This window comes from Diplotaxodon limnothrissa, linkage group LG22 (assembly GCF_057381915.1).
Source record: "Diplotaxodon limnothrissa isolate DT_005_m linkage group LG22, D_limnothrissa_male_GT1.1, whole genome shotgun sequence".
NCBI classification, from domain to species: Eukaryota; Metazoa; Chordata; class Actinopteri; order Cichliformes; family Cichlidae; genus Diplotaxodon; species Diplotaxodon limnothrissa.
Genome location: NC_140616.1, coordinates 13,367,501 through 13,508,942, shown reverse-complemented (window position 1 = coordinate 13,508,942; position 141,442 = coordinate 13,367,501). Strand labels below are relative to the sequence as shown.

The 141,442-nt window shown below is 41.7% G+C and overlaps 10 protein-coding genes and 1 non-coding gene across 13 annotated transcripts in view; 3 read left to right on the top strand and 8 right to left on the bottom strand.

Moving 5' to 3' along the window:
• Positions 1-7,601: 7,601 nt before the first annotated feature.
• chrna11 (cholinergic receptor, nicotinic, alpha 11) lies at positions 7,602-22,641 on the bottom strand. The gene is made up of 10 exons (XM_085345884.1): positions 22,590-22,641; positions 19,740-19,879; positions 19,347-19,391; positions 18,069-18,178; positions 17,903-17,982; positions 15,595-15,762; positions 15,320-15,514; positions 13,012-13,098; positions 9,704-9,813; positions 7,602-8,336 (listed from the first exon to the last, which is right to left on the bottom strand). Exons 1-10 carry the CDS (start codon positions 22,639-22,641, stop codon positions 7,602-7,604), a joined length of 1,722 nt encoding a protein of 573 aa, XP_085202010.1.
• Positions 22,642-32,810: 10,169 nt separating this feature from the next.
• Positions 32,811-44,808, top strand: LOC146609565 (small conductance calcium-activated potassium channel protein 2-like). 2 transcript variants are annotated; one of them, XM_085345863.1, is made up of 10 exons: positions 32,811-33,668; positions 33,883-33,978; positions 34,238-34,525; positions 37,433-37,468; positions 37,825-37,946; positions 39,607-39,748; positions 39,846-39,956; positions 40,466-40,587; positions 44,386-44,455; positions 44,578-44,808. In XM_085345863.1, exons 1-10 carry the CDS (start codon positions 32,811-32,813, stop codon positions 44,806-44,808), a joined length of 2,076 nt encoding a protein of 691 aa, XP_085201989.1. The 2 variants fall into 2 exon arrangements, with proteins under 2 accessions (XP_085201989.1, XP_085201990.1); XM_085345864.1 differs by lacking the exon at positions 37,433-37,468.
• Positions 44,809-45,332: 524 nt separating this feature from the next.
• rps27.1 (ribosomal protein S27, isoform 1) lies at positions 45,333-47,501 on the bottom strand. Its single transcript, XM_085347036.1, has 4 exons — positions 47,467-47,501; positions 46,735-46,843; positions 46,513-46,623; positions 45,333-45,583 (listed from the first exon to the last, which is right to left on the bottom strand). The coding sequence occupies exons 1-4, from the start codon at positions 47,470-47,472 to the stop codon at positions 45,555-45,557; spliced, it is 255 nt and encodes an 84-aa protein (XP_085203162.1). The 5' UTR covers positions 47,473-47,501; the 3' UTR covers positions 45,333-45,554.
• On the bottom strand, positions 45,789-45,918 carry LOC146609564 (small nucleolar RNA SNORA35). The gene has a single exon (XR_014905105.1). It is a non-coding gene; the product is annotated as a small nucleolar RNA SNORA35 (small nucleolar RNA).
• A 1,177-nt stretch (positions 47,502-48,678) lies between the features above and the next one.
• lrrc71 (leucine rich repeat containing 71) lies at positions 48,679-56,800 on the bottom strand. The gene is made up of 17 exons (XM_085346745.1): positions 56,737-56,800; positions 54,911-54,949; positions 54,707-54,829; positions 53,894-53,992; positions 53,582-53,657; positions 53,397-53,471; positions 53,169-53,237; positions 51,106-51,265; positions 50,930-51,013; positions 50,716-50,790; positions 50,499-50,594; positions 50,355-50,418; positions 50,195-50,265; positions 50,069-50,095; positions 49,881-49,989; positions 49,542-49,633; positions 48,679-48,789 (listed from the first exon to the last, which is right to left on the bottom strand). Exons 1-17 carry the CDS (start codon positions 56,798-56,800, stop codon positions 48,679-48,681), a joined length of 1,434 nt encoding a protein of 477 aa, XP_085202871.1.
• A 2,486-nt stretch (positions 56,801-59,286) lies between these two features.
• ash1l (ash1 (absent, small, or homeotic)-like (Drosophila)) lies at positions 59,287-91,618 on the bottom strand. 2 transcript variants are annotated; one of them, XM_085346953.1, is made up of 27 exons: positions 91,386-91,618; positions 90,449-90,561; positions 86,417-87,232; positions 81,142-85,579; positions 77,519-78,188; positions 77,186-77,359; positions 76,955-77,049; positions 76,342-76,415; positions 76,215-76,260; positions 75,887-75,995; positions 74,970-75,176; positions 74,724-74,870; positions 70,698-70,806; positions 70,449-70,598; positions 69,832-69,899; positions 68,918-69,084; positions 68,600-68,752; positions 68,362-68,416; positions 67,820-67,952; positions 66,068-66,340; positions 65,568-65,654; positions 65,354-65,444; positions 64,719-64,857; positions 64,440-64,612; positions 64,080-64,246; positions 62,950-63,424; positions 59,287-60,259 (listed from the first exon to the last, which is right to left on the bottom strand). In XM_085346953.1, exons 3-27 carry the CDS (start codon positions 87,020-87,022, stop codon positions 60,168-60,170), a joined length of 8,898 nt encoding a protein of 2,965 aa, XP_085203079.1. In that variant the 5' UTR covers positions 87,023-87,232; positions 90,449-90,561; positions 91,386-91,618; the 3' UTR covers positions 59,287-60,167. The 2 variants fall into 2 exon arrangements, with proteins under 2 accessions (XP_085203079.1, XP_085203078.1); XM_085346952.1 differs by having other exon boundaries at positions 62,977-63,424.
• Positions 91,619-94,001: 2,383 nt separating this feature from the next.
• Positions 94,002-102,394, bottom strand: rnf115b (ring finger protein 115b). Its single transcript, XM_085346100.1, has 9 exons — positions 102,046-102,394; positions 100,384-100,442; positions 100,177-100,237; positions 99,873-100,087; positions 98,450-98,518; positions 98,244-98,322; positions 97,986-98,079; positions 94,697-94,812; positions 94,002-94,557 (listed from the first exon to the last, which is right to left on the bottom strand). The coding sequence occupies exons 1-9, from the start codon at positions 102,121-102,123 to the stop codon at positions 94,435-94,437; spliced, it is 894 nt and encodes a 297-aa protein (XP_085202226.1). The 5' UTR covers positions 102,124-102,394; the 3' UTR covers positions 94,002-94,434.
• Positions 102,395-103,166: 772 nt separating this feature from the next.
• Positions 103,167-115,182, bottom strand: scamp3 (secretory carrier membrane protein 3). Its single transcript, XM_085345867.1, has 9 exons — positions 114,844-115,182; positions 114,522-114,602; positions 109,984-110,103; positions 109,529-109,649; positions 107,707-107,835; positions 106,257-106,422; positions 106,019-106,120; positions 105,743-105,860; positions 103,167-104,040 (listed from the first exon to the last, which is right to left on the bottom strand). The coding sequence occupies exons 1-9, from the start codon at positions 114,895-114,897 to the stop codon at positions 103,891-103,893; spliced, it is 1,041 nt and encodes a 346-aa protein (XP_085201993.1). The 5' UTR covers positions 114,898-115,182; the 3' UTR covers positions 103,167-103,890.
• A 10,234-nt stretch (positions 115,183-125,416) lies between these two features.
• Positions 125,417-130,238, bottom strand: crabp2b (cellular retinoic acid binding protein 2, b). The gene is made up of 4 exons (XM_085345990.1): positions 130,157-130,238; positions 127,434-127,612; positions 127,008-127,124; positions 125,417-125,467 (listed from the first exon to the last, which is right to left on the bottom strand). Exons 1-4 carry the CDS (start codon positions 130,236-130,238, stop codon positions 125,417-125,419), a joined length of 429 nt encoding a protein of 142 aa, XP_085202116.1.
• Positions 130,239-134,803: 4,565 nt separating this feature from the next.
• mrps21 (mitochondrial ribosomal protein S21) lies at positions 134,804-136,917 on the top strand. The gene is made up of 2 exons (XM_085346464.1): positions 134,804-134,905; positions 136,525-136,917. Exons 1-2 carry the CDS (start codon positions 134,823-134,825, stop codon positions 136,703-136,705), a joined length of 264 nt encoding a protein of 87 aa, XP_085202590.1. The 5' UTR covers positions 134,804-134,822; the 3' UTR covers positions 136,706-136,917.
• Positions 136,918-140,477: 3,560 nt separating this feature from the next.
• The window catches only part of ciarta (circadian associated repressor of transcription a), a 4,520-nt gene continuing 3,555 nt past the window's right edge, over positions 140,478-141,442 (top strand). The window contains exon 1 of the mRNA XM_085346347.1: positions 140,478-140,654. The gene's annotated coding sequence lies outside the window, so the exon portion shown is untranslated. The remainder of the gene's footprint in view (positions 140,655-141,442) is intronic.

Sequence of the window (141,442 nt, the reverse complement as noted above, 5' to 3'; positions counted from 1 at the left end):
TTTACTCCTGCACCATAGAGAGCATCCTGACGGGAAACATCTTAACCTGGTTCGGGAACAGCACCATGCAGGACAGACGAGCTCTACAGAGGGTTGTGCGGTCAGCTGAGCGCACCATCCGCTCCGAGCTCCCTGACCTGCACTCAATCTACAGCAGGCGGTGCTGGACCAAGGCCAGGAAGATCGTGAAGGACCTCAGCCATCCCAACAACAGACTGTTCTCTCTGCTGAGGTCAGGAAAGCGATTCCGCTCCCTGAAGACCAACACAGAGAGACTGAGGAGGAGCTTCTTCCCGCAGGCGATACGGTCTCTCAATCACACCACCACACAGTACTGACCCACACATACAGTTCTTACACACACTGGACATTCTGGACATTGTTTTCACTTCATTACTTAAATCACGCTGCTGTTATTGTGTATATATTTATTTATATTTCTTCATACATTCTTATATAGTTCTATATTGTGTATTTGTTGTACAGTTATTTTATTTTCAACTTTAATTTATATATTTTATCTTATTCTCCCAGTTAAATTTACCCTTCATTCTAATTTGTGTTGTACAGTTATTTCATTTTTAACCTTAATTTATATTTTATTCCTTCCTAGTTAAATTTACCCTTTTTAATTTTTCATATTTATTTCCTATCTTATTCATAGCCTTTTCCTTTTTTGTTTTCTTTAGGTCACGAGCAGTTGTCCAAGCATTTCACTACATATCGTACTGTGTATGACTGTGTACGTGACAAATAAAATTTGAATTTGAATTTGAGTCCCGGACCCTGGTAAGAGTGGACTTAAGAGTGAGTGTTCTGGACTTTGAGTCAAGGGTTGTGGACCTGTTTCTGCTGTTGCTTCTGGCTTGGAATGAGGCTTGGAGCCTTCAGGACTTCCAGCTGGCTCAGAACCCAGACACCAAATTGTTGCTCTTCTGTGTAATCATTTGTCGCTGTAAATAAATGCACTGTACGGAGGATTCGAGAGTCTGCATTATGAGTCCTTCTGACCACTAACCGTGACAGGAGGAGGAGGGAACTTGGAGGCGTTCAGACGCCATGGAGGTAAATTTAAATTTACCCATATGAGGGATAATTTTTTGTCACGTAAGATGGGGTCCACTTCACCAAAGAGGCAAAAACATGAAGGAAAGAGAGAATGCAACCAGTATTTAGATAACACATTGTCTTCCTCCTCACTTCAAGCCTGATCTCTTCAATCGATGTCAGGACACTTAATACAAAAAAAACCTGGGCAGATTGCTCATTTATTCCCAATATTATCACAATTACTTATTGTCAGCGGACTGGACATGTGACCTCCTGTCTCTGGACAGCTGACAACAAACTGGCTAAACAGTAAAAACAGCTGGCTATATGCTAACATTATGCCAGCTAGTGTTAGGCTCCAGTGTCCTAACAATTACACTTTCCCTCTGATTAACAGTTTGATTAAATTCTCATATTGTATGAGAGTTTATTCACTAAGTGTCAAAGTCTACCTCAAAGAAAGTTTCACTAACACCGGCTAATAGCAGCTAACAGAGGCTAACAGCAGGCGTTACCAATAGAAAAGTTCAGGATATGCACAACAACTTCTTTCAGTATCGCTGTCGTTGGACAGAAGTGAGCTTCACAGACTCATTGACTTTGTATTGAACGCCTTTCACACAGTTTTACAGCCTCGGCGTGTACACCAGCTAAACAGCAGATTGAGAGCCTACACTTGAACTACAGAGGAATGATAGTCAGAGTTGTTTGTCCTATAGCGACCACCGTCGCTAGGAGGAGTGGTAAGAAAACAGGAATCAGTTGACTGTAATCTACTGACATCTAGTGGTGAGATTTTAAACACTGTGCCTTTAAAGATTGACAGCTTTGAAACAGACACTTTTACTGGAATTCCTGGCTGGAGATCTGGAGAGGTCGTTTGTAAAGAGTTCCTCTTAATATTTCTACCGACAACGATTAGTGTCGATAAAGATATTATTATATTCCCTGTAAAGCACTTTGTAATAGATTCCTGTCTTAAAAAGTGCTATATAAATAGATTTTAGTGAGAAAGTGTTTGTCTTTAGTTGTGAACCGTGAATCTTCAATTTAAATATGTATATATTTTCCCTTCCGGTGTGATATAGTGCATGGCCTTTCGTCTAATGTCTGTGACTGAGCTATACTTGTCTGCGAGCCTATTTCCCCTGCCGCTGTCCTTCATAAATCCAATGAATTACCCAGTATCCCCCCTCTTTCCTCCATTAACCCTCCCCTACTGCCCACCTCCCTCTTCTCTCCCTCCTGAACGAGTGATCAATTAAGGCCCTGTCCAGCGCTCAGTGCACGTCAGCACTTTCTCTCCTCCTCTTATCCCCTCCCTGTCATTTTTTTCTTCTTTTTGGGTGTTGGGCCAGCCACCACCAACACGACAGGATAGGGAGCAGAAAAGACCAAAGGCAGTAGGAAAAACAAAAAGAGAGAATCTTTTATTTTCAGGATGAGAAATGCTCTGTACAGAGATGTGAGTGTTCAGGTGTCAGTATGTGCTCGAAGGAAAACATCCTTTCGTAAACCCTCTGGCAGGAAGTTTACCTTCTGCCTTGCTAGAGGACTTTGCTTTAAAGAGGAAGAGAGAGAAGACAAAAGATGAAGGCAAGTAGAGAGGAGTTATAAAGGACTTGTACAGCTGTCTCTACACTCTATCAGTTCACAGTGAGAAAATACATGTGCACAGACAGTGCTGGTCAGGAATGTAATGCAGTAAACATATTTTGTCCTAGAGGAGTAAAGTAGGAGATTTTTGTTTATTATCATCAAGTCCCATTAAAACTAAAACAAATCTGCTGAAATGACTGCCTGTGTGGTCAAAGCTTCCTTTTCCTTTGTGTCATAAAATTTTGAGGAACGCATTAATGAGCCACACTTCACACTGAGTGTCATGCTCCTCTGTTATGATGAACACGGGCTCTGTTGTATTTTATCAGGGTAAATCCCTCAGCCATTGTTCTGTTGCTGCAAGAACAGCAACAAATGTGCGTCTGACGGTGTAAAACGCTTGCTAGAAAGTGCACTGCTTAGCTGTTTTTTCAAATTAAAAGAAGAAAAATAGCATCAACCTTGGGATTTGTTGAAAAATACAGAGAAACTCTGCTTTTATCCTTCAGTGGGTTGTTTAGTATCTGAGGATATTCTCCCACACAGCAGTCAGGTAAACTGAATGAAAGTGATTTATGTCTCTGCTTACAGTTTAAAGGTATGGTCCAATAGTGAGCTTAGTGAGATCCAACACCTGCCACATAGTTGAAGAAAACACACGTTATCCACAGTTTAATGTTAAAACAGACCTCTGTGGGCTGTTTAAGGCTCCGTGTTTGGAAAGACACGGCATATTTTGTACTTCTGCACGCCGGCAAAGTGGATTTTAAAGCAAACACTGAATATGTGATTAAAGTGCAGTTTTAATTCAAGTGTTGCTTGAATTTACTGCTTAGTAATTACTGCCTTTTTCATCCGCACTCCCCCATTTCCAGAGGCTCAAAATTAATTGGACTTACTAACATATTATTAAATATATATGGACTTATTTTTAAGCACTTGTATGAAAGTTTTTTGTAGTCACTGCCTGAAGTCTAGAACCCATGGATATCACCAAATGCTGGGCTTCCTCTCTTGAAATGAGTCTCACTTTCTTCAGTTTTGTATTTAATAAGTGAAAAGCATGCTTTTTGGGGCTGAGATCAGGTCACTGACTTGCTTTTGCAGTTTGCCTTTGGCCATTTGCACTGTGAAGCGCTCGACTGAGTTTGGCAGAAAATGTGGTAGGCTTCAAATTATGAGCTGCTTTTCTCCTTCTTCCCATCATTCTGGTACAAATTCATCTTAGTTTCATCTGTTCAAAGATGTTTTTTTTCTCTAGGATGCTGCAGACTCACGTCCAGTCTAAAAATGGGGGAATACGTATAAAAGTGGTTGTCACATTGTAATTGTTTGATTTGAAATCCTCTGTAGTGGTGTATAGACGCAAAACTATAACAGTTGTGTCTCGACCATCAAATGATGGACTTTGCTGTATTTGCATTACATCCTAATAGACAACCACTCGTATTATCTCTTTCAAAAGCAACGCACAGACTAGTTTGAACAATTTCCATTCATCCCTCCATCTTTTTTAACCACTTATCCAATTCTGATTTGTGTGGGAGTTTGAACATTTTTTAGTAGCTGTGCACTAGAATTGTACTCACATAGAAATTCACATTGAAATGCTCAGATAATAGCATCAGTGAAACACTGGGAGACTCTGAGCTGTTAAAGGTGGGCTCTATCCTAGCTGTTTCAATGACTCATCCTTCCCTTATAATCTTTGTGCTCAAAATCCCCGCATCATTAAACTCCCATTATTTCAGTATAGCTTACTCCATAGTGAGGATCAAATTGAGATTTCAGACACTTATAAATTCTCCTTTCCCATCTCCGCTGTCACTGACTAAATGTAGGGTCGCACGACTTTAGTATTTTTCACAATGTTACATTTCCATTCAGTTCTGGGACTTGTTAAGTGCACTCGTGTTGTGTTATATAACAACGAGGGAACACTTTTAGATACATCCTGTGCAAGTACAATGAAAGCACATTGGACCTTTTTTTTTTTACAATTTCCTCCTCTTTTTACCGTAAATTGCTGAGAAACACTCAAAGTTAGGGAAGCGAGTCTAACTTTGTCGAGACCGGAGTGGAGAAGCTCCATTAATCCATAGATATTTGTAAACAGGACTAACTTTGCATTCTGCATACCTTCAAACTGTTTGCAGACACCCAAATATAAAGCATATATAAAAGGTAGATAAAGCTACAGAGTCTAAAAGGTGCAGCCAATACATAACTGTCTCAGACCAAAAATAGTCTATGGGGAAAACAAATATCCTACTCACTTTATCTTTGATTTCAATAAACACTCTTGATGAGTTTATGATTGTGATTGCTACTTTCAATTCTTGGATAATACGATGTTTATTTAGTAAAATATGATCTCCTCGCTGTCCTTAAAGGTAGATAAAGCAGGGTGTGTGTGCATTAGGGCGTGCCTGTCCTGTGACTGACAAGTTGCTACCCTACGAGCATGCAGCATCCCTCAGTTTCTCAGTCACATCCTCCCTCCTCATCGTTTCCAGTTTTAAATCATCAAGATGGCAAACAGCCAGCATGCTCAGCTCAGGCTCTGGACTGGGATGGGGACTTTGCTAACCATCGCTGACATCACGATTACTACATTAATCTTTTATATGCGTTCTGTAGAGACAATTCATTTTTTGTTTGACTGGACTTGCACTGTATGGACAAAAGCACTGGCACACTGCCTCTACAAGAGCTGCTCGGCCATGGAAACCCATGCTATGAAGCTCCCAGCGAACAGATATTGTGCTGATATTAACGTCAGGGGAGGGTTATCTCTCTGCAGAGGATTGGCAACTTTTACGGACTATGCACCTCAGCGTTCAACAACACCGCTCTGTAACTTCATGTGTCAGAGTTGCTGTGTTTCCTTCCACTTCTACACTACAATAATACAAATTACTTCAGGAAGGGCATCCGTATGGTGCCTCTGAGGGTTCACATGCACTCCAACTAAAATAAAAAAAACAACCCACCAGCAAATAGGAAAAAGCACACGAAACCCAACAGAAGTGTGATGGAACAGCTGCAGATGTGACAGAAACCAAAATATGCAAACTGTACTGAGACACGCTTAAAGGAAGCAGAGGCTTCATCTGTGCTGTGTGGCAGAAAAAGACAACTGCTAATGATATTATCATCATTAGCTGTCAGGATTAGCTGTTTTGGTTTTTTGTGAGCTTTTATTGCATTTTTTTTTCTATTTCCGTTGTGTATTGGTCGCCTTTGCAGCATTTTACTATTTGCTGTTGTTGTTGTTTTTAATTTGCCTTGCGGGACATCCGGCAAACGTGGAGCTACCCGCTGCAGCGACCCTGTAGTGACAGGGTAGCAGCTGAAAGCAGCAATGCTACAGCTGATCTTTAAATATCAATATAAGCTTCACAAACTGAATATGAGTACCACGCTGTAATTCACTCGCTCACCCATTCACAAATGTTTTTGAATGCAGACTGCATGGCTGAGTGCTTGCTGTTATACACCTGCAGCAATGGGACTAAAAGCATTTGGATTCAAAGATTAAGAGGTGTGCTCCATTACTTTTGTCCATATAAGTAGTCTGTGTGTTGGCATAAACCTTCAAAATGCCACTGCAGTGTATTTCATGGAAAATATGATCCTATTAAATTCTCTTATCTCATTTTAGATCACTGAGGTGACTCTAAACCTTTCAATAGATCGTACAGAAATTTGATGGGATGTTTTTTTGCTGTAATATATATTTTTTATTTAGAATGCCCTCGCCCTATTTTTCTGCCTCTCGTTCCCTTTTAAAACCCTGACCTCCCCTCTGAGTTATTAAACCTTTTAATACGAAATCCAATGAGTTTCGCTGGTCTATTACGAGCTGCCACATCCACTTAGATGACTGCCTCGTAAGTTATTATCGGTTCAGGTCTCCGCTGTGGTGCAGCTACCGGCCACTGCATCACTGATGACCAGTTAATTCAGTTTCCCAGTCATGATTAGCGCCGCACACTGTGCACACTGCTGAGGAGCTTTGATCTCTGCTGATTGTTGCAGATTGGCAATCGTCTCAAAGAGATAAGGCCTCGCAAATTTAAAGTGGCTCGCGAGCAGTGGAGGGACTTCATCTTTTAAAAGCTTATTAGTCTTGAAGATTATCCGAGGTCTTTCAATTTGACGGTCATTAGATGGGTGCGATTGAATAATAGATGAGATCCTGTTCCTCTGTGCTTTCTTGCTCTTCGGTCCACTTTTGCGTATCCAGCAACAAGCCGCTTACTGCGCCTCACTGTGCCAGTGCCGTGGGAGAGGCAGTCTCGTTCCTTCACGACTGCTCTTTGTTGTCTGTCCTTGTAAAAGTCTCTGTCTCCTCTCCCCGCCCTCTCGTCCTCACATCACTCTAAATGATGCAGTATTTTCTCAACATGTGGGAGTCTGGGGCTGTCTTCTCTCTTCAAGAAAATAAAACAGTAAAATGTCTGCCTCATTTATCTATCTGCCTCTCTCTTCTCCACCCTTATTCTTTCAATCTCTCTCTCTTGCTCTAAGAGCTTTCTTACTCCAGGTTGGATTACACTGATAATCCTCCCTTTCTTTATCCATTTCTGGCTCAGCGCTCACCCTAATTTTGGAGGAAAGTCTTTGAATTAACCAGAAGAATCCAGTTCACCTTTTCAAGAATCTGATAAAGCACCCTGCTTGCCGTAATCTCATTTTACCTTCACTCTCCATCCCCTTCTTCATCTGTTTTCTTCTTTTATTTCAGTTCCAAAACAGAATGTATTGCAAAGAAAACCTTTTTTTTTTTGTTTCCGATTGCTTTGCAATCACAAATCATAGAGCCTACAGTCCACTGGAAATTGGGTTTCCTTGGATCGGGGCCCACTCCATCTTTTATCCCATATTTAGTTTCTTTCATCCTTTCCTTCACGTTTCTCCTCCTCTTTTTTTTTTCTTTTTCTTTGTTTTCAGACAAAGTCTTTTGAAATAGCGTCCGCAAAGTTGGGAGCAGACATGAGGATTGAGATGGTGCATATGATGTTGAAAACACTAAATGCCACCAGACAGAGGCGGTCAATCACAGCGCCTGCAAATTTCCACTGCTCCGCCATGCTTTCGTTCTCATCTTGCTCCCGGAAGCGGTCCGCCATGTAACGCACCTCCTCCAGGATGGCCTGGAGCTGGGGGTCTCCCATCCCTACAGTGGAGCACCCTCCAAGACCTCCCGCCCCACCTCCAAAGCCCCCACCACTGGAGACAGTGCTGGGACATCCTACAGTTTCCACATTAGGGGTAGGCGGTGGAGGGGAGCTGCAAAATTGTGACGGCAGGTGTGGAGGTGGGCTTCCCGCCACTCGCAGAGGCCCAGCGGAGATGTTGTTTCTCTGGATGCTCTCCGGGAGCACCGAGGGGTCGTCCATGCTCTGAAAACCCATATATAGAAGATTCCCGTTGTTGTTAGCACTCGTCTGAGCCTGGAGGTGAGGGTGCCCTGCATGAAGCGGCCCTGTTTGGAGGGGAGCCAGGTTCTGTGGGTGCAGCGGGTGGAGGGAGTCCGGAGGGTTAGGGATGCTTCCGCTCTGTGACCCCGAGGAGCAGCGGCGCAGGTGGGGGGCGCAAGGTGGCCGCTCTGGGTCGTCACTCTCACCCGGGCGCTTCATCCGCAGGAACCACGCGACCCACTGCAGCAAAACGAGCCGCACCTAGTAAGAGAGAGAGAGAGAGGGACACTGAGATATGTAGAGATGAGAGCGGGGGACTCGAGGGAGCACAGAGCATAAAAGCACTCAAAGAAGTAAAAGAAAACATAAGAAAGCAGCCACAAAGCACTAAAAGCAGCTACACATCCTGACCTGCACCTAACGCCAGTTAAGCTGGGCTAATAGGCAGTTATTTGTCTCTTTCAAACTGCAGCTGCACTTGTAGAAGTATGAGATCCTCACCAGGGTCGCCTGAGGAAAAGATTTTTTTTTCTTTGACTGCATTCCCCACAGAGAGGAAACTTAGAAATAGGCATACATTCAAACTGTGGAAATATTGAGAGCAGTGCTCACATTACTGTTTTATGACTCTAACAAGTTTGCTGTAATGTTTCATTAAACAATGTTTAAATAGAGACCTTATTCAAATTGAAACCTTCGCTTCTGCTCTCCCAAAAAATACAAAAAAGACTCCAAGTCCCCTGAAAGTCATTCTGGCCCAGCAGAGTCCAGATGGGTGTCTGGCATCTAATGAGCAGCTAATGTCCAGATGACTGCTCAATTACACTCGACAGAGTATGTTTACCAGCCAGGTAACCATCTCTGTTGCTGCTGCCGTTGACGTAGGTTTTTTTCAAGGGCTGTAATTATGAACTGCGCTGGTTCGATGCCCTCATCTGAACCACATCAATTAGCCTGTTAATTGGCCATTGGACTGTCTGAACGAGCCATTCATCAACAAAGCGTCCTTGAATTGTGTCGATACATCAAGCATCTGCGCCGTCATGCAGTAAAGCTGATGCACATGTATTGAAAACTGCAGGCCTGTCAGTTCGTCTCTGCAGTCCACACATAAATCACCGGATAAATACATCTCAAGATGTTGGTTAATATTACATTACATGACATTTATTTTCATTTCACACCTTCTTTCAACATTTTTCATGTTTTAAAAAATTCACGTTATGACAAAACCTTTGTTAAAACAAAGCTTGATGAATTTTTTATCATTAAAAAGGCGAGGAAAATAAAAAAAGAAGGAATGAGGCAAATCAAATCCTCCCACAAATCCAGAGTGCTTTGAAATGCACTCCTGTTGAAGTCTGTGGTGAGGCATTTGATGAACACACTCAGGCAGACTGACACTGCTGGATGAGTCACAGCCGAGGAAGTCGGAGAATAAAAAGCGAAAGAAAACTGGCAGAGGAGCACAGGTATAGAGCTAACAAATGGATGACATGTTATTGAAAATGGCAGAGCAGAAGAATTATACTGAAGCTTGAACAGAGATTAACAAAAAGATTCATTTGAATATATCTGCGTGAATTAGAAAGACTCGTAAGTGATGATGTTTGTGGAGTTAGGCTCACCCATTTGGGCATTTTTCCTCCGGTCGGATCGTGATGATGATACTGCAGAACCACCACTGTGGCGATGACTGACATCCCAACGATGATCATTATACTGGCAAAGTACTGACCTGGGAGGAGTGGGAGAGAGTAAAATATTTCATTTTTAAGTCACACCGTAATTTCCTACTGCCTCACTGAGCTTCACAGTATCTGCTACAGCTTGTTATTTAGGAAACAGCCCAGCAATCGTTGTATAGAAGTAAAAGATCTACAAAATGATGGCTTAATGTCTGTTTTCAAGGACTCTAAGGTCAGCAAGATGAGGTATTTCACTGAAACACATTATGATGGGATTCTCAAGAAAAATGTGAATTTTTAAGGATGGTGTGTTCCTGTTTTTTTCAAGGTGGATGTCTTCATAACACAACTTCTGCCAAGTTTATACTCCGATTAAATCCACAGCAGATTCTCCTAATTAAAAAAACAAGCAGAAAGGAAAACACTAATGATTATGACTCTTTTTTTTCTTCTCTTACGCTTTTAATGACCAGGATTTGTGTCTTCAGGCAAAGATGGCCTTGCATCTGTGTCGGTTGCCGTCTAAGCTCGCTAAACATAATTTCCAGCAGCGTGCCCACAATCAATTTAGACTATTAAACTTTAAGGTGAGCAGGTGGCCACAGTAAATCCTGTGATTACAGTTTTTTGGGGGGGAGCATTGTGTAGATTTTCTGGTCTCCTGTAGTGCAGTACTGTGCAAAAGTCCCTCAATTTTCCATGTTTTGCAATGAAAATGGGAAATAGGTGCAAAAATTGATTAAAATGTGCAAAATGAAATCCATGGAAATAAAGTGTATAAGGCAATCTGTACAATTCAAACAGCTTGAAAGTCAGTGTTTGGTATGACCACCCTTATTCTTCTGTCTTAGGGAAGCTTTCTTGTTGTGTCTTTAAGTGTGTCTTCATGAATAGTTCTCCGGGCTTCTTGAAGGACATTCAAAACTCCTCTTTGGATGTTGGCTGCCTTTTGTTCTGTTCTCTGTCAAGATGATCCCACACTGCTTCAGTAATGTTGAGGTCCGGGCTCTGGGTAGGTCAGTCCATGACTGATGGTGCTGCATTGTGAGTTTTTCTATCCAGGTGTGGTTTTACTGCTTAGTGTGTTTAGGATCATTGTCATGCTGAAAGATGAAGCTGTCGTCAATCAGACACTTTCAAGATGGTATTGCATTATGGATCAAAACCTGACTGCACTTTTTGTGTATTCAGAATTTCATCAATTTTGACAAGATCACTGTTACCACTGATTTTCACTGCAGTTCCCTGTTTCCCTTCCCTAAGAATGGCTTTTTTGACAGCCACTCTTCCACTCAGACTATTTCTGATGAGGGTCCAGTGAACAGTAGATGGATCAACTGAAGGGTCAGACACATTTCTCAGGTCCTCTATCAGGTCTTTGCTGCATTTTTTCCCATTTCTTAAGGACAGGACTTTCGGATACTGTTCATCAGCTGTAGATACTTTTTTTAGGTCACTTCTTTTTTCCTCCACTTGTCAAGTTTCCTTAAATGTTTTAGAAAACACTGCACATCATCCAGAGAAATGCCAAGTTTTCAGCTAACAGCTCACTGAATATGACTTTGTGCAAAAATACTGTTTTATGTCTGCCAAACTGTGGAACAATGTATGTGTTTTTGCAACAGGCTGCTAATAAATTTAAAATGAAGTTTTCTGTCATGTATAAGAATAACACTGGTTTGTGTCTGGAGTTAGGAGCCTGTTACATGCTTGAATGAGCCATGGGTTACTGTTAAATGGCTTAAAAAACACAAAAAAGTCCCATTCCACTGAAAGTGGTTAAGTGAGAACTACTGTCTCTGGTAGCTTTTCATGTAGTTTCAGGGTTCTCAGATTATCAGAACAGCAGCTGATGGGAACATTTTGTGCAGCCTGCAATTGGGTAATGTTCCTTTCATCCATTCATAGTTCATGTTATACTCTTGCACTGCAGAAAGACCGTAGCAGTAGACAACATACTTCCTCCGTTTTAGCCTTGAAGGCAAAGTATAAAAGGCAGCATCACTCAGCTAATGAATTTAAAAAAACCTGTAAACCCGAAAGCATTATCAGCATATAAAAACACCATCTGAATGGTCACAGGGACACTTGTGTATCCCATCTAAATTGACACTTGGTCATTGAAACCTTGGGAAAGTCTACAGTTAGGTCCATTATTTGTTGGACACAGTATTTGTAATTTCAACAGTTTTTTAAAAAGAAGGAATGCACTGGCCAACACCAAAATGTCTAACAGACCACAGAAGACAAGTTCACAACATCTAACAGTCACCAAGGCTCTTAGAGATGCTGATCTACAATCAGCAGAGCCTTCAAGATGAACTTGTCCTAAAAGATGGGAAGAGAAAAGTAAGAAGGACAGACGCAGCTCATCAATCCAAATTTACCACATCATCTGTGAAACAAGGTAGAGGCAATCTTGTGGCATGAGCATGTATGGCTGCCAACTGAACTGGACTACTAGTGCTTATTGATGATGTGACTCCTGATAGAAGCAGCAGGATGAATTGTGAAGTGCACAGGGCTGTACTCCCTGCTCAGAGTCTAAAGTGGACTGCACAGTGCAAATGGATAATGACTCAAACCAAACTACTAAAGCAACCCAAGAGTTTCTCAAGGAGAAGAAATGGGATTTTCTTCAAATGGTTGGTCACTGATGTCAACCCAAGACAGCATGTTTAGGCCTGCAACTGAAGGTGGCTGCACTAAACGCCCAGCAGAGCATCTCAAGGGAGGAATCACAACATCTGGTGATGTTCATGGGTTCTAGAGTTGAGCCTTGGATTTCACTCCAACAGTCCTGATATTTAAAACTATATTAGTCTGTACGATTCCTCCTGAGCCTCTGAAAATGGGGAATTGTGTACAAAAGTCACCGTAGTTCCTAAACAGTTCATTTAAATTTGTTGTAAAACCCCAGAATCAAAGCCTCGAATTAAAGCCTGCACTTCAATCACATCTTAATTGTTTGGTTTAAAATCCACCGAGGTGACACACAGAGGCGAAACTACAAATAAAATGTGTCTTTTCCCAACGAATTATCAGCCTAACTGTTTAATCAACATGTTCAGCATCCACAGGCTAACTATCAATTATAACAAACAAAAAACAAGCACAAAGTATCGATCGCGCCCATCAGATAGAAACTGCATGCAGTATTTCCAGTGAGTCAGACAGCCTGATTTAATGCTGTGTGTTGCGATGGCAGCAGATTCTTTTTCCTATGAATATATCCATCTTTCACATACCTATGAGAGGGACGGAGTCAGATGTGGCTGGCATGATCTCTGCGACCAGCAGCATGAAAACAGTGAGAGACAGGAGGATGGTGATACCTGCAGATAGAAAGAGAAATAATACATTTTGTTAGGCCATCGATCCAGTGGTTTGGTCTCCTCCCCTCAGTCGCTCTGTCTACTTCTGAGAAACTGCATTAGTCTGTTTGGTATTTTGATAAATAGTTACACTCAGGAGGAGATCGGGTTCGATTTATGTAAATGACTGGCTAACGCTCGTACAGTGAATCACTTTTTTGGCATTGTGCATCTCTAAAGCAAAAAAAAAAGCACTTCGGCATACACAGCACATAACCCTTTTTAAAGGTGTTCAAACACCACCGGTGTGCACGCGAACACACTCCTCACACCCTCCCGCAATTCCATCTTCATTTATCCACCGCCACGCAATCTGTTTCACTTCTCCAGCAGACGGAATTTAGGGAGTGCTTTGCTGGCATAACTGTCCCCATTCAGAGGCATTCAATTAAACTCCCAGGCCGAGAGATAAAATATGAATGCTCTTTAAGGATATTAGGTGAATTAAAAATGCGTCTTTTATGTCGCTTTTTCTCTTCACATATGACATTTATTCTTTTTAAAAGCATGCTCCTCTAACCCTAACGGCTCGGCCGCTCGGTGCACGCGTCTCCTCCATCAACTGAAGTGACAGAGTATTTTTCTGGAAGCCAGTGTGTAAGCTCTCCCCCCAATCAATTCACTAGCTTTAATTACATCAATAGGTTAATCGTCCGTGTGTGTAAGGCTTGGCATCCCCCCCACCTCCTCCTTTTATGGAGAAATGCTGCGTAATGCATCCTGCATCGGGGGTGAGGTTAGGCTTTGACAATGCTGTTGCCTCCCAAGCAGACATGAGTCAAAGAGCATTTAGATTTATCCAGTTACCAAGGTGAACTTAATGCAATATCAAGCTGCAATCTTCTATTTTCTTAAACAATTAGTCAAATAAATGGTGGAAAAAATAATGCAAAATTTCACAAAATTCAAAAGTGACACAAAAAAATCTTGAACCAATTAAATTAGATTAAAAAAATGTAAAGCTGAGACTTTTTCTCTATTTTTACTTTATAAAACTTAATCGGTTTCCCAAACATAGTCATAATTTTTCAACCACTTCCCTCTTCCATTAGTTGCCTAACAGCTTTACCTCTATAAATGTCAGATAACGTGAAATCTGGACTATTTAATGTCCTGAGGAGATGAACATTAGTCATCTCTAAACAGGTTGAAGCAGATATTAAAACATATTTGCAGCTGCTGCTTGATCCCGGCAATGCTCTCTCTCTCTCTCTTCCAGCCCATTATTGTGCGATTTGGATGTCTCTCCCCTTCTCCTCCTCATCAGTCGTCCCTCTCTCTTTTGTGCTGTCCTCTCTGATCCTTTTCGAATTCTTCTCCTGTCGGTGTTATCTTTTTGCTTCCCTCCCACACCCATCGGTCTGTGTTCCTCCTCCTCGCATTTCTCATCTTTCTATTTTATCCTGTAATCCCTCTCCTCTCTCAGCTCCCCACCCCTCTCCCTTTGTCTGTTTCATGCTTCCCCGTAGTCTCCAGTGCCACTCCTTCGATTCTTTTTTTTTTTCTTGAATTTATTCCGGGATGGCTTGCTTGTTGTGAGCTCAGTTTTTGGCAGCCTATAAACTACTTCACTCAAACCCGGGAGCAAGTTGGAGATTTTTGCATATTTGACACGTTCTTTTTACAAAATATATACATTCGTTTCAAAAAGCCCGAACACTGTGTAAAACCTGCAAGTCGTTTCAATCATATAAGGGACATTTGGAAGTCTTACTGCATTTGCAGCAACATGCTTGGAGAAAGTTGAAAGCAGAGCAATTAAAAACTACAAAAAGTCATGGCCACACGTGCTGCTTTTGGGGCGCCATCTTTTTCATAGAAGACACCTCGCTTCTTCCATGTATTACAGCAGCTTGGCTGTGTAGTGAGTTTATGTGCCTGAAGTTTCTATTTTCCTTCAGGTTTACTCTTTACACTGTGTGCATCTTGCACTTGAAGCTTTCATTGTTTGCATTCATGATTACCTGCTTTACAGTTCCCTGGTATTTTACCGGTGTCCCTTTGTTTCTTGGCTACACGCAGATTAGTGACTAGAGGCAAGAAACTGCAAAAATTACAAAGTATGTTTTAACTCAAATGAGCTTGCATTGATTCTCAGACTGGTTTACTCTAAATGTGTGTGTGTGTGGGGGGGATTCATGTTTCTGTGAAGTCTTCTAAAACATGTTTTTGATCCACTCACCCAATGAGATCTTCTCCCCGGAGTCAGCAGGCAGCACAAAAATGAGCAACGTCATAGAAGAGAGCAGCACACATGGGATGAGAAGGTTCAAGGCGTAGTAAAGCGTTCGCCGCCTTATTGTAATAACAAATGTCACATCCGTGTAGGGCTCCTTACAGCAGTCATAGAAGACCTCATTCCGCTTTCCAGGAACTCCTGGAAGTAGGTGAGAAACTGGTTTGGTTGCTCATGCCTGAATAAAAGTGAATGCAATGCAAACTTTTTTCCCTACTCACCTATTAGGTCCCATTCTCCGTTGGGCATGTAGCCGGAGATGTCAGCGTCGACCATCTGGAGGTCCAGCAGCCAGCCGTCGTACGTCCAAGAGCCAAATTTCAGCTCACATTTCTGAATGTCAAAAGGAAACCAGCGAACATCCACATTGCATGTGCTCATAAAGATTCCTGAGAAAAGGACAAAAGCACAGGGGCTCCTCAATCAATTGACTAAATGACAATAATGAACCGCCGCTTCCTGAGGAGAGGTGACAAGGGAAAGATGTACAGCCGGACCATTTGTTTAGTGCAGGGAGTCTGTCCAGAATATCAAGTTCCTTGTTAGAGAAATCATTCATTCACTTCAAGACCTCTTTTTTTTAAACTTTCTACAACTGTGTGAAAAATGTTACATCACAACCAAAAGTGCACACTGCAACAGCATTTTTATGAACACCCTGCAGGTCTACAGAGAGTTTTTAAATTTAGTTTGGAGGCTGAGGAAGTGAAAGCAAGGACTAGATTAGAAACGAGCTCCCGTCAAAGAGATGGCTATAAAAACAAAACTTGGCAGCTATATATATTGTCACTCACAGGTTTCAGATATTTTCTGCTGTGAACAAATGCTGCTTCTGCTCTCTGCCTGCACACACACAGCTGTTAGCTAAGCCTCAGCTAGAGAAGAAAACATCAACGATGACACTGAAAAATGAGATTGTGCACAGTGCCATAATCAGATTCCCACTTCTATTATGCAGAAATAATAAATGCAACCGCTCCCATATGCACGGCATAAGTGACCAAGAAATCATAAAGACACACTTCCACCCTCAAACGAAAAATTGCAATGATCCTCGCTGTGGTCGCTGGTGAGCTGCAGCTCTTAAAGCAATTACTGAAATAAAACGGTCTCTCACACACACAAGTGCAGAGAACCAAAATGCCAGTGAAGCCTTGCAGCTCTCAAAGACGTTCATTATGAGCCTGCCCACATGCAAATCAGCCTGTGGAGGTAAATGACAACAGGGAAAGGGGGCTAACAGGTGGAAGGTATAGATTTTCTCTCTCCCTGCACTTCTTACTCACTAAAATCCAGCTCCTAACCTCAGGTTCCAACCTTTGCTTCATGAGTGTGTCTTTATAATTACTCCCGTTATGAGCTCCTAAGGCCCTAAAATCTAAACGTACACCAATTAAGTTAAAGCAGATCCACCTCTCTGTGCTTCAAATCCATGCATATTTGCAGCCTGCCTCTCGAATATATCCAGTAACCTTGAAACAACACCTTCAAACAAGGCGCCAGAATCTTCTCTGCAGCTTGGAACAATCTGTCTCGCAGCGCGTACGGCTCCCAAAATAAAACTCCATCATTCTGAGCATTTCAAGGCCTAGAGACAAGATTACCTTGTTATAAATGTAATCCGGTCCAGATATGAGCTAAAGCCTGTTACACGACGTTTCCTGTTAGGCCATTAACACAACACAGCACCTTTACCTCTGCAGCAAGAGGAGTTATTCAGACGGCACGCAGCAGACATCTGGGATCCTCCACATCTGAATTATTTACTGTGTGTCAAGCTCCCCGCTCCATGCCTGACACCCACAAACTTGTTGCCTCTTATTTACTGACAATAACCAGCTGAACAACAGGAATTGTAGCCAGGCATGTGTCAGGGAGCTGATTTGTTTCTCATTCTTTTGCTTTTTCTTACTTTTTCTCATTTACTAATAAAATACACACATCAAACCACTCCTTCTCATATTTTTCAAAATCGTATCTTTGTATTCTCCCACTAATTGACTCCAGACAAAGAATTAAGCAGCTGTATTTACATTCAGCAGCAGCTCATGGGATGGCTTTTGGGGCTTGCAGTCTTCGACTTTTTATTCAAAAAGTCTTTTCAGGCCCTCCCAGTCGCTCTCTCCTCACCCCAAGAGATGGGATTCAGTCTCAGGCTTTGATAATCTGGTGTATAACGAAAAGACTGAGAAACTGCAAGCAAAGGCCTGTGGAAACACGAGAGGGGAGTCTATACTTTTGTGGGCTTGCATTTGGGTTAAGGCAGGAAGCAGAGGAAGTGAGCGTCTCCTATTTATAGGTGTTACTCACAGAGCTGGGAATCCGTAACCAGTGACTAACTAGGGATGCTGTTTTACAGTGATAAAATATTAATGTCAAGTGTACAAACAGTAGGGAGACATGACTCGATTGTAGAATGAGACGCTGCCGTTGCACCTCGGGGAAATGTGGAGGGGATAAGGAGGGAGATGAGCGACGGGGAGAGCAGGAACGATGATTAAAATCTAAGAAATATGTGGAAAGCCTCACCTGGGGGAAGATACTTGGCAAAGCCGCTGGAGTTTACCAGAACATTGGTCTTAAAGGTGGAGTCAAAGTCATCATCTGCACTGAGGAAGGACAGAGGAAGAAGTGACACGACTTGTTGACGTGTGCGCGTACGAGGCGAGCGTTTAGGGGTTTATGCAGGGTTTACCTGTTGTAGAGGAGGATGTCTGGGGTCCAAATTTGATCTGTGGTAAAGCGAAGATTTTTCACTCCAGGATGTTCGCTCTGGTTCCACTGGAGATAGTGGTCGTACCAAGTCTTCAACACACAAACATAGACATGCTGTCTGAGCCAACAACCTGCAGGCAAATTATTGCACACTAATACTGCACACAAATTGCCAAAAGTATTCGCTCATCTGCCTTTACGCACACGTGTATTTGAGTAACATCCAAATCTTAATCCATAGGGTTTAATATGATGTCAGCTTCAACTTTTCAGGAAAGGCTGTCGACAAGATTTAGGAGTGTGTTCGTGGGAATTCTTGACCATTCTTCCGGAAATGCATTTGTGATTCATCTCAAAGGTGTTCTGTCAGGTTGAGGTCAGGACTCTGTGCAGTCCAGTCAAGTTCTTCCACACCACACTATCCATGTCTTCATGGAGTTTGCTTTGTGCACTGGTGCGCAGTGCTTTTGGAACAGGAAGCGGCTATTCCCAAACCCATTCCCTGAAGCTCTATGCACTGGTCTTGAGCTAATCTGAAGGCCACATGAAGTTCGGAGGTTTGTAGTGATTCACTTTTTGTAGAAGTACATTTTATACACCTCTGGCTGTGGAAGTGATTGGAACACCTGAATTCAGTGATTTGGATGGGTGACCAATACTTTTGGCAACATGGTGTATTTCCAAAGCCCTCTACTGTTCATCAAAATAAAACAGAAGATAAAAGGATGCCACTCTTCCATCTACTGTGTTATTCTGATAACAGTGCGCAGTTTCTTTTTAATTTCCTGCCGTTGAAATCGAAGGTGCTTGGAAAGAAGCCCGACTGGACCTTTTTAAGTTTCTTGAAGACGTTTCTCATCCAAGATGCTTCTTCAGTTCTAAGACTGTCTTCAAGAAACTTAAAGAAGTCTAGTCGCTTTCCAAGCTCCTTGGATTGTCATGACCTGGATGACTGAGAACCAGCACAGATATTCCTGCTTTTGTCTTTTTGCCCATCCTCATTAAATTCACTTGTGTTCAATCCTTTTTGCATTATAGTCTTCCCTCTCTCCGTTTTTGCTCATCTTATGTCTCTCTATGTTCATCAAGCCTGTGTCTACATTTAGGTCCTGCATGCTGAAGTGATTACAATGATATATGGACTTCAGGGTGACCTTAATTTGCATGTTAAAGACTGAGAAAACTAGTTTTTGCCGCTGGAATACAATTTAAAAAAATGATCACCCCAAAACATTCAGAGTCTCTCAGGGGTCCTTACCATCTGCAGCCACATATTAGAGGTTAACACCTGGTTCTTCTCATCCTGCAAAACATTTACACCACTTAAATCATCATTCGCCATATAAACCACAAGGCAAGAGGTGTGAGCACTGCTCTTGATCCATAAATCCACAAACAAATATCAAATATTTGAAAAAAAAAAATCTGGTGCATTATTAATACCACAGTTTCAGGCATAAACAAACTACATGCTCAATGCTTGGGGGGTTTTTTTTTTCAGTCTAATTTCCATTTTAATTGCAAACAAGAAAATGCTCAGTGTTCTCCATGAAAAACTAAATCTTAATCCAAGGATCTGAATTCGTCCTTTTTAAAATGTTTTGTCTGATGTCAGAAATCAACAGCCCCCAAATGAGTCGGAGATGCCTACCACATCCATGATCTGTATCAAACTGAGGCTGAAGGAGACGTTGAGAGGTAGGGAGTCGTTGGCCACTGGTCGCTCCATGTGGTTGTAGTCCTTCAGGAGGTTTTTCAGCAGAGTCCTCTGATGAGGGCCCTGCAATGATACTGAAAGGCAGAAGAAAGGGCTCATGTTTGAATCTGATATAATGCTCATGTGTGGAAGCAAGCGAGATTTGATGATTCTAATGTCTCTATGTTCACTTTTAGTGGGTCCAGATTATAAAGTGTGTTTCTAAAATTCTAGGAAAAACTCCATTAAAAAGCACACTGGGGAAACAAATGTCAAAAAATAAAAAAAACAGGCTGCTGATCAAATGAGAAGATTTAACCTTGAGGATTTCAGCCTCCTTATCTATAAATACATCTGGAAGAACATGACTGAAATGAAAAGAAGACAGGAGGAAATGCATGAGGAGAAGCAGGTTTAATGATGAAATTAGCAGAAATAGATCTGATCACTTATCTGGGCTTTAAATGTAACACTGAGGAAGGGTCCAGCTCCTCAGTCAGAATAAAATATTTCAAATTAATGCTGAAAACGCGGAAGAAAAATCAGCAAAGAGAAGAAAGCTTCAGAGCAAGCGTGGAGAACATTAAGTAAACAGGAACTAATTAGAAATGTAGGAAAACCTTATCAGGGCATAACTGGCACTAATTAATGTGTAATTAAGTTTGTTTGAGAAGCTCAGAGGTAATGCACATTAAAATGTTGAATTAAGATGTTGATTGGCATAGAAGAAGTGAGAAAATATCACCCTGACCACAAATGTGCCGTTTATTTGTGTGCATGTAGCTGTTTGTTTGTTTCCTCTCAGTATACCCATCATAACACACCCAAGGTTTAGCCAAGAACTTTAATTTACTGTTTATACCACGCTTACATCAATCCATTTGCTTGGCTGTTTATTCAACTAAGAGCCCTCCCTTAGTTGCTGCTCAGTCTTAGGGTCAACAGAGACAACAAAACCTTCTCACGTCCACATTTGCAGATAATTAACCTAACAAGCATGTTTGAAGCCCACGCTGGCACAGGAAGAACATGCAAACTCTACCAAGTAGATTTGAACCAGGCTTCTAGCTGTGAGGTGACAGTGAAATATACATACAGGAAATAATTATTACATTTTTATCAAAAGTGTCAGATTTTCAGTGTGGGAATTTCTTTTTTAAACTACAGCTCTGAAACCCGTAGATGAAATGTTAAAGCTAAAAAGAGAAATGTGTACACTCGACTTTATTGGGTACAGCTGTTAAAGCAAATCAGCCAATCGCTGGCAGAATGGATAAGCATTGTGATTTAGGTGTCTGAGTCTGAGTATCGGAGGAGCTGCTGATCTGCTGGAATTTACCCCACACGACCATCTCTAGAGGTTACAGAGACTGGTCCGAAAAAGAGAAAATATCCAGTGAGCAGCAGTTCCCCGGATCATGTTGATGTCAGAGAGGGCTTCAAGCTGATAGGAAGACAACAGTAACTCAATACAACCAAACACTACAGCATATATACACAGACAACATGCTGGACCTGGAAAGCGATGGGCCATTCACCACATCTCAGTCCAACAGAGCATCTTTGGGATGTGGTGGAATGAGAGATTCACATCATACACGTGAAGCCGACAAATCTGCAGCATCAGTGGGATGCTATCATGTCAATATGATCAAAATACTAAAAGCATGAAAAGATTTGAGAACCTGCAGAAAAATATGTGGAAGATTTGGATCTTGCAGAAAGTCTGTGCACTTCATACTGATAAAGTTTTATATTTCCGAGGTAAATTGGTAAATTTATTTGCCGGGATGCGGTATGCTGTGCGTGAAATGGAAGGAACTGTTTGTTTAGTGAAAATGTCACTCGGTGTGCTGATACCCAAATAAACTGCTGCGAAAAGCAGATGCAGCCTGTACTCTGAGCAGTATGGAGGAATTCTTTTTTATATATTACACTCTTATATAAGTTCGCTGCTGGGAATATGACAGGATTAAACCCTAGAGGTGCAGAGTACAAATTTGCATGCACTTGTGGTGGCGTTTCCTTTCAAAGCTTGCCAAGTAATGAAAATTCCCTGAATGTTTTTTTCTTTAAAAATCTGCGTGCCCAAATACTGTCAGAAACTTTCGCTTCCTCTGTCTTCTTGTCGTTCATGTTTCCCAGCTTTTAGTCTTTGAAACCAAACAAACTGAACACTCTTTCACTGCTGGTACTTCTCCCCGTTGGTAAAGTTTGCCTGCTCTCCTCTCAGGTCTCTCAATCAATTGTCAGCATTTATGTTCAGCTTTTACTTGTGCTGCTCGGAGCGCCGTCGGCTCGGCTGCAGCAACATGTCCACAACACGGAGAGGCAAGATGGAGATGGAAGAGCCAATCTATACGTCAATTCATTTGATCTCTGACAGGTTTTCCATGTGAGAGCCCCTCGTGTGCACACAGATTTGTGCAGAAAGAGCCAAGGCAAAAACTGCTTCCATTTTTCTATCTGACATCTGACTCGCTGTGCTGACTAGATGTCAATCTGCCCATTACAACATCTCACGCAGAGGCATCCAACCCCGTCTCTCAGCTAAACTAACATCCAGAAAATATGAGCACAGTTAAGACGTAAACAAACAAAGCAAACAGGTGAGCAAGAGTCTCACTTTTCTTCTCCCGGAGTCTCTTTCCTACTTCCTGCTATTCTTATTCCACTGCATACTTTGTAAATCAAGCATCAGCAACGTGGACCCCAGCGCCCGAATTCCTCTAAAATGCTGCTGCAATCCGATTCCCTGAAAACAGAGTGAAAGACAGACAGAGAGAGACATGAAGGCAGGCTCACCGTGGATCAAAGCAGAGAATCCAGAGAGGAGCAGAGCCACTGAGTGCCACATCCTGGTGGTGTGGAAGGGGTAAAAGAGAGGAGGCAGAAGAAGAGAAGCTTCAGATGTTGGAAAAAAGAGGAGGAGGAGGGAAAGGGAAAGGGGGGGATACAGAGAGGAAGGGAGGAAAGGAGCAGAGACTCAGGAAGCTGCTGGAAATCCTCCGGTCTGCATCCAGTCAGCATCAGAGGGAAGAAGTGCAAGCGTGTGCTGGAAGAAGGGGAGTCGAGAGAGGGCGAGTAAAAGGAGGAGGAGGAGATACTGGTTGTGCTCTAGCTCCTCTCGCTCCTCTCTCTCTCTCTCTGTCTCTCTGGGAGGTGGGACTAAAATGGAGAGAAGAAGAGAGAAAATGTCAGTGATGGGGTGAAAGGTTTGACGATAAAACAGTGAAGTGTGGGGACGGATTGGAGGAAGGAGAGAGTTTAATTGCCCTATCACTGTGGGCTGACCTTTTTAAAGACAATAGAAACTGATGAGGCACACGATTTTAAGTGCTCTTAACACTAACGGAGAAGGAGTTTAAGTGTGGAAAAAGGGGCTGATCGATGCAGCAGGGTGAAAAATGTTTGACATAGGCTCAACGCATGCATAAATTCATGTGGCAAGCACCAAAAGTAACACATAACTGCTTATACTTCTCTCAGTAAACTGATAAAATGCACATTATAGTGATTTTTTTCCACTCTGTGTCAGTTTTTTCTGCACAAATTGCTCATACAGCCCCACATATCACTAGATTGAGCTTCTCCCTCACACTATAAAAGCTGAATCCTTCATAAATCCCTGGAGTGTCATACGTCCTTCCCTTGACAGTGTCCCCACTGTGACTATGTTTGCTTTGTTCCTGCTATTCGTGTGCACCTGTCAAAACTATATTGCAGTTTGCTGCATATATGATAACACAGGCTGGTTATGGCTGTGATCACGCACTGCTGGACTGGAAACTGTCTGCTGTGTGTGAGCTTCCCACACTCGTCACTCGGTGAGCTTTGAATCCTGCGGGGCAGACAGACTCTGGTTTAATTGAGAAAGTGCTGGGCTCTGCAGGAGGGCAGTGGGAATGTGCATAGTTAAACCCTACTTCTCATTTGTCCTCATGAAATGCTGATGCAAGGGCAGAGGCAGCGAGAAACTGAAAGACTGAGAAAGAGGAGGGCGGGGTGGGGGCAAGAAAAGAGGAAGAAAAGAGTTGGACTGTATAATAGATTACCCTATTACTTCTACTGCCCTTCGGAATTACCCCTTTCCCAGGCAGCCTGACACACACATCCAGAGCGCCTCCCGAGCTGCAGATTCATGCTCGGCTGCACACAGAGGAAGGAGAGTGGCCCTCGGAGGGGAGAAGAAGGATGGCCAAGTCACCGGCTAAAACACGGCAAACTGCACCAAGCGTGGAGCGAGGCCACATGGTGTGCCCCAGCAATGTATCACCAGAGGAGGAGGAGGAGAAGCATCCTGTTGCTCTTTCTGCATCCCTGCAAATATTACTGCTTAAATATGTGCATAATGTATTTTGCGTTAACCTGGTGAAGAAAACACACACAAATGCACACTCACCAGCACCGAGTGTGACACGGTGCCAAGAACAAAATCCATTAGCCTTCATAAAAATACAGATTGGAGGCATTGAAGCGTGGGTGACATCTGGCGGTGTGTTTTCCTACTGCACGCTGGCTTGCAGCTCGGCAGCTCTGGCTCTGAGTGTATGCTGGGTGGAGAGAGAGGTGGTGGTAATTAACAAGGAAGAAACTGGCCTAAATGGCACGAGAAGATGATGAGAGTCGGGGCCATAAAGAGAAGGCTAATTAGGAAACAATGCCAGCGAGTGAATAGAAACACAGAGCAGGATGTGAATTAAAGCCATATTAATGATTATGGCGGCTGGAATGAAGAGAACCAGGGTTATGGCCATCATGGGGTGCTCTTGGTCTCTCTCACTCTCTGAATATTTGCCTTTTAACTGTGCGGCTCCTGATTGTAAATCTAATGACACAGCAGCAGTGGTGAGATGGCCATTTCTCCGACCTGGCATGACTACTGTTTATCCCCCCCTCTGTGCTACATGCTGAATGGTGCCTCTGACAATGCAGCCATCAGCCGTAGTGGCTGCTGTGCTGTGGTGTTTTTAATTACTCTGCTGATTGGATTAGGCCCTTTCTTGCGCTGACACGTCCCCTTCACTTAATAGTGTGTTATCGACAAGAGCAGCACATACATCCATTTTCCTGTGAGGTCTGATTTGTCAGAGTGGCTTTTTTCTGGAGTGGATGAAGTTCTCTTCTAATGGACAATTTGATCCTGTCCCGGTAAGCCCTGCAGCTGCTCGACTCTAATCCTATAAAATGTTATGAAGTGATATCTAAGAGTACTTCTTTCGGCTTAGTATTTCTATTACCTTTTATTTCTCACAATGAACCAGTTTTAAAGTATCACAGCTGATGCAGCAAAGTCAAAAATGTGATTGTAGCTTCATTTATGACATCTAGACTGGTTTAGTGGTTAGTATATTTGCTTTACACAATACAAAGGAAAAGCAAGCTCAGTTAAGGATAAGGAAAAACTGGGGAACAAGGACTCGGAATATTGTGGAGGTAAGATTAAAAAAAACTAAAGAATAAATGCAAGCAGTACACACCAGTAACAAGAGACAAATACAAAGGAAGGAGGAAAAACTAAACAAACTAAGAATCAAACATATTTAATGATAAACAGAAGTTAGGATTCTAAAAAATACAAAAGACTGGGTCCAACACTAAAGATCCATGACAGGAGGAGACACAAACACAGCCTCAGGCGGTCACGAGCTCATCCAGTGCCAATCCCAAGGCTGGCACTAGACTAGCTTGGAATAGCATTCAGTGTAAAATCTGTTCCACATCTCTCTTTGGGAGTCAGGGAGCAGCCTTGATTGAATATTAAGATGGAAGTTGCCCCGGGTAAAAAAAAGCGAAGTCAACGAGTGGCTTAAACCTGCATTCTTTCTACTGAGCAGCAGGGGGCGACTCGTCTGCTTTAAAAAGAAATCAGATGCACAGAAGTCTGCGAGAAAAGGAGCCAGCTGATCACTTGATTTATAGTCTCAGTGGGCACTTTCCTTATGAGTTTAGGATCTCAGTGTCTAGTTTTAATCCTTATTTAATATAGCCTGATGTTCATTTAGTAAATTACTGTCCCATTTATTGTAAAATAGACGTCTGAGACGCGTATGATTTATCGTTTATGATCTGGCGTCTTAATTACATCTACCTATCACTTGTCAGCTTTGGTTTAAAATCAATAAATATTGTGACAGAGCCAGATGACTTGAGTTAAATTTGCATTTAACTGATTCAAGCTCTTTAATTTTATTTGAGTACACACATTTTCCATTCCATTAAAAAAAAAGGGGGGGGGGGGGTGTAGCTTTCACTTCTCTCTGACCTTATTTTGAAGTTGGAGAGAATGTGTGGCATTATCGGTGAGGACCTATGATGTCTAGCAGCGGGGAGCAGCCCCAAGGAAATGACGCCACCACTCGCATGAAGGACCCCAACACAACACAACACGCCGTTGTACAGCAGTATATAAAGTAGAGCGGCTGAAGCATCAGCAAGCATACATTTAACAATTACTTGATTTATTAGTATTGTTTATTTCAGTTATGTTATTTATAGGACAAAAAATTAAAATTAACATTTTTCCTATATATAATGTTAGTTTTTTATATTCTGCGTATAAGTATTTACTTACTTTAGGACCATTTGAAAGCACACTGGACCTATCCTTTAGCTTTACTCTTAACTTAAGTACAGTGGGGCAAAAAAGTATTTAGTCAGCCACCGATTGTGCAAGTTCCCCCACTTAAAATGATGACAGAGGTCAGTAATTTGCACCAGAGGTACACTTCAACTGTGAGAGACAGAATGTGAAAAAAAAATCCATGAATTCACATGGTAGGATTTGTAAAGAATTTATTCGTAAATTAGGGTGGAAAATAAGTATTTGGTCACCTCAAACAAGGAAAATCTCTGGCTCTCACAGACCTGTAACGTCTTCTGTAAGAAGCTTTTCTGTCCCCCACTCGTTACCTGTATGAATGGCACCTGTTTGAACTCATCATCTGTATAAAAGACACCTGTCCACAGCCTCAAACAGTCAGACTCCAAACTCTGCCATGGCCAAGACCAAAGAGCTTTCGAAGGACACCAGGAAAAGTATTGTAGACCTGCACCAGACTGGGAAGAGTGAATCTACAATAGGCAAGCAGCTTGGTGTGAAAAAATCAACTGTGGGAGCAATCATCAGAAAATGGAAGACATACAAGACCACTAATAATCTCCCTCGATCTGGGGCTCCACGCAAGATCTCATCCCGTGGGGTCAAAATGATCATGAGAACGGTGAGCAAAGATCCCAGAACCACACGGGGGGACCTGGTGAATGACCTGCAGAGAGCTGGGACCAAAGTAACAAAGGTCACCATCAGTAACACACTACAATGGCAGGGAATCAAATCCCGCAGTGCCAGACGTGTTCCGCTGCTGAAGCCAGTGCATGTCCAGGCCCGTCTGAAGTTTGCCAGAGAGCACATGGATGATGCAGCAGAGGATTGGGAGAATGTCATGTGGTCAGATGAAACCAAAGTAGAACTTTTTGGTATAAACTCAACTCGTCGTGTTTGGAGGAAGAAGAATACTGAGTTGCATCCCAAGAACACCATACCTACTGTGAAGCATGGGGGTGGAAACATCATGCTATGGGGCTGTTTTTCTGCCAAGGGGACAGGACGACTGATCCGTGTTAAGGACAGAATGAATGGGGCCATGTATCGTGAGGTTTTGAGCCAAAACCTCCTTCCATCAGTGAGAACTTTGAAGATGAAACGAGGCTGGGTCTTCCAACATGACAATGATCCAAAACACACCGCCCGGGCAACAAAGAAGTGGCTCCGTAAGAAGCATTTGAAAGTCCTGGAGTGGCCTAGCCAGTCTCCAGACCTCAACCCCATAGAAAATCTGTGGCGGGAGTTGAAAGTCCGTGTTACTCGGCGACAGCCCCAAAACATCACTGCTCTCGAGAAGATCTGCATGGAGGAATGGGCCAAAATACCAGCTACTGTGTGTGCAAACCTGGTAAAGACCTATAGTAAACGTTTGACCTCTGTTATTGCCAACAAAGGTTATGTTACAAAGTATTGAGTTGTATTTTTGTTATTGACCAAATACTTATTTTCCACCCTGATTTACGAATAAATTCTTTACAAATCCTACCATGTGGATTCATGGATTTTTTTTTCCACATTCTGTCTCTCACAGTTGAAGTGTACCTCTGGTGCAAATTACTGACCTCTGTCATCATTTTAGGTGGGGGAACTTGCACAATCGGTGGCTGACTAAATACTTTTTTGCCCCACTGTATTGCTTATTTCATAAAATAAAAATTGCCATCATCAAACATGCCATGCTAAAAATATATTTTTGTTCCAAAGAACTATGTTAGCTTTTTAAATTTGAACTAACTACCTCATTATCTTTTACACAGTATTTGGAGTTTAATCTAATATCAATGACCAATGAATAATTTTAGCCTCCCCCCTAAAAATCATAAAACATATTTCAGATGGAAAATTGTGAGGCATGCATACAAGCATGTGGGTCATACAAACTACTGAGTTTTGTAAGTAGAGTGCATTCTGAAAAACATATTTCAGATGGAATAATTGCATTTATTATATTATGACATAGCCCAGTTAGCTCAGGTGGTAGAGCATGAGACTCTTAATCTCAGAGTTGTGGGTTTAAGCCAGACGTTGGGTGATCTCTGATTACAAGGGCAGGCTTTGTACTTTCTCACTCGACAAAATGTAAAACCCCAATTGGACAATGAAGGTGTTTTAATAATGAAATGGTTATTCAAACATGTGCAGTGCTTTTCAATTAGAGATCATTTCTCTGAATTTCAGGAGCCGGACCAAACCTCATGCAGGCAGTTGCCGATTGAAATTCACAGACCTCTACAGTCCTCATGGAAAAACAATAAACTAGCATACCATACCATAAAATGCCAAAATGCACATTTCCACCACTGGCAACCTGTGTCAACAAACTTTAGTACAATTATTGATCAATCAATGATGTTTGACTTTTCCAGGGTTACCCTTTGTCACCAGCTCAGTTCTTAACTCTGGACAAAGTAGCAGAGGGCTTCCATTTCTTTGGCTAGTGTCACTACTAAAAAAAAAACCTGTTTTGTAGCAAAACCATAGCACAGTAATAGCAACTAAAGTAGTACCGGTATATGAATGAGTGAGTTGATTGGCACTTTTCAGTAAAACTAGAGGAAATATAAAAAAAATGATAACTGTGTAAGTTCTATTAATTTTAAATATCACAGCTCTATCACTCAGGGGTTTTTGGCTTGATATTTACATCATACAACATCTATCCTTTGTCAAAAACATCTTTTAAATATCTCCTTATTTTCTGGGTCATTTTTTCTGTAGATTGTGCTTCTTTTTAATACATTTTACCTTTTGCTGATCTTAGTGGGGTTAGTATTTTTCTACTCTTCAGTACTGTTATTCTGAAGTTTCTAAAATAAATAATTGCCATGTAATATAATACAGGTTTGCCCAATATCATATGTTGTCCATTTAAATATACACTAACTGGACACTTTATTAGGTGCAGCTCTGTAGTACTGGATTGGGCGTCCTTTTGCCCTTAAAACTTCTTTAATTCGTAGCACAGTTGCTGCAGATTTGTTTGCTGCACATCCAACATTTTAATCTTTTGTTCCACCACATCCTGAAGGTGCTCTATTGGACTAAGATCTTGTGACTGTGGAGGACATTTGAATACAGTGAACTCACCGACCCGTCTGGCACCAAAAACCTTTCCACAGGTGTACCTAATAGAGTAATAAAGGATAAACATATTGTGTTTTTGTTTTTACTTACTGTTAAATGAAATGATTCTTGGGCTGTGTATGGACTCGCTTAAGACCGCACTACTGGAAAGATTGTCCACCTATAAAGACATAAAGACACAGCAATGCTCATCTCAGACTGACTAACTTGCTAAAGGAAAACGATTAGATCACTTGAGAGGCTTTAAATGTCTTCATGTTTAGATTAGTCAAAAGATTATTCAGGATATATTAACCACATCTATAAGCGTTTCCTTCCTGAGCCGCCCAGCATGCTGCTGTTTCAGGTATGTTTCATTCATACCTTTTATTCATCTCTCAGGCCATTAACTGGAGGACTAAAACCTGTAATTTCTTTGTGTGTGGGTGACATTTATGCAAATTCAGTCCAAACTGCGCCGCTGATTGTAAGTGGTAAGTTCAGAGCAAAACAGTTTGGCACAGAATGACTGAGTTAAGGGGCTGAAGCTGATCTGACAGCAATTGTTTGTCTTTATATGCTGCAGTGGTTACAAAGTAAAGGAGGGCTGTTCACAACAGGGAACAAATGTGCAAACATATTCCAGTGTTTGCCGGCAGGAAACATTTCAACAGCTAAGAATACTCGGCTGAATAGTGAGTGTGATGTAATGCAACTTTTTGGATTATGGCTATTTGAGTTTCTGTTGCCTTCCTAATAGGTCGAAGCAGTCTGCCCATTCTCCTCTGACCTGATCTGCTGCTCACCAGATAGTTTCTCTTTTTTGATAATTTTCTGTAAACCCTAGAGATGATTGTGAGGGAAAATCCCAGCATATCAGCAGTTTCTAAAATACTCAGACCTTCCCGTCTGGTGCTAAAAAAACATATCACATGTACTGGAATCACCTTTCTTCCCATTCTCATACACAGATTTAACTTCTGCAGATCATTTTGATGATGTCTAGTTGCCTAAATGCATTGACTTGCTGCCATTTGATTAGCTGATATTTATTTTAAGCAGCAGTTTAACAAGTGAACCTAATAAAGTGGCTAGTATTAAAGTAAATGTCAGACTCTATAACCATAAACAAGATGTTTAACCTTGAGAATAAAACTGTATGCCCGATGTGTGCATCTTAGGTTAACTAATGTTTCCCAACAGATGAGACTTAAGTAATTAATATCCTGTCCAGAGGATGAACTTCCACTCACTAAAAGATTCAGGCCACGATGCAGATTTGCCATTTACCATCCAGAGCAATTAATGCACTCCAAATTCCCCAGCTTGGTTTCACTTTCTTAACAACCAAAGGATGATTTGCAGGAGAAGCGACTAATTGAAGATGTGCTGGCTACTGGCCACACAGGCAAGAAGAATTGACATACTTAGCTACCAGCTAGAGCGGACAGGATTTATAAGCACTTGGCAGCAAGCTTGAATTAATTTGAAGCCTTGCAGATGTGCATATATCCTTTCAGCAGCCTGTTATTAAAACGACAACATAATTTGAGAACTTTTGTATTGTCTCCCGAACCAGTTTTGCTCTGTTTAATCCAACCAAACAGTCATATTTAGGATGTTTTGGAGTCGTTTCCCCTCCGAGTGCGTCAGGTGCAGGCTGTATTCACCACAAACCATCTGCAAAGGCAGTTTAGTGCTGACAGTCATGCACCGGGGCTCAGGCAACCGGGAACTCACTGCCTGCAGAAAATCAAAACAAAGAAATCCAGACAGCAGCATCTGTCTAAGTCTCTGGCTAAGAGTTAATCAGAGTAGTTTTAGCAGCATTAATCTATTTTACATCTGGGCGGATGTATAATAAAGAAGTACATTTTCAGAATGGATGATCAGACCAGGGCTATATTGTCACTCCCCCTCCGCACCAAGAGCAACACCGTTCTTGTGTTTCAGGCCGTCTTCAAATACATGTTGTCTTCAGATTAGATAATGCCGTTCTTTATCCTGCCACTATCCGGATGCGCTCCGCCCACACTTTGCTCCTTGGGTCTTTCCATTTGGAGGGAGGTCTATTATCTGCAGACCCATCTGTCACAAGGATTTAGATGACGCCGAATGTCATTGTTATGACTTTAATACTTAATACTTCACTGTGCTCTGTGCATATTGTTCGATTCAGAAGTGACATATTTGATATTTCATAAGCTCATAAGCAGCAGATCTGTGTCTCGCTTGATTAATCTTCAAATCTAATCTTCTGTCTCATTTCAAATTGACTGTTATTCCATTTTGAAGATTAGATTTATTCTGAAAAAAAAGATTGCATAACACACTCCTCCCTTCACTATAATGATACCAATTAATGAAGTCTCATTTCTTATGACTTTTAAATAATTTCAGGCTTATTTCTGACACTAGGCCACCTATATTTAAGCAGCCTTTCTCGCTCCCTCTTACACACACACACACAGACACACACACACAAATATAGGGAGGATGAAGTCTGTCAATCCCAGCTAAAAAAAAAAAAAAAAGCTCTGATGACAGATGACTCTCTCTTTGCCTTTGCTCCACACAACATCTGCAACTTAGAGACTTTGCGGTCATTAAGCCCCTCCAGCTTTGAGGAAGATGCCCTGACAGCGGACATTAACGCAGTGGGAAACGCGGTCGAACACGGGAATAAAAGCCTGAAAATGTAATGGATATCTGTGGGTATATGTCGTCATATGCAGGAGTTCATAAACTTCACTTAAATTTATGGGAGGAGCTCCGTGATGCTGAGGCTGCTGATGGATTTCTGGGAAGTTCGTAGACTGCGTGAAGAGTGCGGACGTTTGGAATATTCTGATCCGAACAAACCACGGCTCACTGGTGTTCCAGCCTGAAATTTTTAATGATCTGAATATTGGATATTCACTTTAGGATCTCTGTGATTTAAGCACATGTGACCTTCAGGACCTTGAGATGCAACTCTGAAATACCAGGAGGGAAATAAACAGATTAAACTCAGACTTAAGGCCTTTTTTCATCCTTGCAGTGGATTGGCTACAGACTGGGAACACTGACCCGAAAGGTAAGAACAAAATATGTGAAAGGAAAACATTTGGAGCTTACACAACTAGTGCATTTTGATTACTTTATGTTTTAAAAAAATTATAGTTTTGTTGCTTTTTTAGTTATTCTCTATGATGATCATGTGAATACAACAAATGTAAAAACCATAATAAAATCTCTTCACTAAGCTTCCCGTGACTGAAGCTTCTTTTCAAACCGCATTCAGTGGTTTCCCATGTTGTCTAACATCGTCATCTGTCTCTCTAACCCTCTTTCAAAGACTGTTTAGCCTTCTCATCATGGAGCATCCCCCTTCCATGACCTCCTCAATGGTAGATGGAGATGAGGTGGATGTCCAGCGCCCCATCCTGCCACCGAGGATGGTTCCTCAGCCCCAGGCGTGTGCCCCTCTATGTGGGATTCACCACACGGTCCAAACAGCAGCCGAGCACCCCGTGTGGCTGGACAGAACCCAGGCCATGGCCACCACACCTTTATACAACGGCCACCTTTATGTCACGCCATCTCCTCGCTGCAACAAAAGGGGAGACAAATCCAAAGGGAAAGAGAAGAAGGGTGAGAAAAGGTCAGGGGGGAGTAGGCCAGGTCAAAAAGACCGAAACCACCAGTGCAAAGGCAAACTCTCAGGATGCCACAGACTGCAGGAAAAAGTCACATCTTTCACTGATGTGCCGATTGCTCGCTGTGGGTCACCCTTTGAGGGCCCCTGCAGGTCACCCCGAGAAATCAGGGATGTCGACGGTCAAGGTCAACGCAAGTCTGGTAACGTTTCTGTGGAGATGCAAGACCGCCAGAGTCTTCCAGAGATAATAATAACCAGCAAGGACGACAACCCCCAGCAACACAACAAGGAGACCGAACATCGTCAGGATCCGTGTGAGGCAAAAGGCCTGCTGCCAGGAGCTGAGTGCCCCAGCACGAGCCCCACTTGCAGCCCTAAGACCAGCCCAAAGCACAAAACCGATGACGACGACGACCGGTACCGGAGGTCCCACAACATCGGCTGGCGGCTGGTTCGCAGGAGGGCACTGTTTCTGAGGAGGCAACGCCTGAACGACTGCGCCCTGGCGGTGGGGATATTCGGTGTTGTGATGATGGTGATGGAGACGGAGCTCTCCTGGAGCATCTACAGCAAGGTCAGAGAGGAAGGGAGTGTGGGGGTGGGCGGGAACTCTAGCCTGTAAAAGATTTGTAAAAGTGTTATAGAAAACATGCACAGGAAGATCAAGCATGTGGTTATGCACATACATGGATATAAGATTATGACTGTTGATATCTTTTCATAGCCTGAACTTCATAATGAAGGTCATCAGCTGACAGAGATGTCATAATTGTGTGTGTCACCCACAGAGCTCCATCTACTCCCTGGCATTCAAGTCAGTCATCAGTTTTACTACACTCATCCTGATTGGCCTCATCATAGCATATCACTGGTGTGAGGTGCAGGTAACTTGTTCTTTACATTTGGAAATTTGTCTTTGCAACCAATCAGCAGCCTTTATAGTTCGTGATGCCTAAAATAATAAAACCAAATGGTGATTTTGAGTCTCAGATTATTCATCTTAAGTATTTTTAGAAGTCTGACTCAGAGAAAAGACAGTAAATATAATTTTATAGTTCGTTCTGTGCTGTGATCCACAAACTGTGCACAGTTCTTCACAGAAATCGCTTGCACACTAATGCACTCTTCTGATCCCCCTGGCAGCTCTACGTTCATGATATTGGTGCAGAGGATTGGCAGATTGCCATGACAACGGACCGTTTGGCTCTGATAGTCCTGGAGCTGGCAGTGGTGGCCATTCATCCTTATCCAGTGGGTCTGCAGGCCTACTTCCTGCAGGTCAAGACCCGCATGACACTGTCAGAGACAGAGCTGGAGATCGTCCTGGCTCTGCCCATGTTCCTGAGGCTCTACCTGCTCGGTCGGGCAATGATGCTGCACAGCCGCCTCTTCACAGACACGGCCTCACGCAGTATTGGGGCGCTGAACAAGGTGGGAAGTCACCTTTGGGCTCCCCCTGCAGAATCTGGCTTTGGGCTTATCTGGCTTGGATAGTACTGTGATGAGATCATAACGCATATAAATCGAAGAAAGTATTTAGTATTTATTTATTTATTGTCATTGTCAAGAACAATGAAATTGCGTTTGGGGCTTCCATACAACCCCAAAAAAAGAAGAAAATAATAAATACCCCTTAAAACCCAAGTGTACATATTTAACCCAGTGTGACTCCAATGCAATAAGACAATCCTTAGCAATAATGTTCGTAGAAATTCAGACAAAGACCTGAGAAACATGACAAAATACAACAATGCAACCCATTCAATATTATTGTACTGTGAGATATGATATCAGATATGATAGTTATCTATTTAAGAAAAAGGGGGGGGGGGGGGGGCAGGAGGGGGAAGAGAATAAAGATATGATGCACCAATGCAGACCAGTTCATTGCTATTAAGAAGTTGGATATGGTTATTGTCCGTGAGAGGGGGGCAGAGAGTTCAGGAGCCTCACAGCCTGTGGATACAGGCTGTTGGCCAGTCTGGATGTTCTGGCCTGTATAGACCTGTACCTTCTCCCTGAGGGCAGCAGATGGAAAAGGTGGCGCGCAGGGTGATGTTGGTCCCGCAGGATACTGTGCACCCTCCTCAGACAGCGAGTGGGGAAGATATTACTGATCTCTGGCAGACTTGTTCCAATAATTCTGCCAGCTTCTTTCACCACCCGCTGGAGTGCTTGCTGATCGGCCTTGGTGCAGCTGGGGAACCACACTAGAAATCCATACGTCAGAACGCTGCTGATGGCACAGTTGTAGAAGTTCAACATCAGAGATCTGGGAATGTGTGCGCTCCGCAGTCTCCTCAGGTAGTAGAGGCGCTGTTGGGCCTTCCGTACAACTGAGGTGATATGGTTGCCCCAGGACAGGTCCTCGGTCACAGTTACCCCCAAGAATTTAAAACTGCTCACCCTCTCCACCGCCTCACTGCCAATGAACAGAGGCAGATGGTTGTTATGGCCCCTCTTCCGGAAATCTACAATGATCTCCTTGGTCTTTTTGGTGTTTAAGACCAAGTTATTGTCGTGGCACCATGACTCTAGTTGTTGCACCTCTGTCCTATAGTTTGTCTCATCATTGTTGGATATAAGTCCGAGCACTGTAGTGTCATCTGCAAACTTAACAATGAGATTGGACGCGCAGGAGGAAATACAGTCATGGGTGAAGAGAGTGTATAGCAGAGGGCTCAGAACACACCCCTGAGGGGCACCGGTGTTGACCACAAGGGTGGAAGAGGTGTTCTTACCCACTCTGACACTCTGTCTACGGTTAGTGAGGAAGTCCACAATCCAGTTGCACAGAGAGGAGTTAAGTCCCAGTTGGTGGAGTTTGGGACGGAGTTTGTATGGCCGGATGGTATTAAAAGCCGAGCTGTAGTCTACAAAGAGGAGCCGTGCATAGGTGTTCCTGTGTTCCAAGTGCTTCAGTAATGTGTGCAGCACTGTGGCGATCGCATCCTCGGTTGACCGGTTCTCCCTGTATGCAAACTGGTGCGAGTCCAGGGATGGTGGAAAAGCAGCTCTGATGTGTTTAATGACCAGTCTCTCCAGGCATTTGGCGGGAATGGGGGTGAGTGCCACAGGTCTGAAATCGTTCAGACATGTGACATTTGACTGTTTTGGGATGGGAACGATGGTTGCTGCTTTGAAACAGGATGGTACCAGTGAACAGGACAACGAGGTGTTATATATAGAGGTGAAGACGTCCGCCAGGTCCGCAGCACAGTCTTTTAGCACCCGGCCCAGCACTCCATCCGGCCCGGCCGCCTTCCTGGTGTTAATGCTCCGGAACACACGCCTCAGCTCATGAGTGCTCAGGACCGGAGCAGGGTCGGTTGAGGGGAGAGGGGACAGGACAGGGTCGGTGTTCTCCCTGTCAAAACGGGCATAAAAGAGATTTAGATCCTCAGCCAGAGTAGAACTGTCGGCTGAGGGTGATGGTGTTCTTCTTTTGTAGTCCGTGATAGCCCTGATGCCCTCCCAGACCTGCCTTGGGTTTGTGTTGTTCTCAAACCTGGCCTCGATACGCCTCCTGTGCTGCTGCTTGGCAGTCTTGATGCCTCTTCTCAGGTTGGCCCTGGCAGCACTGTATGCCTCCTGGTCCCCGGATTTGAAAGCGTTGTTCCTTGTTCGAATAAGTTGTTGAACTCCGTGTGTCATCCAGGGTGGATTATTAGGGAACACACGGAATCGTTTCCAAGTTGTTACATTGTCCACACAGAAACAGATGTAGTCCAAGACAGTGGAGGTGTAACTGTCCAATGCGACACGATTGTCAGTGTCCTGCACCTTGAATACATCCCAGTCTGTGCAGTGGAAACAGTCCTGAAGCATCGGAATAGCGTCCTGCGGCCATGTTCTCACGGTTTTGGTTGTAATCCCAGTGCTCTTGATCTTTTGTGTGTATATTGGGTGTAGCAGAAGGGAGAGATGGTCTGACAGACCCAGGTGGGGATAAGCCTGGGCTCTGTACGCATTCGCCATGTTGGTGTACACCTGGTCCAACGTTCTATCTCCTCTGGTAGCACACTTCACATTACGGTGGAAATTGTGAAGTACAGATTTCAGGTCCGCGTGGTTAAAATCCCCAGCCGCAATAAAGACACTGTCCGGGTGTGCTACCAGGCTGTTATTGATGCTGCTGCTCAATTGTGCTAACGCTAGCTTAGCATTAGCATCTGGTGGAATGTAAACAGCGCAGATGTAAACGGCAGAAAAAGGAGAGAAATTCTAGGCTTTGGAGCAGGATTCGTGGAATTTTAAGTCTATATTTTGGATAATGATTTGGGTCTGGGCTTCCTTTTATAAACATTTCATGCACATCTCTTTATGTCTTATGTCTAGGTGGGCCGAGAGGTCTGTAGAGGTGTGACACTTGAGGTGTGATTATCACAGTTTTGCCCCAATGAACCCCTGTGGTTTCACATGTTGGCTATGTCCCTCTCTAGCTCTCCTTTACTTGTCTGCTTTTCTTTTCCACAGTTGATAATACCCACCTGCCTAATCCCTTCCCTTACTAATGCTATTTAAGAGTGATGAAAACAACCTCTGTCCCCTGCTTCTGCAATACCAAACCTACTATCCATGTGTCAAGCCAGATTGAGAACAAGTTTTCTTATCCCTCATGTCCTCTGTATTATATAATCATAATCTGACAGGTGCTATCCTAAATAGTTTGGTTAAGTAGGCCCCTAATGTCAAATTATGATGTAACGTATCCCGTTTGTGATCTTCAGATACACTTCAACACCCGGTTTGTGGGGAAAACACTGATGACCACCTACCCCGGGACCGTGCTGATGATTTTCAGTGTTTCTCTGTGGATTGTGGCGGCATGGGGCTTACATGTCTGCGAGAGGTATGTCAGGATATTTGTAGACTGGCTCCGGCTCTCTGGGATATCTAACGTTTCATTTTCGCCCAACTTCTGGCAGATAAAGAGTAGTAGTAAAATCTTCCCACTGGCAGCAGCAAATCCAATTTTCTTCCACTGTTCCTTATCTGTGCAGGCTGCATGATATTGACAAGATTAAATATCAGCTAATCTATGATGCTGCTAATTTTGAATATGATAGTGATCTTGAAGACGTGAGGACATTTCGCCTCGCGTACAAGAGGTGTCTGCAGTTCTGAGGTGCAAACCTCTGTAAGACACGCCACCATCATGTGAGCTATTGAGGTCAACTGAGGCAAGATGTGAGTGCGGAGGCAGAAAAGCCTGGGGGAGGGGTCTCAAGACTGCATTGTAGGTGGCTGATAGCTGGTGTCGTTCACAGTGGGCCTCCTTTACTCTTCCCTCAAACCATCTGTCCAAAACGATCAGATCTGCACCCCATTAGACCTCTGCCTCTTTCTACAGACAAAAACATGAAAGTGCTATTCCCAGTGTCACCATTACCTTTACATGGAGGAAGATTCGGGCTCTTTCAGAGGGACAACCACAAGCTACTCACTGGTTCCGATATGTGGTTGGCAGCTGGATCAAAATTGAAACTGAAGAAGAAGAGTGAACAGAAACATTAACTTCACCTGGGAGGATACCAAGGATGATAAGTTACCATTCCTAGACTCTGCTGTGCTCATGAAGGTGGATGGAAACCTCAACACAGACCATGACCTGCTCTTTGACTGCAACCACCTACATGGGGTGAGCCTGCAACCCCTCTGAGGCAGCGTGGACAAAAAAGGGATGTACACACATAATGAAAGCTCTTAAACATGTGGTTATCCTAACCAGGCCTTCGTTAAATTGATGGAGATGGCAAGGAAAAAACCTCAGAAACCAACGCAGGAGAAACAGGATGACAGATGGAACAACATCACTGCCCCAGTGTACTTCAGACCAGGTAATACGCCGGTGTGCATCTCAGCACTCAAACACAAACTGAACAGCGCAGTGTTTGCTGTACAGTGCACTGACGATTCCTGGGACCTCTACCTCTAAAGGAGGCCATCTACTGTGAATAACTATCGCTGATCAAAGGTGGTGGCTGACACCAGGTATCAGCCACCTAAAATACAGTCTTGACATCCCTTCTTGGGCAGTTCAAGCACTACTCACACCTTCCCACATGTGACCGTTAACCTGATACTGCGACGTTTTACACCTTAACCCTGGCCTTTTTTCACACCTTAGCTCATGTGACAACACCCATGATTGGCTCAACCACCATCAGGACAACCACCAACAGGACACCTCCTAGTAGGATTTAAATATCTGGGATTCTCTGTCAGTTATTTAGTGGTGAAATACCCTCCAACATGAGAGTCTAAATGTCTTCATGAACCAAGAAGTCCAGTTGCCTTCTTTTCAAGCACTTAAGAATACCATAACATGCGGGATTGTGAACCCACGCAGACATAAGCCTTATGAAAAGTAGTATTTTTTGGTAAAATGCAACATAAATTCAGAGGTTCAAAAAATATATATACCAGTATATATTTATATGTAAATCTAGGATAAAAAACAGGGGATTGTGCACAGATATCAGTGTGAGTAGATTGTTTTATTTCTGCAGACACCACAACTACAGGGACCTGAGTAGCAACTACATGGAGGCCCTGTGGATGGTCTCCGTCACCTTCTTGTCTATCGGGTATGGAGATGTGGTCCCCCACACTTACTGTGGACGCAGCATTTGCCTTCTCACAGGGATAATGGTGAGGCAGAGGGTGGATAGTTGTCTCTGTAACGAGCGAGCGCTGACTCTGAATGCAAATCTCAATCTGAACGTTTAAACGTTTGTGACTCCTGCAGGGAGCCGGCTGCACAGTGTTGGTGGTGGCAGTGGTTGCCAGGAAGCTGGAGCTGACCAGGGCGGAGAAACATGTTCACAATTTCATGATGGACTCACACATCTCCAAGAGGGTGAATACTAGTATCTCCTTTTTTAAAAATTGTTATTGATGATTAAACATGTCCAAAAGTAAGAGATATTATTCAAAGGCTTCACTTCTTTCCTGTTTGTACACCGTACCATGCAGGATTTGATATCAGATACCACATATTGACTTATTTTACTCAAAATCCAGGACTTTTTGAATGCCAGAAAACAAATCTGACTTAAAATCTTCAAAACGAGTGGCATCATCTTCCAATAAAATCAGTTTGCTATGATTGGCATTATTTTTTTCCTGTTCTGTATGGATACTAAATGAATAAAGTTTTTTTTTTTCAAAAAGCATTTTGGAAAATGGAGGAATTGGCTCACTCGATTTTTTCCTCATTTTCGATTTTAAAAATTTCCTCATGGTGCACTGGGATTCGTTCCAGCTTTTGTCAGCGTTTTTCAGCATGTGCTGTAAATAACAGCACTCTTAAGATTTTGTGCATAAACATACAATAACTCTCCTCGTGATTTTTCTTCTTTTCACCAGATAAAAATTGCTGCAGCGAATGTGCTGAGAGAGACTTGGCTTATCTACAAGCACACTAAGCTGTTAAAAGACCACACCAAAGTCCGCATGCACCAGCGGAAGCTGCTCCTGGCCATCCACCAGTAAGGCACTTAACCCACACATAATAATAATAACCTCTTTATCAATCACTGCCTGAAATGATTGAATGCCGCTCATTTTAAATTCATTTTAAATTATGTGCCATTAAAAAATGAATAGATCTACTTTCCTCCTCCAGCCTTCCTCATTCTCTCTAATATAGTATTAGGTCCATAACTCCATAAATGGTTGGACACAGTTTCAAATCATAGATGTGATTGAAGACTTTAAGCTTTCATACAAGAGGTTTTACAAAAGTATTAAAATCTGTTTAGGAATCACAGTTGTTTTTATGCACCGTTCACCATTTTCAGAGGCTCAAAAAGTAACTGGACAGTTGACTGATAAGAAGCTTTATGGCCAGGTGAAGCCTGTTCCCTTGTCATTCAGCGAAAAATAAAGCAAACATAATATCTGAAGTTGATTCAAAGTGCTGAACTTGTAATTTTAAACATGAAGCCCAAAGAGATGTCAGTGCAAGTGAGGGAGGTCATTATTAGGCAAAAGAAAAAAAAATGTAAGCAAAGAGATTGCAAAGACTTTAGGAGTGGCCAAATCAACAACGTGGTGCATTGTGAAAAAGGAGGAAAGTGCTGGTCAGCTCAGCAGCACCAAAGGGCCTAACAGACCACAACACTTGGGTGCATGATCACAAATTAATTTCCTTCGTTTAAAACAACTCCAACACAACACCTAACCGAGTTAAGAACACTCTGGAGAAGGCAGTTGCATCAGTCTCAAAGTCTACAATCAAGAGACTATTTTACAAATGTAAATACAGAGGGTTTAGAACAAGGCGCTAACCACAGTTTTCAATAGGAAAACCAGATTAGACTCAGAAAACATCTAAAAGCAGCTGCACAGCTCTGAAACAATTCTTAGGACAGATGAAGCCAAGACGAATCCGAAGCATATAGCGTGATCTGTCTGACAGGCTGGAGGAAGAGTTACAGCATGGGCATGTATGGCTGCCAGTGTAACCGGGTCACTGGTTACACTGATAATGTACAGATGAAGTGTGCAGAGATGTACTCTCTGCTCAGACTCAGCTAAATGCTGCAAAGCTGATCAGACAGTGCCTTGCAGTGCAAATCGATAATGAGCCAGAGGAAGCTCCAAAAGCAATTTTGCAGTTTCTCAAAGCAACGAAATGGGATATTCTTCAATGACCAAGCCAGTCACCTGATCTCTACCCAACAGAGCATGCTTTTCAGTTATTGCACGCAAAATCGAAGGCCGAGAGACTCACAAGCGACTTCCACAAGTATTAAAAACAATGTCTTGATGCATGCTCAAACATCCAGGTAAGTAAATCCCACAAGGTTGATTCTGTTCATCTGGACGTAGCGTCGATCAATGGTCATGACAATTTGCATTTTAATGATCAAGGAACCGGCCTCACAGCCCATTGTTCATTCAGTGGGCTGGTTTTGATCATTGTGCAAATGTACTGTTTATAAGATGAGACTGAAGAAGTCACTTGGATGAGTGATGAAAGGCTTTTCCCACTGAAAACGCTACGTCCAGATGAACAGAATCAACAATGTTTGATAAGTATGAAAGGTATTAAAAACAATGTTTTTATTTAAAACTTATAGTTGACCAATAATTCTTGGACTGAAAACGGGTGACTGTGTACAAAATAGTTTGATTTTAAGCTAAAAATCTGCACTTCAGTCACACTTTATTTGGTTTTAAATCCACTGTGGTGATGTACAGAGGCAAAACTATACAAACTGTGTCATTATCAAAAAATCTCGGCCCTAACTGTAAAACAGATTTAGGATTTCTAATGAACCGCCCAGTTTGAATCGAGTCCTTTAAAGTCACGTCTTCTCCTACATAGTCATCTGAAGCAAATGACAAATTTAAGGTATGAATTCAATGAAAGGTCATTTAAATTAGATGCCCAGCCCGTGTAAAAAATGGAAACAACCAAAATGAAGTGAAAACCAAGGAGTGGTGCCATTTGTGTCCATATACATTGTCTCTGAAAGGCAAAAGTTCAGCTTTGTCACTTGGGGATTTTCCGCCACACCTTATAAGAAGATATTTCTTCTAAATAAAAGCCACTTGATTACTACTATATCACTCTTGTCTACTGCTGCAATTACAGTCCTAGTTTTACTGGATCTCAGTGCAGCATTTGATACAGTTGACCACAACATATTACTCAAACGACTGGAGAACTGGACAGGTCTTTCAGGAACTGTACTAAACTGGTTCAAAACATACGTAGAAAACAGGAAATACTTTGTATCAATAGGTAACTTCACATCTGAGCAGACAAGTATCACATGTGGAGTTCCCCAAGGTTCCATCTTGGGACCCCTTCTGTTTAACATTTACATGCTCCCACTGGCACAGATTATAAACAACAACAAAATAAACTATCACAGCTATGCAGATGACACACAAATATATATCACAATGTCACCAGGAGACCGAGGCCCTGTACAGGCTCTTGGTAAATGCATTGAGGAAATCAATGACTGGTTGTGCCACAATTTTCTCCAGCTAAACAAAAACAAAACTGAGGTAATAGTCTTTGGCGCCAAAGAAAAACGATTACAGGTCACCAGAGAACTTCAATCTATACATCTAAAAACCACAAACCAGGCGAGAAATTTGGGTGTAGTGATGGATGCAGACCTAAACTTAGAAAAACACATTAAGACAATAACAAAGTCAGCTTACTATCACCTCAAGAATATATCAAGGATAAAAGATCTGATGTCTCAACAGGACCTGGAAAAACTAGTCCATGCATTCATCTTTAGTAGGCTTGATTACTGTAACAGCATCTTTACAGGTCTACCTAAAAAATCAGTCAGACAACTACAGCTCATTCAGAACTCTGCTGCTCGAGTCCTCACTAAGACCAAAAAAGTGGACCACATCAGTCCAGCTCTGAGGTCCTTACACTGGCTGCCTGTCCGTCAGAGGATAGACTTTAAAGTTCTGATGCTGGCCTATAAAGCTCTGAATGGTTTAGGACCAAAATACATCAATGACCTCCTGACCCAGTATGAACCATCCAGATCCCTCAGGTCATCTGGATCCGGTCTTTTATCAGTTCCCAGAGTCAGAACCAGACACGGAGAAGCTGCATTCAGCTTTTATGCTCCTTATATCTGGAACAAACTCCCAGAAAGCCTCAGATCAGCTGAAACACTCAGTTTATTTAAATCCAGGTTGAAGACTCACCTGTTCTCAGCTGCATTTGAATAAAGCACCAAATCCACACTTTAAGCTTAAATTTCAAAACTTACATTTAACTACTGATTTTATCTACTGTTCTGATTTTATCTGTTTTGATTTTATATACTGTTGTTTGTTTGTTTGTTTGTTAATTAGTTAGTTAGTTTATTTGCTTGTTTTATTCAATTTTAAATCATGCTTTTTATTTGTTCTTGTTTCTAATGTCTCTGTAAAGCACTTTGAATCACCTTGTTGTTGAATTGTGCTATACAAATAAACTTGCCTTGCCTTGCCTTGCCTTACAGTACATTTTAGCCTGCAATTGTTCCTTCAAGCCACAAGTTATGCTGACTTTTATATCAACCATTCCTTGCTAAATTTGGAAGATTTTCATTTGGTGCCGTTGCATAATCCAGAGAGATGCCTTTAAATTGTTTTATGGGAGCTACTCTCTACCAAAGTCCTCATAAAATCTGTTGACGTCGTGTCGCGTTTATGGCTTGTTTCTCCGGTCATGTGTCTGACTGACCCTTTAAATTACTGCTCGTCTTAAAATGAAAAAGTAGCAATGTCATAAAACCAAGCAATTTTATCTCCAGGCTGCGGCAAGTGAAGATGGAGAAGAGAATTCTTGCTGACCAGGGGAACACACTTGTGGACCTTAACAAGGTATGAGAGGAAGTGCAGGCAACACATGTGTCCTTCTAACACCCCAAAAAAGAAATAAAAGAATCTAATTGCTGATACAATTTTCTTTTCTTTCCCCTAACTGCGCACCGATTTATACGAAGATGCAGAACCTGATGTATGATGTGCTGTCGGAGGTGCAGGGCTGCAGGGGGGATCTGGACACACACATCCACACTCTGGAGAAGAGTGTGGAGGAGCTGAGGGAGGGCTTCAGGAGCCTGATGCCGCTCCTCTCCAGCACACTGTCCACACAGAATTCCTCCATCCGCCACCTGCTCAGGGAGAGGGAGGGGAAGACGGAGATTGCAAGCGTGAGCAGAGAAGACAGGTAGAGGGATGGCAGACGAAGGCTTCTAAGGACGCTTGAGAAGAAGTTATCTGCCTTTACTGCAGCTTAAACAGACTTGAAGAGAAAGGGAAAAGAGATGTATAATTGTATTAAAATATATTTTCTGTAGCAGAAATAACTTTAAAATGTAGAAGTTAGTACTGTGGCAGCAATAAAAAAAAAATGAAAATTAAACCGTCTTTGCCCAATAAGCTTAATTTGAATTTATTGCAGGAAGATTTTACTTATCAGATGTGGACTTCTGAAATATTTCACCTTCTTAGGTTGTCCATGATCAAAATAACCAGGAGATACTTTTAGCTCCACTAAATGCATAAACTAAGCCAGCTTTTATTCTGTAAATGCTGCATCTTTCTGATTGTGTAATAAAATGTGTATAAAGTCCAGCAATTTGCTATTGTAATAAAAATCCAACCGTAACCTGAACTACTTTATCATAAAGGTGACAACACAACCTTTATTTTCCAGCTTAAAATAACAAAACAACAACGACACACAAACCATTCCTTTAGCCAAAACAACATTTTATTTAGAGAGACAGGGTTGGAGGGTGGAGTTACAGCAACAAACCATCTGTCAACATTAACAGAGGAAATCCATCTGCTGTCCCGTTAAGCCTCCAGATCTCGTTTCCGATCGGGCCGCAGGGTCCGCCGCCGCTGCCGTCTCGAAGGCGCTGATATCAACCGGTCCATCCCCTCCTCTCCCCTTCAGCTCCGGGGAGGACAGCTAGTGCTGCTTCCTCCTGAATGAGCACCCTGCCAAAAGAGACAATGACAGTCAGGCTACAGGATTAATGCAGAGCATAGCATGCTGCCATTGTGCTGCACAGCACCAATACAAGAGTCATTGCTTTCAGTCATGTGACTGATTAGGTCAGCTTTAATTTTCCCCATTCCCTGTACACTAATTCAACAAGCCACCCTGAAATCTGCACTCTCACTAGCTTTAGGGCGGTAAATAATCTGTTCTCAGCCTTCGAAAGGGGGGAGCCAGTAGTCTAGCTCAACCCTTCTGCAAACTGAGGTTGATCTGGCACCGGAATGAGACTGCAAGACCACGACAGAGGAAGTCCAGTCACTTAGCAGTGCGGCCAAAACGTCATAATGATTTAGAAACAACACACAAAATTGTATCGGCATTTCCAGATTAATGACACCCACCTCTGTCAGTAAGAAACAAGACAACAGCATTATTTTTCATAAAGAGCTAAATCAGCTCCTGGATGTTGATGTCCTGCACTTTCTGAATGCTATTTGATGACATCTATAGTTCTGTAGCCTATCTGCTATTCCAGGCTTTAAATGTCTGAAATTATTCCAGTCGTAACTATATTCCAGTTTGGAATAACACATAGCAGCATCACTTTGATAACGAATTTGGTATTACCAGTAAAACAGAGTCTGGATGTGTGACTAACCTCAGTCACTAAAAGCGTATTAAAGTTCTGGCACAGGGGAAAAATGGGTGACAGGACGAACACCCCAGCCTGAGGCTCACGTTTCCTGTAATTCGTCTAGTGGCATGCCCATTAAAAGTGCAAAAATCATCCCCATTCTAGATATTTCTGCCTCTACCACAAACCCCCCAAAATAGATTTAAAAAAAATGCATGATACAGTCTGTGTTTATATCAGCAGGCCACTGAATGCCATCGGAGGACACCCCTGCTGTAGATGAATACTGACCCTCTGTGAGACGTGCTTTGCCTCCGGTGGGCTGACACAGGACTGTAGAGCAGCCCACACACAGCACGACTGTCTGAGCATGGCTGAACACCGTCGTGATCTTGTAGCATCCTGCAAAACAATCACAATGGTCGATAATCCAAAACTCAAACCCCCGCAAACGCTCACAGGTAAAACTCAAACCCCAGGTGACCTGTGTGTGTGTGTGTACAGAAAGCGTACCTGGACATTTTACATCCATGAAGTAAGAGTTGGGACTCTGAACAAGACGCTTCTTCTTGTGCCTCCTCTTCTCCTCCTCAGGGGACGGGTGCAACAAGTCTTTTGCGAGCTACAAGATTTAAGAAAATGAGGAAATAAAAGAGGGTAAGCGTTATTCAACTCATAGAGAGCAATTAGAGAAAATTAAATAAAAATACCAAGCTATCAAATTCAAAAGAAAGGGCGCTTTATCAGGGACATTTAGCTTTATTATTTAGCTTAAAAACGCTTCAGTTGCCATGTTTTGCTCGTGCTACGTGCACGTTCAGGCTCCACGATCGGCCTACATTTCTTGGATTAGGTAACCCAACGTGCGCATTTACATCGATCACGAATTGTTCCCCAAATAGTCAAACATCCTCGGTAAAATACGTCGATGGCCACTCTAAAAGACACCAAGCAAAGCGAAAATATAGCTCTGAATATTGGGTTTTCGAGGCTGTATCATCGGTCGTTGAACTGGCTCCATGTTTGCGGTGTGTGCGCAGCCATCTTGTATCACAATGCGCTCGCAAATGCGCCCAAATGGGAACATTTAGTCCCGCCAAACTCAGTCCAAAACCCGGCTATATGTCTCAAACCGGCACCGATCGAATCGCCGGTCTCTCATGTACACGTTGAGCCGTGCGGTGACTCCCTGAAGGCCCGTTAACTTATAAAAATGTCATTTCGATACTGCCTGTCTATACTCACTGGCATGTTGGCGAGGAAATAGCCGCTGCCGAAAAGGAGGCATTACCGGAAGCAAGAGGTTCATATTGGTAGCTCCTTTGAGCATTAGCCGGACGTGACGAATTTATCAGGATATGGCAGCCATTTTGGAGAGGTCGAAAACCCGCCTTGTTTAGTCTTTTCAGGCCTTTATTTATTTAAGATAAATTTTCTTTAACTTTTTAAGGCAAACGCATATAATATGTAATAATAAATATAATAATAGCAATAATAATAATAAACACTATTGATCATATGTAAAAAAAATATTTAGCTTTTAACATAGTGTACAATTTTGTTATGGATATTCCCAAATCAAATAAAATATAGTATAGATTTCCCAGGTATTAGACTGATTGAGTGTAAATTACGATAATTAAACCTTTGTCAGTTTATGTTTTAATTTTCCTCGACAGCCCCCTGGTGGCACCTCGGGGAATGACACCACTGATGTGCCTTCAGCATCAGAAGAGGCATAAATGTGAAGAACCATCCAAGGCAACGGTTGTCAAACTGTGGGATGCAGACACCAGAAAAATGAAAGCAAACTAATATGACTATAAATTTAAGATGATGGGGAAAATAAAGAATATAGGAACACCTGGAGCAGATGTGGAAGGTAAAGTACAAAAAAGCATTAAGAGCTGTAACTCCAAAATTGGAACTTTTACATTTATTTATTTATTTATTTATTTTTAGGGAAAATAATGAATAGTTTGATGATGGGACCGGAATGGAATATTAATTAATTAAAAGCCCAGCACTACAGGATAGTGGATTACACAGTTTGATTCCAGGAGATACAAATCATATAAATCCCTCTAACCATATTCTGAAGCCATAATGGTTCAGATCCTGGAGAAAAAAACATCAAAATCCAGGAGACAAACAGTCTGTAGCAGAACATCTGTATTACTCAAAGACACTAGCATTTCCCAATGTCCATCTATCCATAACCAATTTAGAACCACCAATAAACCTAATGTGCATGTCACCTGAGTGATGGCTGGTAACTGTAAGGTGACTTAACTAAAACAATTAATCTACGCAGTTCTGATTGGCTGCCCTGTTCACTCATATTATTCTCTTTAATTAATTCTGACAAATAATTAAACAGCTGAAATTATTATTATACAATTATACACATATTTGTGTTGCTATAAGACAAAGTGAAGGCCCATTCTGTCAGCCTCTCTACTCTCCCAGTCCCTCCTCTTCAGAGTTATTTTTTTTCATTGGATCTGAGGCAGCCATCATTTCCTTTATCTTCACGTAAAGCTCATTTTCTGGTGGGAAAATGTTTCTCTGTGAGAGAGAGAGAGAGAGAGAGAGAGAGAGAGAGAGAGAGAGAGAGAGAGAGAGATCAGAAATTATAGCAAATAATGTTCACATTAATCAGCACTTATATTTAGGTAAAATGGAATGAAATGGGAACAACTAATGAAAGACTCAGTCTTTCATTAGTTGATAAAAAAAATAATTAAAAGCTAGGATGCAATAAAGCAAAACAGACTTTAATAAATGCTGAAACATAATATAATATAAATAATGTGATGACAGCGGCTGTGAACGATTTTAAAGTCATTTTTTTGTCTAAATGCAGTTCAGGGGAATTGTGCACAGACGCCCACACACAGAGGCGGAGGATCTTGGAGCCATATCAATAAAATTGAAATGTGAAAGCCTTTTTGCTTTGCTTTGTTTTTTAGTTTAACATTTAGTAATAATGTCAAAAAATAAGTCCAATTTTTTGTGGCGATCAGAAAGGAGGTGCTATTTTTGGCATTCTGAGCATGAAGCGAGCGAGTCAGAGGTGACATTCACCTTCAAATGCCAACTTTATTCCTGACATTTAAAGTTTATTCACAAAACACAAAGAAAAACGTCATCTTCTGATTTATTTGCAAAATTCAACTTTTATGTTAAAATGTCACGTTTAGTCTCAAAAATTCCAAAAAGCAAAAGAAAAGAAAAAAAAAATTCTTTTTTTAAAACTTCATGTGGCTCTAATACGTTTCGTACAGTGTCAACTTGAGTGCCCTGTGAGTGCTACGTACCTGCAGACAGAGACGCAGCAGACCTCCACCCTTGCCCTGCGCTTGAAGTGACGCCAAAAAGTGAGGCAGCGACTTCTCTGTGATTCTGTTTCCTACACAAACACACACCAAAAGACTTTATTTCAGTCCTGATAATGCATGTTCACACTTGCAAGAAGTCAAAGACAAGTCCTGCCATCAAATCTAACAGTAGTTGTTTTTATCTCTTTTGATTATTTTAAATGTACAGCACTTTGGTCAACAGTTGTGGTTTTAAATGTGCTATATAAATAAATTTGACTTTGATTTTGTGCTTTGACTTTCCTGAGAAGCACAGATAAATGCACCACAGCTGCTGACCTGCCAGGTTGAGGGAAACAAGAGTCGTGTTTCCGGACATGAAGACCTGTCCGTCCCTGGGATCCACCGACGGGTGCAGCAGGGGATTTGCTGGATCCACCAACTCTGCCTGCTCACGGAGAACCGTCAGATCAGCGCCATCATTGAGAATTATATTTTTGCTTCACAAAATGTTGCATCAAACAAACCTTATTCAGGCAAGTATTTGATGTATCCTGCAGGGGGAAAAAAAAGAAAAAAAAACAAAGTGAAACCAGTGAAATTTTATACTGTGTTGTGCATCCACATGATGCTCAGCAAACAGAAAACGTTACCTCTTCTGCATGTTGCTTCTCTTTGCCCTCTGCCTTTCCACCTCTAGCCTGAAACGCTCTTGTATCAGTGGCTAGAAAAGATGTCAGGGATAAACGATAAACACAGCTGTCATCTCTCAGAGAACAGAACAAGTGTTTCAGGTGCGACAGGAGCGATTACTTTTCTTGTTTGGCTTTTGGTTGTCTTTGTTGGCGTCCGGTTTCTCGTCTTTTCTGGTTGCTTCCTGTAATAAGAATCAATAGCACAAGATTTGCAGCACACACTAGTTTAAGAATTTGCTAAAAGTCAGTTTTCACATGAAACCTTTTTTTTAGGAGTGCCTGTGGTCTCTCCTTTGTTGCCACCCAGTGAGGTGGTGCTGCCAGCTAATGTTTGGAGAGGCTCATCCTTCACTAAAGCCTGAAAAAAACAGATCAAAAATAAACCTGAAAGCGGTTTAACTACATGTGCTGTGAAAGCAGTGCTATTCAGAGCACTTAGTTATTAAAGTCAGTTCAGTGAATGACACTGCCACTCTTACAGCTTGCACTCTTTTCAGAAGCAGCTTCCTCCTCTCCACTATTTCATCATGAGTTAAGGCAAACTCACGAAGTACCTGAAAAGGGGAGTAGCAAGCACTGGAGGCTTATTAAATTACATTACATAATGCAATAAGATGAATATGATTTAAGACATTTTAACTGCTAATTTAAATGCATTATCTGTCAGTTAAACTCTGTGATGTAAATTGATACCGCAGCCAGCTGAGCAGCTCCTGCATCTCCAACCTGATTGTTGCACAGCGAGAGAAAGAGCAAAGTACGATTCAGCCGCAGGCCCTGAGGCAAAACAGGACGGCGACAGAGACATCAGCTCAGCGGTCACACAGGGGACATACACCAGGGAATATGCCATCAGTTCTGGGTTATACCTGAGCGATAAGTGCAGCACCTGCATCACATATACGGTTGAACGCCAGGTTGAGTGACAGGAGGTTTTTGTTGGCAGACCTGGCTGTCGAAAGCGCTGAACCAATCAGGCGAGCGCCTTCAACTCCTATCCGGTTATTTCTCAGAGACAAGTGAGTGAGGCTGGATCAAAGAAACGCATGACATTAACTGCTCTTGTGTGCAGAATGGTGTGTAAATACAGGAAGAGGGTTTTCCAACATTGCGGTCGCTATTTATTAATTTGTTGTTTAAGAATTATAATATGTTGAAAGTTTCATTTTTGCAGATGTTTTTTGTTAGCTACTTTGCTTTATTTTGGCTTATTTTCTTACTCACTTGTCAAAATTGCTTTAAAAAGATTTTTCTTTATTTTATTTTTTGGGGGGACTTTGTTGTCAGGTACAGTGAAAAAATGAGGACTCTATGCAGTTCTGTGAAAAAATAACGACACGCCACAATTCACTAGCTTATAGAAACACCATAAACGGCAACTCCAGAATATTTTGGTACACAGAGGACTTCATGGTCTACTCAATGACTGCAAGATGCCCATGTCCTGTGGCTGCAAAATAAGCCCAAATCATCACCTCTCCACCACCATGCCTGGTTTCTGCCGAAACCGCTGTGCATTACGCTCATGACTTTAAACTAGAGAGTGACACCAGTGCTTATGGTGCAGGTACAGTAAATTAGAGTGAGGTTGACAGAAGTGTTCATCATCCAGTATGCTGTTTTTCAAAGAAATTCAAGAAACCCCAAATGATTTAGAGCACAACTGAGAAAGAAACCTTAGCGTTACTTTTGGGTATGCAACATTCTGAGGTGTACTTTGGTTCCAGCACCAGCTCCGCTGATGATCACAATGACCACAATCCCCTGCTTATATCTCAAATGCTCAGTAACAATGATGCAGGTCCTTATTGCTGCAAGATTTCAACACTGAGTACACCATCTGAAGGAGACTGATAACACTATGGCAGATGTCTTATCTCATATAAATCAGGCATTTCTTGTGGAGGAGAGTGATATAAGGTGGAGTCAATATGACCCAGCTCATAATTTTATATGACTTGTATTGTTTTCTCTCCTCTCTGCTGTTCAGTTTTTTTCTCTCTGTGTTTTCAATTATTGGAAGGTTAGAAGCGCCGACTTTAAATTATGACCTGACAAAGGGATTTCTAATTCTCGTGATGGATAAAGCGAGGTTTTGTGAAACATTTGAAGCAGTTTTTGTCAGAACTGTCAAAAACAATGTGACACCCATCTCCACAGTGACACCTACTGGCGGCTTTTGCTATTGTCACATCTTAATGCTATTCTGTTGCACTATTGTAAACAAAGCTCTATACTTTGGGTCAGTGTTTCAAAACATTTCCACTTCATAAGCTTGAAACAATCTCAAAACTTTTGTATTGAGCATCCCAACCAGTCTAAGCTGTGTGTTTTTGTGGAGAGTAGTGCTGTATGAACAAGTGTTTTCCACTCTGTAATAGATAAATCTGTTTGGACTGTGGTAATGTGGCTAGGATTGTTGCATAGCAAGAAAGTCCTGGGTTAGAATCCACCATCTGGCCAGGCCTTTCTGTGTGGATTTTGCATGTTCTCCCTATGAGTAGGTTCTCTCTGGGTACTCCAACTTCGTCCCAGGGTTAGGTTAGCAGTGTGAATGTTTGTCTGTCTCTCTGTGTTACCCTGCGACAGACTACCCTTATTTGGGAGCAGGGGAGTCACATTTGTGTTTCACACTTTGGTGTTCTGTCCAAAAGACTTTGTTCCAGAAGTCTCATGGCTTGTTCAGACATAACTTTGCAAACCTAAGCTGTGCTGCCATGTTGTTGCTGTCATGAACATTAACATTTAACATGCTAACTGAGGCCTGTAGAGGTTGAGATGTAGCTTTTGCGCTTCTGCATTTTCTCCATGCACTGCACGACCTGAACTTGGGATGAATCACGGTGCATCAGTGGCGTTTTGATTATGAACCTGATTTTTAACAAATGGCTACTACAAACATGTTTACATGTGTGACTGTTACGCTACTTACACACTGTCCTCAGAAAGAAGAAGGTGGTAGCCCTGCTGTGGAAGAACATTGCCTTCCAGTGCCACAACCCTAAGTGAACACAAATCAGAGGGGCTGTTTCAGTAACTCTCAGTGCTAAAGCGAAATTTGTCTGCTATTCTACATAATTTCCTGGCATGAAGTCAAAACACATTTGGACCTGTTGTGATGTGGTGCAAAATGCTTGGGGGACAGTGTGTATCTGCTCACCTGAGGCTGGAGCACAGCGGTATTGTGTTCATGAGGGCGACTACCATGCGATCTGTCAGTCCCGCCTGCCAAAACCTGCACAACCGTGGACAAGATTACACCAACAAACAAGAACAAAACAGTGACAGCTGTAACCTCGTTCGCTGTAACAGGAGTGTGCCTCCCTGCAGCACCTCATTACTCACCCAAGGCTCTGTAGCTGGTTCATGGAGGGGAGCATCTTTTCTAGCACTCGGAAAATCTGCTCATTCACCCTCCATCCTGTTCATTCATGACATATCCAGTCATTTTCTCACCACATGCTTCAAACAATAATATGAGCTCACTTCTCAATTAACAAGATCCAATGATGTCTTTCAAACTCTGACATTACACACAACATAGAATGATATGACTGCAGGTAACCAGTGATAACTACAGACTCAGAAACTCAAATTCTTTAAATGTTGAATTAATGCCAAGTACAGTTATAAACCCTCGCCTTCTTTTCCTCTCACCAGAAACCTTCATGCTCCTGGCTCTGTCTTTACTCTCCAGCTCCAGTGTTAGGCAGGGCTTTGAGCAGAAAAAAGCATCACTCGTCTGTAACTGGTAATCTTTAGGAGGAAAATTATTATTAGTAAGAGAGTCTGAGATCATATAAATTATATTTACTGTTTATACTGTAGGAATGAGCATCAAGGAGTAATTCGAAATAATGCTGACCACAATAATACTGCAACGGTTGGTAAAATAATTTACAATATCTGTGTGACTGAAATCTAAGAAATACAGACGACCTGGTGACTCTGTAACAACAAATTCCAGTGAAGCATTCATGGTCATGCTTACTTCCATGTCTCTTTGTGTTTGTAGATGTGTAATGTTTAACCTCCTGAGACCCTGCACCTTTTGTCCTGCTCAACCTGCTCCATCTCATGCATGCCAAACAAGATCTTGGGTCTCAAGAGGTTTTATTATTTTGTGCAGAAACATTCCAAATGTTTAGATTACTGATGCCAATACATTCTCATTAATTGACACATTTTTATCATCAATATGGGCTTTAAGTCTCTGCCTCTCCAGTAGTATATTTTTCTACGCTAGGTCTGTTAGCCATAATTCACCTGAAAACGCTAAATGTTGGTAATGTGTGGAAAACACATTCAAATCAAAGCATATAGTATTCAAAAACATGAACACATTCCCATGATCCTTCTTGCTCTAATGTCACAATTATCACAGATTTTTTTTGTTGTTGTTTTATTTTCTGTTTCTCTGTCAGTGTGATACTACTCAAAGCAGAACCATCTCTTGTTTACTGGTGACACCTTCAGTTTGACTGGCGGAGGAGGCTGGGAACTTGGCAATAACAGCTGGGATATCCTTCACGTTCAGTAGAGCACACAGCGCAGGGAAGTCAGTCTCTGCATTTCCTGTGCACTGATATTCATCTGTAGGGCAATGGGGATAAGTGCAAATCTCAGCTATCACCACAACCACACTAAGTAGAAGAGCTTCATATTTATGCTTACCGAAGGTCTGAACAGGAAGAGTTTCATTTGGAGTCGGTCCTGTAAACAGAAAGGCCTAGAGTCTTGACATAGCAACTCACAAAGCAAACATCAAAAACTTTCACTTTGATTGCATGAAAAGTTTTCACTGTCAATCATATCTCTATATAATGTGTGGTGTTAGATTACCACAAACAGCTATACTGCAATCAGTGCTACTTGAGAGACTGCAGACAGGAAAACTTATTTTACTAAAACCTCATGATGAACAAACATGTTATTGTGTACTTGTTATGATTGCTTTGATTATGTGCTGCAGCTGTTTCAAAATAAACCTAAAATGAGATCACATAACTTGAAGTCTTACTTTATTTATTTTAAGAACTTTTATTTAATCATGTGCTCCATTTTTCAGGGGAAAAAATAATCCTGTATTTACTAATTTGCTTTTTTCAAAAAAGGTTTGCCATAATGAAAATAAGCTGACATGAGAAAGTAGTATATAAAGTACAGTTTTGGTCAGACGTTCACATACGCTAATCATGGGCATGAATGTCATGTTAACTTTGGACCTTTTAATAATTTCTTTGAACTTTTCTTTTTCCAGGGTGAAATCATTGTACACCACACATCTTTAATAGCTTTTCAAAAACAAGCACCGGCTCCACAAGTTTGAATTCATTTTGGATTTTCTCTAATCAACACAGGGTCAAAATATATACATACACTCCCTTAAATCTTTTCATAAGTGGTGCTGAAGGGTCTACAATGTCTTTTAAATTTGAATACAACCAAGGCGTATTAACTTCTCATTAGTGATCATGAATAATTACAACTGATCGTTTCTCTTTGCCAGCATAAAAAGGACTCGTTTGACAGCACTCATTAGATTGACTAATGCTCAGAACAATGCGAATAGGTCTATGGAACTCAGTGAAGATCTAAGAAAGAGAACTGATGATTTTCACAAGGTGGGAAGATCTCTTGGGGCCATTTCTATACAGCTGCAGATTCCAACACAGTTTTATTTAAGTAAAAATGTGATGTGTCACCACTTTGCCAAGAATGTTCAGGAATAACCCACAAACCACCTAGGTTCAAGTCTGCCGTGAACTGGAAAATGCTGGAACACCAGTGTCACTGTACACATGGAAGCCAGTTTCACATTGCAATCCATTGAGAGGATGCCAACGAAGAAACAAGCCCCTACTCTAAAAGCTGGGTCTGTGGCAGTAAATCAACCAAATTAAATGAACTGTACCACATATCCCAAGAAAAGTGGTTAAATATCCAGCCAGAATTATTCCAGAAGCTTGTAGATGGCTTAAAAAACAGTATCTGGAGTATAAACTTGCTAAGAGACATTTAACCACATATTAGGTGGAGGTGCATTTTAGTGAACCGGTTCACTAAAATGCACCTAAAATGCACCTACAAGAATTTACCTACTCTATGTGGACAAGAGAAAATCCTAAATAAGTTCTATCTTGTGCAACTTGTTTTGTTAAAGTCATTAAAGATGTATGTTGTACAATCATTCCACCCTGGAAAAATAATAGTTCAAATAAATAATTATTCGAAGCCCTAACTTGCCATGAGATTCAAGCGCATGATATACAAACCTCTGACCCCAACCGTAATTTGAATGAGTATATAAAACAGGTATTTTCAAATAACGTTACATTCGAAATAAAAGTTAAATTCTAAGTTGTACAAATGCTTAAAGTAACAACATATTTTTTCAGATAATGTGGCAAAAAATTAAATTACAGCTACGGTTAAGTAGCAGTCCAAGTAAAAAGGCGCTGCCATTCTTCGATTAAAAAAAAAAAAAAAAACAGGCTAACCTGCGCTTTTCCAGGCCTCGTCTTCAGCGCTGGTTTTATCTTTCGGGTCTTTCTTTCTAGACATGGTTGCGCCTGAAACCACAATTACAGTCACACAGCTAAAAGCGTTAAAGACGATATCGTTTCAGAGAGTTTAATAACGCCGTTGTGAACCAGTTAGGGCGTTTTGGGCGTTACTATGGATACTCAAGTTGTATCGCGAGATTTAAGTTCTTGGTTCTTCAACCTTTAGCTCTCAGTGTACTGGAAAAGTATAATTCATAAATATTTGAGTGAAAATATTATAGTATGTATGGCCCTAAAGTCGATAAGAGCGATAACGAAAACGTTGTTTAACTCGCCTATTGTCAACTACTGTACTATCGCGAGAGCTGAGAGAAGGACTCGTTTACTTCTTGACAAGTCTGTCGTACTTGATATATGAATTTGTGAGTTTTTGAGGTCCAGAAAACATACTTAAATTACATAAATAACCTCTCTCACATCTGTAATTTTTTTCTTTTTAAAGTGGATCAGGAGTGCTGAGAGAGCCTTATATTAACCCACCACAAGGAATACTTTTTCTTAAATACCGGTATATAGGTAAATCTTCACCATGTCCTAGCACTATAGTTTTACATATTTGGTTAAATTTCCATAAATTTTCAAGCGCCTTACAGGATTATATCTACATTTTTACTCACTGACCTCACCGTATTCACTATTTTCTATTTAATTTAGCTACTTTTGGATAATTTCGAGCTTATTAGGCCTTTTGGTTTTATTCAAGCCATTTTGGTAGGGTTTGTATTTAATGTTTTGGCTGAACAATAGTATCTATATTGGGTATTTATAATTCTTTTTGTAAACGTGTGTTTGTGAAGTATATGAGGGGTTTTCAAAGGAGACCACCATGAAGTATATTCACAATAATGTAGTGCTTTTATTAAAAAAACAAACAAAAAAAACAAAAACAAATATAAAACAAAAAGTAAAAACCAACAGCATTTTTCATGACTTAAGAATCATAATTACAAACTTTAAACGAGTGGAAGAAGTTTTTTTTCTTTTTTTTTTGACAAACTGTACACATCACAAAATGTCCGCCAGTCTGCCATTTACAATGCTTGCATCTTATTTTGTGATTGTCTAAAAATAACTAAACAAATCGCACAAAAAACACACAAATACAAGTACAAGCATCATACAATGACTGCTATCACAAAACGGAACCATTTTCCTATTTGAAAGAAAAAAACAAAGCAAAAAAACCCAAAATAACATAATATTGGGCCGACAGCTTTTTTTAAATTTATTTTTTAAAACTTTTTCTTTCTGTCACCGTTTAAAAATATCTTAACATTTTTATGTTGGTTTGTTTTTTTAGTGTTCAACACTTTGCAGCAAAAAACAAGGAGCGCAGTTCTCCTTCAAAAGTAATATTAACAATGTTCAGCGGCAAAGAGGTCGCTGGCAAGTCACTGTCATGTCCCAATGCCTTCTGTGTCCGTTTGACATTCTTCTCGCTCATGCAGTACATAGGTGAATTTCATTTATAGGCAACGAAACTTCAGCTTACTTTTTTTAATGTCGTCAGGACAGTTGGTGGTGAGATTTCTTGGACATTAAAAAGAAAAAACAATACAAAAACAAAAATCTTTTTCCTCCGAGCTTAAGTGTCTTCAGTATAGTCATACAAACGGAAGAAATTATAATATTATTATTATAATAATCATAATACATTTAGGGCTGAGTCCTGTACAGTACAATAATAAACAAAATCCATTTTCAAGATATTGCTTTTGGAGACACTCCTCAATGTAAAGTGTGTATATTTACATAACTTGGCACTGTACAACTTCCTGATCCCTCTCCTCTCTCTGTCAGTGTCTCATTCTCGTCACATCTCTGTCAGTTTAACGCACCGGGACATTGCAGGCTGTCCCTTTTAAACAGAGGCATTTGGGGGAAGAAAACAAAAAAGGAATCTCATCAAATATCACAATTTCTTTCGAAAACATTCTCCATGGCAACCAGGAAACATAGTTTAAAGACAAAAAAAAAAAAAAAAAAAAAAAACCCTCCCCAGTTCCCAATATACAGTATACACCTCCCCCCAGTCTCACAGAATATAAGAAAATATGACCATCACGATACATTTCATGTTAAGTATTGTTTTTTCCATAGTTTTCTTAAAACTGTTAATTGCCATCGAGCCCTTGATTTTTTTTTTGATTTTTTTAAAAAGGTATATTTTCATGAAATTCTGGCAGAGTGCACACACAAAATAAAACGTGTATCCACGCGCACACACTCGCACACGCAAGGCAGTCGGAGAGCACGGCTGTGTAAGGCGTTACAGTTGGAGCCAGTGTTCCCCCCTCTTCCCACCCCACCCCTGACCCACCCTCCCCGCCTGATTTAGTTAAGCTGGTGAATTATGTTTTACTTCACAAAAAAAAAAAAAAAAAAAAAAAGAGGGGCAAAGCGGACTGCCTAACGAGACGATTAAAAAAAAAAAGAAAAAAAAAAAAAAGAACAAGACACTTTTACTGACAAAGGCGCGCACGCTCCATCTTCCCAAACCCCCTCCCTTTACTCTAATAAAACAAACACGCCACAGGCCTCTTCTGTTCCTAAATGAGTTACTACAGTATAACAGGAAAAAGATAATAGACTTGCTTCTTTTTTTTTCTTCCAGACTGCATCATCCAATACTGTGAGAGTGTTAGTGTGTTTTCATTATAGATACATTACAGAGAGCTTCACAATATCCATGGTACCAAAAGTGCAGTTCACCACCCTTGTTCTCTCTTTCTCATGAGCAGCATCTGAGCACACCGCTCAACTTTACATTTCTCCTATGCCATTCCTACCCCACCCCACAGCCCCTGGGCAGTTCTTCTCTCATCCCTTACATTTGTTTCATTGCAGCTAGGTTCCACTAGGGGGAACAATTCTCCAGCACTCATATCCCCCCCACAGACTGAATCATTAATCCATCCCTCCCCCTCTATCCATCCTTATTCAGTACCACTTATTTCATTACAGATGCTTGCTAGTGGAATTCATCTACCCATGTTTTCAATGTTCAATGCATTTAAATGCATGGGTTACAACTCCTATGTTCGTTTTCTTTTTCTTTTCTTTTTCTTTTTTTAAAAAGAAAGTTTTTGCATCATACTACTTAAATAAGCAAGAAGCCTGGGTCAGCTCTCTCTTTGTGCTCCTTGAGAGCTCCTGAAGTCAGTGCTTCCAAACACCCTCCACCCCTCTCAGAGCTGAGACGACAGTCTTGGAAGAGGTAAACTGGAAGAGGCCCCCAGGGATGCATTGTGGTCCTTAATGGCTGGAAAACCAACAATGCTCATTTCCCTTCTTGCTGTCTCTCCATTTTCTGCCCCTTGCTCATGACAGTGAAAGGCAGTGTGCTTGACAGGCACGTAGAAACATTATTTTCTGCCTACAAAATCGCTGAATCCGAGCGCCCGCCGCCGCAGGCGCCGCCCTGCGCCTTCCTCAAGGAGATAAGTGACATCAATGGCTGGAGAAAGTTGGAATGAGAGAGAAAATTAGCAGCTTGGACACAAATAGATGACACAGGGCGATCACATTAAAGATAAAAAAATAATTAAAAAAAATCAGCCGCATGGAGGCAAGTTACTTTAAAGCAAAAATGCTTCAAGTATAATCTGTTAAACAGTTAATAAGCAATAAAAATTAAGTCTGATGTTGTTGTACACATAAAATAATAATTCCCAGGGTCGCTTAAGGCAGCTCATTCATTTAACACTGGTAATGGATTACTAGTCTGTATCCACCAAATATGGCTTTGGTACCTTGGCTTAGACATCGATGGGATAGATACTGGCTTTAACATGTTAATCATTTGTTTGTAGTAAGGTAATGTTCTTAACTCAGGTAAGACCTCATACCACAGTATCAGTATTTATTGTATTTAGAGTTCTATTTATTGTGGTGCTTAGTTAATCTGTTTTTATTTCAGCTCCTTCTTTTGTGGAGTTTTTAAACATACTGAGGTTTTTCTTTGGTCATATTTCATTTATTCCCATTGAGCTTTTCTTACTTTTTTTTTTTTTTTGGGGGGGGGGGGGGGGGGGGGGCAGTAAAAAATGGCCTTGGGGTGGATCAAACGCTGGCCTCTGCATTAGCCTTGCAGCATATGGATCACTTGCTAAACCCAGTAGGCTAAACTAGCAACCACTACAGGGTGTGTTTAATGTTTTGGCTGGAATTTCCCTTTTTTTTGGATAAATAATGTTTGTCTTATCTTATCAGAAACAAATTGCATCTACAAGCCAAATAGTTGGGTTTCACAAGCATTACATAAATTCTTGAGAAAAACTAAAAAAATGTGTCTTTTCATAGTTCATGTACAGCCCACCTGCCTGAGCTTAGTCCAAGTGGGAGAGAGGACAAACACGGCAGAGCAGAATGTACATTACTTCAAATTTACTGTAAAACAACAAGAAACTGCGAGAGCACAGACATTTGTGCTGATATGGCGGCATATCATTATATTGTTAACTGCAATTAGATTACAATGTTTCTTTGGTAATGATACAAAGTATCAAGTAGCGTAATTAGCGACTTTATAAAAGATGGACGTAGTCACTGTGACGTCATCAATCAGTTTGTTAAGTGATGTTATGAGGCCTCAAGCTGACTATTTTCACCATATATCCATGTTGGTGTTTTAAAGTATGATGTAACGAGCCTGGGGTGGATCTGAATGTAAAACTGGATGCTCACTGGCTAACAACTTGTGACTGACAAATCATTAGGAAATGAGCATATCCTGGGCAATTCCCCATTGTGACTTAAATAAAAGCTTCTTTCAGCTTCTACTTTATTTGCAAGAGGTTGTCATAGCAGACAGATCTGATATATGATGTGTAAGGTTTTTTACGCCGCAACAACCCTCTGATGGTCTTTAAGTGGGGATCTTTCACGTTAGGCTAAGATTAGTAAGTGAGATGAAGTGTTAAAAGGGAACTCCGGTATATTGTAACTTATTTTAACCCATTAATGTGGCCTCAAGTGTCGTGCCAACTTTGCAACTTGTCCTCTCTTGTAAAGACTGGAGGAAATGTGAACAGCATTTATCTGGGCAACTAGAATCACTAGTTTTGTCTTTGAGTCCGACCAACAGTAAACACAAAACTTGGCTGTATTTCTATATCACGGGTTATCAAATGTATTGTAGTGGGTAACGTGTAATAATCCAGCGCATGAAATGACGTTTTACTTACTTGCCAAATGGGAAGCTGAGAGTTCAGTCCGGCCAGTCTTGGTCTTTTGTTGATGAAACACCATCTCGGGGATGGCAATGTTTTCAAAGCTTTCAATTCATGAATTGTAATTCCACACATTGAGACATTCAAAGGTCCCCTTCTTTGCAGCAGTCGGCATTAGCAGAGCAGTGAGGACAGGAACACCACCGGTTTCCCGAGGTAGGTTGCCTCTGCCACCATCTTCAGAGTACTGTCTTTCCTTCTTTATGTTTAAGCTCCTCATCCATCTGCTTACTCTGGGTAAAATCAATACTGACAAGCGAGCTGATACAGCCTCTCGCCCTCAAAATGGTCCATGGGGTAAATCCGCCATTGCATTTAACTGCCAACTCTCCTCAGAAGACAGTATAAACACAGTGTAAGTCAGCTACACACGTGTGATGATGAGTATGCCAGTGATTTGGTCAGTTGGCAAGTATCCCAGAATGAAGATTCCTAATGCGGTTAGTACAATGCCCGTTCCAGGCAACATTCGGTCAGACTGAAAAATGATTAAAATTAATTGATGTAAAAAAAAAAAAATTATCTTTTGTGGTAAACTGTAGGCAGTTCATGCTTGTCGCACAAATAAATGCTGTTCAGATTAAAAACTTTTTAAAAAAAAAGGTGATGATCGCAAAGTGAGCATGACCCTTCAAGCCACTACAGCCATATTAATGGTAAATTTGCCAGGTTGAGGTAAATGGGAATTTTCCTTGAAGCGTTGGTCTAAATTTTGATATTTTTAGGTGACATAAAATAGAACATAAATATGATCTCCTCTTCATCCTATGCTTCTTATGGACAGATTCTTGCCCCAACTTCAAGCTTATTCTTTCAGAAATAGTAGTAGTTTTAAAAAAAATGATCCAACACGTTCAAATGACGTGTCACAGCAAAGTGACCTTAAACTTTAACCCTCATTTATCTGTTGACCTACCCCCCTCCTTTGTTCCCAGTCCCTCACCGTTCTTGCTGGGTGTTCTGTGCAGCAGATCCAGCAGGATCTTGTTCAGTCGTTCCCGCTGGGCCTCCCTCCTGCCCAGAGCTGGGTGGTGTAGTGGCGATGAAGTCGAGGATGATGGAACTTCAAGCAACTCTCCAATCCTCTCGGCTGAACGTTCCTCCAGCCCCTTGCGCTCATCGGCTTCCTGTCCATCCTCCTCGTCCTCCTCTTCTCCTGTCTCCCTTTCCCGTTCTGGTCTTCTAGGCTTGGCTGAAAGAAGTGCGGAATCTTCTGAAGCCATGTCCATGTCGTCTTCCACTCCTCTTCCATCTTCTCCCTCAGGTGGGAAATCTTCACCCCGGTCGCAGGAAGAGGCATCGTCCTCACAGCCTCCAGCTTCTTTGGGTCGTTCGCTTTTCCAGGCTGATCGGCCGCCGTTCCTCTTATAGTTGTCAGGAACATAATGAGGCTGCAAGAAAGCCAAAAATGAAATTTAACATAAAGCACGTACGTTTCAAGTAGATAGGGTTTTAAAATGTAGAGATAAAAAAATAAAAATACAAAAAAAAAAAAAAAAAAAACACTCAGGGAAAGTCCACCCTGACTAACATCCAAGTTACCCTCCACGAGTACAAAATAAGAAGTAATTAAAACCTTGAGGCCAAAAGGTAAGTGCTGACAAGGATATCCCTTTTTGTATTGTTTTTTTTTTTTAAAGAAAGAAAAAAAAAAAGAAAAGAAAAGTTCTGGATTCTGTTAACTTGGTCTCATTTTTCAACACAAGCAGACTTGGCTGGATGAGGCTTTCGGTGCATCTGTTTCATGAGACTGTACTGTATCAAGTTCTAAAATCATACAAATCTGACAGCTGTCATCATAACAAAAGCTAACACTACAACAAATATAAACTATTAGTCTGGTGCATACAACACTACATTAACTCTGTGTGAATGTGTTTTTTTTTAATAATTTCTTGTGTGACCCAATTTTATAAGCTTTGGTTGCTAAAACACAGAGAAAGAAAAAAAAAGACCCCAGCTAAAACATGACTTCCATTCTCAACACATTTTCTAGTGTTTGTAAATCAGTAACAGATCCCGGCTCAACAGTCCTGTCGCTCTCACCGAGAAGTCTCTTTTGGGCGTGAGCCGCTTGGGGAAGTGGTTGAAGGCATATGGCTTGGTGCAGACCGGAAAACGGTTGCGATGGATCTTGTAGAACAGATGGGCCGACTTGTCCAAGCGGTAATCACAGATGTACACATCCTGCTCTTTCACACCCTTTGGCCGTCCTTTAAGAAGAATGCACACTGAATTAGCAGGGACGTGATGTATTTGAGCAGGAAAAAAAACATTCAAGTGAGCACATGCCTATGCATTTTCCTGTAGCGTATGTTTATCAAAACTTAATGGGAATATTAACCAAATTCCAACATGGTTCTAGCAGTTCAGCTAACATATTTGGGTTCATTTGTGCATTTTTACCTTTGCAGTAAGTATAAAGGTCGAGAACACAGCAGGTTCCCACCACTGCCTCCAGGGGGATGATCTCATAGAGCGGCATGCGGAATAACTCGTTCTGGTAGAATCGCCGCGATGGAGAATGGTGTGTCTCGTGAGGACGGAAGTAGTGGTGGCCAAAGGCAAATCGCTCACCCCTTTAGAGTGTGAGTGGACAGTTTCATTAGAACAATAATGAAACACACACACACACACACACACACACACAGTTATTCTCCCTGCCTGTTTAGGTAATAAACTTACTTTTCGTTCTTCCACAGCTTCTCAATTCGGAAGATGTCGAGTTTGTCTCGGTTGATGTGAGACAAGAGACGGTAAGACTGTCTGACAGGCTGACCCTCAGGTGAGCGTCTGCTGTCTCTCATCAGATACACACAGTCACCTGCACACAAACAAACACAGAGATCAGTTACTTATCTACAATAATATGTCTCACAAGAATCTGACCACTTAAGTCACCTAGAATATCAGACTCTCTCCGCTGCAGATCTCTTGTATGTCTAAAGTTTGCAGAGAAGTTAGAGAAACTTTTTTAAGCAATCGTCTATTGATAAGTTGCAATAATACATTATGGCATTTGCAATAAAATAATCGACAAAAACAAACCTTAAAGAACAACTCAGCCTTAAGCTGAAATGAATGTTTCTGATTCAAAGTTTCAAGCTGTTTCACTTCTGACCACTCCTAACCGTTGAGGCAGATGTGGTTGGGTGTGGTCAAAAGTGCACACTTTTGCATGTATAACCACATCAATCACGTCAGGTTGCCCTCGAGTAACACAGCATGCAAATCATTGCATCAAAATGATACATTTCTCTGTGAGTACAGGGAGTTTTCCAGGCATGCGTGAGCTTACGATTGCTTTATGATTTAGATACCTTGGTGTAGCAGCAGGTCATCTCTAAGGAGACAGATGTAGTAGACAGAGCCAGCCTGGGCGTAGCTGGGCTGGGGTATCATGGGGACTTCCTGTAGTGAGGATAAGACACATCTGAGACACTTCTAGCCAAAAAACAACAACACCAACAAACAAAAAAAAAACAGACTTTAAGGAGTTCATCATCCACTGTGGTTTCGAAACAACAGACGCACCCTATCTACAGGCCGGGGATCGCACTGTTCACACAGATAGTGCTCCACCTCAGTCTCCAGTCGCATACAGTCAAAGTGCTGCCACACCTATGATGGGAAAAAATTATTAAATCACATAAATGCATAAGACAAAAAAGAAAAAAGAAGACTTTTCAAACCATTTACTGTAAGTAACATTGAGTTACAGCTCGAATGAAATGCTCAAAAAAAAAAAAAAAAAAAACCCTCTGCGTTAGTGATTCACCACCTCGACTGTTTCTGAACCTCTGAACTTAAGCTCCTTCAGTATTTGTTATCCTCCTCATTTTCTGTATCTAAAAATAACAGACAACACACACAAAAGACTGCCTGCATCCTCTGCATGGAAAATCTCCTTGACAAAGTACTTCTCAGATAGGTGAAGTCTTTAGAGAGACGCTAAAATAGTTCTACACCATCAGCAAGTGAGATAAAAGAAGAGAGGTCGAAGTAAAGACTGTTTCTGATATTTTTTTACTTACCATACACTTTTCACATTGAATCATCAGACCTTCATCCTTGTACATTCCACAGATGCAACGGATGACATCGTCATCCTTGTCGTGAGACCCGGGCCCTCCTGTGTGGTGGTGATGACCGTGGTCACGGTCCAGCGAGTCTGAGCTGTCTGCCTCGCTGGCGGTCTCGCCCACTATCTCATCAATCTGGACTGCAGCTTCATTACGAGCACTGTAGTAGGCTTTCCGCAGCCGACAGACATCTCTGCCTATTGATGACTTCTTCCCATAATATTTCTGGTGGGAAAACGAGACAGTTGCTGAAAATCTTTTAAATCAATCCGTTACTGGCAGAGCAAAAGGACAACAGGACCTCACAGACACCATAAAGTGATGATATTTAAAGCTGAGGAATGCTCATTTGACCCCAGAATTACACGCTCATCATTCACTCGCACGGTTAAGGCTTTGAGTTGTTCATCCTTGAAAGTCTACGGGCAATTTCCTGCAGGACAAAGGTCACCGACACAGGAAGATTCATTCAAAACTGTCTTTGCAGCTGCCAAAATTTCACCGGCAAGGCTACACCCACATTCAACAGTAATTCACATTCCTCTCACACTTTTTCAGTCCGCCAGAAAGGGCCTTGGGGCGAGAGGGTGATTCTAATTTATACGTCCACTTCAAACTTCTCTGACTGGAAGAGTAAGCTGCCCTGAGAGCTTTTCAAGTGGCACTTGTTTAAACTGCTTAGCTATACAGATGTAAATCAAACAGCCTTGCAACATGTGCACACAGGATCAGCAGTCGCGAAGTTATGTTCCATTTGGGAGGTTTTTGTGTGCGAGACAGGAGAAAGAAAAGCAATGACTGAGTGGGAGGAAGAAAGTGTTGAAGCTGCACAATAACAGCGTTAAGTATCAATTTGACGAGGCCCTTTGATAATTGAGCTCTAAGAGTCTGAGATTACACACAAGAGTCCACGGCATGGCCGCGTCACTCAAAGATTAAGACTGGATGCTCCAACAGCTGAATGCCTTCGTGCCACCAGCATGTTTGAGTTTCTAATGACTGCTAACAAACGGTCTAACAGATCTATGACACTGATTAAGCAAGTAGTTTGACACCAAACCAAAAATTTCAGAAAACTATCATTTTCATGGATGAGTGTATCCCTCAGGACATGTTATTAGACTACTAGCAGCATAAACTTGTGAATTTTCACCAGTTGAAATAGGAACACAATTTATTTCCAGCTGCTTCATAGACTCTTACTCTCTACATCTTCAGTGATTTTCAAGCTGATGTGCAGCTGTTCCATTCACACAATGAAGTATATATATCAATAATATTAATAATGGATGAATCAGGAATCTTATTATCTAGCAATATAAAAATTAAAGTTAAAAGATCAATAAAGGAAGTACTCATTGAGAGAGCTAGCAAGTAATTAAGAGAGAGCAGAGATGATAGAACAAACTAATATGCTGGTATTTACATTTCACTGAGTTTCTAAATAAAAATATTCAGGTCATCTAGGCATGGTTACATTGAGTGGCTAGTGAGTGCACCTCAATTTCTACCCGCATTTTTTAAAATTCTCATTGGATTAATCTACCTCTTTTTTTATGGCTCTAAAAATGCAAACTAAGGAATGCATCACAGAGATCTGAGTTCCTCAGTTTAGCTGCTTTACTTGAACAGCTTCTGATCATTACTAATAAATAAAATCCTAATTTCTTCTACTACAAACATGTGAACTGGTCCTTTGCCTACCTCAGCATTGCGAAATACTTTGAGCATGTCTGTGTCAAATGCTTCAACCGTCTTATAATGGCCCGTGAGGATTTGCTTCTCAATGGTGCTCAGGTCCAGCGGGTCAGACACCTTCTCATAGTACTGGCTGTTCCTGATGGTGCACAAAGATAAAAGAATTAGGCTCCAAATTTGGTTTGTCAGTAGCAGAGGTGGGTGGGAGGACAAAAAAAGGAAGGAGAACATTCAGTTCAAAACTTATTAAATCAGATTCAACCAAAACTCAAATTTCTATGAGCATACAGGGCAACAAATCCCAGATTATAACAGCTTTTTTTTTACCATGTAGCTGAAGAAAAATAATAAGCTGCTATTGTTTTGACACCAGCTGATTACTATCAATACTGGACAAGCATCAACACACAGGCTGTCACGATTGTGTGTGGCGAGAGATAAAACTGTTACACTACGTGGGTGCTGTACACAGATAGACCAGATAACATAAGTAGGCGCTGTTTGGTAAACATGAAACAGCTTGTCGATATGCAGGTTTACACTCTTACCTCTTTCGAGATGGGAGGTTCACCAGCGGGGCAGCAAGTGTCTGACCAGCGGAGTCTGAGATTAAAAGAAAATAATAACATTCCTGTCATCATTTTTCAATCACAGATTCTTATCATTCAGTAAACAGGGGACAGCTACACCGAGGCACTGAAAGATTCCTTCAAGAAGCCTGATCAGACCCCAGATCAGGCTAGAGGTCATACTAATGAGAATATCAGCGTGACTGGGGTCACTTACCCTTGTAGCTGGTTATCATGTCACAAATCTCCTTGAAGATGTGAGCAAGGCGAGCGGTGCGTGTTACTTCTGTGTTTTCCTCGGCTGCAGCTAGCCTTCGTGTGCGTACCGACCGTGACGTCTGCAGGGCTGAGAACTGCGTCAGGAACACGTCTGGACACAAGATATGACCATTCAGCATTAACGTCTAAAACATCTGCATATTTACAGTCTCTGAATTTTGTCTACATTTCAAAAATAAATGTCTGTGTCCCCTTTATCGTACACTATTCTTTACATAGCTTAAATTACTTGCAACTGAATTTCTTAAGCTTGTACCTGACTTGATGTTGCCATCATCACGGATGACTCCTCCCCAGCGCGTATACATGGACAGGCTGCTGGCATCCCTCTCTCTCTCGCCCTCTCTTTTCAGCAGCTCCTGTTTCTCCCTCATCTTCTCCCAGTTCCTCAAGAGAAAAACTCTATGCTTCAACACAAAGTTTCTGGAAATCAAAGGAGACCGTTTAAATGTGTTACCATCAACTCACACCTCATGAGTTGAGAAGTTTTTACTTTTAAATGACATATATATGTCTTGTGTATTAATAAACCACTCTATTAGAATGGAGAAGCAAGCATTATGTGCAATGGAAAAAGAAATTTAATAAAAATGTGTCACTGGCTTCCCAGGTGCATATGAATGAGGGGTTCAAGCAGATTCCTGTGTACAAGTCTTAAAGGAATTGTGATTATGTCTATCACTGGTGATGGCTTTTAAAAAAAAAAAAAGTTTCTGCTATTTTATCCCTGCTTGATTCATGTGACTGAAACAGGAAATCACTTTGGAAACTGTGTGGGTGGTTGACTTGACGCATGCTCAATTATCAGGTAAGGAAATCCCAGAAAGTTAATTCTGCTCATCTGGATGTTGCATTTTCAGTGGGAGAAACATTTTGTCTCCTGACTGATCATCAACAAGCAGTGGAAAAAGTGGGCTCAACTGCTTAAATTCTCATTGTTACCATTTTTTTCAGCAAAAATGCAGAAATTTAAAAGGTCATTGCACTCACAGATAAAGAAACATATTTCATTGATACTAGTATTACCACCTTAAAATATAAAACCTCTCACAAGCCTACAGGTCAGATTTATACTTTTAAGGATGCGTGGGAACCCAAACACAATTTATCAGTTGGCCCACTAGAGTTATGCTTCCTCTTCTTATCTTGTGTGTCCGTTTATGTTTTTACCTCTCTCTGTTGGACATGGGCTTCATCAGATGAGGGTAAAACTTGCTGCTGTCACTTGACTCTTCCTCCTGAAGATAACAAAAGTCCCATTAAACAATCCCTGTCTTCTCATCTTAAACAGTTTCTCATTCACACACATCGGTGACAACACCATTCAAGGTGCTCTTCAGTCTTTAGGAGCCACAGAGGGATTAAATGAGGGTTGGGGATTGAACTGCCATTATGATTAATGAGGAACCCACTATAACTTGCAGGTTACTCCTGATTTCATGCAAGTTCAGAAAACATTTTAGGTCACTAATGCAAAACTATACCCTTTAAGGTACTCCGAGTTACTTTTTTTAGAAATCCCGTGGCCCACTAAGAGCACCTCTGAGACAAAGAAAGATTTGTGCCCTACATAGATACTGCACCTGAAATCTACCAGGATAGTTAGATTTCTATTCAATTAAAATGTTAGTTTTCCCTCATTAAAATTTTTTAACACAAGATATTAAGCTGCAAGGGAATCCATTTCTGTGTAATAGGAGAAAAAAAAAGCCATTATCCAGTCTTAATTACAAGTGACCTGATCCCACCACAAACTCTCACCACTTCCATCTATATGCATCACTCACTCGTTTCTTGAGCTGGTGTTTGGACTTCCTCTTCTCCTTGAGTCGACCGAGCCGTCGAGTCCCTCCTGATTTCCCAGGCAACCCATTAATACGCTGGCTCTTCCCTCCGATGATGCCCCTGCAGCCCTCTGAGCCACATTTGCAAACTTGCTGCAGAGAAAAGTGCAGTACAGTATGTGAGAAATATGCACAGGTGCAACAGAACGTCTGAAAATAAGCGTTCTTCCAAAACTGTTCCTAGTGCTTCACCTGCTCTTCTGTATTGAAGGAACGGAAGTTGTAGTCGTAGGTGAGCTCAGTCCCGCTGCTGATGTCTCTGAGAGCAAAGAGACCTATTCTGTACACCCCGTTCACTGACCTGCAAGAAATGAGAATATTACAATGAGTGAAGCTTTTATGAGATTTTTAATACTTAAGGAGATATTCTAAGGAGATGAAAGGAAGCAAGAAGCATGGTAAGTTTTAACCTGCCCACAGGCTCTGGAACAGCTTTTATAAAATAGCAGTTCGGTGATTCCATTTCAAAATCTGAGCTTACTGTAGTAACAACTGTCCCAAAAGGGCCTGTACAACAACTAGAAGGATACTACATGAACTTCTATTTGCAGTGTTTTTGTGGTTTCACTGACCAGCAGCCTGCAGCCTCAGGACAGTTCCTCTCGTGGACTCTTGAGGCTGAATCCAAAAGCAAACCAATCTTCATAGACTCCCATGCTATATTGCTAAATTTACAGCATGGTGCAGTTTTTGCTGCTGGCACTTTATTGCAATGTATTCACACTTCAAATTAAGAAATGTCATCAGGGACAGTAGCTCTTTGGCTAAAATCATTTTACAATTTTACAAATCTCATGAGTCAAGCTTGCTAGTTTCAGCTTAAGGTTTAGCACGCCACCATCACCAGTTCTAGTCTGCTCTGGCTCAGAAGAAACAGAATGGAGGTATTCAAAACAGTCCACCTTTTATATACAGTTAATGAAATTCATAGGTCACTCCATTCTTTGCAACATAAGTGCTTTAACACATACAACTGAGGGAAAATCACAAAGTCCAAGTGCAAACCACACTTAGATGCTTCCATCAACCAAGAGATCCAAATCCAGAACATTTGTTGCTGTGAGGAAACGGTACTAAGTACTAGGGCTGCCACAAACGATTATTTTGATAGTCGACTAGTCACCGATTATTTATGCGATTAGTCGACTAATCAGATCATCATCCACTGGACGTAAAACTACAGCTTATTGCACCAGCAGCATCTGCTCTTATATAACTATCATTAGCTTACAGCTTTAAGCTTTTAAGGTGCTAACTAAAAATAAAGACAAGATGATAGTTTATTCAATTTTAATGAAATTTGCAGATTGTTTCGGTAAAGTTTAATAAACTCCTTGCTATCTAAAATATAACAGGACACCGGAGTATATTCTCCAGCATCTCACACTTCTGATAATCAGCTGTCTGCTTGAGGTTTATTCAGCTGTGTAAAAACTATAACTTTAATCTCAGCCAAACCGATTTACTCAGGAACAAATAAAATACAAAAAAAAAAAAAAAGCCAAACAACAACATTTTTAATTTATCTAAGTGACTCATATATATTTAACCTGAGTCGCGAAAGACGGCGGTGGGTTTGAAAACAATTTGCCGGGAGTCCGGTGTTCTCACGGCGCTAGTGACCTAGCCCCCGGCTAGCTATCGAGCTAGTGGGTAACAGACGTCTCCGAAAACGTCGGAGCGCTTTTGAAAATATGTGGTGTCCTGATAAACTGAGCCGATATTTGAGGTTTACACAGCTACATTCTCGCCTGAAAATATGTTAAACGTTTATTTTGTGACCCAGAAAGAATAATAAGAGTAATATTAAAACTAACTAGCTACCGCCATTGTTGGAAACTAAGCTGGGCCGCGCTATGAATTCTGGGACACAGCTGCTTCTTCTTCTTCGGGGTTTAACGGCAGCTGGCATCCTTGTACATGCTATGCTGCCATCTTCTGTTTCAGTCCGTTATTACACTCTTAAATCCTGCTATTATTCCTGCGTCTTTTGCGATCTTACAAAGCTTCAAACGACACGTCGACTATTAAATCAGTCGTCGACGATTTTGATAGTCGACGTAATCGTGACTAGTCGACAAATCGTGGCAGCCCTACTAAGTACTGAATCACACTTTCCAAAAGGTTAGGTAAACAGGTATATGATTTCAGTTCATTATATAATTATACCCAAATGTCTATTTTTCAGGTTAATAGTGAACATTTTGACTTGATCACATGAAAAGATTCACTTTTTCAAGGGGTATAGTTCTAGGCTAGGGATAAAAAAAAATAATCACTAACTACATCCAAAACATATTACGGTATATCCCTTTTACACAAGGATGTACAAACACAAATTTCTCCCTGAAGCAAAGCTTTCATTTTAAAGTTAAAATGTAATATTAGTCAATTACATCAAACCCAGTTTTAAAATTGGGACAAAAAGGGAATAGTCAGTGTGACAAATGTTCAACAAGTAATGCCTTTCTTCCTCTCTCCAAATGAAGCAGCGCTCCAGCTTTTCACTATTCTTGTAAGAATAAAACACACCATTCTGCTTGCCAGCCGCTTGATAATTTATTCCTTATATAGGGGTAAAAAGCTGATTCAGCGCATTGTCTTCAGCCACTACAGCTGTATCTAAGGCCCGGCTGCATGTAATCTCTCTTCTGTGACAAGACGGATGACTCGTCAGGCTTTGTGCTGAAAATCCTCCATCCTTGTAGAGTCTTTTATTTCAGGAGTGCACGCAGGCACCTGCAGACCTGTGTCCTAGATTGTGAACTGGTCTACGTTGGAGGGCAGAGGGTACAACGTGATAGTAAACTCTATGTCGTCATTAGCTTTCAACAATCAAATCCTCTAACGGAGTTGGCACATTCACTAAAAGAACTAAAGATAAACTAAGCAGGTTTCACTTAGAAAAGCGAGGCAAAGGGAGGCCTGCTCAGCCAGGTCTCCATGAGCTGTGGATTTAAACATGCTGCGAGAACAAGCCCTCAGGAAAAAAAGAGAATTGTTTTGGCAGGTGTAAGGGCTTTAAGCCATTAAGGTCTCTGAACACTGGAAGAAAAGGAGTGAGGTGATCTCATCAGATTACCACAACCACATTAATAAGGTTGGGGTTTCAAGGTAGAGCCTTCTCATTTACAGAGCGGTGCACCTGCAACACGTGTGTCTTTTAGAGCTATTATGTACGATACCAAAAGAGAGGCAACAAATACTGCCTAGCATTCACAGTGACTACTTATCAAGGTCTGTTCAACTGGTTTAACTGTACAGCTGCATGAATATAATAGGCTTTTCCCCAATTTCTGCGTTATTTATTACATACTGTTACTATGGTGCCTGCACATATTCCACATGGCACATTTTCAAATAATCAGTTCTGTGTTTGCGGAGGTAATAACAGGCTTCAGACAGCATTAAATGCTTAGTTACTGGTATTTTTGTGAGGATGGATGTCCTGTTCTCCAAACCTGCTGCTCCAACCTTTTTTGTTTGCCAGTAGCAGCAATCAAATGGTCTTAAAGGTAGAGTGGCTTTAATGAGAAAAGAGTTAAATAGCTCATTTCAGACAGAGGGGCTGCACCAAGCAAGGCACACAATAAATAAACATTATTTTGAGCTGCAACATCATTATACTGCACTGTTACCTACTATAACCCCTGGTCGTGGCTGGACTTTATGTAGCTGGCCTTGTCTCCAGTTGTCTAAATTCCACGGTACCATCTTTTGGGCCATTCCTAGTGTGTTATAGCTATAGTCGGTTGCAGAGAAGACCATTTTAATAACACACAGACAGCCTATTTAGGTAATAGGCTGGTCTATTTTAACATGCCCCGACTTTCAAGAAAGCCACCGAAATACTGAAGTATCAAGCTAGAAGACTTTGCAATGAGCTCCTGTGACACTGCTGTCACATCGAACAGCATCACTTGTTTAACACTGTGCCCTAATATCCCCTGTGACTAAATCGACCTGACAATATCTGCCTCACATGGTAACCTATACCGATTTGGACTATTATAGACACATAGTGAGTATAAAAGCAGTACTCTATATCTGTAAACCAAATGTGGTTCACACCAGGCCTCTATCCCATCCCTAACAACTTGTGGCAACTGCTCGTGCTCAGAGCCAAAAAGGCTTAGCCAAATCTGTTCTTTGGTAAGCACCTAAAAGCACCACAAGGGCATTAGCAGGGAAACAGTTCAAGGCTGCTGTGACACTCACCACTTCTGCATCTGACAGTTGGGTTCACAGCTGTGGTTTATGAAACGCGCTTCATTGCCCATTCTGTAGCTATCAATCACCATGCCACTATCCAGGTTCAGGCAGTAGTGGCCACTGTGGGAGAAGTACTGTTCCATCATGCGACTCCTAAAACATGGAAGGTAGGAATGTGTTGAAGATAAGAGAAAGAAATATACATCATCTAACACTAGTTTCATTGTATAGCAATGAAGATGTCCATCTCACCTGAACTCCTGTTCGCTAACAACTTCACCCAAATACTCAATGATGAACTGTCCTGAGCGGAGAGACTCCTTGGTGCGGATGCCCCACCCTTTGCCCTCAGTGCGGAAACGCTCCAGACACTGGACCCACTCGTGTCTCTGGATATGCTGGTTGTCACAATGATCTCCACATGGACACGTGCTGGGAGAACACTCAGCAAAGCTCATCCTGTGAAAAATAATTTTTTTTAAAAATTATAAAATAAGGCTGCCATTATTGGAGCTTGGAAAGAAAAGCAACTGGACTTATGTAAGTTTCTTGAAGATGTTATTACCTGTCATCCGAGAAGCTTCTTGATTACCATGACAACCCCCCCATCCCCAAAACTCCAGACCTCTGAATCAGTCCACTCATTCTCAACTGTAAAATGCCCTATCCAATCAGAACCATGGAAGAAACTAACACCTTTGCCAAGCTGTTACAAAACGCTGTCAACTGCTGCAGTGCCACAGGGATATTTTCAACAGCCAGTGCTTGCTTGTTTTCAGCACCCCTGAGGCATGGTTTCTGTACAACATCTGAAGCACATTACTGTTTTTACTTTGCTCTGCTGCATGCTAAAAACTCAATAGGTTTGCAACACTTAAGATGTCAGATTGAAGAGGATATACTGGTTACAAACAATAAAAAAAAAAAAAAATCCCCTTCCTATGGAGATAAGTTTGACTGGAGAGAAAGACAGCCTGAAGATGGAGATGGAGTGCAATGGCTGGCATTCCTGTCTTGACACCATGTTTTGCCCTCTATTCAAAATCACTTAATTCCTAAAACAAAGCGATGTAAAATAACATTTCTAAACAAGCACATGGCTTCATCTGAATACTGAAAAGTAACATGAGACTTGTTGAAAACAACCAATTATGATGGTGTATCTTTACCTATTCAAGCATTCATCCATGCAGCCTTTTTCAGTTGAGTCTTCGGGAAGTCTACAGTTGCATGTAGTTGTTTCATAACCAGAGAGAGGCTTCACATCCACATAAACATCTATAAAACATAAAACAGAGTATTACCATATCATTCTTACAGTGTTTGACACACAAAGTTGAACTGTAGACACACATCTTTAATTCCTGTTTTTGTAACTAGTGAAGCAAATATCCTTATCTTATATATTTATAGGGAAACACCTGAGTTTAACAAAGCTACAAATTATATATAAAAAAAAAAATTTGAAATTTAAAAAAAAAAAATCCTTTCACTCACTTGATCTTATTTTTTTATAAAGGGGGACATCAGGCCTCTTGTGTAGCTGAAAGGAAGAAATAGAGCGGTAAATGCAAAAGTGGTCGAAACAAAAATACATACTAAGAACCTCAGAAAGATTGATCACCTGATCATGTTTCCACAACCATAGGATGTCGTAAGGCAACTGGAAGTCAATGCGTTTCTGTCTCAGGTACTTTCCTGGGTGGGTGGGGGGTGGGGGGGATTTGGGAAGAGAGAAAAATCAGTCCGTTGTATTTATGCTTCATCTTATCATAGCTGAAAACACAGGCCTGTGATAAACAGAGGAGAGTCCTGTTCCAAGAAACAGGTTTATCTGGATAATTTACTAGAGCCGTTTGAATCTTGGACACGGACTGAAGCAAAATGAGGTTTTCTAGGTTTTACTTTCCCTCCCTTGGCAAGTCATACAGCTAACTGAGAAATTCAAATTTGTGAAACCTGCCAACGACTGAATTCTGCATAAAGAAATTTAAGAAATGTGCTCAAAACTTCAACTAAATAAATAATTAAATCTACTTTCAGCTGTTCCCATATTCCCCAATTTGTCTCTTTTCTATCGTTTACTTGTTAGGTAAATGATTAAATGACTACACTATGAATAAATAACTTGGTTTTTAGTGTTTAAAAACTCCTTGCTTCTTAAATTCTTTTTTTTTTTTGATGATCATAAAATAAATCAATAGCAAAAATCTCAACTAATTAATTTTAAAACTCACCAACATGTATTGGAGCAGGAAACAATCCATACTCATGTTCCCCAGGTATATACTCTAGCTTCTCTTTCTTCAGCTGCAGAAACTGACTACGGGGGCTGTAGAAGAGGAAAAGAAAAATGTGAAGGCATTTCACTGGCTGTGCAGAAAAACTGTATGACACTATGAAGTGTTGCTGTCTGAATTAAGGATTAGTAGGGAGAGGATTTGGATCTCCACGCCCCTAAGACTCACTCTTCAGTTTTGTACACATCAGAATATAACCCCGCTTTCTGGAACTTCTTCTTCGGAGGTCGTGCTGGTCTTTTCTCTCGCTGGGTGGCTATGGGCATAGGTGGAGCTTGTTCCCTGGAGACAGGGCCTGGGCCCTCTGATGAGCAGTGGCCATCTGGCTTGGTTTCCACTGAGCTAAAGATAGAAACATGACTTGGTTTCTAGTGACAACTGGACTTAATAAATGTTATACATACCACCACTGAATCCTAATATTAGTTTTCACTGTCATAGAGAAGAGTCTCTCAAGTCCAGTCTTGTTGAATATGCAATAGTGTATTATAATTTGCTTACCCATGAAGGCTCTGTAGCTCATCTTGGGTAAGCCAGCTCCTTCCTGTCCCAGGTCTGGACCTTGCCACAAGGCTCCCTAGGTTTTCCTCTCTTTCAGGCAAGTGTCCCTCCATGTCTTCAGCCTCCCTGTCCTCTTCCACATCCTCCTCCTCTTCCTCATCCCCTTCTCTCTCCCAGTGCTTTCGCTTCTGACCTTTTCTGCGTTGCCCCTGGACTACCGACTCAATAGCATCAGTCACAGTATCACCCTCCCACCCTCTTCCCTCTGCTAACCGTTCCACCCCTTTCTCCCGGTGCCGGACTTGATTCAACTCTACCACAGGTGGAGGGGACGGTGGTGGGGAGGGTAACGGGTGTTTCCTAGGACGTCCAGGCCCCCTCTTCTTTACCATGTTGTTTCCTGTACGGGCCTGTCTCTGCAGCTTCTTGGCACGCAGGATTTTGTTGACATGGAGCAGACTGTATTTGGAGGGCTGTACGTGATGGGAGTTGTGAGACAGTGAGACATCCAGGCAACACTCCTGAGAGGGAGAGAGGCAGGATGAGGAGGTTGAGCTGTGGGAGTGAAACAGAGAAGACTGATGATGGTGCTGTTGGCGGTGGTGCAGGGATCCTTCAGGTTCTTCCGAGGTTGGGAGTGTAACACCCCTTGTCTGGATACCTGATGACCCTGAGGAGAGAAACAGAAAATGAATGGTCTAAATGAATCTTAAAAATGCTAAGTAGCAACAGGACAGTTAACACGTCAGCACTCAGGAAACAGTGATACTATGCTTATGCATGTCTTCTCTTGTTCCTTTAGGTCCTTTTCTATTCTCATACATGCTTCTAATCACACTTCATTCCTTTTTGATTTTTGTTAATCCAAGAGTAGCAGAAAAACTCTGCTAAAATGCAGAAAAACTGCTGAAATCAGTACAACTTGTTCTTTGGTCATATTTCTTCTATAAGAAAACAAAAACAAGTACATAAAAAAAAAACCCGCAGCACCTCTAAAGTGTGTAAATCATCCCCTAGATGTATTCCAACACTTCCAACAATATTCTTTACACAAATGAAGAAAAAAAATGTTTAAAGGACACTGTACACTAACAACAAAACTTCAACCAGCCTTGAAGCATGGGGGAGGAGGTATCATAGTCTGGGACTGCTTTGCAATCCTTTAAAGGACAATGAATTAAAAATGAGTGAATTTTACGAGACAATGTCAGGGAAGCAGTCCATGCCCTGAACCTTAGAAGACACTCTGGGTGATGAAACAAGACAAATGACCCAAATCCCATAATTAAGTAATAGCAGAATGGCTAAAAAATAAGAAAATACGGGTTTTGGAATGGTATGGAAATAGAAAGTGAGAGGCTAAAGAAACTGTGCTGCTATTTTTCCCCTCATTAATATTGATCTCCTGCATCTTCTTAGAATACTTCCTTCCCTGGTCTGACCTTAGGAAACCATATTTCTAAGTTGTTTTTATTTTTTTCATTTCAGACAGACCCTAATGTTTTAAGAATGTCTACACCATCAAACTTTACACAGTTTCATTTAACGCATTTAATATGTCTTTTTACTTGACAAAAAGAAGCATTACTCTTACTCCTAACTCAAAATCCTTTCATTTTTTGGTCACCCATACAAATGGTTTATTTTGGCTGAAATATGACTTTCAAAAGAAATGCCAAAATAATAATATAACAATTCATACACTTAAGTGGATAGAAGTTGCTGGCAACTGTACAAGTCTGAATGAATCATTAGACACATTGTGTATGCATTTAGATTAAACCCTCTTTACTTCATGGTAGGGTTTTTTTTAAATAAGGACATTTAGCATAAAATGTGTGCCAAATCAAACATGCAGATCGATCTGCTGTGGTGACCACAATAAGGAAATAAGGAAGCACCTGAAAGTACAACCTCCTCCTCCTTTACTAGACAGTACTGAACTGACACACAGCAGACCGCAAATCACCCTGTAATATAAGGTCAGAGTGCGATGATCAGTTAATTAGCCAATCACTGAACCATATTTTTAACAGTCCAAGGTGCTGTGACACTCTTTGAATCTGCCCATCTCAACAGAAACCTCTTTCACATCTATTCACACGTCCTTTTCCAAAACATCCCTTGCACTCTTTTTGCTACACATCACTATCTCTACACCCACTACCCTGTCATTGTATATTTGTCAACTTCTGTCATTCCCCACTTGCGTTGTGTGGCAACCCAGTCCCCACCCTTGGCCTCCCCTACCTTCACAGTTCTGTCTGTGACCGCTGGGTGACCCCATCTCCTAAACTCTAATCCAGGATTACCCTGGCTTGGTTTGAACTGCATCATGCTGCCTCAACAAGGACCTTTCGGCTTCCCATATTACTCATAGACACACGCATAAACATTAGGTGATACTCACATACAGTCAGCCTACCAGTGCTCATACACACGTTACAGCTCGTTAAGAGCCTCACAGATGAAGCGAGATCTCTACCACGGCACTGTGTCTTACATCAGCAACATTAAACCAACCCAGGTGCTGGGTGTACCGATGGATAGGACTAGGCCCCACATTCTGAGCTTTTGAGGGAAAAGACTACTAAGTATAGCACGTTAACAAAATACTCCACCCTTCTAGCAAGATGAGCCCTGGCAGAAATGCTATATCTATAACTGTGGCTAACCACACACACAAAGGAGCTAGTTTAAGCAATTATGTATGCTTTTTTTGCCATGCTGGTAACCACTACTAAGAGCTACCAAATGTTAGAGCGTATGCAAACAAGATGTCATTGTGTCTTTAAAGTGGGCTTGTTCACTAAAATAAATGACCCATCCAGCTTAGTATTTTTTTTCTTCCTAACACTGGAGAATTGTTAATTTTCCAGTTTTGTTGTGAGGTATGGATTTGAGACCCCAGTTGCTGTGCCATATGGCAACAGCTGCCCACATAAAGGAGTTAGTGCCGGATCTAAATGATTGGACACTGTGCCAGTTTTGCCAGAGCTGTCCAAAACTATAAAGCCCATCAAACAGCAGCCAATCACATTTAGACACAGAATTCACAATACAACTGCATCAGAACTATTTTAGGAAGCATGATTTTGGTGGAAAATTAACTCCTGCAACCTTTAACAATGTCACATTTAATTTGGGTCAAATGATTTTCTGTACAGAAAAGTTATCAAAGACACAAGCTTGAAAAGCTACACAGATCATAAAGGATTTAATGGATGAAATATCCAAGAGGAGGTGAAGGCAAACTGCTCCCTGCTGCTTTAAAATATTATGTTTTTAATAACCTATGCTACAAACATGCCAAGATTATTCAAGCAAGGTATTAAGCAATTATGTTTTCCTGCCACTTTGCATTTACTTTTTTTTTTTGAACCTCTGCCATAAAATTAATTTTACTATGGGGTACACTAGGAGCACATTTAATTGGAATGCCGTCCAAATACACCATCACTACCTATGATCTACATAAAGAAAAAAAAGAAAAATAAACCACCACCAGAAATTCTCCTTTACTATAAATGTCAACTAAAGCTGAAAATGTTTTTTTGTTTCGTTTTTTTTTTTTTTTTTAATTATTCCTAACCCAAACAACAGAGATTCCAAAAGTGCCTTACCCATCTCTCTCCTCTCTGCTGATGTTGAGTGTTCCTTCCTCATTGGCCGGTCCATGTGAGAGAAGCTGGAGCTCTCTGTAACTACATCAGTCTTTCTGCTCCTGCCTCCTTTCAGTGAAGTGCGGGTGATTGCTGAAGCAAACAGATTTGTACGCTTTGGAGAATCGTGGGTTTCTACATCCTCTGTGGGAGTGAGAGGCTCCTCATCCTCACTGTCCGAGCAGCCCGCTGGGTCTTCTGCCCGTCCGTCTGAGAAGGAACCCTGGCCAGGAGCCAATTGACTCCGTGACAGCTTTGAGTAGTCTGCTTCAGAGTTGCCTATTCTGAACCAGGACTCAGCTGAGTGGCCCTTTGAGCTGTTGCCCAATGCAAGCCTTGAAGGTCCGAGACAGGACATGGAGCTCTCTTTGCGCTTGTACCTTTCAGCAGATGAGGATGAGGAAGAAGAGGGGGAGTTAGCAGAGGTAGTGGCAGCTTGCTTGCTGGCACTGGTGCTGGAAGTGTCTCGTCCAAAGCGGCATCGCTGTAAAGCCTCTGCCATTCCCAAACCACTAACTCGCTCTCCTTTCCCAGATGTTCCACTGTCAGAAATCCCTGCACTAGCTCGGCTCCCTGATCCACCTCTTGCTGCTTCCTCCCTGTCATCCTCAGCACAGCGTTCTCTGTGTTTGTGCCTGTGTTTATGTTTGTGGTGCCAGTTGAAGGAGAGCTCAGAGGACATGGGTGGGTATAGGACAGGAGGCCGTCCTGCTCCCAGGTACTCCTGCCTTAGCAGCTTGTGTTTTTTCTTGTGAAACTTTGAGTGGTTCAGCAGGAGATGTGATGGGTGGTGATGATGTAAGAAAGATGTGGGGGGAGGTGGGAAAGACGGTGAGTGGTGAGTGTGATGTGATGGGGCCGTATGGGGTGACTGGTGGTGTGGGTGGGGATACAGCGCACTTGCTGGAGGATAACCTCTGTAATAGCCCAACCCCAGAGGTCCTGATGAGTAAGGAACATAGGAGGGGTGGTAGAAGCCTCCACTTGAAAGGGGGAATCCAAGTCCAGGTACAAATGGAACCTCAGACATAGACTCCCTCAGTTTGGGAGGCCGTCCACGTTTCTTCTTCATATCCGGTTTACGAACATAGTGCAACGGGTCACAGGAGTATGGTGGATGAGAGTAGAAGCTGCCAAAGTTAACCCTGAAGATTGTAGGCAGGAGGTCTCTGTGAACATAATGATGCGGTGGAGGGCCACCTGTGCCTCCTATGGCGCCAGCAGCCCTGCCACCCACCCCTGGCACTCTACTTGATCCCGCTGCTATGCCTATTCCGCTTCCGAGCCGGTGCCCTGTGGTGCGGTGAGTTATGCGTATTTCACTTAGTCGCACAACAATCTCGTCCAGCTCAGCGAGGAAGTCTGGGTCGAGCCGTCGGGAGCGTAGCTGTAAGTACTTCTTCTTGCGTTTCCTCTTCTGCCTCTTTAGCTTGTCATAGCCGGGGCAGCCATGGCTTCGGCGTTTGCATTTGTGCTTATGTTTCTCCTTGTGTCCCACTAAGGTTGTGGCGGGAGCTGCTGGGTGAGATCTTCGGGGATCAGGCGATGACCTTGTCCCATGGGGTGATGGAGACGGTGAAGGATGTTCCATAAGTACATTGCTGTGTCGACGCCTGCCCCTTGAGTTAATGCCCATCCCTGGACCCATAGCTGAACCCATGACCCCTGGCATTAATAATCCACCACCCATCCCAGGTGGGATGCCAATTGCACCCAAGCCACCTGCTCCTCCAGCTTTCTCACCACGGTCAGAGGTGCTGTTATTGTCTGTCCCTATACCACTGTCACTGGGCACAGTCTCCTCGCTGTGTGACTCACTCACTGGTGATGGCGTGGCTTCTTTTAGCTCACTCAGAGGGGCAGGGGAGGTGGGATGGAGTGGCCTGGGAGGGGAAAGCTTATGATAATGGTAGTGCTGCCTATAATGGTGATGGTGGTGATGATATCCACGGCAAGATGACTTTTTCTGGGAGGCTACTGGGACACCAGACGATGACATCGAGCCCATGACTGGGTTACGAGGATTAGGAGCTGAAAAGGTTGGAGGAGGAAGCGAAAACGTGTTATGACTATGATGGGAGTTGGAATAGTGAGAGTGACCTGCGAAGTGCACTGAGCCTGGCTCCACAAAGCTACCATCGCTGATGGGACTGTGGCCTCCACTCAACTGTGAGAGGGAGGGTGAGGAAAAAACCTCTGAGGAGAGCTGGTGCTGCTGATGGGACTGTGACTGATGGGGATGAAGAGGGGAAGTGGTGTTTGGAGATATAAAGGTTTCTGAAGGTGACATTGTAGCTGAGACAGTTGCCACTTTTGGTTTACGGCCTCTCCTTTTACCCATGTATATTGTGCCCTTTTTACTGACATTAATTTGAGGCCCTAGTTTTCCTCCAAAAGAAGCAGCTAGGGATGACAACGACTGCGTTGCAGCTTCTGCTGTTGCAGCCATGCTACTAGTGGTGCCTTTAGGGGTGTCTTCTGACCTTGGGCCTAAAAGGATTTGACTGAGAATACGCTTCCGCTTAACGCTTTTCATCTTATTGATTTTGCCAATAATAGTTTTCATGATAAGCTGCCCGTTTCCTTTGTTGCGGAATCTTTCCCCTGCTTCTGGAGCCAACGTGGGAGGCTGACCCTCCTGGGGTAAAGTAGGAGGAAGGCGCTTGGGGCGCCCACGTTTCCTAGGCATAGGTTTAGGAGGGTTTAAGTCTACCTCGGGGTGAAGAACAGGTGGGTCCTGTTCTTCTTTGGACTTCAACAAAGATGAAAAGACCTTAGAGGGTTGTAGCTTGTTAGGGGGATTCCCACGGGCCGGTGCATCAAGCCTTGGCATTTTAGACTTTGGCCTTCCTCTTTTTTTAGGCTGGGGTGGGAAGAGCTGTGACACTGAATTTTGTGACACAGGATTTGGTTTGACCTTATTTGGATTTGGGGGCCTGCCTACAGGTCTTTTAACTGGTGGCGTTGGAATTTCCAGGCTTGAAGATAAAGGCATGGTGGTTTTGTTCTCAGTGAAGAGACTGTCCGGGCTTCTCTGACTTTGGGCCTTTAGCATAACACGTGTCCAGCGGGGTTTTCTTCCCCTGCGCTTTTTAAGGGGTTTGCTGTCCTGCTCTGCTGGAGAGTCTAGGGATGAATCAGGAGAGTCATCTCTGAGAGGCGTCTGTGGGCTTTCTTCTTCATCATCTTCATCTTCATCTTCATCATCATCATCATCATCATCTGGCTCCAGTGGGGAAGGTGTCCTTTGTCTAATAGACTCAGTGGGACTGCTAGTCCAACCGCTTCGGTTACTATCCTGGTTGGGACTACGTTTACTTGGACTAGAACTTTTTCCCCTCTCAACTCGTACTGACTGGTTGCTTCCCCCTTTCTCTTTCCCTTCTGGCCTTCCAGTTGCTGCTGAAGGGGGGCACTTGGATAAGTCTCTGGGGATGTCCCTGTCTTGCTCTCGCTCACCTGCACTGCTTTCTTCTGCGAGGGCAGGAGACTCTCGTGCATGGTGTCCTTGTGAGGGAACAGGGGAGCCCAGGTGACTCACTGCACTCACCGTCCTCTGCTCCACCGATGATGATGAAGATGATGAAATTGGACACAATGAAGGTGACGTGGTATGGGGTAAGGAGTGAGCAGGGTGTAACGGTTGCTTAGAAATGCTACTGTTGCTGCTGTCACTGTTGCTTTCATTTGACAGGACTGTCAGGCGGTTATTGCCATAGGTGAATGCTGGGCTGTTGCTGCGACTACTGCTGTTGGTGCTGCTCATGCTGATACTGTTGTTTCCGTTGCTGCTAGCAGCTTTCCCAGTCCCATCCAAGTCCTCGTTCCTCAGCGGCGTCAGGGTGGTTGAATTTTCTAAAATACTGTCTTTGCTTCTAGACCCATATGGCCGACCAGGTGGTCTTGACACAGGAGGTGGAGGAGAAAGGTGAACCATTCTTGAATATGTGTTCCTATTGGCCAAAGCTCTGTCTCGTTGCTTGGCTGTAGGGGCCATAAAGCCTGAGCTCGGAAGAGGAGGGCTGGGATCAATCTTTGCAGGTTTGGCTGGCTTAGGGGTCTTGGATGGTGGACAAGTTGCTATTAGTTGAGCTAATTTTTCAGTGACGGTTGGCGCTCCCCAACTCTGAAGACCTTTGTCCTTATCTCTTTGACTGTCTGTGCTGTAGGTGCATTGAGGAGGCTTAACACCTTCAAGGCTGGGTTCTTTCGTTAAAGATAATGGCGGAGATGGTGAAGATGTCCGGGGGTTGGGTTGCGGAGCTGGCGCTTTCTTCCCAGAGGAATGCGTTTTGCTGTCTGGTGGAGGGCGGTGAAGGTTAAGTGGTCTCTCAGATGTGGTGGTAGCTGCTTTTGTGTCTGACTTTGAATCAGACTTGCAATCCATCTTTGGTGGACCCTGGAAGGGTGTTAGGGAGAAAAGGCAAGGGATTAATGAGAATAATAGAGATGAATAATTATTATGGTAAAGAAATAACAAACACACCACCCAAATTTCTAAATTATATATATATATAATTTTGAATGTGGTAAACAAGCAGCAGAGGCGCAAACTAGGACTGCTTGATTTGCAATTTGAAGAAGGTAATGTACAATATTAAAGTTAAATATTATCTTTTAGATATATACAGCACCAGGTACATCATAATTAAGATGTAAGCAATCTTGCACAACATTAAGCAATATTTTAAAATAAAGCGTAAAACAGAAACTGACACACATCATGACAACACACATGGGAAGTATCAGCAGCAAGTGAATGTTACACATTCATTGGTAAGATCTTTACTCCAACGGTGCTTCACAGGCATGGCCAGAGGGGGAAGTTACCCTCAGCTCAATAACACTTATTAGGGTCAGACTGAGGACAGAGAGGGAGAGTGAGAGAAAGGGGTCATGCGGGGATGGGGGTGGAGAGTACACAGCCAGGCAGAGGACAGACGACACAGACGGAGGGTGATTGAAGGGGCCAGTGAGCGATGAATAGAGGCAAGCCAACTGAGAACACAATGAAAACTAAAGTAAAATTTATGCTCTGCTCTTTACTAGCGTAATAACACTGTGATTACTAGAGTAGCTTTGCTGTAGACCCGTGGCTGACCAATAACATTTTAAGGAAGTAAGGTGAATGAAAATAATTATACTAGTTGTCATCACTGAATGTTTAATTTTGTTCAAAGTGGAAAATCACTGCTGAACCAAAATAAATAAAATCCACAGCATCTAGCCTCCATACCTTTTTTGCCGGAGCGTTCCCATTCATTTGGGAGGGTGTCAGGGTGGTAGTGCTGGCAGGAGGAGGAGCTAGAGGAGGTGGTGTGGGAGCTTTAGCAGTTGGGGCTGTTGAAGATGATGAGATGGGTGGTCTGTTTACACTGGGACTCTTTTCCCTCTCTTTTTCTCTGCCCTGTGAAGGACTCTGGCTCTGACTGCCCGCCCCGTCACCTGTGGCGCCTGCACGGTTTCCACGGGCATTACCTCCTCCACGACCCGTATGCCTCACAGTGGCTCTGAAAGCCGGTCGGCAAACATAGTTCTCCAGGATCTTAGGAGGCTTCTTCATGCGTTTCGCCTGGAGGCCAATCTTCAGTTTGACATTGCCCTCAGACAGGCTGCTCTCTTTGATGGAGAAATGGGACTGGTCACCACCAGCACCTCCTGGCCCGCCTGTGCCTCCTGCACCAGCAGATGCGGTGGGGGTTCCCTCCTTCTCTCTGTCCCTCTTCTTTTCCTCCTCTTCTTCTTTCTTCCCACCCGCTCCCTCCTTCTCTCGCTCCCCTGTGGGAGCACCGGACAGGAGAGGGGGTGGAGTTGCAGTCCTCCCTTGAATCTTCTGATCCATTAGATTGTTTGGGGTGGGGGGTGGGGGGGTACAAGTTTATGGAGTTTAAGGAGTGGTTAATGTGGATACCAGGTAGAGTTTTTGTCTGGGGATGGGATAAGGGTGAAGGGGGGAAAGGGGGAGGGGGATAACGGTGAGGGTGAAGCTCTCCTTGCTTTGAGGGCTTCTCTCCCTTCCTCGGCTGTCCAGCCCTATTTCTCCGTCCTTCAACTGCAGGACCAGGGACAGGTAGAGGGGAGAGAAAGAAGAAAAGGGAGGGTAGAGAAGATAAAAATAAATCCCACATTAGTCACTGAAATAGAAAAACAGAAACACTGACAGTTTTAAACAGTCTTAAAATGAACGCTGGTGAAAGGCAGACAGAGAGCAACAATTTTATTATCTGTTTGGTTAGAGTGTCCTTCATCTCATCTCTGACACTTTTTATGGTGCGCTCATCCTCATAGATTATAACAATCTGTGACCTATTTACACAGCAAAGTCCCTTCTACCTCACCTCAGAAATGTAACCTTAGGAACAAGGACTTTGAATTGTCCACCTGCGATTTCCAAAGCAGATTTACTTTAGAGCAGTGGCTTCCAAACTAAGTGCCTAGAGACAGGTCCAGGTGTGGTTAGGGATTTTTTTTTTTTTTGAAAAGAAAAAAAATTATTATTGCAGGATCATAGAAAGTGGTGAATGACAATTTTCAGTTTACTATGCCAGCGCACATCAAAAGGCCTTGACTGATGCTAAAGACAACAGCATTTGTCAGAAACGCCTGTGAAAGCCACCAGTCATATGGCTTTAACTAGACCAGGGATAGCAACAAGTCAACATAATGCCAAGCAAGCTCTAACCCAGAAATGGCAAGAACGCATCTATGACTGCATGCAAGTGTCTGTCACGGGCATGGATATAAATTAGAAGCCAGTGGAGTTTAGTCCAAAAGTAATAACATTGTAAAAATCAGGCCCAATAGTTCATTTGTCTGACAATACAATGAAAATAGCCACTCGTGCCATTCCAGATGGCATTAGAGGCTATTTTCCCCCTTGAAATTTTGTTTGGCTTGCTCTTTGGTGTTCCTTGGAGTCAGTAGTTGATCCCACAGCACTGCCACATCCTTCCAAGTGTTACGGAGTAAGATGCAGAATGAGCAATCCCTTAAGTGTTCTCATTAGCTGCAGTGAAAACGGTTGCCTGTGATAGTGGCAGCTCACAGCTCACACGCTAGCAGCAGAGAGCAGCATGCTTCTTAATTGTCCTCTTTGGGAGGACAGCCCAATTCAATGAAGTTGTCTACAGCTCCCCGCGGCCTCTGAGTGATTTAATGCGGATTTGCCCCCAAGCAGGTGCTTTCTCTGGGTGAAGTCATTTGGAGGCAATTCAGAACTGTGACCTCAGCACACTAGGTCTCTGGGACTAGACGAGAGGATCCAGCCGCCTTTTCCAGCCTGAGTGATCAAGCGTCAACATGCCGGCGGTTTTTCTGCATCCTACATTAGTGGAGAGCACTAAAGGAGGTACTTAATGGAGCCTCAGGAAAGTCATACAAGTCATCACATCAGTAAAGCATCACGGTAAGATGAGGGGGGAAAAGGAAAAGGAAATCTTCCTTGCTATAGTCTTACACCATGTTTGTTTTGGATTATGACAGTGGAAAACAGTAGTAGAGATTTTTTTAAACCACACAGTAAACACTGCAGAATTTTTGGATTCTTGCCTGCGGTTCCCCACATGGTCCTTTCAGTGTTTACTTCAATTACTCACTCCATTTTGCCTCAAAACTGCACACTCCCCCTCGCTACACATACCACACTGAAAATCACACCTCCCACTTTTCTTTAACACTCCATCAATCTCGGTGTTCTTTCCCCCAGTTTTCTTTAAGCTTTTCCATCCTCTTCCTCCTCGATTTCGCAAACTTGGAAAGCACTGAGAACAGCACACAAACTAAAGTCACTGTGTTCCCACTTTAATCAAAAACACATTTCACCCATCACCCACCCCACCAACTCCCTTTCCCTGTGTCCTTTTTACACACAGTGACAAATGTTCTCCTCTTTCTTTTATGCTCACGGTGATGGGAGCTGCTTCCGTCGCATAACAGCAGCAATGCCAAAAATAAGCCACTTTAGTACCCAACTCTGTGGACAGCTAGTGACACAAGTCGGCAGAAAAGCCTCCCAGAGAGTCAAAACATTCCCCTCACCTCTAACAAGCTAAGTCAGGTCATTTACTGGCATTCGCTCCCCTGCTGATAATCTGACACCAGGCCACATCGCTTTCTAATTTCTCATTGATCAGCCTTAACACTCAAGTGTATCATTTTCATGTCTAGCGCTGAGGTACTTTTTGTATATGTGAAGCAGTTAAACTGCACTACAGTCATTTCATTGCCATAGTCATACTGCAAAACAACTGAATAGCAACACTTGTGGTTTTGAAGGCTGATATTAGTCACGCCTGTCTGTCCTTTGCTTTTGTTTTCTGAGAAGACCAGTATGCAATGCTATGAACGCAAACAAATGCCAAAAGAAAAACGACAAGATTCAACAATCAATTTCACTCCAACAACCTAAGAAATAGCAGAGCAGGGAGGAACGTAGTAAACAACTCCTGCTCCCCCTCTCTCATTTCTTCCCCCCTTTACTCCCTCCCTCCTTTCACTCCCTCCTCACTTTTGCACACGTTGTTCATAACTGCTTATTTCCCTTTGGCCATAGCAATAGTATCCCACCCACCCACCAACCAACCCACCCCCTGCATCATTCACATGAGGGCTGGCGTCTGCCCTGAGAGCTCCCTGTCATTTCCAGAGCTCCACTGGTATTACTACAGGGCCGTGCTCAGAGGAGGGGGTGGAAGCAGGCAAATTCCTCTACTACTACAACCACCAGCACCACCACTGCCGCCGCTGCTTTGTATCACCCAGCAGCGGAAGTGCTATAGAATTGTAACAGACCGTTGCTTTAAAAAAGAAAGAAGCGGGGACAATGATTAAACTCCGTTAACTCGCTGCGACAAAGCGTAACAGAGAGGCAGGTGTCATTCACACCTGCACCGTGCAAACATCTCCCCCAGCAGCTCAGGGAAGTTCAACCAGAGGACTTCCAGTACAGCGCAAAAACATGCGTGCACTTTAATTTAGAACAAGAAGAAACATGGCTAACCAGAGCATGAGTGAGCAAACCAAATAATGTTATCTGCTTTCGGTTTCCTGTGCAGTCAACACAGCCCCTCAAGGGACCAACTCATGAGTCTGCGAACCGATCAGCCCTAATTTCCCCCGCAACTGCCCTTATCTAGTCATACTCGTAATTACTGTCTTGATACAAAAGAAACCGAGTATCTACATGCGGTTCTGCAAGCATGCTTCTGGGGTGGGAAGACGTCTACTCCTGCGTAAACAACACCTATCAATGTGCATCATTTCCACTCACCTCTGAAATAGTCCAGAAACGGTGTTCACATTATTTGGCTGTGTCCTGTCTTCTTGTGTATCAACGTGGTGGCCACATTTCCCCCCCCTTTTATTAAAATTATCTTCCAACAGCTGAAAAGCCAAAATGAAAATAAAAAAAAACATGATCAGAACAATTTAAAAAGGGCTACAGTTTAAATATATCTCAACGCTGTTGTAGGAGTATTACAAACAACCTCAAACGGAAACCACTGCACACAGCTCCTGACCACTCACTAAAATTGATCGTTAACCTTGCCAAGCTCCAAGACACAAAGTTGCTGAGTGCCAACATGCAAAGCACCCCCACTCGCTCCCCCTTAACAATTTTATTTCCACAACACTTAGCACTAACAGCCGGAGCGGTAAAGTAATAGATCGCCACTTGGAGCTTAATATAACCCCATGCATCACGAAAGTGTTGTTTATTTTGTAAAGAGTCAGCCCGTACAATCAGTCCAATAATAGACACGGGGCTACAGTCTGTATCAATGGCATTGGCAGCAGCTAACTAGCCATCTACAGCAGCCTGTTTGAGAGCTATTTAAGCAAATTTCACTTAACTTAGACGCCGTGTAGGCAGCAAATGAATAACAAACGCCTACAGCTTTCATACAATTTGTGTAAACCGAGTGAAAGTGACACAACCCGGGACAAGTGATGTACATAATCTTGCATCTCCGTCACATTCTCGCAGGCACTCGTGTTACTACATCTCAGCTACGACGGCTAGCGATGCACTAGCAAGTGAGCTAAACCAGAAAAAAATCTCCCAACGTTACCTCAAAGACAAACGCGCAATTAAATCTGCTTAAAAACGCGAGTAAAACAAAAACAGGGACTTATATTCCGGCGGTATAAAATAAAAGGATGCAGGGCTGTGTGGGTTATTTAAAAAAAAAAAAAAAAACACTAACTGTCAACAAAATGGCGGCTGCGTTGAATCAACAGAGACCCGAAATGGATCTCCCTCTTATTTCTTCGTCCTCGGTGCCTAAATCCTTTTTTCCTCACGGCGACTGGTATCCGTAATATCTCCCGAGATGCTCCGAAATCCACTCCGACACACCATTAGCTGGGCCTGGATGTGTCAGCGCGGGCCTCTCTCGTCAATCGGGCCTCCATGTCTGCTCAGCCCGTATCGCTACTGTGTCAGTACAACACGGGCATTCTCGGTCCCTGAGAGGGAGGGAGGGAGGGAAGGAGGACGGACCGAGGAGGGCGGAGGGGAGAGGAGAGGAGGTGAGGAGAGGAGAGCAAATGTCGGTTGTACGCGGTTCCTGCGGTCCCCAGTCATTGACAAAAATGACTGTGTTTCATTATTTCGCTATTTTCGGTTGCACTAGGGCGAGGGTGTGTTTGGCGGTGCGCAACAGTCAACTGTCAAATCCCGGTTTCGTGCCTCCTTTCAAGGGGTCAAGCCTATAAATAAACCACCCTGCCCTCTGTTGTCATGTTCGACTCTGATGGATTGGGCGACTAATCGATCACCCTCTGGCGTTGTTTTTTTTATCCTTTCCTTTTTTATTGCTTGTTTGGTTTTTGGCTATTACATTTTTGTATTTGTTTTTTCTGGATAATAATAAAAAGCTGATTAAATGATTTAAAACTGTCAAGAAAAATTATTCTTTTATTTGATTCTGTCTCACCTGATCTCTAGCATCTGCTTCTGTCACACTTCTCTGAGGTTTTCCTCTTTTCTTCCTGCCTCACAGCTCCGCATCCCTCCTCTACACACGTCCAAACTATAACTAATATCCTCATTTATAATTTTGTCCATCCTGGCAGCTCCCAATAAAAATCTTATAGCATATTCAGCTCTGCCACTTCCTGGCTTTTTATCAGTGCAACTGTCTCCAAAGCGTACACCGTACTAGGTCTTGTAAACCTTCCCCTTCACTCTTGCCCCAAATCATCCCTGACGCGTCTCCACCCACTCATCCCTGCCTGCCCTCTCTTCTTCCCCTCTCTCCAGCGCTGTCCTTTGTTTTGAATGATTAACCTCAGTCATTTAATGGCATCTACCCTAACTACTACCCCTGCTCCTTGCAGCTTCACTGTTACACCTCCCTCCCTCTTATTCACACACACGTATTCTGTTTTACTTCTACTTTCTTTCATTCGCTCTCTCTCCAGAACATACCTCCACCTCTCCAGGCTCTCTTCCACCTGCTCCCTACGGATCACAGTGTAGATATATATGGACAGCAGCTGTACTGGTTAGGGATTAATACATTTAATGTTGCATCTCTAATGAATACACAGCTAAGCACTGTTTGTGCTGCACTTTTAAAACCACTGCAGCTGGGCTCCCACTTGTAAGGACAGTAGCCACTGTACTAAATCATACTTATTTATATGCTTACTGACCACTTTATAAGGTGCATCTGTCCACCTGCTCATTAACCAAAAAGGTCAGCCAATAACACAGCTCAATGCATAGGCATGTGGACTTGATCAAGATGGCCTGCAAGAGTTCAAACCAAGTATCAGAACGTGGGAGAAAGGTGATTTAAGTGGCTTTGATTGCGTGGTTGTTAGTTCATGACAGGATAGTCTGAATGTTTCAGAAACTGCTGATCTACTGGGATTTTCACACACTAACATCTCTAGAGTTTATAGAGAATTGTCTGAAGAGGAGAAAATATCAAGTGAGCATAAATGTCTAGTTGATCTCAGAGGAAAATGGACAGACTGGTTTAAGCAGATAGAAAAAGAGATACTACGGCCTCTGCGTGAAATTTCATGTTCTCCTCGTGCCTACATGGGTTACCTGGGAATTCCAGCTTGCTCCCATAGTCCAAACACATGCATGTTCAGTTAACTGATCGCTGCTGTTTGAAACGATATAAAGCAGGGAAAAAGCAGCTTAGATAACATTTGGGGTCTGAAACAAGTGAATGCTCATAATTTTTGCTTAATAAATGAGTCATATTAATTCATAAAAGGTGTGACAATTCCTCTGCTGTCATACACTAATAGATTGATATCTTAGACGAGCAGTTTGACTATATAATGTGACTATTTTCTGAAGAAGAGCTATGTGGGGGTTTTTTTTGTTTGTTTTTGGTATGAATTCCTGTTAAAGCATACAGAGGTTTCAAATGGACAATGTCATCGAGCAGTTACTGACCACAAAATGCAAAAGAGACAAATAGAACTGGCAGATATGCACATAATTATATCTTAATCCAGTGGTTTTTGAGCTGTGGGGCAGGCCCCAGTGTTGCTGTGCACATAACCAGTTGAAAATGTGAACTGAAACCAAGATAAATGAATCTTCTTCTTCTTCTTTTTTAAGGGAAAATAAAGAAAGCGTATCTTGCTGATGCCATTACGCTGCCCTTAAATAAAATTGAACACGGACCTTTTTTATTGTTACGTTTTTATAAAAACTGTGGGCTCTGTAGAATGAACAGTTTTTGGCTTAGAAAGTTTGGGAAACACTATGTTTTTCTAAGTGACTGGTTAATATCTGCTTCTAAATCTCAGATATGTTAGGGAGAAAAGACAGAGGACAGTAAAGATCACTGGGTTGGGCTTTAATAATGGCTGTACACAGGTAAAAGGTCAACAATATACTGCATTAAGAAACTCTCTTACCAAGAGAATAATGCATAATTCTGTGAGTTCCTCTTTGACAGCCACAGATAGCTCAGTGGGGATTAGTTCATGACATCAAAATCAGTCATTCGGAAAACCACCTAAGAGTGCAGCGTAACAAGGAGGACACATCACCTCTGAATTTTGTCAGCAAACTCTCAGATGTAGCATAAAATGGTAACTATGCTGGAGTAGAAGTTCCTTAAACAGAGATGCGTGAACCAAGTGAGAGTTAAAGCTGCAAATTATGACTCTGACACATCTGTTTTATTTAAAAGCAGCTGATGTGGGGAGCAAAATTTCCGACGTGGGAGGCGTGACTCCTGAAAACAGTAAAATGAAGTAGAGTTGTCTTCACGTTTCTCAGATCGCCTGCCTCTCCTGTTGCTCTGTCCTGAGGGAGCGGGCTTCTGCGGGTTCCGATGTGGGCGGGAGGCTGTTGTCGACGCCATCGAGGCTTTTGCGGCACACGGGGCAAGTGTCGTGCTTTGAGAGTAGAAAAACTCTTGTTAATCAGCAGAAACTATGTGACACAACACTCTTTATAGCATGCTACAACCTGGGAAATCTTTTATTTTTATTACCAGACCTTTAAACCCCTCAAACCCACTGACCGCAGCCTTACCAGCTCCAGCCACGGCACTATACATTCACTGTGGAAGTGATGAAGGCAGGGAAGCTTCCTTACAGTTTCCCCTAATGAATATTCTTCCCTGCAAACCGGACACTCCAGTCTGCAATCTAACAGGGAAGAAATGGAAGGAAAAAGTATGAACGAGTATGTGGAAGAAGACAAAACCAAAAAAAATCCAGTTATTAGACAGGTCTGTAGACTATTACAGTGTAACAAGGTGGTACAGACTATATACTTAATATGATTTATAACATAGTTCTCAATACATAATATTAAGTGGTCTCTTTTTACAACAAAGATGAAACAAGGAAAGATTAGTGGAAAGGATAATGGGCAGTATAAAGAAGATAAAAGTAGGGAGAGGAACGTAAGAGGTAGGAAAGAAATATGATGAGGGAAGGAAAGATGGAAGGAGATAAATAATACAGGAGAAGGAAAGTAAAGCTACAAGGACATAAATAAGGAAAAGTAAAATAACTGCAATGGACAGGGAGTAAGCACAGTGAGAGGAGAAAAGAAAACATAGATGACAGAAAGAAAACAGAGAAATAAGAAGGAAGAGGAACTGGATATAAATTACAGAAACACAGCAGGTGTAAAGGGAACATAGCTAAAGGAAAGGAAAGATAAGAGAGGGAGGAAAATATAGGAGAGGGAAAATAGATATAGGATGATGGTGATAAGAGGAAGAGGAAAGGAAATGTAGGAATAGTGAAAGAATAAATAAATGCTATGAGGAGGCAAGGAACGTGAGAAAAACAAAAATAAGAGGAAAAGACAGCATGAGGAAACCTATGAAAGGTAAAATAATTACTGGTAGGAGTATTACATGAAAGACACAACAAAGAAATTCAAGTCTTCATCTTCCAGCTGCTCTCATTAGGGGTCACCACAGAGGATCATCTGCCTCCATTTCACCCTGTCCTTAGCTCCCTCTTCTGTTACACCAACCCTCTGCATGTCCTTCACTGTATCAATGAATCTTCTCTGTAGTCTTTTTCTTTTGCTCCTGCATAGCAGCGCCATCTTAAGCATCCTTTGTCCAATTATATCCACTATCCTAACCTGAGCTGTCCCTCTGATGTACTCATTTCTAATCTGGCCCATGCTGGTCACTCCTAACAAAAATCTAAGCATCGTCAAATCTGAGACATCCACAAATCTGCCTCCTGTATTTTTATCACTGTCTCCAAACCATATATCACAGCAGGTCTCACAACCTTACCCTTTCACTCTTACTGCTATTGTTCTGTAAATAAATCCCTGACACTTGTCCCACCTGCTTCCTTCTACTGACTTTCATTCATCTTCTCTCCAGGTCATACCTCCACCTGCTCCCTGGCCTCTCTACTCTCACAGTGTCGTCTGTGAGCATCATAGTCCATAGAGACTCCTTCCTGGCCTCATCAGCCAGCCTGTTCATCACCACTGTAAACAAGAAGGGACTCAGTGGTGCTCCCAGATGTAATCCCACCCCATCTTGAATCCATTTGTCACTTCTACTGCATACCTCACTACTGTCTCATTGTCCTCATAAAAGTCCTGCACCACCCTTATGTACTTCTCTGCCACTCCTGACTTCCTCATGCAGTACCACATTTCCTCTATTGGTATCTTATCTACACCCACGTAGACCTTCTCTGTATTTCCTAATAAACACTCTCAAAGCAAATATCACATGTGCAGTGCCCTTCCTCAGCATGAACCCATACTGCTGCTCACTGATCAACAGCTTTCTTCTTGCCCTAACTTCAACAACTCTTTCCTGTATCTTCATAGTATGTTTCTTCAGCTTTATCACTCTGTAGTTACTACATCACCATCCCATGACTTTTTCTTTAAAAATCACTTAGCAGTACACTTCTCCAGCATTCCTCCAGCATTCTCTCACTTTCCAAAACTGTGTTAAACAATCTGGTTAAAAAGTCTACTGCCCTCTCTCCTAGACGTCTCCATACCTTCACAGGTATGTAATCTGGACAAACCACCATTTTAATATTCTCATTTTCATCATTCATCAGCTCTTCAAAGTTTTAATCTCATCCTTGACTATATTCATTAGCCATTACCATTTCTATTCTTGATCACCCTAACCTGCTGCACATCCTTTCCATCTTGAGGAAAGCATGTCCTTCTCTCCTTCCTTAGTGTCCAGCTTTATATACAACTCACTGTAAGCTTTTTCCCTTTGCGTTTTCCACTTCTATTTGTAGTTGTATTCTATTTTATTCTATTGTATATAGTATTTTATTTTATTCTATTCTATTGTGTACAGTATCTTATTCGTATCCCATTCCCCATATCCCATGTAACTTTGCACTGTCCACTTTCTGCCGTAACAAAACAAATTTCCCATGTGTGGGACTAATAAAGGTTATCTTATCTTATCTTATTCTCTCTTTGCCGTACGCCGAGCCTCCAAACTTTCATAATCTCCCTGACTATCCCACTTTTTCTTCAAATACTGCACTTTACTTCTTCATTCATTCTACCACCAAGTCGTCTAGTCTTCTTTCCTCTGTCTAGAGCAGGGATATCAAACGCCATGGGCCACATACAGCCCAGTTTGAGTTTAAGTTAACCGGACCAGTAAAACTAAATGATAAAAAAGTTCTGGTAGTTTAAAGTATAAAGTTTTGGTTAATTTAGAGAAAAAAAGTCAGACACTTCTATAGAAGATTAAAAGAAACCGCTTTCTGTTTTTCCACTGTGATTTAACTGTTTATCCATTACTTAATTACTTTGGTGTGGGGAGGTCTTTATTATTAGAAAAGGTGTAAAACTTGTGAAAATACAGTTAAACAGTCAAAATCACTTCTGCACGCCTTCACATTTTCCAGAGTTGTTCAGTGGGCTGGATCTCTATGGCACATTTATCTTGACCGGGCCGATTCTGGTCTCCGGGCTTCATGTTTGACACACCTGGTCTAGAGGATACACTTTTTCGGCGGGTTCCCTCACCACTTCAGCTGTACTTTCCCAGTCATCTGGTAACTCTTCCCTACCACCCAGGGCCTGTCTCAACTCAGCTCTGTGCAACATTCTTCCTTTCTTCAACTTAAACCATTTAATCCTCAGAACAAGGAAAGTAAAGAAGTAATTACGGAGTGAGGAAAGAGGAGGAAGGGCAGAAAATATCAAAAGTAAAAGAAATGCAGAAGGACTGTATGTGTATCTTATGCAAATTCCAATGTCATATGTCAAAATTTGTAAAAAGCTACTGAGCTGTACTGGAGAGATCATGTGATCCGGTGTACATGTGCCATACTGGAATTCCCACCTGTCTGTTCTTGAGAGATGCAAACGGTTGGAAGGGATGAGATCATCTCCTTTTCTGCTGGGGGTGGACCTGTGTTCTCCAACTGTCCTAATAACTGTGTGAGTAGGAAGAGAAATGAGTGGTACGACTACAAATAGGTGAACAGATGAATGGAGAATTGTGTGCAAATGATTTTATGTGAGTGTTTCAATAAAAGAAAACAATGAAGTAACGATGCTAGCGCAGCGCTTCATAGACACTAGCTCTGGTGTCACTGACCTCCGTGATGACAGAGTCAAGACCGCTCTGACCCCACGCATAATCTCCAGGGTTTGAGTACAACTGAAGCATGCTGGATCTGAGAAACGAACCAAAAGGGAGAGCAGAACAAAACAAGAGGGCGCGTGAGAGAGGGGGCGGTTGTCACACAACTTTAGATTAATTCAAGAGCAAGTGATGTGAAATCTAAAATTAAAACCGTTTACAGTGCAGCTGGTGCAGCGCCGGGGTTTCCGTTGTTGGCAAACAGGCCAGCCAAGAACTGCTGCACCATCCTTAAATGAGCAGAAACGGACAGCTTTAGAGTGCTTAAACCAGGCTTTACTGTATGTTCACAGCTTCAGATCATACAGTCACTTTATTTTAGTTGGACTTAGTAAAGTCAACAGCTTTAAACATCAACCGATGTATAAAGCTGTTCTCTATAGTACGTATCATCCAATATACACTTAGTCTGATACTGAACTGTTTTTGACTGCATGCATGTGTAAAGGGAAGGATAATGATTAAAAGCATAGACTGTATATAAAGGATGAATGTTTCCACCTGTAAAAAGTTGTCAGAAAGTACTTTTCTGATGAGTTTATGATCTCATTTGCTATTTTCATGTCTTACTGAATACAAAGTGATGTTTTTTTTTATCAACCCAATAGGACTCAAAATTGAGGACAAAAAGCAAGGTATGCTTTAGGCCCTAAAGCATACCCTAAAGTTTAGGGTGTGCCTTCTGTGGGATTGGTAAGTCACTACTCAGTGAGTGGGGAGTGTCCCATGGGTTCTCAGTAAGATCCACCCTTTGCTCATGCTGTCCAAGGGGCTGAACAATGAAGTCAGTGTGAAAACACCAAAAACTGCAATTCCTCTAATGGCCACTTCACTCCAAAATCAAGTCAGTCCCCACAGACTCCCATATTTTAATTTCAAACTTTACAACACTGAAAAGAATGCTTACAGCCTGATAGAGAAACTGGTTTTGGCTTCTGTGGATAGTGTTGCCCTTCAAAATAGTATTTTATTAGTATGCAGCGCTGAAAGCGACTAAGCTGCAGCTTTTTCACAAGAGCTCACCACAGTGGTTAGCTGTGGACGTTTGAGAGATTTGTATCTCCAGCTGTAATTGAACCACCAACCTTTCACTTGCCAAGAAAAAGTGTAAACCATTACACTACGCAGTAATTAGTGGACTATATCTGCAGCGTCGGTCGATGAGCACTTCACTCTCTCATCTAAACACGGTCACTTCTGGCTGCACAAAACTGGGATTGGATTCAAAATGCAGAGACCAAAATCACAGCGGTTATATCTGTTTCATTTGGGAGTCTGTGTTTATCACTGGAAATATTAAATCATTACTGAGGTATCCTTACATGTGAAAACTTCACAAATATAAGAAATTAAAATATTACCTGTGAATTGGAAGGTAAAGGTCAGTATATTTTCACAAATTTGAACCTGTAATGAGGTTGTTCACCGATTTAAACAAACGTAGTTTGAAACTGGTAGTATATGCATGATATTAAAGTTTTGGTCTTGTTATTGATCTTGGTTTTCATTTCTCATTGGCTGTTGTTTCTGTATCGATAACACAGCACCCTTGCGGTCATGTTTCTGTATACCATGTTCACACACCCTTCAACTGCAGGCCTTTGTTCGAAGGTCCTAGACGGTGTCTCTTGCTCTGGGTTGGAAGGAGACTCTGGTTCTGTGGCCTCAGCAGGGCCCGGTGATGCTGGAAGAAGACGGCTCTGACCAGCAGATCCCTGCTCACCGTCATCAGGGTCGGACTCGGAGGAGGGCGGATGCGACAGCAGAGCAGAGCGCTCCATAAACAGCAGCTGCCATAACTTGGCGAGAGACCAGAGAAGCAATGTGTCAAACAAAGCTTTAGAGAAAGAGGAGTGTTCCTATTAAAATGCCATTTGTTAGGACGTACTTCTGAGAGCAGTGAGTTTGAATCTTCACTGGGAACAGATGCTCTGCTGGTCTGCAGGAGACTAGACAGTAAAGAAAATCTGTCAGTGGTGTTAAATGGAAAATTCATACATGCTTCACTCATTATCATTCTTTAACGAGGTATATTTAAAATGCTTTCACGTGTTCCTTTTTTTTTTTTTTTTTTTTAAATCAGAGAAAGCCATACCTGGAGTCTTCTGTTACTTCCTCAATGAAGCCAGAGTCACATCTGGGGCATACGAAATCCTCAAAGACAGAAAAGCTTTTTTATAATAAGCTCGTTTACTGTCACTGCCATTTCATTTCATAAGTACAGGCATTAATCTGCTAATCCTCAGGCAAGCCTGTCCGCAAAATTTTAGAGGCTGGCTGCAGGGATTGGGCTGGAGTTGAATACAAATTTTTGGCACACAGCCGACATCCTGGTTTTTATTCTGGAGGTGATCTGCGCAGGCCAGTCAAGTTTCATCTCTCTTCACTGTAGTGTAGACAGTGTCAGTCTCAATACAGCCACGAAGATGGGCTTCAATATGCTTTACCATCCAGGAGTGGTCATAGTGTGGTCATATGTTGTGCATACTCACTGTCTCTATTGTTTAAGATACCAGAGCTGCAGCATTGTGATTGACTTTTCAGTGTTTATAACTGAAAACACAACTTTAAAAGCACAATGCCAAGCAGCCACTATAAGAAAGCCACATGCTGTTTGGCAGGGTTGACCTGGGAGGAACTTTGCAGTTCAATACTGAATTAGATAGTCTGTTTGAAGTATTTTCAGACTATGTTTAAAAAATATACCCTCTTCCTGAGTGTCAGGAGGTAGATCGGTTTGTCTACTATCCTGAAAGTTGTTGGTTTGATTTTCCTTAGTCTGAATGTCAAAGTATCCTTGGGCAAGATATTGAACCCGGATGCATTCATTGGAGTGCAAGTGTGTATGTGAATATTAGGCAAAAAGCGCTTAGGCATCGAAAATAGTGCTTGTATGAATGTGCGTGTGAGTGCATCAGCCTAGTTTGTAGTAAGAGCACAAAATGAGCACAACAGGTTATATAAGTACAGCCCTTTATATTGATTTTAACAGATATATACAATAAAAGAAAGGATTCAGTATTCACTTTCGAATTTTGTTTGCTGGTATTATGAACATCCAATAATTTAGACGTTGATTTAATAAATAAAGTATTACTTTAGGGACACCCTCAAACCAAAAGGAATAACAACAGAAAGTCGGGCGTATTCCTAAAATCCTGCTAACGTGCGTTTTCGTTCTGCGTCACCTAATACCAGTGCGTAATTACGCCACGAAAAGTGCCAGCTGCGCAACAAATGCGCTCCACTGTGCGCTCTCCGTTTTACCTCCAAGAGAAACTGACTCAAAGTAAACGAAGTTCAACCTTTCAGTCCGCCACATCAAGCTGAATGTGTGTCATTAAACAGCAATGGAGAAATATTTTTTAAATCCTGGTGGTAAATGTGGCGACACCTACACGCCCCTCTGACTTCTCTTACACACAGCTGACGGGAGACAACTAGACACAAAGTGGCCAACAGTGGCGCTTCTAAATATGGCAACGTGAATCGCCACATTTTACTCCCTCACCCGCTCTAATAAGACTTCAGTACTCGCTGTGTGCACACGAAAACCCAAAGACTGGCCGCCATAGCCACATGTGTGCTTTAAGGGTTCCAATTATTATAGGTTTTGGAGATAATAGTTACTAATCAATCAGTTAAATCGGTTTGAAGAATCGGTTAATATTAATTCCACACCCTCCGGGGAGGAGAAATCGTGGGTGATGCTCAGGCCAGCACGTGTGGAGCAAAAACACTCTCCAAAGCAACTCACCGGGAGTTTGGGGTTTGTTTCACATTTACAGCAGTGACAGAAAAACCGGACTTGTGGCGTATCCCCAGCCTCCGCCATCTTCACGGTGAAGCGCAGTCCCTGACGTAGCTGTGGCAGCCCATAAAAGTCTCAGACGGCTGTCAGACGGATCAGAGCGGTCCAGGAGGGTGTTGATGTGTCCCAAAACCAAACTAAGACCTTTTTGAGAGGACACAATCTTCACACTGACGTTTTGATAAGCAAAACGCATGAAGGGTTTCTCTAGACTGGTTATGCCAATAATAAACGTGTTTAGAAAAATATGTAACCGGCGGACTCGATCTTCCTCTGGTGGCAGCCGCAAAGATCAAGTTGCAGCCACCCGAGCTTAAATTTAAGCAACAAGTTGTAAGCATGACACCAAGGATGTAGTTTCCTTTCAGTTTGTTGGGTGTCGCCAGAGACGCTTCTCTCTTATGAAAAAAAGGCCCTAAATTTTTGGTGTAAAACAGAAGTGTCTCACTCCTTTTAATTCGTGGATCACACAGTCTGAAAGTCGAAAGAGAGAAATATTTCTTGTTGTGTCTTGAGCATGGACGTGAAGCAAATCTGTGAGGAATGTTTTCAGCACCTTGTTGAATTGACTTTATGGGCTGAACTGCTAGTTTAAGATGATACTGAATAGAAGCTGCTTGTGGGTTTACACCTCAGTGACCAAGAGGTTTAAAAGTGTCAGCTAGAGGCTTCAGAACAGGACTTCACTAACCAGTGGGTGACATCACATTGCCTATGTCCATCCTTTATATTATGTATATGATTAAAATTCAGTTTCTCTTTCTTTATGTTGATAACAGCTTGTCTAGATTAAATATTTTCACACTTTGTAATCCAATCCAGTGGGCCAGACTGAACCCTCTGCCAGGTCGTTTCTGGCCCACAGGCTACATGTTTGAGGCCTTATTAGGGATAAATCTAATAAAGTTTGAAGGTTAATGGTTGTATGAAAGGTCAGTTACTGACAGTGAAGCCCGGAACCTGCTTAAGGTTGGATTTTCCACTATTAAAATGCAGGTGATCATCATTATTATTATCGTTCCAACAGGATGAGGGAATAACGGCAGCAGTAGACTGTGAAAGCATGACAATATATTTTAATAAAACCAGGACAGTGACACAGTCATGATATTCACAAGCAGTACTGAAAGAACAGTGACAGATACCAGAACCAAACCAACACATGTTCATCATCATTACAGTACGAAAGGTTTTGGCAATACAGTAAACGGGCATTCTTGTTTGGCATAATAACAAAACAAACTGGTTAGTTTGCACTTAAGCTACAAAAAAGTAGTGCTGGCTAAAGTTGAGCAAATCAGTTACGGATCAAATGTAGCAATGGCAACATTTCTGTGTTCAGCCCCAGTCTTACACTTTGCATTTTAACTGTAAATGTGGAAAATGTCAAGGCTAGCAGAATCCAACTTGGCACACAGCTGTCATTTCATAGTAAAAGCATCGTCCCTCTATTCACTGAAGCATCACTTTTCATATAAATTCATACAGCATCTTCTTGTTTTTTTATTATATTTTCCATCTTTCGTTTTCTTGAATCAACACTTACAATGTGTCAATTCCTGTTTTGGTTTAATATAGGTAACTTTTCCTGTACGTCATAGGAAATTGGATAACCCCACATCTGTCTCATGCACGTGCTCTGAAATTAAGTAGGGGGTAATTATATAGACTCCACTTCCCTCCATCAAATTCTAATCACCTGTGGGGAAATAAATACCAAACTGAACCACCATCGAGCTCAAAGCTCCCCTCCTCCTCCTCGTCTTATCCAACCGTCTCTGTTCGTTCTCTCTATCGAGGAGCGGTGAAGGCCCCCTGGGCAGCGTTGGCAGCGGCGTTGGCAGTAGCCTGGCGTACCGCCTGATTGGACATGACTCCAGTGGCGAACTCAGCCTGGGCCTTCTGAAAGCTGGCATCGGTTTGCCTGTACAGACTGTGGATCTGGAGCGGGAAAGACAAGAGTACGCTGACACCTGATCCTTGCAGCAATTCATCATCTTATTATGCACGCTGTGAGGGTGAAAACGATACCCACAACCTGATATTGTGGCTATTCTTCAGGCTCTTTATCTACTGAATGCTTCGCGGTAGATGGACCACCTGGACTACGTGGTGAGACGACTGTGTTTACTTGAAGCTTGTTCTTGCTCTACACCTTTGACTCAAATTCAACCCACTTAATCTTTAGCTTTACAATCATAAAGCATACAATTTATTTTGTTTGAATGGATATTCATGTGACACTTTCAACATTTCAAATAGTGAAGTTGTAAGACTTTCATATTTTCCCTAGAAAGATGCACAGACCCTGGCTCAGGTGAAGTGTGCTGTCCACTGAGTGTTTAAAAGGCTGATTGTTGACCTGTTGTGCATCTCCTTATTTTCTGTCCTATATACTGTTACAGTGAAAGATTCTCATAGTAAACATATCCAAAGTTTTCACATCGTGGTGTATGTGCAATTAATCCCTGTGAGCTAAAAGCTCGAACTTTAGCATGTTTGTGATGTCACAGGGAAGGGATATCCCTAAAACGGTGATCTCAGCTATTGCTGCACAGAAGCCCAGCCCAGTATATGACATATAAGGGTTATTTTGAACTGGGAGTCATGTTAAGTTTGTCTATTAGAGTTCAAAAATGAAAGTAATGCCCTAACACTGAAACTCTCAGTTGTTTTCTTATGCACTACAACAAAATCCTGGTTTTGTGCAAGACACTTTCTGCTAGGGCTGTGCGATATGACCAAACTCTCATATCCCGATATAAGACATCTATCGTCCGATAACGATATAAATCACAAAAATTTCACATTTTCTGTAAATTCTGTGAATCTCGGGCAGCTCGACTTGCGTGAAGTGTTTCCAGCTGGGCATCGCGTACCTGGAGTCGAGTGTTTTAACCGATGTAGGAAACGATACATTTTTAGACATAAGTTGTAACGGCCGCCGTTTTCTTTGTGAGTATTTATTACACGGTGTGCTGCGGGGAAAAGCCCGTTCTGACGTTTGAGTCTAAGGTTTATTTTTTAGCACCTGGCGGCTCTTTTTTACTTCTCATCCGTAAATACTCTGCATCTTTCACGTGATTCACTTTATTTTGAAAAGTCTCAACAGGATCTTGAGCTTTAATGTGAAAGGTTTATGTGGAACATAAACGGACACGCGTTGGTTTTACAGTCGTTGTTGCTAACGACAACGCATAAAAACATTCGCTTGTCTGTAGTGTGGTTATATAAAATATAAGAGAAAGAGAGAACTTTAAGAAATTAATATAGCCACTACAGTGACCAACAAAACCATGAAAAAAATATTGCCGTAAACAGTTTATTTTGCGACACCACGAAACAAACGATAGCGTAAATGAAACGAAAAATGTTTTTATATCGTCATCCGATATATATCGTTATATCGAACAGCCCTAGTTTCTGCTTTCAGAAACCAAGATGCTGTGGCATTAAAACACTTTATCCTGATATAATCACATATAAAAAGATATAAATAACTCACTGCTATGCTAATACCCTGACTCAGTGTGGGGAACAATCCTGTGCTTTTGTTCCAACGACAAATCTGAACATCTGCTGATAAAAATAAGAGCCTTGATTTGAAGTTCTTTATGAGACATGAAAATATGAGCAAATGTACCCTTTTCAGCATGATGACCCCCATAACGGTTTCTGCAGTAAAGAGAGCGGCATTGATCATCATGATCACACCGACACCGATGTGGGGGCTCAGAGCTGAAAGGCTCACAATCCAACCACTGAAGGACAGAGAGAGACACACAAAGATCAAATATACAAGGACGCATACTGTGAAAATAGGAAATAGTCAGGAAATATAAATATTTCACAAGTAACTGGTGGTTGCTAGGAGGTTTTCGACTGGGCTAACACAGAGATATTTGTTTAGGAACCTTACCTGAACCCCCATCCAGGGATGCCGATGGTCATGATGATAAAGACGATCACTTGGGCAAAGAAAACGAAGAAGAAAGCAAAGAAGTTGAAAGAGCTGTCACTCCTAGAAGAGGGAACAATATAATTACTAAGGTGACTGCACAGTAACTAACAACTCAGTGTAATTTATGCGACTGTACTGAGCAAAAACCCAAAAGGAAAACGACTCAAAACGTCTTCACCAAGACGGAGGTACACACCTGAAGGCTTTGTACATGGGTCGATACCAGCAGATAAAGGAGCAGGGAGTGAAAAGTAGGACCCACAGGATGGCGAGGCCGAGACCAACACCAACACCACCGGACTGGTTGATGCAGAACAGGGCCAGGGAAGAGATCAGGTTGAAGACCAGTGTGCCTGTGCAGACTAGACATAGATAGGCTATGACTAAAAAGGAAAAGAACTGCAGCCTGACCGTAGGGATCAAAACCAAACCCATCCTTCTCCCTTTTGGCTCTGGCTGATGCAATATGATGCCATTTTCACTAAATCTGTTGTTGTCTGCTGCCTGGTCAAGATTTCAGAGTGTGACAGACCGTTTTTAAAATAGCTCTACACTGTTCTTTGCATGTTCACACAGGAACTGTATAATGCAATCTTAATAACACCTTCACAGTTTTACAGATCAGGCGTCCTCAAAATCTGATAATTCTGCAAAAATCTAAATGATAATTTTTAAAACAGCAGTCACAAGCTGTTTTTACAGGATATACACCCTGTAAAAGCTCAGTGACCCTGAACTGCATCTCTTAAGAAATGGATGGCTGTATGGAGAGACGGCAGGAGAGTCTGAAGTAGATCCTGCAGGTTTCAGGGCAAGCACTTTGGTACCTTCCAGCCAAAGTCACATGCACATAAATGCCACAATGCAAGGACTCTTAGCAGCGGTTTTAATGCTGCGGCTGGCTGATTAACGTACATGCTACATTTGACTTTGATCATACCCACTTTGATTTCAAGCGGACCAAACCAAATCAGGTCAGTTCAGTTTAATTATTCTGTCAGTGTAAAGAAGTTTAACTACACATTAATCCCTGAGATATCTTAAAATGAGAAAAAGAAGAAGAATTTCAACCGTACATCTCAGTTTTTCCAGATGGCAAAGAATTGCAGCTGTAGTACATTATAGAAATCTGTCAGCACAACTCAGTTGTCCAAATTTCATTTCAACATTCACTTTCTCTCTCACTTTCAAAATCAGTGTCAGGTTTAACTTTCATTCATGCCCTAAAAACTTGTGGACATGCAAACAACCCTGAAAACATTAAAGCCTCCTCTTACATTTTTTCCTGGGATAATCTAAGTGACAAGGTGTGGAGAAATTCTACAGTTTCTCTGTGAAGAAATCAACGAGAACTTGTGCAAGTTTAACCAGCTGGATTGGTTGTTGTGCAGACGCTCCGTGTAAGTGTCCCAGAGTCTTCAATCTAACAGTGAAGTGCAAGTCTTTGTACAAATATTCAAGCTCTACTGCCAGACAGTGCAGGAGGAGGCACGCATGCACGAGCTAGCGTTTACTGCCTCTAACTAGCAAGTCTTAAGTGTTAAAACAAGATTCCCTTCACGCTAAAAAAAACTTCATTATGATGTTAAATTCTAACACTGATGCCTCAAATTAATAATAAACTGTTAAAAGTTGCAGAAACTCACACAACCAGAAGTAGTACATGATGGTGACCGTGCGCTGGAACCGCTGGCTGATCTCCACATTGATGTCCTGATAGAAGCAGGGACCCACAGGGCAGAAGGAAGGCAGCGGGGGCCAGTTATTCTGCCGCGCTGAAGAAGAAAAAAGTCAAAAACACTTTGGTGTTACTGGGATGTCATCAGTTTATTTCCTTTATTTATATATAAACACATCACTCCAGTTTTAGCAAATTTACGCTGACTCCCTGTTCATTATCGGATTGATTTTAAGATTCTTTTACTTTCTTTCAAAGTTTGAAATGATATGGCGCCCAGTTATTTAAGCAAACTCCTCAACATAACTGAGATAGTCTAGCCAGATCCTCTCAGTACAACCAAGGTCTCAACTGAAGCATAAAAGAAGATCGGGCCTTCGCAGTTGCAGCACCTAGACTTTGGAATAACTTGCCAGACAGATATTCATACTTCAGTCTATTCTTTTAAATCGCGTCTTTAACCTCACTTTTTTATATTGGTTTTTATTTCTAGTTCAGTTTGAATACCATCAGGCTTGTTTTATGGTTGCTACATTTGTTTTGTTTTTATGTTAATACTTTCTCATTGCCTCATCTTATTCATCTGCATTTGTTTTTAAATTGTTTTCTCTTGTTCTTAACTAATTGTGAAGCATTTTGGTCAACTTTGTTGCTTTTAAATGTGCAATAGAAATACATTTGATTTGATTCATTTAAGTTCATTAAACCTTATCATATTTATATTACAGGAGGTTTGTACTTGTTTTTGTGCAAACTCTAAAATAGTGCTCTGACAATTTTGGTCATATCGTGACAAAATCCAATCACCACCTCTCACTGGACCTCCTGTGGATCAGCAGACTAATTAGCAAAGTAACTTTTCTATATTTTTTATAGCAGTGCAAAACTTTAGGTCCCCCTTTCATCCACAGCCACTTTAAGGCTTTCTCTGTGGCCTCAGTGATCTTGCGAATGGCTCGTCTCCTCTTCTCTCCTATGATGCCATCCACAGTGCAGGCCCTGCAGAACGACTGCCCCATGAAACCTCTGCACCCAAGCTCAACAGGGAAACACTTTCCCCTCCCACCCTGCTTCTGGCCATTCTTGTCCAGGCCATCAATCCTCTCCCTTTTTCTTGAAAAGAGTACTGTAAGCTCCAACATTGCAATGTCCTTTGTTGCTCCTGACACCAGCACAATGTCGTGCCTCAGGGCAGTTCTTTTTTTATGTGCAGAGGGAACTTCAGCTACTATCAGCTGCCTTAGGTGTTCTGCTGGATTTTTCTCCCACTTTTATGAAGCAGATGGTGGTTAGCTAGTGTTGTCACCAGATACTTTATATAGAGTAACCAGTTATCCTGCTCCATTGCACATATAAGCCTGGAAATGTGTTATACTCATGTTGTTATTATCCGTTTATCTACTCTGTTGAGTTCCACAAAGCAATGAAAAAAACTGGAGCACAATTCCTTGTATCTGTGCACATACTTGATCAATAAAGCTGATTCTGAAAAATTTAATGTGTCTGGCTTCTTTGATTTGTGAAGCTGTGGGTGCAAAAAAAATTGCAAACAAAAATTGTGATTAAAAATCTGCCAAATCTAAACCGAGCCCTGTAAACTCCAGGGTAATGTAACTTGGAAAATCAAAGGAGGAACTTAAAATGTTGAAATGTAACATATTTTTCAATACTCCCGTACACAGTAAGAAATAAAAGATAAAGTTGGACGAGGATCTTTTAGATCTAAAGGTTTAAAGTTCTCTCACTTGTCTACATTAACTCCCCATCCCATCATCCCCTCTATGTCTTACAGGCTCCTGGTCCAACGCTGTGTGCCGCAAGCTCCCGCTCTCTCCTCTCCAGCTCCTGGGCTTTCTTCTCCAGCTCCTCCTGCTTCTTCATCAGCTCTGCTGTGGCAGCATTCACAACAGGCTAGCACAGAAAGAATGAGGCATCAGAACTCTATGTCAAAGTTATTCTGCATAATCATGTATACAGGTCCCAAAGTTGCTCCAATGGTTGTGCTTAGGTATATTACTGGTTCAAGTGAGTCATTCAGACTGGTCTTTCAGCACGCAGATATACACAGCAGGAATTAGTGCAACGCTTCATTTTAATAGCCATAAAAACACTTACATGGCACTAAAGGGCATCTAACAAAACTTTTAGTACAATCCTGTTTTATACATCCAGCAGCCCCTGAACGTTCTGATGGTAAGCTGATACAAAATCACAGTGAAGAGGGTCTTTACTGTAGGGTGTATACCTGGGAGTTGTAGGAGCCATAGTTGCGAGGCTCGGTAGGTGTTGTCCTGCTAGGCGGGGTCTGCACAGGTGGAGATGGAGCAGGTGCAGATGGAGGAGTGGCTTCATATGGTGGAGGAGGCTGTAGCATGGTTAAAAAACAAAAACTGACATCATACATCAGTCAGACGAAAAAAATGTGGTCACAAAAACATGATTCCAAGAACTAAGAATTAGAGTATTAATTGTTAATTAATTAAAAGTATTATTGTATAACATATACAGATCATACACATTTTAAAACAATACAAAAAAGTAAAATAAGACATTTCTCTCCACAACTAATATCTCACAATCTTTTCACAACACATGATTATTAAACAATCATTAACAGCTATGCACTTTTGAGACAAAGTTCACAAGCTTGAACATTTCTAAAAACTAAAGGAAATCAATCCACTTTTTGTGAACTGATCTTTCTAGATATCTGAGCACAGAACTTCAGATAACAGCATTTAGACCTCTTCATTCTAATAGCGAAAAGCCTTTTATCCCATATCACACACACAGCTAGAGCAGACAAAAAATATTTATCATGATATACATTTGAAAATTTGCGATAAAGATATAACTGACGATATAATTGACACTAGACAAAATACTTTACAACTCCACAACTTTATTAGTGCAACAAAAAAAAAAAAATAAATCAATATATTTTCACTTAAACAAGCAGCTGTTTTTTATGTGCATTAAAGTTACATAAAAATTTAACAGTGCAAATGCAAATTCCTTGCTGACAGTTTAAGCAAAAGGCATTTCCAGTGGAAATTGGCCAACATATCCTCAACATAACCATGTATAATATCCACAAAACTTAAAAAGAGGTTATACACACACAAAACGGTAATATTATGTTGAAGCACAGTACGTATTACTCCGCGAGGCTCCTGCCTACAATAGCCGTAATGCTCCGACAATCCATCAAGCGATGCGGCTTCGTAGCTTAGCAAAGTCGTACTAAAACATTTGACAGATTTTCGAGCGCCGTGTACCATATAAAATCGTTTCGAGGTCATAAACACAACCAGAATTCATGCATAAGGGGCACTGTCGATTTTCAGAATAAAAGGATTAAGTGTGCCGTATTTTCCAAAAAACACGGTAATAACGACGGCCCGCTAGCATGCGCTACCAAAAATAGTGCTTTGTTGTGTCTCTGATAGACGAAAGCTAAACCAGTTCCACACCACTGAAGTTGCAGCATTTTTACAAACGAATTCTGGTTCATCTGTTTCATTTAACGATCCACTTTCGCTCTTCTCATTCTCCGTTGCAGCCATGTGCGTATGAAAACAAAGGCACTGCGCATGCGCGTTTCACCCATATTCTATCGTGATATTTCATTTTCTTATCGTTGCCCAACATTATACCGGTATTACCGTAAACGTTATATGGCCCAGCCCTACACCAGTGTTGGTCAAGTTACTTGAAAAAAGTAATCAGTAACTAATTACCGATTACATCCCCAAAAAAGTAATCCAGTTACTTTACTGATTACTTATTTTCAAAAGTAATTAGTTACTTAGTTACTTTTTAAAAACATGATTTACAACCTGAATAGGTGATAAAGCGATAGATCTTTCAGCCCAATTCTACTTTTTCTACAATCAATCATACAAAATGTAATCAAATGGAAAAGTCTCCTTTTTTGAAACTTGTTTTATTAGTTTTAATCTTTTAACTTTATGCATCAAGCAAAAATTTAATTATATGCAACATTCTCTGACTGGAAGAAATTTGTTTAACATTTAAACTTATTTTCTGCACATTCCAGCACATAAAATATATATTTTTTTGTGTTTACACTCAGTCTTTCAAATAGATGCAAGTAAAACACAGCAGAAAATAAATAACATCAAAGACTCGGCGGTCCTGTTGCTCTATTTTCACCTGTAAAGCAGGAGTAGAGTAGGCAGAGGTTTACCCTGGTGCAGGTGTGCCACAGCGGTCAGTGGAAGAATCCGCGAGTTTCTCTGTGAGTTTCCCATTACGTGGTAGCGCACTCGGTGCTTGCTCAGAAGTTTAGGGTTTTTTTTTTCCACTTTAAAAATAAGTTTTCTTCCCACGCACAACGGACGCTAATGTTTTTGTCACTTTTTATGGAATCAAACTCATACTCTCTCCCGCACTCAACATATGATCCGTTGTTGATCTGCACACAACTGTTGTCACGAACGTCGCACTCGCTTACGTCACTGTCGTGAAACAGTAACGCGTTACTGCCCATCTCTGCCCTACACACAGCAATATCCTGGGGATTTCTGGTTTAAGTCATTTCTTTGAATTGCTTTTCTGGACGATAAAGTTAAGATTCCAAACAGGTATTTTATTTTGAAGATTCCACATGGGGAATTCCATCCACCCTCCGATTTCTAGAGTGCACAGCTAATCTCAGTAAATCTAAGCTTCCTCATTCCCTGCATGGAGATTTGCATATAAAGGTAAAAATTGGACCAAAAGTAGAAAAGTCCATCATCAAAGCAGACATTTTTTCCCAAAAATCTACTGTATAGGAATTTATTTAATTTATTTTTAAATAACAGCATTTTTGATCCATCCATCAATTTTCTTCTGCTTATTCAGTTCAGAGTTGCAGGGAGGCTGGAGCCTATCCCAGCTGCCAAAATATATAGGACGGTGTGTTGGACCCCTGTGACATCCCACTCCTGCTTTTTTCCACACAAATCAAACCATATCTGATGAAAAGAACTTAAAATATTTGCTCACTTTGGTTCACAATAGAGTTTTTAAATGGACTCAAAAAGACCCCAGCGGTGTACGCATATGTGTCGGTTTGCAACATTAAGCAGGAAGTGGCCCATCTGTGTGGCAAATGTGACCCAAATGTCATGGACGCTTATGGGAGGTTATTTCCCATCATTTAACAATATAGACTTTATTGTCATGTAATTTATTTGTAAATGTTCCATAATTAGGAATCTTATTTTGACATTCTTCAGTTATATCAGTCTAAAAATTGATTGAGTATACAGTTAAAAAATGATTATTATTGATGTAATAATCACAGATTCAAATCAGGATTCTCTGATTTCCATGCCTCTCTATCAGAAATGCTTCTGCTCTGCATTTCAGGATAATCAGGGTTACACGAGGGTGCAATCCACATACAACTGTAAATATTGTTGTGAGAAAGTATGCAGCTTGTGAGCTCTGCTACAAGTGCTACATAAACAAGTCCAAGTTTAGTTCCTGTTGCTGCAGAGTTTGCTAGTATCAAAGACAGACAGGAAGTACTCATGAACTCAAGGTGTTTCCTAGCAATCTCTCTAATATTCTTGGGTTCTTAGTTTACAGTATAAAGTCCTTTGCGATGACTGCTGTATACAGTTGTCTTCAGACGTACACAGTCATCCTGGGCATTAATCTCATGAAATTTTAAGTCTTTTAATGTTTTTTTTAAACTGTTCTTTTTCCAGAGTGGAATGACTGTGCAGCATACACATTTAATCACTTTAAAAAAACAAGAATTGGGTGCGCTAGTTTGAATTATTTTAGATTTTCTCTCATCCATACAGGCTCAAATATACTTAAATCTTTTAATGTGATCCTGAAGATTAAACAGTTTCTTTTAGCTTGTCAGGTCCAACACCTATTAACCTATTAACTTCTCATTAGAGGTCGTGATTGACTAAGCTAGTAGATTCTTTTTGCCAGCTACCTTTAAGCCTAGTCTTAAGACTAGGCTTAAAGGTAGCTCCACTAATATTTCACCGAATATTAGTGGAGCTGTATGTACATATTTGAGCCTGTGGATTAGAGAAAAACCAAAAACAAATTCAAACGTATGTACCCAATTGTTGTTTTTTTAAAGTCATTAAGGATATATGCTGTATAATCATTCTACCCTTGAAAAAGAGCAACTCAAAGAAATCATTAAAAGCCCCCAAATTATCAAGACCAGTGTGTGTAAACGTCTTCATTTAGAGCTGAGCGGACTCGAGCTGTGTCCTCTAACACACTGTCTGCACTGTATATGAAGAATATCAGCTGATACACAGTCTTCAGTCTTGTGTAATATTATAATATTGTTAATAAAATGTATAATTAATAGTGTGTAATAAAACAGTTAACATGTGAGTAGTTTCGCAACATAATCCTGAGGTCTCCTTCTGCTTTCAGGCCTCTGAATCACCACAAATCCAGGCCCAGTGATTCAAACTGAATAAAAAGAGTGAAGTGAAACAGAACGGCCTCACTATGAGGACATCAAAGTGACTCTGCAGCGACTTACAAAAAGGAATAAAATTAACCATTATTCACAAGAACAACTGCGCTTTCCTAAGGATAACATCTCAGAGCTCGGGGTTATCTGTGCCAGCATGCTTTCTTAAATATTTCATACCAACTCAGGCTGGTCAACCTGCTGCAAACCAGAAGCCAGATGCTTCAAAATACACAGGAAGCAGGAGAGACAGTGGATCTCTGTCTTCTTTGAAACAAAAGCACAAAAAAATGGTTAAATATAATAATGCTCACCGCAGTTGTATTATCAAATGGGTTGTAAAGGTCCAGTGTGGCATATCCTGTGTTGCTGCTGTGTTGAGTCACTGCAGGGTCCTAGCAGACAGGACAAAGACAGAGTAATTCAGCATAAATAAATCCTCATTTTTTCATGTGCTCGCTGTTAATAAGAGCTACAAGTGGGCGAACACTGAGGAGGATCTGGCAGGCCCTGAAATAAGTCACATGAGCAACAACACGCCTGCTATTACACGGAGCCAACACCGGCCACTTTCATCCACCCACCCATCCATCCATCCATCACCCTGACGTTAGCTTCATGCCTAACATCTCTCACCTGGAAAGGGTTTTGGTCCTCCATCGGTTCTGGGAAGCTCGTGTATTTTGACATCTCACTAGCGGCTAGCTTGAAGAAGCCACCGCGTACTCGCTGATGTCAGCGCTGGAGCAAAAAAAGAGAAGAAAAAAAAATCCCTGCGTTTGTTTCCGTTTCAAAAACGAAAGAACAGGCAGGGTGTGCTCGTTTTTAATCGATGTAAACTATCTCCCCGCCCCTCTGGCTCTCATCTCAACTGTCACGGCTCTGGGTTTCACACGGGTCGATGGGTGTATTCACCGGAGCTTTCTCTAATCCGGGGCCGGCTGTCAGTGTCCGGTTTGCGGCTGTGGGCCGAGCGAAGCCGTTAGTTTTTCTGGGAGGAAAAGGATCCGCGGTACAGGAAGTAAACAGCCGAAAGCTGGCCATGTGACTGCTGCTGCAGCGGAAACACGTGGGTTCTGTCGCGGCTGAGATAATCAGGTGTACACTGGATAGCATATTATATTTGTTTATATTTAAGTGTACTGCTGTGTTTGGATAATGAGCGGTGGAACTCCTGCACAAAGAGTTGATCTTCAGTGGGCCAGACAAACTAAAGCTGTTTCCTAATGACCTACCCTTTTCGTTTATATCAAAGTGGTAATGTGTGGGGTAAGAGTGGCGGATGGGTTCAAAGTGGGGGTGGGATTACATCAGGGATCGACTCTGAGCCACTTGTTGTTTGTAGTGGTGATGGACAGGTTGGCTGATGAAGTCAGGCAGGAGTCTTTGTGGAGTATGATGTTTGCAGATGACAGTGCGATTTGAAGGCAGAGTAGGAAGCGGGTGGAAGAGAGGCTGGAAAAGGTGGAGGACAGAATACATACCTGGGATCATCCATCCAAAGTAATGGGCACCAGAGGCGGAGCCAGACATTTGAAACACCCGGGGCTTAGCCCAAAAGGATAGTATGCATGTGGGATTTTTTTTTTCCCTTGGGGGGGTAGAAATGACTGAAAGATTAATTGGCTCTGTTTTGAGTTTTGTTCAAAAAAGAATGACTTCATATAGGGAAAAATATATATCACATGTGCAGGACACCTTAAACTAGTTTTTTAATTAAGCAGCAAGGCAGAACAAAATCAGGGCTGTATCAAGACACGAGGACTAAACCCCAATTCAACCAGACCAAGAACTGATCCAGAATTAAAACAGGACTACAACAGTTCAAAATCAGGACTACTTGGGACTTAACCAAGACAGAACCAGAATCAGAACTAGATGATAGTAGCACTAAAAATCATCATAGACCTGCACTACATTTATTTTTTAATTTTACCAAAGTACAATATTTAGATTGAGAAAGGTTTTTATATAATTATTTAGCCTTGTTGTGCAAACAAGCCTGCATAACTTAATAAATATAGAATTTGAAAAATAACAAACCTAAAAAGAAACACTAGGTACGAGATACATGAGGACCTATGATACGGTGATACTTTTGGTAAACAACCATTTGACTAACATGTGTGTCTCACCTGCTCTTGTTCATCTCTGTTCTGTCCTCATTCTCCATCTCCCTCTCTGTTCCTCTCTCCCTCTTTGTGCTGACAATCATCAAATATACAGATATTTACAAACTCTTCAGATAAAAACACAAACACTTTTTAATTGTAACATCAAATCAGACTAAATGTTTATTTTTTTAGATTGATAAATATAAAAACATATTTGTTAACTTTAAGAGTAAAGAGAGAAATCGTCTGTATTTCTTAATTGCAAATGGCACCAAATTGTATTCAAAATTGAGCCACACTTATGGAGCTCCACAGTTCTTTTCCTGGTGTTTTGGTTGACATCTCTTGATTTTCCCATGTCACAGAAACAGGCTCTGTGTTTTGCCTTATATGCATCCACAGCTGTGCCACCTGTTTACTCACATGGACTCTACTAACCTATCAGAAGCTTCTTCAGCTCAGAATGGAATCCTCTGGAGTTTTCTTATTAATTAACAATAAACTTAGTGTACATGTACTCCTAAATTTGATGAAAGTGATAAAAAACAGAAAGCTCTGTCTCTCTTTATTGTGACATTTAACTAATTCAAAAGATATTTCAATATTTATCTAAAACAAAAGTTTACTCTAAATTGATGTTGTGCAGTAAAAATGTTTTATGTTTTCTCCCTAAAGTGTAAATATCTGGTTACAAATGTGAATATCCTGCTGTGTACTGAAATTCCTCTTGTTTTGCATACAAATATACTGAACAACATACAAAGCATAATATATAAAATAACATTTACCTGAGTTTTTCTTTGAAAGAACCCTCTAATGTCCATTCTTATATTTCAGTACATAACTGAAACCGATTTAGTCGGGGAGGGTAAGAACTGAAAATATGAAATAAACACACGTAAGCTAAGAATCTCTAAAAAAAAATAGCATTTGTTCGGCTTTTCATTTCGCCATTTGTTGATTCACTTGAAGAGCAAGTAACGTAATATTGGTCAAGTGATCAGTTTGATATCAATCTTTCGTGATGCACCGTCATATTTACATTATTTGTACGGTACGAATGATTTGCTTTGGTACCTGGTCAAACTTAAGCTCTCCTTAGTATGGCTGGCTCCGTTTCTCCAACAGCGCACTCACGGGCAGCAGCTGCCCCGCCCCCTCGCTCAGTCGCTTAGTGCCTGAGCTTGGATCATACCAATATCAGGGGGGGATTCACGCACAGTCGTAAATTCCCACAGTGTGCACTATGTGCTTCGAATATTGTGTGTACTTTTTGTTTTATACAGTTGTCAGCCAGGCATCTAACTATGAAAAAATTGCACTCCAAAATACCCCGGGCTTCTGACAAAACAACCCGGGCTTAAGCCCAGTAAGCCACCCCCACGCTCCGCCCCTGATGGGCACTACATAAGACAGTTGCTTCTTGGTTTGGTCTCTTGCACTTAACATAATTTACACCTTCTCTTTTCTCATGCACTCTCTTACAGTGATTTTCTGACTACATACACTATGATTAGTTTAGGTTCTTCTTTTATTTTGAAAAAAAAAATTAAAATGTGTTGTTAATTTAACACTTATTTGCATCTTCCTTTTTGTCATGGCTGTGCAGTCTGGTTATCAGAATCAGAATACTTTATTGATCCCTGGGGGAAATTATTTTTTGTTACAGTGCTCCATTTTAAACCAACATTAAGACAAGACAGACAATACGCTAACTAAGAATAGTACAATATATACATATATATACATACATACATACATAAGTCACTTATAAATAAATATTTGGAAAAGAAACATGTGTAGCTGTAGCAGCAAACAGTGTGTTAAGTGGATGCGTTGTACAGGGAGATGGCCACAGGCAGGAATGATTTCCTGTGTCGTTCAGTGGTGCTTTTCGGTAATCTCAGTCTCTCACTGAACGTGCTCCTGTGACTGACCAGCATGTCATGGAGTGGGTGGGAGGTGTTATCCAACATTGTCTTTATCTTGGACAGCATCCGCCTCTCCGACACCACCTTGAGGGAGTCCAGCTCCATCCCCACAACATTGCTGGCCTTACGGATCAGTTTATTAAGTCTGTTGGCATCTGCGACCCTCAGCCTGCTCCCCCAGCATGCAACAGCATAGAGGATCGCACTGGCCACAACAGACTCATAGAAAATCCTCAGCATTTTCTGGCAGATGTTGAAGGACCTCAGTCGCCTCAAAAAATAGAGACGACTCTGGCCCTTCCTGTAAAGTGCTGTGGTGTTTTTAGCCCAGTCCAGTTTATTGTCAATGTGTACTCCAAGGTATTTATAGTCCTCCACAATGTCAACACTGACCCCCTGGATTGAAACAGGGGTCAAGTGTTTCCTGGTCTTCCTGAAGTCCACGATCAGTTCCTTGGTCTTTGCCACGTTGAGCTGCAGATGATTCTGCTCACACCACGTGACAAAGGAGTCGACCACAGCCCGGTACTCTGTCTCATCATCCCTGCTGATGCATCCAACCACCGCAGAGTCATCAGAAAACTTCTGAAGATGGCATGTCTCTGTGCAGTGGCTGAAGTCTGTGGTGTAGAGGGTGAAGAGGAAGGGGGAGAGGACAGTCCCCTGTGGTGCCCCTGTGTTGCTGATCACCTTGTCAGACACACACTGTGGGAGACGTACATATTGTGGTCTTCCTGTCAGGTAATCAACAATCCAGGACACCAGAGAAGCATCCACCTGCATCGCTGCTAACTTATCACCCAGGAGGGTCGGCCTGATGGTGTTGAAAGCACTGGAAAAGTCAAAAAACATGACCCTCACAGTGCTCGCCGGCTGGTCCAGATGGGTGTAGACACGATTGAGCAGGTAGATGATGGCGTCCTCTGTTCCGAGACGAGGCTGATAAGCGAACTGAAGGGGATCCAGATGTGGTCTTACTATGGGTCGCAGCTGGTTAGTGATGTTGGTTAGACCTGGTCAGCCTGAAGTGAAGCCTGAAATTGGCTTTCAGTCAAATCCACTTAGGAATCAATCAAATGCCCGTTTACTCTATGCAGTGACACAATGGGCAGCTTTGTTAAAGTGACTGGCCCTAAATGGTAACTAATAATACTTTCTGGTACAGCACCCTATATAAAGGGGTTAAAGGTTGGATTATTTGCTTAATCTGACTTTTAAAAGAGTTAATGTTCTAAAAATCAGTAATAAAGAACATTGGACTTGCTCTATCTTAATAGAACTGGGGTTCATGTATACTGGTTTGACCTCTGACCCTGTGGTAATGAGCTGCATATTGTTTATTAACTTAATATAATTTAAAATAATTGTTAGCCATGTTTACTTTTCTTTAAAGTGGTAAAAACCTCTAAAAATATATTTTTGTGTCAAACACTCACAGGTAAGTCTTGTCAGTCTTTAGTATCTCACCCAGTTAGAAACCAGCACCAGTAGCAAAGGTTTAATCATTAACCTACAATTGCACAATTTTGCTCTTTTACAGATTATTAATGTGCTTTATTGATATTCTCTTGCAGATTTTTACTAAGCATAAATATAATATAAAATCTCTATAATGCAAAAATATATAGAGTGTCATGCTCTGCAGTTTTGTGGTGTTTTTGAGTTTTGAAATCTTAAGTTTTTGTTTTCAGGTTTGGGCTGCTGCTTATTCTATGGTTTTGATTTATGTTTTCTATTAGATTTATCATTCTAATAAGAGCTATACATTCATCATATTAGTGGTTCATTTTTAGTTTGTGATCGTTCCGTTCCTTTTAAAGATGCTTTACCGTTCCAGTTTTGAATTCTTGTTTTTTTCAATTTTTTTCCAGCCAGCTTTGGAAGGTGTTTGCGTTTTGAATGTGGGCCCTTTTTTTTCTGGCCCACGTAGTTTTTTGGGTTTTTCTTTAAAGCTATAGTGAAAATAAACACTTGCCTTTTGTTCACTGATTCAGAGGAGGCAGATGTGTTATTCCACAACAAAAGAGATCTGTCCAGGAACCGTGACACTTTGTTCCTGATTTTCTGTTTGCTTTGAACCGTTTGTATTTTGTGTGTGCACACGCTGGCCAATAAAGGCTCTCTTTTTGTTTACCTTGCTTGCCTGTGTATCTTACACTTTGCTCTTCTCCTCAGTGTTGATCACAGTGAGACCATTTGGAATGAGCTTAATTGAAATTTTGAGTTTAACAGCTAAAACCTAGAGACCATCAAAGGTAGAAGCACAGTTTTTATGCAGACTGGTCAAAAACATTTTGAAAAATGCCCGGTGATGGCTTCTGAGCCCCCTTTAAAATTATTAACCAAAATACTTCATCCATGAATCTTTCTGTGCTGTTATGAAATTTCAGCTGCATGCTAAAAATTGTGCAAAATAAACCCTTACATCAATGGCTCATCTCAGTCTCTGATACTATTTTTGCTAACCTGAACTTCTCCTTTGATGATAAAAAGGCAATTACCTGTTCCTCCATTAGATGTCACTCTTGCACACAGCTGATCTCAGCTGAATGTGATTCACAAGGCAGATTTAACCTCAGTTACCTTTTTTTAAAGAGCTGGGACAAAGAAAAACTTCTTACACTTTTTTTTTTTTGCTTTCTTCAGAGTTTCTTACAGGTCATACTCTGGCACAGGCTGACACTTGTGCTTCTCCTTTGATCCCAGCTCGTTTGCAGGATGCTTTAAAGCAAAACTTTAAAGTTTTTGGGTTTTTTTTTTAACTTCTCACATATTACCCTGTTGTCAGGAGCAGAGAGGACCCTTAGCTCCACCAGTTTATCCACATTTCATGGCCTAATGAGTTTGGACAATCCAGCCTCGTCTCTTTTCATTATCTGCTCCTGCAAATCACGTTGGGGGTCACGTGGGAGAGGACAGTCATGGGGTTTCCTTACAGACACACAGGCTGTCTCACACACACATACAGCACACACTCTGATATAGTTACTGTACATTAGTGAGTTTTTATGAATATTTGTCTTCATGCATGAATAGGCATGCATTAATTACGACTAATTATTTAGCATATGTAAACTGAGCTATGTTAAGGAGGGCTCGGTGCATTTGGACCCTTCTTGCTCACACATTTTTTTCAGGGGGGTCATCAGCTATGCATCCATAATTTTGGGAATATTTCCATTAAGAAAGGGCCAGAAATTCCCCTTTGGGGGAATCACTGAAAAGAAATCCTCATTGACAACCTTAATAATGTCTATAACACATATATTATTAATATTGACTGGAACAGTTAATATGAATAATATATAATATAATATATAATTTAGTGCCATATTTACACTCTTCACAGGTTGCAGAATTATTAGCGGCAACTTCTGTAGCTTAACTGCTGCTCCTAAACCTACTCACAGGCTCTGCTTCATTTGTCTTTATGGTCACAGCTAGCAGCATCTGTGTTTGTCAGCTGACTTCTGTGACTCATCATTTCCTCTAATGGGTCTCGTCATGATTGGTCCAAATGGCCCCAGATCAAAAGCTGGATTCGGGTGCCTCCCAGTCCAAAACCACAGAATTCCTCAGCCAATCGAGCAATGCGAGACTCCATGACATCACTGCCTGAGGAATGAACTGGCATAAGAATTGTTTGGAAAGTGACCCAGCTAAGGAGGCACCAGTTTGGACTGCTCCTATGAGGCTTGCAACCATCAGTCAAAGGGGTCATTTAGGCAGACTTCTGGGCATGTTATGTGTGTGTGTGTTTGCGCAATGCCAGTTTTCTTGTTGAGCAAATAGCAGGGAAGATTCCAGCCTCTCCTGAGTGCAGTTAAAGTGCTGCGGTTTTGTTGAGCACTTACACAATGCCGCGGGTTTCATTGAGGCCATTCAAAAGACACATTCTGGTTGTGAGACATAAAAGCACGTACATCATGGCTGAGGTTGTGTAAGCCATAAATACTTGGTCACACATAATACTTTCAGTGTTTTCAGTGTTTTTCAAGTACACATTTTTAGGTACTTTGCTTAAATACATCTAATTTATCTCCACTATGCTGTTGTACACTTGTAATCTTCTGCATTTCAGGCATTTTTGCTGGACTATCTTAACATGATAGCTATTATTATGCCGCAGGTTTGCCTTAAAAAAAAAAAAAAAACGACTTTTATATTTAGGCTTATTTGAGGCTTATGCCTTCAGAACTGCCTTAATTCTTTGTGGCAAAGATTCCGCAGAGATTTTGGTCTGTACTGATATTTGCTGGCTGCACATCCATTATGTTAATCTCCTGTTCCACCGATTCTCAAAGGTGATCTGTCAGGACCTTCTTGCTGTGGTGCAACAGTGCTAACCACTGTGCCACCGTGCTGGCCTGCATCTAAACCAGGGGTGGGCAACTCCAGACCTCAAGGCCGGTGTCCTGCAAGTTTTAGATATCACCCTGGATCAACATACCCGAATGAAATGATTAATTCATTAGCAGGCCTCTGGAGAACTTCAAGACATGTTAAGGAGGTAATTTAGCCATTTAAATCAGCTGTGCTGGATCAAGGATACATCTAAAACCTGCAGGGACACAGGCCCTTGAGGCCCACCCCTGATCTAAATCAAGCTAAAGTGCTACTAAGAGGACCAAAGTGTGCCAAGAAAATATCCCCCGCACCATTATGCCACCGGCAGCCTGAAGTGTTCATATAAGGCTGGATGGATCAATGCACTGGTGTTGTTTACACCAAATTCTGACCCTACTAGTAGAAATCAAGATTCATCAGACCAACCAACAAATTTCTAATATTCTGTTATACAGTTCTGATGAGCCCATGTGAACTGTAGCCTTAGTTTCCTGTTTTTACTTGACAGGAGCAGCACCTGGTGTGGTCTTCTGCTGCTGCAGTCAGTCTGAATGGCGACGTGATTGTAACAAGTGGTTATTTGAGTTACTGTTGCCTTCCTAACACTCAAAGGAGTTTGGAAATCAACAAAATATTTTCTCCCCGAGAACTGGCGCTTACTGGATATTTTCTCTTTTTGCACCATTCTCTGTAAGCCCAAGTGATGGAAAATCCCAGCAGATCACCAGTTTCTGAAAAATTAAAACCAGCTTTTCCAGCACCAACAACCATGTCACGTTCAAAGTCACTTAAATTAGCTTTGTTCATCCAACCATATCTGCATCCCTACTAAATGCATATGAATTGAACTGCTGTCGTGTGATTGGCTGGCATTTGTGTTAACAAACAGTGAGTATACACACTATATTGTCAAAAGTATTCAAACATCTGCCTTCAAATCCATATGAACTTGAGTGACATCCCATTCTTAATTCTTGCTTCAGTGGTTTCGGTGCACCGTTTGCAGCTTCAGTCAGCCATCCAAATCTGATAAGCGGATGTTGAGGCACATAGTGCGCAGATGTCACCAACTTTCTCCAGACTCAATCGCTACAGTTCTCCAAACCTCATGTGGTTTTTGGATCAGCTCAAGAAGAGAGAGCTTCATGGAATGGGTTTCCATGGAGCTGCATCCAAGTCTTACATCATCAAGTGCAAAGCATTGTAGCACACCTACACTGGACTCTCGAGCAGTGGAGACGTGTTCTCTGGAGCGACGAATTACGCTTTCCCCTCAGTCAATCTGTTGGACAAGTCTGGGTTTAGTGATTGCCAGGAGAACAGTACATGTCTGACTGCTTTGTGCCTGGTGTAAAGTTTGGTAGAGGGGCGATTATAGTGCAGGGATGTTTTTTTTTTTAGAAGTGGGGCTTACCCCCTTAACTCCAGTGAAAGGAATTGGCCTGCACTGAGTGCTGACTCAGTCAACTCAAGAGAACACCTTTGGGATGAATTGGAGCCAAACCTTCTCATGAATGATCAGGATTGATCGAAAAGTCGAAAAATTCTTATGCACACTCAGTCATTTTGTTTTCAAAGCAGACTTGAAATATGACAGAAACCCCTCAGTTCAAAAAAGAGACAGGGGTAGTCCTAGTAGAGATAAAATGTAAGGTGCATGGCTGTACTTGAGTAAAAAGGTTTGATACTTTCTCCTCCAAATACACACACGTTTCCACTGAGGTTATTAATGACAGTCATCCTAAAGGAGGCCAAGTCCACCTGCTGCTTGCTCAGCGATGTGTATATAAACTGGGAAGCACTTCAGAGGGGTTCTTGTCTGCACACTGTTTGCAAACCTGGAAAAACCATCACTGCCTGTGAACCATAGCTGTTCTCTTCTCAGGAAGTCCCTGAGACCCCGGAGGTCCATTTTTCACAGCAAGGTGAGGCTCAGACTAAACCACGCTGCTGAGTTTTAGGTGAGCAAAGGGTAGACTTTCTTGTTCACTACTGGCTCTCGTTTTGTTCGCACCCCAATATGGTGACAAATTATATTTTAGAGAGGAAATAGCTGGAAGTGTCCCAGCACAACATAACAGGAAGTTGGTCAACACTTTGTAACTGGGCACAGAACCAGAGAGAAGAAAGCAATGGAGTTTTTAATGAGCATGCTCTGCATGTAGGCACAGCTGGAAAGCGGAGCATAGAGTGTATGAACTCCCCTGATGCTAACTAATGTTCTCATGGCCACCCTCTCCCTTTCCCCTCACTCATTTCATTTTCCTCTCCACTCCCTCTTTCCCCCTCGTCTTTGCCAAGTGTCTCTCAAAGCAGAGTTTATGAAATATGAATTGTCTTTGGGAGTTTTCAAACTAATCAAATGCATATTGTAGTGATGAAAGAGAGCACATAGAGGACAAGGGTTTGCAAATGGAAACAGCTTTTGGGGGAAAGGGTGTACAAATGGCAGACAGTAATGTAAAGTGATATGCAGACGGGAATAGGAGGTGCCGGGTGGGGACAACATAAAGAATGAGAGCTTGAAAAGAAACCAGATTTATATAAAACTGTTTATTAACATCTTTAAAAAAGATTTAGACACAGCTATAAAGCTTTATTTGTTTTTTAAAAAAGGAATGTAGTATGATACATAATGAATAAGTTTACTGTTATAAAAACAATACCAGCTGAAGCATTTTGAGCACTGTTTGACCTGACCAACACCGACTCTCTGAGAGGAAGAAGAAGAAGAAAAACAAGGCGAGTAAATGTAAACCATGCATGAGGCACAAAACAGAAGTATTGTATGACAGTCCTGGGGAAAAAAAAACAACTTCATTCTCTCTCATAAACTCTGGTGCAGACAACATCTCCAGCAGTCATTGTCTGAAAGAAAACAGCAACACAGACACAGATAAGACACAGTTCATGTTTTTCTTTTTTTAAAGCTGTTTAACAACCATTTAGTCAGCAAGAAAAAGATTGAGAACAGGTGTCCTGGAGCAGGATGTGTTTAAAGTCAGCTTATTTTGTCAACATTTCTTTTACCCAAAGGAAAAAACAGATTTTTAAAGGTAGTTACATGAAAGGGAAATCTTTGTTAGGACAGCAGCTGACAGTCTCATGATTACATCTCTGAAGAGGCTGAACTTTCCCAGTATATTCAACTTTAATGCTAAACCAACATCATAATGCATAAAAATTTTAAAACATAAAACTGAGCACACAAAGGCAAGCTTCAATTGAATTCAATTTATACAGCACCAAATCACAAAACTCCAACGATCAGGTATGACCAAGCACTTGACGATAACGGGGAGGAAAAACTCCTTTTTAACAGGAAGAAACCTCCAGCAGAACCAGTCTTAGGGGGTGGTTAGGGTTGGGGGTGAAACAAACATCAGGGGACATCAGATTTCATTATGCTTTTTTACAAATTATGATATAATCCTTTTGACATAGCCCTTGTGTACTCCACACTGGAGCAAATTCCCTACTTTAAATGTATTTCACCTGTAGTTTTCACCTCCATTCAAGCACAGCCTGCTCTAACTGTAACTGGTCAACACCACTCTGAAATGGAAAACATTTCAGCAGACGTACACTAGAGTCTACAAAATTGTGGAACAATTTCAGAACAATATAATAATAAACTTTGAATATTTCATCATTGTAGTTTGTATTATTAAAAGATTCTGACAATCTGGAGAAATCACATGGCCTGTGGTCTTCAGGCAATCGGGGAGCATCACATTAGAAACAGACATGGTTCTGTTATAAAAATCACTGCATGGGCTCAGGAACACTTCCAGAAATAACTGTCTGTGAACACAGTTCACTGTACCATCCACAAATGACAATTAAAGCCCTCTAATGCACAAACACAGGCATCTTTTCATTTAAACTGGACTCAGGCAAAGCGGAAGACCTTTCCTTAGTAAGTCGAACCGAAATTTGAAATTCTTTTTTGGAAAACATGGACACAACATCCTGCAGACTAAAGAGGAGAGGGACTTTTCTGGCTTGTTATCAGCACTCAGTTCAAAATTCTGCATCAGAGATGACATGGAGGCAAATGAGCGGGCTGTGAAATTGGCAGCTTGCATATCTGGAAAGGCAGCATCAGTGCTGAAAGGCTCATTCAGGTTTTGCAGCAACATATGCTCCCATCCAGCATTTCCAGGGAAGGCCTTGCATGTTTCAGCAAGACAATGTTTTTGTTATGAAATTCAAAATGAGCCAATATTTTTCTCCTTTTAGAGATTTGACATGTGTTCTTTGTCCTCTTGTGAATAAAACATGGGTTTTATGAATGTATTACTTCCTGGAAGCTGAAAATGAATTCAAATCTTACTTGGGGGTCCTAAAATATCTACACTGAGACTCAAATTGATAGCACTGTTCATTTTGTACTTATTGCACGTACCAGTACGAGCTCTCCATCATTGGTCAGCTCTCGGGTCCACGCTGTCTTCGGCCCATCGCCTTTCTGTAAAGTCTGTTCGCAGCTGATCTTTCTGTCTGTTTCCCACTTAGGAAAACTCTGCAGGGATTCACATGAGAAAACGTATCAATGCCTGAATTAAGTTATAGCAAAGTTCAGGTTTGGTCATAACCGGAGCTCAGTGTGCTGGTTGCTGCACGTCAAAATGTTTTCACGGCTTGTCCTTCATCACCCACTCGGTATGAAGATGAAAAACAGATCTCTTCGAGTTGCACTGAAATTATTTCCATATGTTTCTTTTGCACAGAGCTGGGGCTTATGCTGTCCTTGGCCAAATCCCGGTATGCATGTACTAACATTGCACAGTTTTTGTGTTTTTTGGTTAATTTGAAGCAAAGAGACGTGTACCGTGCAGGGACGTCCATCCACCGTGGTCTCGCTGAAAGATTGACCCACGGTGAAGGAGACATTGGTGGTGCGGACGCTGGTGGATGTCTTGATGGACAGAGTCTCTTCCTGCTGGGTGATTTCCACTGCCGGGCTGGACGCCGCTGCCACTGCAATCTTCCTCAAGAACACGTTGACACCTGACCACAGACATGCAGACCAAATGTGAAACCAGAGCTGTGCAGTGCTGGTCTTTACAGTGGGGAATGAGTATAATCATAGCTGTGCGTGCCAGGCAAACTTTATCTGAAGGGCATGCATGTTTTACTCTGATTTCCCCACATTCTGCTAATTTTACAACGTCTTTATGGGACACAGTGCTGGGAAGTTTTATTGCATACCCTTCAACAAAATTAAATATTGTCTGATTCCTCCATAACAAAGGTTATGCACGAAGCCTAAACATTTTCAAAACAGTCCGCGTTGTTGCATTGCCACACAGTAACCCAAGTCTGAAAAAATAAAGCAGGGAAATGTTCATTGTGATTCATTTCTTTCAAGTCTATACATGCAGGCTATAGTGAATGACGTAAAAAAAACAAGAGCATTAATCTCACAGACATATGGCAAGCTTCAGAAAATGGTTCCTGCTAATGAAGAGCACATGGGATTTCCTCTTAATAAGGCACAACATCCAGAACCACTGGTATGAAACCACTTATTTCTGTTGTTAAAGGCACAGTTCACTGCAAAAATAAAAGTAATTCATTAGCCTGTCAAATGAAAAACAACCTGAAGTTTCTTCATCCTCACAGCCTGAGCCACTTTTCAAAGAAATCCGTTTGTAATCCTCAGCTTTTTTTGAGATTTGAGATAAGAGTCTGGTTTTCTAGAAAAAATATTTCTAATAATGATCACTGAAGATAAGAATCAGATAAGGTATGACGCATCGTGTGCATAGACAACTGGAAAAACTGTAGAAAATGAGTCCATCTGAATGTGTCTTGCAGTTTTGCGTCTCTCTTTTTGTTGTCATTTTTGAGTCTCTGTAGTCATTTTTGGGGTAGGTGTGAATGTTTCTCTTTGCAGTTCTTTGATGTACTTCTCAAAGAGCGATGGTAAATGGGCTGGTCCTTATACAGTTCTTTTTTTTACCTGACCATTCAAAGCACTTTATATCTATTATAGAGCTTTTTATTCAACCATTCGCTTTTTTCCGTCTTTCACACGCATTCATACTCTGATGAACCCATTGGAGAGCAACTTGGGGTTCGGTATTTTGCTCCAGGATACTTTGGAGACTGAAGCACGGATCAGACCACTAACCTTTCAGTCAGTAGATGACCCGCTCCACCTCCTGAGCTACAGCCACCCAAATATTAACAGAGTTATTCAAGTGAATATTGTCTCTCAATCTGAAATAGAAATATTTATACAGGCTTCTTATTTCATTGTGGTAATGTGTTATTCCTTCGCCTGAACACATCTGCTAAAGCTGGAAGGTTTCTCACCAGGTCCCATATGACACCACTTCTGATTTCTTTACACTGGGTTCAGTTTAAGATTTTGGTGATCACTGTGATCAGACGTATCTCTATATTAGGGAGCTTTTTCAACCAGAAAATCTTCCTGATGGTACCTGGTCCAGGATGAAGAGCAAAGAAAATTGTGATTTGGGGTTTTGGAGGGGGTCCTTTAGTCCTTAAACTGGATCTGCAGACACTGTTGATACCTTCAAGAAGACCCACCAGTGCAACCTCATTTTTATTTACTTGCATCAGTTTAAACTCCTCTAGTAGTTCCATCTATTATTTTGTATCGTTTTCTATGTTTCTATAAAACACTTTGTGACTTTTGTTCTGTAGAAATACAGCAAGAAAAGAAAAGGTTGAATGAATAGCACCATGGAAGTGTTGTGAGTAGGGATGTAAATTATTGTGAATGTAACCTTTTGCTGTGTGAGTTGGACTGGCTTCAGTGATAAAAAAAAAACACCCCAAAAATCTGATTCAGACCAGATTTGCTCATGCATAACAGAAGCACTCTCTCTCTCTCTCTCTCTCTCTCTCTCACACACACACACACACACACACACACAGCCCTAGATTAAGCCAGAGAGGCCCCAGGCATTGTAGGAAAGTCAGTCTCAGACCTGGCAGTCTGCTGGGGCCCATGTCGAGGCTTAGTTCCGTTTACAGTGGCTCTAATTACAACCGCATGAGCAGGAGCTTGCCACAGATGAGCCTAGTCTCATCGTCCTCCATAGGATATTTGTCTTCACATTTTTAAGGGATGCCACCGGATGGCACTCGCCTGACCTCTCACTCCTGTTTTCAGTAGAAAGCCTGTGTGGCTTAACAGAACCAATATTCCCAGGACCACATTAGCCACTATGCAGGAGCAAGCCAGTTTAGCCACATGCAGAGCCACTTCAGACCGCTTCGGCTCTCCAGCCGATTTCTGAGCCCAACGGATAATGCCAAAATGACTGACAGGACTTTTTTTTCTATCGAGATGCATCCCACCTCCTTCCTTTTTGTTTTACAGTTCATGATTAAAATCAGTGCAAAACATGCATGTTTAACGTTCCGCGTGTAAATAATTTTTTATACTTAAAAATAAGATGTTCCTCTTTTGTAATACATAAATACAGTTATTCTGCATTTTTTTCAAGAAAGCAAATTAAATGAGCTAATTGATGCGAAGGTCCAAATATAATAATTTTTAAAAATCCATTCACTCACCAAGCGCTCTCAAAAGTTCCTCGAAGTTTTCCGAAGACTTCATTTTCCATTTTCCAGAGAAATCGGTGACTTTATTCTCCATTTCTGTGCAAGCACTTGCAGAAATTAATATTATTGGATTATCAGCGGATTATAAACCTATTCTGGTCGCAGTCACTGTTTCTCTATATGTCTGTCCTCCCGCGTTCACCGGTTGGTAAAGTCGTCTCCTCTGCCTGCATCTGAGCCTCCATTCATTGGCTGACTGCTCGCCTGGATCTGATGCCGGTCCAGCCAATGCAGAAGCCAGTGGCAGGGAGGGACTTTCCCCCTCGCTCCCCGATTCCAAGTCTACCCTCCACCTCTGTCAGCATGGTGAAAGATTTGGATAAGAGCTGGAGAATTCACTTCCAGTAAGTCCTTTGAGGTTGATGGGCTGCCAGCTCGGATATTAAATAGAAGCGTTAATTGTTTTTAAGATGGCACTATGTTACTCCCAGATATTTGACAAGAGCTCCTGATAATAAAAAAACATGGAATGAGGCTGAAACGTATTACTTATTAAGTTTAGGACTATTTAAGAAGCAAGGGTGTTTGGTTTTAAAGGGCTGGAATGTCAAATCAGATATCAGGTTAATGTGTTTAGCTCCAAAGCTGGGTTGGAAAGGCTGGTAATGAAAAAGGAAAAGATAAGACAGCCAGCTGGAGGCATCCATCCAGGAACATGCCATCGGCATTGCCACCCTGCAATTAAAACTTTAGAGCATGAGTGTCAAACTCATTTTAATCCAGCGTCCACATAGAGCCCAGTTTAAACTCAAGTGCATCGGACCAGCAAAAACAAGGCTCAATAGCCCATTAAAAATGTGTTTCCCTTTCTTTCAGCGCAAGAGCAGTGCAGGACTACATAAACAGAGAGGGTGGCCCGGTGTGCGTGTGATTAATGCAGACAAAATCTAAAGCAATAACTATCAAAGCAAAGCAAAAGAATGAACAGAATCAACCAACAAGGGAGGAAAGGAGATGCTGAAACATGCCCTGGACTGTTTTTGTGGCCAATAAGACTCATGTTTCACTGATAACTGGTTTATTTATGTGAATGAAAAAGCTTATATTTAATATACCCGATAAAACTTATATTATCATCTCACTCTGTCTTTATCTGAACTGGACAGGGGCTGATTACTATCTGCTCAGTGAATCACAGTTCAAATGCTCCTTTCCTTTGCATGCAAACCACAATTATAGTTGCTTTATACAAGAACACAATAAAAAAGGTCATTCACATTTAGAGACATTTGGTTTGTTGTGCATTAAATATATTGAGAGGAGGTCAGAAGAAGTTGTCCTGTGTCTTTGTGGATCTAAAGGAATCATATGATAGGGTGCCAAGAAGGGAACTGTGGTGCTGATGAGGAAGTGAGGAGTGGCAGAGAAATATGTGAGGGTGGTGCAGGACATGTATGAGGACAGTGAGACAGTGAGGAGGTGTGCAGCGTGAGTGACAGTTGGTTTCAAGGTGGGGGTGGGATTACATCAGGGATCGGCTCTGAGCCACTTTTGTTTGTGGTGGTGATGGACAGGCAGACAGACGAGGCCAGGAAGGAGTCTCCACAGACTATAATGTTCACAGACAACATTGTGATCGGTTGTGAGAGTAGACAGACGGAACAGTAAAGATGCAAAGAGGAGAGAGAGAGTGAAGGTGGATGAGTTTAAATGTCTGGGTTCAACAATCCAAACCAAACACAGTGTACAAGTGCGATGAAGAAGAGAGTGCATGGGAAAACAGACAAAATAATAATAATTTAAAAACAGGTTAAATTAATGTGATCGCAAGTTGGGCAATGCAATGACAGTAATCAGCAGAAATCAGCAGAAACTGATAAATAAACAATTTGAATATTCACATAAGTATCATCAGTGGGATGTGTGTGATCATAATGTGGATGAAACTTACTGGCAGAGTTTGTAGATGCAAACTTCCATTTTATGTTTCTCTCTCTCTCTCTCTCTCTCTCACACACACACACACACACACACACACACACACACACACACACACACACACACACACACACACACACACACACAGAGAGAGAGAGAGAGAGAGAGAGAGAGAGAGAGAGAGAGAGAGACTCAGTGCCAAGAAGGTTTCAGCAGCGCTGGATGAGACGGGATGCCTCTGGAAACACGATGCACTGCATTCACCCAACAAAAGGAGTCATGATGTTATCTGTGCAGGCTGTCTAAGCATTCCTCCCCGTGGCACCATGCAGATACAGTAGCCTATAGAGTTACAGAAACATGGGAGTTGACCTCATCTGCAATGTTATGTAGAGAAAAGGCAGATTAATTAGACCCACCTTACACACAGCAGCATTCACCGCTAGCTGACCTCAGACAGAGGACAACAGCAGAGCACAGGGGATGAGGAGAAAGAGAGGAGAATAGCCCTGATGAAAGAATAACACCGGACACTGCTCTCACTGCTGCTATGACAACAGATGTAACTCCATGAAGCTGTGATTCCCCTGAAAGCTATCTCCCTTTATACAGCCTCTAATGGCAGCAGTTTGGTTCCCTGCTCTAGAGAGACATGATTGTTTGTTTGTTTGATTTTCTCTCTCTGATTAATTCAGATTATTTTATTTGTATGTGTGTGTGTGTGTGGCTGTGTAGTTCCTGGGTGGAGGCTGTGAACCCCTGCACACATGACTGTGTGCATGGGTTCTATAACTAATCAGCATCCATCAATGCATATATACTCTGTCAACAACAACAACAACAACAACAATAATAATAATAATACATTTTTATTTATATAGCACCTCTCTAGACAGAGTCACAAAGTGCAGCACATAAGATAACAAGTCATAAAAAGGTAAAAACAGACAATATAAAACAGGCAAAAATTAACCAAAAGCAGATGAACTGAGTTTTGAATTGTTTATTAAAAACAACTATTGAGTCCACAGTTCTTAAGATTTGGGGGAAAGAGTTCCACAGGCTAGGGGCCACAGTGGCAAAAGCTTAGTTCTCCTCTTAGTCTGTTTTATAGCAAGTAAGCCCTGATCAGATGACCTCAGGGACCTGCTAGAGACATCGGGCTGTAGCAGATCAGAGATGTAGGCTGGTGCCAGTCCATGCAAAGCTCTATAAGTCAAGACCAGGATCTTAAAATGGACTCTGAATTCAACAGGAAGCCAGTGTAGCAGAGAGAGCAATGGTGTTACATATGAATACGTAGAGGATTTTGTCAAAAGCCTACCTGCAGCATTTTGCACAACCTGCAGACGATCCAGAGAACCTTTGCTTAGACACATAAACAGTGAGTTACAATAGTCCAAGCGTGAGGAAATAAATGGATGTATAACAATCTCCAGTTCAGAGTGAGATAAAATAGGGCTTAACAAACCAGAGAATTCTCATGCCCATCCAATGTAAGAGTCGAATCAAAAGTGACACCTAAATTCCTGATAGAGGATTTAACATAGACCGAGAGAGGACCATGGGCTTTCACTATCTGGGATAATAATCTGTCTGGAGCGCACATAAGGACTTCAGTTTTCCCCTCGTTGAGTTGGAGAAAATTTGCAGCCATCCAACGTTTGATAGAATCTAAGCAGTCATTCAGAAGCTGAAGCTTAGATAAATCCTGGGGCTTAAAAGAAATATCATCAGCATAACAGTGATAAGAAATCTCCTCAAAAGAGCCCATTATATGCTGGAAGGGGAGAAGATATATTAAAAACAATAAAGGCCCCAAAACCGAACCTTGAGGGAGACCATAAATAAGGGAGGTAGAGGATGACCTAAAATCGGAGACCACCACAGAATAGGATCGGTGATGTATGAGGAGAACCACTCAAAAGCAGTTCCAGATACACCCAGTGTTTTAGCCTTTCAAGGAGCATGCGGTGGTCAACAGTCTCAAAAGCTGACGTGAGGTCCAACATATGTAGAACAGAGCATTTTCCTGCATCATTACTCATCAAAATAACAAAATAACAAATATTAACAACAGCATGGAGTCAGAAGTTCATTGGATAAAAGATTAAATACCGTAGATAAAACTAAAGGGGTGTTGTTTTTACCTGTAGGAGGCAGAGCTGGAGACGTTGAAGTTTTTATTGAGACAGGCCAGGATACACAAGAATAAGTGCATCAGAAGGACAGCTCAGGTCAAGTGATTTTGAGACAAAGTTAGAGAGGTAAGGCTGAGATGGTTTGGACATGCACAGGAGGGATAGCGGATATGTTTGCAAAGGTTGCTGAAGATGCTGCCAGGCAGGGGGGGAAAGAGGAAGCCCACAAAGGAGATTCGGGGATAAAGTGAAGGAGGATGTGAAGATAGACAGAGGCAGATGACCATAAATACATTTTCACTTCAAGTTTTCACCTTTAAGAAATATTTCAAAATGATAAAAGGGTTTATGAAGCATACGTGTCTTTTAAAGTAAAGTAGAGTCTCGAACATAACTGAAAATTTAATTTTAGAATAAAATATCTGGGAGGAGAGAAAAAAAGGCAGAAAAGCCTTTACCACGGAAAAGATGCCATTTACTAAAACGGTTGAGTCAAACGCCCCCTAGTGTTTGTGTTTATGCGGCGCTTCTTGTGTCCGGAACCTTTTGTCGTTAGGCGTTTACAGCCGAACGAGAGTTGAGCAAGCACCGGTCTCATCATGGCGAGACACCTTCGATTCATTTCCCGGACGGTGATGGTCCAAAACGGGGATGTGGATGCCGCGTACAAGACTTTAAACAGGTCACTGCGAGGTTTTTGAATTTAACGTTGTTTGTCAGATGTGTTTGTTATCCGACCAGAGGCGCGCTAACGGCCCAGCCTAGCTTGTTGCTCAATGTCACAGAGCTGCGCCTGCGCAGTGGGGACAACACAGTTTACAGAATACGCTTTTTCTGAGGCTTTTTTGTGTTTTAATTTTTAAGATAGATATACATGTAATCAAAAAGCGAAATTCACTACACGTTTAAATTGAAATTGATTAAAGTCTGCGTATTTTAAGCATATTAGCATCATTCGCGGTTTTTAAAGAGCATAACGTAAAAAAAAATTCGACTTAAAATTGCGCTAGAAAAAACAGTAATTTCACACATTTCGACAATTTTATTTAGCTCTGTTGTTTAGTTGTTACATTTGGATTTCAAAGTAAAAGCAGGGAGAATTCTAGTTTTTTTTTTCTCGGTGGGGGGTGGGGAGTTGGACGGGACCATGAATTAACTGTGTGACCCGTGAGAAAATCATAAAGGATAAATAAAGTGTTAAGGACTGATTTTAAAAGACATTAGCCATGATCTTCCAGCCTTTGTGCAGAGTCCTTTGCCCCGATACAGATGGTATTACAGTGCACAAGAGTCTGTATAGTGAACTGCTAAAAGACTGTACTGCATGGTAGTAGAAGAAGGTTTTAGATCTGAAAGTAACTTAAAAGTAGCAGTACTTCTCTGTAAAATGCGCTTTTCCAAATTAAAACACTACATGTAAAGTTCTAGGAGTAAAAGTACATATCTCAACATGGTGTGCAGTGTCCTCTTTAAAAATTGGAGAGGTTGCAGGCCTATAAACCTATCTACAGCAAATGGACAATATCTGAATATCTGTCATGTCCTTCATAAATTGAAAAAAATCCAGCAAAGACCTGACACAGAACTTGAGAGATCCTTCTGCCTTTTTTGCTGAGAAATGGTCAGCAAATCACTGCAACTATTCTCCATTTTACTAGCAAAATATATAAAGAAATGAGGGGTGGCCCAAGACTTTTGCACATTATTTTTGCATAGATTTTATGGCTCAAGATGATTAATTTTTAAATGTTTATTTGGATCCAAAAGCAGAGCACGCACAATTTTTTGAAGGACTAACATTTCAAGATCTATTTATTTTTGGTCCTCTCTGTTATTTGGACTATTTTAAATACATATTTAAAGGGTATATGTTGTCCTGTGGTCAGGAACAAGTTACAGTTTATCTTGGCATTACATCCCAGTTACAGTTTATCCTATGGCTGGGAGCCAGTTACGGTTTGTGCTGTGGTTAGGTGCAGTTCTGGTTACAGTTTACCTATGAATCCGTGCTTCAGTCTCATTAGAAGCTGACTGTGTTTGCATGCCCTCAGACTCTGAAAACGTAATGTTCTCTGTTGTACTTCTTACATTTTGACATTTTGTCTGGGTGAGTTACCGATTAGTCTAAAAAAAAAAAAAAAGATGAATAAAAATGTAATGGTTTTAGCATATTAAGCACTTATAAGCAGAGGCTGACATCTAATAGGAACTGATGCACTTGGGACTACATTTGTGTCACTTTTACTGCTCTTTCTGTTTACTAAGTCTAATCTATTCACACGTTTTTTCTGTTTACTCCAGGATTCTGACTCAGGATGGCATTGTTGACACAGTGAAGCGCAAACGATACTACGAGAAGCCCTGCCGAGAACGACAGCGGAAGAACTTTGAGAACTGCAGGCGTATATACCACACGGAGATGGCCAGAAAAATTGCCTTTATCTCCAGGACAAACAGAGAAGATCCCTGGCTCGGCTGCTAGGGAGATGGCTCCTGTTGGAAAAGGAATGATGGACTGGATAAGACTGGGGAAGCAAAGCTGAAAGAAGCAAACAAGACCAACATAATGCTGCTGCCTGAGCCTGAAGGACCAGGCAAACGCAGACAAAAGTGGTGTTTATGTGGTCACATTGTAAACACAAAAAATGTGATTTAATTGTCTCCATTTTGAACATTTCTAATAAATTAGACACTTAGGACTTATCACAGTTGATCTTTTATTTGAATAACAAACTGGTGTATTCTGTAAACTCAGCTGTGTGTGTATTGGGTGATGTTTTTGCCCATATATGGCACTGGAAGTAGTTTAACGCGACCTCATTTTCTGAAGGAAACAATGCTGCGATGCTTTGGGTTTTTGTGTGTGTGTGTGTGAATGAGGTCTTGGCTCAGCAGCATCGTACTGTAAATTAATTCAAGGTCACTAATGCACAGTGTGGCGTTAATGTCCACCGACAATGTCGGCCACCTCCTGCAATGCTGCTTAAGCGAGGCGCGTCGGCCGCGCACGTCTGTCTCGGCTGTTTCCAGCAGGGGGCTTTGATGTGTGCACTTGCTCTCTCCTCACTTACACAGGGAAAGTTAAACATTTTCACCACGCTTAGTTGTCTCCGAGGTTACCAGGTCATGTTTATATCCTGTCCTCTGTCTTCAGGCAGTGGGTGGCATTGTAAGGACTGAGGGGAGAGCTCTGACAGATGACCTGTGTATATTTCACACTGTAAAAGGTTGACTATCCTCACAACATAACTGTTTTTAAAGGATACGCTAATTTGTATGACTAGTGGATCTAACAGTAGTGAAAAGTGTTTTGGTTCTAATCCTCGCAGTAGTTACAAATTTCCCCTCAAAAGCAGAAAAACATTTAACTGTTATGGAGGGTTAACTGGAACTACTTTTTGTTCCCATGGAACTGTCCTGTGGATTATCCACAGCTACAGTTTGTTACTGGTGATTTTGTTAAACAATGCTGCGAGTTTTAACTCCATGCTGGCAGAGTAATGTGTAAAACATGGCCAAATTAAAATAGTGAGTGTCTGCATAGCTACAAACATATATACTACTTGGGCCACCCTACAGGAGCTGTTTAGTCATGAAAACCATGCCATGAAGTTCCCGGCGTGCAGCTTTGGGCTGATGTTATTGTCAGGGGAGATTTGGAGTAAACCGGGGTATTTGGTCACAAGTACACTCCTTTGAAAACGACATTAGTGAATAACTGACGTTATTTGTCCCAGGAATGATAAAAGGAAGAATCATATCTAACCTTGGTTCTTTTGATTGCACTGTAAGATCAGAGTAGGCCTGCTGCTCCACACTGAATGGAGCCATCTGCAAAGGTGGTTATATTGATATGTTACCACCTTTTTTAACCACCTCTGCTGCTTCAAAATTCCCACCAGTCGGCAACTGCAGGACTAGGTCAAACATTGGATCAGGGGTTTTCTTTCACAGGATGTTTACAAGATCCGAAGGAATACCTGGACCTGCTCCAAGTTAAACCAGTAGGCCTCGCCACACCTCTCGGGAATCCCTGGGTTAGGCTAAGGGTTTGGGAGGTATCATGTTTGGTTATTACAAAGATTGCCAAACAAACACGCTTGTGTGTATTTGGGCACGTATAACTACGCACAGGCAGCAGTCACTGCTTGGGGAACATTGGTAATAGATAACAAGGCTCAATCAAAATAAGAGAAAAGCTCTTCCAACAACATTTGAGGTGGATCAGATGGGGTACAGACAGTATTAAGTAATAGGTGATTGGTCCATAGTTCAGTTTTTATTTTAAGGTTTAATCTGTGGCTTTCTTTATGATGTAGACTGTGCATCCAGCAGACTTGGTAAAGTAATATCATCGAGACAGGCGCAAACACTTTTGTTGGCTTGCTCCCAACATAAACACACTGCCAGCTTCCTTTCCACTCATAAGTATCGACTGCACAGAGGACATGTCAACACTTAGAATAATATATGTTGCCACCCATGGCTTCTAATTTGAACCAGCAGCCAACAGTGACACTTAAGAAGTCTGATTGTAGTGCAGCTCATGTCAAATACTTTTATAGCCCCATATACATAAGCTTTAAAGAAAACATGCCTGGCCAAAGCTATTAGAACATTCATGCATATGTTGAACATCTGCATCCTTGATTCAATTATAATTCTTCAGTTGTCTGCATATACTGCTGCTGGCAGTAGGCTCCCCTGTTTACACGGTTTCTTTATCAGTTGATGGCTGGTGCTGTTTGCATGGTTACAGTACCTGTGTCGCAATCAAAAAGTCTGGAACTAAGTGTATCTGTGCAAACTTTAGGAACATGAATCAAGCCAGTGTGACAAGAGCGATACCGACAATGTGCCATAAAAAGAGCATTACTGATCTGATGATTTGTATAAAGAACCTGCACGCACTGCCTGGGAACTGCGCTCTCATTGGTCCAGGTTAAATTACGTAATTTAAGCATTCTGTTCACAATGGCACTGCATCACTTTTGTTTGAACGGTATAATAAAAGATTTCGAACTCTATTCGACTCCCTCCACCACACCCAGAGTTGTGGCAGTGCTGAATCTGGCTTGTGCCATGCTTTCTATGTCACTCTCTTTTTTTCACTAATGTTATTCACCTGTTCCCCGTGTTGTACCGAAATCATCATAAACATTTGTTTTTGTCTGTAAAAGCTATTTTAATCAACTAAACCCACCTACACTTGCAGGTTAACAGCCCTCTTTTTGCATGTGACACAAGTGATTCACTCCTCAAGCATATATCTTATTACATAATTATGTAAGCCTGCCTTCCAATGGGCTCTCTCTCTCTCTCTCTCCCTCTGTGGCTTTAATAGGCCTATGTTGCCACATCTTCTTATCTTGTCCAGCTTGTTGACATGAACTTAATAATAAATAAAATTATTGTTTCTAGAGTTTATTTTAATAAAGGTTATATTAGATTGCACTGTAATCTGAAGCCAAAATTATGTTGTTGCTTCAATAGACCTTTATCGCATGCTTATTTAAATCTAAATCTCCCAATTAGTGGTTTGGTTTGTTGTTGTATGCATGGAAGATGTTCAGGTGTTATCTTGGCAGGTGACCCCAGAAAGCAAGTTATCAACGCAAGACTGACACAAAATCCCTTTAAATAATATTAATCTTCTTCGGAAAGACCCTGCTGTGAACTGTGCATGTCTCTCTCTCTCTATCTCTCTGATTAATGATGTTAATCAAGTGACGTGGGTGTCTTGGTCCATCACATGCAAGCCTATTGGAGAGCTTCAGTTAAGTAACATGACGAATTTGGAAGAATGTGGAGAGAATATGGAGGGGGGAAGGGGGGGGGGGGTGCAGCCCCCACTGAAAAAGGAGAAGACTCCAGAGTGTAGAGGTGTGTGTGTACGTGTATGTGCGCGCGGGGACCAGCAGCGTGGTCTGTTATTACTCGTTGGCTCTATAATGTGACTCAATCTGCATATCAACATTTTAGATGCCAGTTGCCTCGTGCTGTTCCTCTCGTTCTGCATCCACACCTACCACACGTGCGGCCGTTGAAGGATCGGAGGGATCCAAACCCTTATACCAACCAACCGACGTTGTGCGTCCCGCCGATTGGCCAAGCCTCTCGGCCAAAGGGAAAAGAGCAGCTCTGGGCTCAGCCAATCGCGGCTCCGTACACGCTCCAGCACGTGTAGAGGCCGTTGCTCTCTGTGGGTAGTTCGCGTGCGGGTAGGAGAGCTCCCAATGTAAGTGAAACGCCACGAGCGGAGGTAGCAGAAACGAGGAGGGACTGGCTAAGAGGAGTTACAGCTGTGCTCACAAGTAGAGCCGTTAGTTTTTGTGGAAGTCCCCTCTGTGAGCTTTGATTTATTTTTTTAAACTAGTTCAAATAGCGCTAGCTGTCCTTTTTTAAGAGTCCAACTCTCCTCCGTCCAAAAGGTAAGAAGCTCCGTCCTTTTCCTACACTTTAACGTTTTTTAGGGAAAGGTGGCTCCTCACTTATTATATAAAGCCTGCGTTTTATTTTTACCTCAGATAGACTAAACAGTAACTTTTTACATTTACACCTTTACATAGCGAATTTCCAGTTAGCTGGTTGACCACGGGTATTATTACAGAATGAAAACGGTATTAATACTGCTTTTATGCTTTTTCTTAAAGACATTTTCAGCTAACAATCACTCAGTTTGTGGGATACGGTTTTCTAGACTATTCCCAGTTATCGCAAACATGTTATAACTGGTATATAAGATGATTATTGCGTTTTACCAGCTTATCAGCTGCAGACGTACACACATGTGTGTCCTTACATAAATCAGATTCCCATATGTCTCCAGTTTTAACCATTAAAATTAAATACGTAATATCCAGCCTTAAGAGGCAGTGATTAAAAAAATCTAGTGCAGATATAAACAAACTAAGCTCAAGGCAACTAACATTTGCAGCAACACGTGCTATAACAAACTTTATGTAACAGGCTTTTGCGAAAATTTAAGGGGGCTCGTGCGATTGAACTGCGCGTTTTTTAAAGTGAATAACTGCGATTGCGTCGGTCGGAGGGTCTTCGTGTTCTTCCAGGGTCATAATCTATCAGAGTTGATTGTTATTGGCTCTGTCCTCATCTGGATTTTATTGCGGTTGCTGAAAATTTGCGAAGACGTAACTCACTGTTCTTGGCAACAAGTGCACTTCTAATAGATATTAGATATTATAAACATTAAGACTGT

What these genes read in the sequence shown, in the direction of transcription:
- chrna11 (XM_085345884.1), bottom strand. Translation starts at nt 22,641, where the DNA reads ATGTGGCACTCAGTGGCTCTGCTCCTCTCTGGATTCTCTGCTTTGATC. An exon ending in ATTCTCTGCTTTGATCCACG is followed by an intron (nt 19,880 to 22,589) that starts GTGAGCCTGCCT and finishes TCTGCCTTTCAG; the next exon opens with TATCATTGCAGGGCCCTCAT. An exon ending in TGACTCCGTCCCTCTCATAG is followed by an intron (nt 9,814 to 13,011) that starts GTATGTGAAAGA and finishes CACTCCTCCCAG; the next exon opens with GTCAGTACTTTGCCAGTATA.
- LOC146609565 (XM_085345863.1), top strand. Translation starts at nt 32,811, where the DNA reads ATGGAGCATCCCCCTTCCATGACCTCCTCAATGGTAGATGGAGATGAG. An exon ending in CCTGGAGCATCTACAGCAAG is followed by an intron (nt 33,669 to 33,882) that starts GTCAGAGAGGAA and finishes TGTCACCCACAG; the next exon opens with AGCTCCATCTACTCCCTGGC. An exon ending in GCCTTCTCACAGGGATAATG is followed by an intron (nt 39,749 to 39,845) that starts GTGAGGCAGAGG and finishes TGACTCCTGCAG; the next exon opens with GGAGCCGGCTGCACAGTGTT.
- rps27.1 (XM_085347036.1), bottom strand. An exon ending in CATGGATGTAAAATGTCCAG is followed by an intron (nt 46,624 to 46,734) that starts GTACGCTTTCTG and finishes ATTGTTTTGCAG; the next exon opens with GATGCTACAAGATCACGACG. An exon ending in CAAAGCACGTCTCACAGAGG is followed by an intron (nt 45,584 to 46,512) that starts GTCAGTATTCAT and finishes CTCTTTTGGCAG; the next exon opens with GGTGCTCATTCAGGAGGAAG.
- lrrc71 (XM_085346745.1), bottom strand. Translation starts at nt 56,800, where the DNA reads ATGTCTAGAAAGAAAGACCCGAAAGATAAAACCAGCGCTGAAGACGAG. An exon ending in AACCAGCTACAGAGCCTTGG is followed by an intron (nt 53,472 to 53,581) that starts GTGAGTAATGAG and finishes ACGGTTGTGCAG; the next exon opens with GTTTTGGCAGGCGGGACTGA. An exon ending in CTTCTTTCTGAGGACAGTGT is followed by an intron (nt 51,266 to 53,168) that starts GTAAGTAGCGTA and finishes TCTTTGATCCAG; the next exon opens with CCTCACTCACTTGTCTCTGA.
- ash1l (XM_085346953.1), bottom strand. Translation starts at nt 87,022, where the DNA reads ATGGATCAGAAGATTCAAGGGAGGACTGCAACTCCACCCCCTCTCCTG. An exon ending in GGTTGTGGAAACATGATCAG is followed by an intron (nt 76,261 to 76,341) that starts GTGATCAATCTT and finishes TCTTCCTTTCAG; the next exon opens with CTACACAAGAGGCCTGATGT. An exon ending in TTATAAAAAAATAAGATCAA is followed by an intron (nt 75,996 to 76,214) that starts GTGAGTGAAAGG and finishes TATGTTTTATAG; the next exon opens with ATGTTTATGTGGATGTGAAG.
- rnf115b (XM_085346100.1), bottom strand. Translation starts at nt 102,123, where the DNA reads ATGGCGGAGGCTGGGGATACGCCACAAGTCCGGTTTTTCTGTCACTGC. An exon ending in AAACAAACCCCAAACTCCCG is followed by an intron (nt 100,443 to 102,045) that starts GTGAGTTGCTTT and finishes TCTGTCTTTGAG; the next exon opens with GATTTCGTATGCCCCAGATG. An exon ending in TAGTGCCGTGGCTGGAGCTG is followed by an intron (nt 94,558 to 94,696) that starts GTAAGGCTGCGG and finishes CTACTCTCAAAG; the next exon opens with CACGACACTTGCCCCGTGTG.
- scamp3 (XM_085345867.1), bottom strand. Translation starts at nt 114,897, where the DNA reads ATGTCAAAATACACGAGCTTCCCAGAACCGATGGAGGACCAAAACCCT. An exon ending in CATTTGATAATACAACTGCG is followed by an intron (nt 110,104 to 114,521) that starts GTGAGCATTATT and finishes ACCATGCTACAG; the next exon opens with CCTCCTCCACCATATGAAGC. An exon ending in CAGCGTTGGACCAGGAGCCT is followed by an intron (nt 107,836 to 109,528) that starts GTAAGACATAGA and finishes TTTCTTCTTCAG; the next exon opens with CGCGGCAGAATAACTGGCCC.
- crabp2b (XM_085345990.1), bottom strand. Translation starts at nt 130,238, where the DNA reads ATGGAGAATAAAGTCACCGATTTCTCTGGAAAATGGAAAATGAAGTCT. An exon ending in GGAACTTTTGAGAGCGCTTG is followed by an intron (nt 127,613 to 130,156) that starts GTGAGTGAATGG and finishes GTCTGTGGTCAG; the next exon opens with GTGTCAACGTGTTCTTGAGG. An exon ending in ATGATGGAGAGCTCGTACTG is followed by an intron (nt 125,468 to 127,007) that starts GTACGTGCAATA and finishes GTTTTCTTTCAG; the next exon opens with ACAATGACTGCTGGAGATGT.
- mrps21 (XM_085346464.1), top strand. Translation starts at nt 134,823, where the DNA reads ATGGCGAGACACCTTCGATTCATTTCCCGGACGGTGATGGTCCAAAAC. An exon ending in GCGTACAAGACTTTAAACAG is followed by an intron (nt 134,906 to 136,524) that starts GTCACTGCGAGG and finishes TGTTTACTCCAG; the next exon opens with GATTCTGACTCAGGATGGCA.